A 121,768-nucleotide genomic window follows, 5' to 3' on the forward strand; every position below is an offset into this window, starting at 1 on the left:
TACTCAGGGCGATCTTGCACTGCCGGTTTTTGCAATATACCAAATTTAAGTCGTTCTCTGAAACAATGCACACAAGGATTCCACTGCGCTTCCTAAAACTGTAACGATTACAGAATTCAGTAAAGGTGCTGTCAGACTTCGATACTTCACGGAATGTGTGACTTATAGCCACGGACAGCAGAAGGCGCTGCTTGGTTGTGCAGGAGAGTCCCTTTCCTATCCTTCCGCGGACTGCGCTGCGCTGCTCAGCGTGCGTCATCGAGCAGAGTCTGGAGCGGGCTGTGGCGACACTGGTTCCTCCCCTCCCCTCCCCCACCCTCCCCTCCCCTCGGCCTCTGCACAACAACAAGCCACTCCCCCACCACCACGTGGCCAGCGGCCTGCGCTGTGGCTCAATCGGCAGTCTCGCCGCCGAACTTCGTTACCTCGGAGGCGCTCTTCTGACGCTGAGGTGAGTGCTATCTTAACGAAGACATTCGTCTCTGTTTGTTAGTCGTAGTGCTGCACCAAATTCAACGCAGGCGATAACAGCAAGAACTCGTGCAGTCGTCCACAAAACTAGAAATAGGTTTGCACCTCTAGACAGCTTTTCCTCAATCAGACGAACGGAATATCTACGGAACGTCAGTTTCGCAGCGAGTAGACGCACTTTGACACCGTGCGCGCTCTCTCGCTGCGTCTGTTGACACTTTACGAAAGTCTGTAAGTGCGCAAAGTCGCAATTTGCCAACCATACCTAAAATCCGAAAGTAAATCGCCACAGGCTACGTCAGAGAAGTAAGTGTGCAGTTCGGACGGACGATGAGTAGCGGAGCCAACTGACAGCAGCACTTCTCACGTGCGTGTGTAATTTCACCTACACCAAGTCGCAGAAAGAGGCAAAGTATTCCACATCTGTACACGGACGTGACAAGTCGTGGGACAGCGGTATGCACATATTCATGTGCCGGTAGTACATGTTCACGTGGTTGAAAAGGACAGTGCGTCGACAGACCTGTCACTTGTCCTCCGGTTAATCATGTGAAAAGGTTTCCGACGCGATTACGGCCGGAAGACGGGAATTAACAGACTCTGGACCCGGAATGGTAACTTAAGCGAGACGAGTCTGAGATTCTATTTCGGAAATCGTCAGGGATTTCAGAGTTCCGAGATCCAAAGTGTCAACAGTGTGCCGAGAGTACCAGACCTCAGACGCCGCCTGCCACCACGGACAGCGCACTGGCCGACAGCCTCCACTTTATGACCGAGAGCAGCGGCGTGTGCGCAGAATTGTCAGTGCTAACAAACAAGCAACACTGCATCAAGAAACAGCAGAAATCAGTGTGGGACGTACGACGAACGTATACGTTAGGAGAGTGCGGCGAAATGTGGCGTTGAGCAGCAGACGGCCGTGGCGGGTGGCTTTGCTAACAGGACGGCACCGTCTGCAGAGCCTCTCCTGGACTAGAGGTGGGCCAAACGGTTATTCTGGGGTAACCGTTATCACAGTTATAGTTATTCTTTGATAACCGTTATCGTTAACGATTATTAATAACTGCCAAGTTATTTTTCGCCAGCGAATACCGAATACTCCGAGGGGCTACAGTTAAATAACGACATAGTTGGAATCCATCAGGTTAGTTATCAGTATAACTGCGAGTAGTGTGAAAGGGCAGCAATGTCGTATGAATCGTGTCATAAGCTTCGCTTATTAACTCCGGGTACATTTTAGTTGATGTTAGAACGATTATTAGTGTTTCATATTATATGTTTGCAGGTTATCGGTCGCTATTAGAAATATTATCTTCGCAGCTGCGACAGAAAGTACGCGGAACTTCGCCACAGCACTGTTTAAGTAAAATGTTAACAACGTGCGGTTTTAAGTATGAAGTAATACGTAAACTGAGTACTGTAGGTTAAATTCGCAGCTTAATTTCTTGTGCTGCTCACATAATGGAATAAAGTGTACAGCCTTGTAATACAACAAAAAATATACGTAATGTGACAGATTAGTTTACTCCTGTGCTGTAAAAGCTAGTCCTATTGGGGAAAGTGTGAGTACGCTAATCCAAGTTTTATGTCAGATTTGGAAACTGCTCGATTTCTCCAGCTACAGCATGTTTATAACATATGAAGACATGCAGATCGAAAAGGTTGACAGTGTTACATTTCTGGGACTACAACTCGATAATAAATTCAGTTGGGAAGGGCATACCACATTTTTTCACTCTGTTATTTCATAAGGGTGTATATTCTGTGGTAACTTATCAAACGTAGCAAAAGTTTTTCGCATGTAAAAGCGTGTAATAAAAATCGTTTTTGTATAAATTCAAGAACATCATGTAGGAACCTGTTCAAGGAACTTTGTATTCTAACCACTGCTTCCTAGTATATTTATTACTTAATGAAATTTGTTACAAGCACTTCCAACCAATAGCTAAATACATAATATCAGTACTAGAATGGGAATAGCAATCTACATAAAGACCTAAAATCACTTACCTTGGTCCAAAAGGGGTCCAATATTCAGAACATGCATTTTCAATAAACTACCAGCAAATCACCAACCATTAAAAACTTGGTTTCATATAAAGCACGGTTTACAGTGTGTTTGAAAGACTATTTGATACAGAAGTGTCTGATTCCACCCGTCATCAATATGCCGGAAATGGCTATTTTAAGTGTGTCTATGACGTCACTACATACACAAAGCAACAAACACGAAGATACATATAAATAATACAACAACATCTCCCACCAAAAATACAATCAAACTAACGGGACAACTGCGGGAAGTTGGGGGTTTTAGGGTGAGGACAAGCTAGTAAAAAAAAACACACCATGATCCCAAAACACAAAATGAAGAACAAAAAGAAAAAAATACAGCATTCTGCTACACCAAGAAAAATCTGCAGGAATCGGACACTTCCCTTGAACAATATAGGTCAACCATAGGTGACCATACCAAAACACCAATATCCACAACTAAAAGTACGAAAATTGGAATCAAACATTTCCCTTGACCTACATAGGTCAACCTCAGATGATGATACGAAAACATCAACACATACAACTATGAAATTGGGAATCGGTCATTGCTGGTGACCTATATAGGTGCATCACAGCTACTGATGCCAAAAAACCAACAACTACAACTGCGGAAAATAAAACCACAATCCAAAAAGTCCACAAATAAATCATCCCTATATAAATTAAATCACATTCAATACTCCATAAATACACAAAACATCACAGCTAGAAAAAAAAAGCAAATTCCGGCACAGCAAACTAGATCGGCAGCCCCCCCCCCCCCCCCCCACACACACACAAAAGCACCGTGCCGTAATGACATTCACACACCACAACACCTTAACGTCGAAGCAGATGGGTGGAATCAGACGCTTCCATTGACCCCTCCTTCTACTCCGTATATGAATATCGTAACAGAGACTGATAGACCAGCTTAGGTAAAAATTCTGCTATATTTCAGTTTTGACAGCACTTGGTTGCAACAGCCAAGATCGGGTATTCTGTGTATGATAAATTTATTGAAAGTGCGTAACTGTGTTTTATTCTGACAGTGTATCAATTCTGTAAATATTAGCAGTTACTGTGATATATTCACATATTTTGACAATCTCCTGACAGATGATGGGGATAATAATTATTATATTCAACTGTATTATATTATACTTTCTGACATGTTATTTGTCATTCGCGATGGCCAGCGGCATTTCCGAAGAAGTACGTAAATATTTGTTCGCTGCAGTAACTATCGTCTCTGTAATATCACCGGGGTCTAAGACTGGAGTCATTGTATCAGGAACACATACACACAGTTATTGCGTTACCAACTTCCAGGTTACCTGTAATGGTAGCCCGATAACTGCCAGAGAGTGAGAACTGTGAGCCAATAACGAAACTGCCAGAGGAAAATACCGATCTCTGACAGTTATTTCCATAGTCGCTCGAATTCCTGATGGCACCTTTCTTTATACAGTCCGTCCAAGCTAAATTGACGTATGAGGCGGTGGCTTAAGGGAACGACCGTACTTGTTAATGCCTGTAATGCAGCTCCTATCAGCCACCGCTCGGACATTAACTTTATTTAATCGTTTGTGCTAAAAGTAACGAAGGCGCACGATATAGCACACAGTTCTTATCAACAGATGGCGCGCAGTCTCACAGTTATTCCCATGGCCTATAGAACGCCTTCCAAATGGTCTACCCTCTCCTTAGTTCCTAGCCAGATCTCCGATGAGTTGACGGGAAAGCGTAGTACGATTTTCGGTCAACAGATGGCGCGAGGCACTGTTGACATAGACAGTTATTGAAATAACTGCCTGTATCAGAGGAACTGTTATCACAGTAACCGTTACTTTTCAGTAACCGGTTATTTCTATCAGTTAATTTATTTTTTGCCACCTCTATCCTGGACTGTTGCTCGTATCGGTTTGACTATAAACGACAGGAGAACCGTGGCCTGCTCAGATGAGTTCCGATTTCAGTCGGTAAGAACTGATGTTAGGGTTGGAGAGGGTGCAGAACCCACGAAGCCATGCACCCAAGTTATCAGCAAGGCACTGTGAAAACAGGTGGTGGTTCCATAATGGTTTGGGCTGTGCTTACATGGAATGGGCTGGGTTCTTTGGTCCAACTGAACCGATCATTGACTGGAAATGGTTTTGTTCGGCTAATTAGAGGCCATTTACAGCCAAACAACGATGGAATTTTTATGGATGACACTGCGTCAAGTCACAGGGCCATAATTGTTCGTGACTAGTATGAAGAACATTCTGAACATTACGAGCGAATAATGCTGTCACCCAGATCGCCCCACATAAATCCCTTTGAACGTTTATGGGACATAGCCGAGAGATCAGTTCGGGCACAAAATCCTGCATCGGCATCATTTTCTCAGTTACGGACGGCTATAGAGGCAGCATGCCTCGGTGTTCCTGCAGCGGACTCCCAGGGACTTTTTCAGTCCATGCCACGTCCAGCTGCTGCACTACGGCGGTCGAAATAACGTCCGAGACGGTTTTAGGAGGCGCCCCATGATTTTTGTCACCTCATTGTATAACTGAGGTTGAGAGAGGGATTTTCATTTTTTATAGCCCATCGGTAAGAACAAGGAAGAATCCGTATGTTATGATACTTACAGTGTTGTGTTTAGAGCTTCCACTATAAAAAAGGCAGTTGTTCAGTATTCCTTTTCGGCCTTTATTCTTTAGTAATACACTGGATTACAAGGTTCGTTCGGAACAGCTACTCAGTCTTCTCGCGTTATTACTCGAGTGGCAGCGTCGTGTAGCAACAACAATTCAGCAAGTTTCCTTATCGTCATCTTCAGAGGAAGGCTAAAGGGTATAGCACACTGGACTCCCATTCGGGAGGACGACGGTTGAATCCCGCGTCCGGCCATCCTGATTTACATTTGCCGTGATTTCCCTAAGTAGCTCCAGGCAAATGCAGGGATAGTTCCTTTCAAAGGGCACGGCCGAGTTCCTTCCTCTTCCTTCCCTAATCCGATGAGACCGATGACCTCGCTGTCTGGTCTCCTCCCCCAAAAACAACCCAACCCAACTAATGGGCACGAAAGAATTTGATGACGAGTGGGAAACTTACGACACGCTGCTACAAGGCACTTTGCCTGTTAGCTAGTCTCATGGGATCTTCGACTGACGTTTGTTTAGCAATCTTTCTGACGGTTAGCCAACACGAGTGGCTGGCGTTGTCAAAGGTTTACCTTCCACTGCTGGAGGCCCACTGGAGTGGAGCCTGTGGCAGGAGAATATACGACCTGTCGCCTCAGAGTCTGCGGACTTTTCCTGGTTGCCTAAGAGGTAACTGGTATTAGAGAGCTGGGCCAGCCCAGCCCAACGGTCCGACGCTGGTAAGCTGCTCTCTCACAGGTACGGCGAAGTAGCCAGCCAGGACTCCCTCAGTGGCAGCACCTGGTTAACAACACGCTGCTAAGTGAGGAGCACTGCAGCTCTCAAGCAGAAGTTCACTTGCTGCAGTTCTATTCGTGCCAAAGCAATACGTAAGAAAGTGGCCCCGAGTTTATCATATTCAATCTTAGTTTATTGAAGAAAGATATTAATCATTTTCTTTCAAAAACTCGAGAGCAGTTTAAAACATACCGTCATCAGTTTTGACATTACAGCATAAATATATGTTCGTGACATTTTTTGATCTTCTGGTAAACCAGGTCTATCTATGTCTGCAGCCCCATACTGTATACACGAACATTCACGAAAAGCTGTCTCGCCGAATTCTCGAACATTCATTTCCGTGTGGGCCCAAAGCACAAAGAATGAATTTATACATACGCTGCGCTGCCCAATTGTTATCTAGGGTTGACAACATAATTTAGTGTCTACATCATGTACGTAGCAGTAACGCTACATAATCGGAAGTGTATCGGGTGTTTTATCTACACTTCAACCTACAGAACGTTCAAAACGAAAATGGTGATAAGGAGAGCCATGAAGTGTTGGAATAGGTCATACGTGTGTGTGTGTGTGTGTGTGTGTGTGTGTGTGTGTGTGTGTGTGTGTGTGTGTCTGTGTTTGTGTGTGTGTCTGTGTGTGGTGCATTTAGTATCTGATCTTTATGTTCTGATTCTAGTTTTGAATTAATTAAAAAGTTTACAGCTTCAGAAAGACACTATCGTTACTATCCTATTTTAACATCTCAAATGTTCGGATAGTAAGTTGCCGTCTCTTTAATCTAAGAATAGATGATCAACGCAGCTAGCCACTATCTCTGTGTAATGTCTTGTCTGTATAGACGTGTATCTGTGGTCTTTAAGATCCCTTCACCTTCACACATAAGTCCATACAGTAAAATAAGGCCCTCCCAGTTCTTGGCTGATCCGTGATAAGACAGGCGAAAAAATTAGACTAATGGAGGATTATTAGTATTATCTCTATTTTCATTCGCTCTTTCTCTCCTTTATCTTTCATTACGTGATAAAAATAATCAGCCATATAGAATCTTTGGTGGAGTCCTTCGTCTTGGTAATCAGCGGCTGGCTTGCTGTAAGAGATCTTTACATTTATTATTACTGTTAAACACTGCAGTCAGTCGGGAGAATCAATCGTTTCGACAATTTGTTCCTTTTCGAAAGATTGCGAATTCCAGATGTGTACGAAGCCTTTTTGGACGATTTAACACAGACTCAGTGATTGCAGGCTCTCTTCGACACAGCTGAAACTTCCCCACTAATTACAGGGCCAACGCGATCAACAAATGATTCAGAAAAAAAACTCATTCGTTCATTCACGCCAGAACAAAAACGTTACAAACCTTATTTATGGAGGAAATCGTATATTAACTCCATCTCCATTACATGTCCAGGTCTTCGGTGATTCCACGCCTTAATTATTTTCCTTTTACAATCTCTTTCTCTTCAAAACAAACCGCCAACGGCACAAACGTTAATTGGTTCGCTTTAGCGAGAAGAAAAGCAGAATATGTATCTCTCAGAAAGACGTCAATCCCTCAACAGATACCCCAGAAGCTGTCCTAGTTACCACTCTAACAACCATGGAGAATGCCTATATGCATCTCTGTTATTTCAAAGAATAAACGCACTAGAAAATACTTTGGCGTCGACGAGCTGTCGCCGCATATATTACGAGAAAATCAGATCAGATAACTTTTCCAAAGTGAATGAATGTGGATGGTTTGATTGAAAATGATTAATTGGTGCGTGGTAGAGGGTATTTGCTGTGGGGACATTACACTATATACGAAAAATTTTGCGAATTAACCTTAACAATAAATGTAATCTTAAATATTAATTAATATTTCATAACTGAAAGCGGGTACACTATTTCTCCATACGAAGTATACGATGTTGAGACTTGCTTAGAAAGCAATTCAGACGTATGAGACTGCTGGTTTGTCTATAAAACTGATTTCCAGAAACACCTATTTGTCTCACGATTTCGTTTCTGTGTTTTGAGCGTTTATGATTCTCAGTGCCTCAATATTAATACATCGATTATTTTTCAGTCCAGTATGACCAGTTTCGATCTCCATCGATATCTTCAGTTCTAAAGACAAAGTGAAACTTAATACGCACTTTCTGTTATTTTATAAATTGTAGGGAAGTACGGGTCGCTGACGCAATTGCGTAGGTAAATCCAACACTCATTTACAATATTTTCTGCATTTTGTAAAATAGTAGACAGTGTCTATTTAGTTTTATTTTGTTTTTAGATCTAGGGAGGTCGAAACCAGTCATACTGTTTGCAAAATGTGCAGATGAGAGTGAAAAATAACAGTGTTTTACATACCAATACAGTTTCTGATATGTGCCATAGCGAATATGTCTTCTACACTGAAAACTTCAGCATAGGTTATTAAGCAACAGTAAAGGATAACTTGACTGGGATACTCTCTTTCAAATTTTGAAGGTATCATGGGTAAAACACATGGACCGAAAGGCTATTTACAACTTGTATAGTAAACAGACGGCAATTATATAAGAGTCGAGGGCCATAAAAGGGAAGCAACGGTTGAGAAGGGAGCGAGACAAGTTTTGAAGCCTATCCTCGATGTTATTCGATCCTTACATTGAGTAAGCACTAAACGAAATCGTAAAAAATTTTGTTAGTAATTGAAGTCCAGGAAGAAGAAATAAAAACTTCAAGGTTTGCCAATGACACTGTAATTCTGCCAGAGACAGTAAAGAACTTTAAAGAGCATTTGAACGGAATGGACAGTGTCTTGAAAGGAGGATATCAGATGGACATCAACAAAAGCAAAATAAGGATGATGGAATATGTTCGAATTAAATCAGGTGATGCTGAGGGAACTAGATTAGGAAACGAGAGGCCTAAAGTAGTAGATGATTGTTGCTACTTGGTTAGTAAAATAACTGAGATGGTCGAAGTAGAGAGGATATAAAATGTAGATTGGCAATGGCATGAAAAGCGTTCCTGAAGATCAGAAATTTGTAAACATCGAATATAGATTTAAGTGTTGGGAAGTTTTTTTTCTGGAAGTACTTTAATGGAGTGTAGCTACGTATGGAAGTGAAGCAGGTGCAATAAAAGTTTAGATAAGAGGACAACAGAAGCTCTTGAAATGTGCTACAGAAGAATACTGATGATTAGATGGGTAGATCATGTAACTGATGAAGTGGTGTTGAACAGAACAGGGGAGATAAGAAATTTGTGACACAAACTGACAAGTAGAAGGTATCGGTTGATTCTGTTGATAGGACTCCTTCGGAGACATCAATGGATCACAAATTTTGTATTGGAAGGAAATGCGGGGGATAAAAGTCGTAGAGGAAGAGATGCGGTAAGCGGATTCAGAAGGACTTTGTTGTAGTAGTTATACGGAGATGAAAACGCTTGCGCAGGATGGAGTAGCATGGAGCGATGCATCAAGTCATTCTTGGGACTGAAGACCACAACAACAACAAAGGGTAACTACTATTAATTTAGACTTGGTCTAAAATACACAGATTTTCTGGAAGAATGCAATAATTACGTAGTTTAAATATGGTCTTGTCAATGGTGCCCGTAAGCGATTTATTTTATTTATTTATTTTTTTTTTTTTTTTGCCAATGGTATACTTAAGAATTTTATTTTACTATATCAAACAGCAACTTAAAATGTTTTTTATTCTTTTAACGATGACCGGTTTCAGTCAGTAATGACCATCCTCAGATCTACAATATAAAAATATATACACCTAGTAAGCAGTGTGTCTTTCAACACAATACAGCATTACGTATAACAATATACTATCATAGAACCAGGGAACTGTACAGATAAAATACGGTAAAACGTACCTTTTCTACACCATGTCCTAAAGTGATAAGGCCATAATGGCATCGTCAAAACATATAAATATACTCAGCACAGCATCGTCACATGGATCTAAAATGAGGTGTAGAATAGGCCACATCGTCCACACAGTAATGTTTGCAACTAGCTACTGAAGTACATTTCCCTGGTTGTATGATAGTATATTATGGTAGGTAATGCTGTATTGTGTTGAAATACACACTGCTCACTAGGTGTATATATTTTTATATTGTAGATCTGAGGGTGGTCATTACTGACTGAAACCGGTCATCGTCAAAAGAATTGATATTGTGATCAAAGACTGGAATGAAAGACATTTGACAGTATTGGATCACTGTCCATACACGCGACTATGTCGCAGCTGGTGAAACAGCAACTTGCCATGCTTACATACAACGCTTACAGCTACACACTGTGACTAATGTAAATTGACTTTGTAAGCTGGAAAAGTAAATATTCTGTCAGTACAGTAAATTATATTTCCAATTTAGAGCTAATAAATGGTTGAGTACAGAATATTCACCCTCCCAGGATTACTCGGTACCTCAATAAGCCCAGTTGTGTTAGGCGACACACATCGCAAGCCCGTTATTAAGAAGCGCATTTCGCGTTTCCCTGCAGATGGCCGTCGACTGCTGGTCGATGTGTGTGTCAGTGGTGCTGGCCGCCACTACGCTCTTCATCTTATGGTGGCGCCGCTACGTCGGCAGCTTCTCTCGCCGCGGGATTCCGTACGCCACGCCTCTGCCTGTGGTGGGCAACATGCTGGACGTGCTGCTCAACAGGAAGTCCGTGCCCGACGTCCTCATCGAGCTCTACCACAAGATGGAGCCGCACCCCTACGCAGGCGCCTTCTCGTTCATGATCCCTCTTGTGATGGTCAGAGATCCCGATCTGATACGCACCATCACTGTCAAGGACTTTGACCACTTTACCGACCACATGGACTTCATCAACGCAGACAGAAGCAATCTCTTGTCACAGCGGATGCTTCTTGCATTGAAAGGTAAGCACATTTACGATCGTACGTCCTCTATGCAGCCTGCAGTGGCGCTACAGCCTCAAAACTCCTCTGTCTCCTATTTCTGGCGTCAGAAGCTTTTGTCACTGCTCTTCAGTGATTTTCCTGTTAGGAAACAGCCGAGTGTGAAGTAGTTAAAAAGTGTGGATCCCCACTACAAAATATGGTGGAACAACATGACACAATGATCTCTCCCAGTGCTTCTTGCTTGGTTATTCCAATGGACAATTATTACATTACACACTGTGATTCACGTGGCCAGTCCATTCCTTTTAAAAATTGGTTTAAATAATACACTACTGGCCATTAAAATTGCTACACCAAGAAGAAATGCAGATGATAAACGTGTATTAATTGGACAATGATATTATACTAGAACTGACATGTGATTACATTTTCACGCAATTTATGTGCATAGATCCTGAGAAATCAGTACCCAGAACAACCACCTCTGGCCGTAATTACGGCCTCGATACGCCTGGCCATTGAGTCAAACAGAGCTTGGATGGCGTGTACAGGTACAGCTGCCCGTGCAACTTCAACACGATACCACAGTTCATCAAGAGTAGTGACTGGCGCATTGTGACGAGCCAGTTGCTCGACCACCATTGACCAGACGCTTTCAATTGCTGAGAGGTCTGGAGAACGTGCTGGCCAGGGCAGCAGTGGAATATTTTCTGTATCCAGAAAGGTCCGAACAGGACCTGCAACATGCGGTCGTGCATTATCCTGCTGAAATGTAAGGTTTCGCAGGGATCGATGAAGGGTAGAGCCACGGGTCGTATCACATCTGAAATGTAAAGTCCACTGTTCAAAGTGCCGTCAATACGAACCAGAGGTGACCGAGACATGTAACCAATGACACCCCATACCATCACGCCGGGTGATACGCCAGTATAGCGATGACGAATACACGCTTCCAATGTGCGTTCACCGCGATGTCGCCAAACACGGATGCGACCATCATGATGCTGTAAACAGAATCCGGATTCATCAAAAAAAAAATGACATTTTGCCATTCGTGGACCCAGTACACCATCGCAGGCGCTCCTGTCTGTGATGCAGCGTCAAGGGTAACCGCAGCCATGGTCTCCGAGCTGATAGTCCATGCTGGTGCAAACGTCGTCGAACTGTTCGTGCAGATGGTTGTTGTCTGTGAACTCAGGGATCGAGACGTGGCTGCACGATCCGTTACAGTCATGTGGATAAGATGCCTGTCATCTCGACTGCTATAGTTGAATTCTTTTATCTTGGCGGCTCGCGCATGCCCGCCCAGACGCTGGAGATTGCTGCGTTGCCAGTTGCACACGACGCACGCGCCAATAGAAGCAGCGCCATAGTATAGCATAGTTCGCAAGCTTACGTTTAGGGGGCAGCGCGCAATTCATGAAGTAAAGCCACCACGGCCGCATTAACCCTTTCGCTGCTACAAAGACGTACTCCCTGCATTCCGCGCTGTGCGCGATTTTGTCACTGCACTGCTCGCCTGTGCAGACACATCGTGTTCCGACTGCTTTGACACTCTTATCATTCGATTCTACAAAAATTCTTTGGCCCAAAAATTAGATTTTTACACATCTTCTTGACTGATACCTTCCCCCCATAAATGACTTAATTTTGTTTCGATGTCCAACGCAGTTATTATGCAGCATTATATATAGTAAACCATTGCACGAAATTTTGAAGAGTTTGCAGAGGTATAAGTCCATAGAGTATACTTTCCTTATGGTCGATTTTAGTTGCCACAATGTTGAGAATGAAATATGGACAAGATACCTAAATTTCATATAAAATTTACTGTATAACAATATCTCATTTAAGTACCACATAGGTGTCATATGTAATATTGAGAAATATTCCGTCTTTCGCGACTGTAACAAGAGTTTTATTTACACTGAGCACGTTTGGCTTTATTTTAAAGCACTTCAATCAATCAAAAGGAAGTAGACAAAACACATTAAACAAAACTGTGGACTTACAAAACATTAGGACTTGAATATACCGTCTGCCAGTGAAGTGCTCTGAGCTATGTCAAATATAATTTTTGTGTGTGGCACACACAAACATCATTTATTTGCTAAAACACTGATCAGCCAACACAAACGTTGAATATTGTGTTACCGCAGCACAAAACTACGAAAGGTGACTTGGCAATGGAGGAGACAAAATACTCTCCACTGAAGATGCTTCAAAAGAGAAAAACGCGTCTGGTCTAAATAAGTCGCTTATTACAGTTGCAGGAGAGGAATATATTTCAGTACCATTGGTAAAACCGCGACTGTGGAACAAAAACAAGAAAGAAAACATGAGTACCATTGTGTATGTGCCATACCTTTCATTGATTGAAGTGCTTCAAAATAAAGCCAAACGCATCCGGTGTAAATAAAACTTTTATTACAGTCGCGAAAGACGGAATATTTCTCAATATTACATACGACACCTATGTGGTACTTAAATTAGATGAGATATTGTTATACAGTAAATTTTATATGAAATTTAGGTATATTGTCCACATTTCATTCTCAACAGTATGGCAACTAAAATCGACCATAAGGAAAGTATACGCTGTGGACTTCTACCTCTGCAAACTCCTCAAAATGTCGTGCAATGGTTTACTACATTTAATGCTGCATAATAACTGCGTTGAACATCGAAACAAAATTAAGTCTTTTACGGGGGGAAGGTATCAGTCAAGAAGACGTGTAAAAATCAAATTTTTAGGCCAAATAGTTTTTGTGAAATCGAATGATAAGCGTGTCAAAAGCAGTGGGAACACCACGTGTCTGCACAGGCGAGCATTGCAGTGATGACAAAATCGCCCACAGCGCGGAATGCGGAGAGCACGTGTCTGCAGCAGCGAAAGGGTTAATAAAGAGACAAAGCACTAGAAATTTCAAAAAATTGCATTCAAACAAATATAATTCATGAAGTAAGGAACTTCGATATTGGTTTTAAATAATGATAATATTAAGCACCACTCAAGGTTTGAACTCATAACCCTTCACATAGAAGCCAAACACCTTAACCGTTACGCTATCACGGCTTGTCCGCCTATGGGATGCCATGAGGACTCTTAACATGTCACGCAAAATACTGACAAACACTGTTGGTATAACTATGAATTACTCACGCTTCGTCGAAGTACAATAGGAAATAAACAATTACCGCTGTTCTTTACTGCGAAAAAGCAGTGTAAAAGAAAGTCTGCTATCAAGACATTGCTTTTGTTCTATTACTTTATTTATGACGGAACGTTTCTAAAACTGAAGACACTCGTCCGTGCTCTGCACTGCAGTCGAGATCTGGCAACGTCGTTCTCTGTTCATTGGCTGACTGTGTTTTGTGACGTCAGATGCGCAGAACGAACCTAAACTCGGCCGCCAACATAAATGACGCGCACTTTAGTGATACGAGGCCGTTGGGATGCAGCACGGCGTTCCGTATTACCCTCCTCAACCCACCGATTCCATATTCTGCTAACAGTCATTGGATCTCGACCAACGCGAGCGGCAGTGTCGCGATAAGATAAACCGCAATCGCGATAAGCTGCAATCCGACCTTTATCAAAGACGGAAACGTGATGGTACGCATTTCTCCTCCTTACACGAGGCATCACAACAACGTTTCACCAGGCAACGCCGGTCAACTGCTGTTTGTGTATGAGAAATCGGTTGGAAACTTTCCTCATGTCAGAACGTTGTAGGTGTCGCCACCGGCGCCAGCCTTATGTGAATGCTCTTAAAAGCTAATCATTTGCATATCACAGCATCTTCTTCCTGTCGATTAAATTTCGCGTCTGTCGCGCGTCACCTTCGTGGTTAGCAATTTTAATGGCCAGTAGTGTATCAGACATGTGAGACTATCGGAGACCACGCAAACGGGCCTGGGTAAACATTCCATCTCCGGTGTCGGAAGATGAAGACTGGCCGGTCTGTGGGGTTTTGTAATCTAAATTTCTGCTGCCTGTGAACGCCTGAAAAAACACTGACAATTTTCATAGTGTTTACGTGGCTCCAACTAAAACACATGAACTCTTAGTAGGATGAAAGTTGTAAGACAACAGGATCGTTGGTATACAATTAACCATATTAGTTCCTATACTGACTTTACTACAGTATTTTTGTGAAGATTAATAAAATTACATGTTTATTTGCCGGTAAAGACTTGGAATCTACGCACTAACTATCATACTCAGATTCTTGAAATTTTACGCACACATTAATAATATAACCATCTGAAAAGCAGACATCAGTTACGTCATTTCAGTCAAAAGTTTTTATTCTAGAAGTGTTTCAATTTGATAATCAAAATTAAGACTATTTTTGTACAACTAATCAGTAAGTATTTTTCTTCCTGTTGGCAGTACATTAGTGTATGTAGTCTAGTATTCCCCCAAATAGTATCCTGAAACATTTTTAAAAAATTCAAACCTCTAGCTCCAACACATTTTTCTTCTTTTTTTTTTGCATAAAATAAACATTTCAGAAAATTTAATTCTCAGGAAAATAAATTCATAGTTATAATTAATGTTTGCTTTACTTCTGTTATTCCTGATGCCTTCCAGCTGCATATCTTCTTGGTTTCCAAATTCTTCATTTTCTCTCCATTCTGTATTCCTCGCGTAGTTGCCTCAAGGGCCCACTAACCAGTTTTGGCCACTCTCGTGGACTCAGCTACCATCAGTAATTGCCTCAAAGTGAAGCCGGAATATGTTCCCAGGAACTCTAGACCTTGAAACTAGTAGCAAAGCACTTTTTTGGAGGAATAATAACTTTCGAGAATCACAAAGTAGCAAAAACTGAAACTACTGAAATATTTACTAGCAAAACACCGCTCGAAAACCAAAAATATACAAGACAAAGGGTATCTTCTAACAGGATTACCACCTCGAGAAACAGCTGTGTACTGTATCTTTTTCGAATGGCATTCTAATGACTGTATTTCACAAGTGACAGCAGCAGAAACATGGGTGTGGTCGAGCACCTTGTGATCTTTAAGTTGACTTATAAATAATTTCCCCATGTCCAGTTGAAGTTTTTTAACCACTGTTTTGCTCAAAAAACTCAAGCATCGCTTTAAGATGAAAAACAATAAATCGATTTTTTGAAGCGAACTCGCAAGTGACCTTAATAACGTATAGAAGTGGAGCTGAACGTTGAGATTCTGTCTATGGTGGCCAGAGTCTTGTATTAATCGAAGAAATCCGAATTTCACTTGATATTTTCTCGAGAAGGTAGATCAATAAACATATGTTGCCCCACTTTCTGATTTACAATGACCGTTATAGTTTTTTTTTTTCCCGCAGGACAGATTTCTCAAATTTGCTAGCCTACTCGTCTTATCTCAGGATGACGGAGAAACTGCAATATGTTATAAAGGAATAAAGAAAGATCAGTATATAGGGAAGCAAACGATACATCTGTGGACGACAACTGATGATTTTTTGTATGTATTTCTCTACTCTTCCGACAGAGATTCTCAATAACTGTAGAGAATCAGGCAGCACGGAAAAAAAATCAAATGTGAGAGTATCAAACTTATCTTTTTTATTTAAGTTTATTTAAATTTGCCATCCAGGTAACAGGGGGTATAAATGAAAAGTTTTCAGAGACAATTATATTGTTACCTCGAAATCCTTAAATGCACTCTTCTCGCAGTACTAATGTATGACAAGCCTACATCACACTTACGTAAATTAATATCGAAATACAATAGCGCTGTTTGGAGGACGATTACCTCTGGAAATAAATTAGGTTTACAACATGTATTGTGCCTGCTTATGCTTTAGGAATGGCTAGTATGTGATCTAAAATTTTATACTACATATCTGCGCTGGGTAATACACATGTCCAAATCAAATATGGTTTATAGAAGGGAGCTGACGCTTAATGAATTGGGTATACATTCGCCTGTGATGCTGCTAAGTGTCCGGATTTGTGCAGTAAGATAATGGGCGTTCTGGTGGTGATAAGAAGAACTGTACACATTAGTTTCGCAGTCGCTATACGGAATACCAGAGTTAACTGAAAATGACATCTGTTTTGTAATGAATCCAACAGCAGCCTTTTATCAGTAACATATGAACATCTGCGTTAATTTGCATTGCTTTTGTGAAGGCGGCCAATATTAACTTGATTTCGCTATGTGTTTGTTCACCCAATGTAGGGTTTTTTAATTTATCTAGTACTTGTCTGTGTCGCTTAACTATACGCGTGTTGCTAAATGCACGCATTCCAGCATTCCATGCAGTGTTGCTCCTCTGATTTCCAGTAGCACTGAAGCAGTGATGTTAGTTGAAGAAATCTTCTAGTCTTTTATTGACTGAATAAGCGACGAAGAGTGTGCTGTAGTGTTACTTTTTGAGACAAGTGTTTAATGCGAACAATATTGTTCGTCGTTCACCAACGTTCAGGATGCTATTCCGTTACCAGAATCACTGACAGATCTTAAAAAGTACGATAACCTAATAGCGCGAAAAAGCAGACGGAATGGGAAGCAAAGAATCCATATGAAACTGACTGTTTTTTGTGATTGAACTACTATTTAATTGTGTAGTTTCAGTGACAATAACAGAATGTGTGAGAAAGAGCCAAGAAGTGAAACAAATGCGGTTGAGCAGAAAGCGAAACTTACCTAGTACAGACTTATACTGACTGAGAAACTGTTGTTGTAAAGTAGATGATACTGCCGCATAAACGTCGGATATTACGAACGTAGCCGGAGAAGCACGAAAATAATCGTCAGCATTCACTCAAACCTTACGCAATGTGCGTATGGAAGACATGAATTCCATTATTCAAGTCGCTTTATTGTTGGACTCTTTCTATTATACTGTAACAGGTAACAATATCTTCTGTTATTATACCTTTGAATATGACAGCTTGAGTAGCTGCGATCCGATGATGTCATTAAAGAGCCTCCTCTTTCGACTGCTGTCACTGCACGGGCTGACGACCCATACACCCTGAAACACATACCGAGTAACATCTGCAGTCTCTTCACTGCGAGGCTGCTCGTTTGTTATCCACCGTTTCCGGCTTCCACAAGAGAAGACACTCTAGTGGAGTTACAGAAACTACTGAAGATTAGATGGGTAGCTGGGTTAACTACTGAAGACGTAAGACAGACTCGGGGACCAAAGAGCCTGAAGACACAACTTCATGAAAGGAAGCGATACTTTGACAGGAGACCTTAGGAGGCACCTAGATGTAGTTAATTTGGTAACTGAGGTAGGTGTAGTGATAAAAAGTGTAGAGAGAGAACAAAGTTTGAAGAGAGTAACTAGGTTCAAATGGATATATGTTGCAGTAGTAATGCAAAGGTGAGAAGACTTGTACAGTGTAGACATTAGTATACACTGTGTCAACCTGGCTGTCCGGACGCCCCTATGTAGTGCTGTTGGGCACTACATACTGCGAGAGGCCAGTATAAAAGGAGGCGGGCAGTACTGCGATGCCATAGAGGAACACTAACAGCATAATAGGTCGGGCAGCAGAGCCCAGTGATTGCGAACGAGGACCAATCACTGAATATCATCTAAGTCTTAAATTCATTGGCGACAGTTGAACGCTTCTAAAACTGTCCGAGTTGGCTGCTGAAGATTTGATCGTGAAGTGAAAACGCAGAACAACAACCGCACCTAAGCCAAGTCTAGGCGGACGTCGTGTGCTGACGGGCGGCGACCGTCGAGCACTGCGGAGGGTGATGGTAGAAAGTCAGCGGAAGGCATCACTGGTGAGCTCCAAAGTGCTCCAGGAAGAGAATGCGCTGCTGCGGCTGCGGCTGCGGCGTGCGAGCAATACACACAACGCCCTGGAAGCCACCCCTGTGAACAACAATAGTTTGGTTAAACATTCCCCTCTCATGCTCTGCCCGTTTCGCTTCTAGTCAATGATGTGAACCCACCAATAACAGCAGGAGAAATTTTAACCAAATCCTCTTCAGCATAGGTCCCGAAAAAATGCTTTTTAATCAGTGAAGTTGGCCCACAAGGGGTAGCCACAGGAGATTTAGCCAGTAACCCCCTTCTTCGACATGCGCGGTAAGATTTCTCTTGCTATCCAGTGACGATGGCCTACCAATGGTGGCCCGAGATTTTTATCCAATAATTCCACTTCTCCAGTACCAAAACTCCCCTTTATGAGAGAAGGCGACGCTGGCCTGTGGCAGCGCTCAATCTGCAGTGGACACCACAAGATCTTGAAGAAGATCCTAGCAGAGGGGGCGAAAACTAGATTTTTTGTACAAGTATGACGGGCCTAACAACCCAGAAAATTTTAACTTAAATCTCATCTACTCAGCGCGTGTTCATACCTCTTGAGGTATTCACCTTAGAGTCCATTTTTACTAGACCATTGTTTTTGTTTTGATCCATACTACCTCCTCTCGTAACATGGAAAGCAAAGAGCTTGCAGTAGAAGAGATTTGTTTCACAGTATATGGAGAAGTGCTCACAGCTTTTACGGTATGCATTTTAGAGCCCATGTTTACCAGACATTTTTGTTTCTGATGATTGTTCCTGTCACGGCCCTGAATATCGATCATTTCTCCTGGGACGCCCTGAACCAATAACAAAGGATTTTAATCAGGCAAAGAAAGTGGATAAACTATAATAAAAAATTTGAAAGTTGTGAATGAAATTACGAGTGTTGAAACTTAAATAGTGGCTACTATTTACTCACAACCGATACAAAAGAGTTACATGTTTGCACCTGTTACTGTCCTTCAAAGTAGTCACCAGCGTTGTGTGCAACCCGTTGCCAGCGATGTGGAAGGCGTAGTATACCGTTAGCAGAGCCTGTTCTGTTGATGGTGCGAATGGAGCGGTCTACTGCCTGTCGGATCTCTGGAACAGTTCTGAAGCGTATGCCACGAAGTGGTTCCTTCACCTTCGGAATCAAATCAAAGTCACAGGGACTTAAGTCCTGGTAGTATGGAGGATGGTATAGTACTTACCAGTTCCATCGACCGAACAGAGCAGCCACAGCTTGCGCTGTATGCGCCCGCGCATTGTCGTGCAAAATAACGGGTGGGTTGCGCACAAAGTGTAGCCGCTTCTTTCGCAAAGCTGGTCGCAGGTGATGCTCCAAAAACGAACAGTAATACTGTGCATTGACGGTCTGCCGTGGAGGAACGTAATGCGTTAGGATAACACCATCACGGTCGTACAAGTGAATCACCATAACTTTCACCATACTGGGGCTCTGGCGCACTTTCGACTTTCGCATTTGTTGGATTGGCGCTTCAGTTCTGGCTCGTATGATGTGGCCCATGTCTCACCCAGTGTTACGATACGGCGTGAGAAAGCCTCTCCTTCGCGCCCACAGCGCTCCAAGCGCGTCTGCGCAGCGTCGTAACGCATCCATTTCTGCATTTCCGCCAAGTCACGAGGAACCCGTCGTGATGCCATTCTTCGCATGCCCTGGCGTTCCTTCAGGATGGGAAGCGTAGTCGTATGCGTTAATCCACTTCCGTGGGCGATCTCACGAATCGTATGGCATCGACCACTGTCCACTAACGCTTCAATAGCATGCACTTGTTCTTCAGAGACGCTAAGACGACCTGCCCGATGCCACAGTTTGCCGACACCGAGCGAGGTGGCGCAGTGGTTAGCACACTGGACTCGCATTCGGGAGGACGACGGTTCAATCCCGCGCCCGGCCACCCTGATTTAGGTTTTCCGTGATTTCCCTAAATCGTTTCAGGCAAATGCCGGGATGGTTCCTTTGAAAGGGCACGGCCGATTTCCTTCCCAATCCTACCCTAACCCGAGCTTGCGCTCCGTCTCTAATGACCTTGTTGTCGACGGGACGTTAAACACTAACCACCACCACCACAGTTTGCCGACCTTCGTTGAAGGCTTTGACCCAACGTGCCACTGTGCTGTACGGCAATGCCGATTCACCGCTTCTTGAAGACCTCGATGACACTGTCGAGCTGTACGACCTCTGGCACATTCAACCTTGATCCAACTCCTTCGTTCCTGTTTCGAAAACATAGTGACAGCGTTACATTAGACCGCTCACTCACAAGTGACTGTTTGCCTTATTTCTGCGCACGCCGGTGACATGGGACGGGCGAGTCCATTTGCTCGGATATGCGGTAGGCATGTCAACAACTTGTGCTGTCAGCGACAATAGTAGATTCCATTGCATAGTGCCTCCACAACGGCATTGTCACTATTTAAGTTCCAACCTACGTATAAAATGGGTAATTGCATTTTATCGATTTCCTATTTGTCTCAGATTTATAGGTTCCTAAGAAGATTTTTACTGATTTGTGACAAAATCTGCACTAATGTCCTTGATACAAAAATTTATTGAACCTACGTCATTATTATGCAGAATATACGCATCAGTGCTACGGCGTTCATTAGAATACGTCAAGTAGTAGAACAGAAAGAAGGCTGAACATAGAGATTCCACATAACTTCTTCTCCGCAGTCCTAGAACAGTTTTACAGCTATTTCAACTGGGATACAATTTTACTAGAACAAATCAGATCTTGCTATTAGACTCGAGCGCAGATAAACTTCTACAACGAATGAAAAAATTTAACAGAGGACCATTCCACCATCAACAATGGAGCGTGAATCTTTGACAATGTCATTCACTCATGCTGATGAAACATAAAAAACCAACACAAAAGGCAACGAGCAATACGTAATACAGTAGCTTTTCCAGTGTGTATAAAAGTAAAATCATCAACGCAGCGAAAAGAAAGTGGTACAAATCATGAATGAAATCGTAGAACCATTTCATGGTTTTTTGTAAATAGGGTAGTGGAAGACGACGGCCGGGTGGACATCGAAACAGATAAATAGAAGATTAAATATGGCCTGGGATGCTTTTGGTAGACTAAATAAAGTTTTCTAAATCAAGTTCCCAATTTGTCTGATACGTGAAGTTTAGATTTAGTATATAATACCAGTTCTGAATGGTGGCAGTGGGATCTGAGTTCTTAATGTCAGAACTACTCAAAAACTCCAGGCTGTTCATGGGCTATAATGGAAATTGCTAATCAAAATAGGAAAAAATAAGGACCGAGCAGAAACAAGAGTGGCAGAGGATAAAATGACCGTAGTGACAATTAAATGGAGAACAGAACAAGTTGAAACGAAAATATATTGGACGCAGATTTTACCTAGCGAGCATTACTGCTATTATCTCTATTTCTTGTGTGGTTGTGAGGATTTCTGTGTGTTTGGGTTTAGCGTCTCGTTCGCCAGTAAAACCATAAAATTCAAGTAAAGTATTTGCGGTCTTCCTCCCCGTGGACTACGCTGGCTGTCAGAACGCGCAAAACACAAGTCGTCCTCTACCATCGTGGTTTTTTCACATGTCCCGCTCCATATCTATTTTTCTGTGTGACAATAGTAGTAAATCTGGCAAATATCAAATATTTTGGAAGTCAAAGTTTACGTTCTCGGTAGTAATGCGTGGCCAGGCAGTGCTGATTCCTCGCTGCTACAACTAATCGTTGGACCTGTATTTATTCAGTCCACTTCCGGCCATTCCCTTGGTGGCGAACAGGATAAACCAAGTGCTCGAGCATCTGGCACTGACATTCGATTTTACGTACTGGAATCAACAAGAATAAACAACTCCATGCACAATTTGTTTTCTTATGAAAAAGAGTACCGATCGTACACTTATGGCTCTGAACACTATGGGACTTAACATCTGAGGTCATGAGTCCCCTAGACTAAGAACTACTTAAACCTAACCAACCTAAGGACGTCACACACATCCATGCCCGAGGCAGGATTCGAACCTGCGGCCGTAGCAGCAGCGCGGTTCCGGACTGAAGCGCCTAGAACCTCTCGGCCACAACGATCGTACATTTACTTTGCTTTTTACTAACGTAGTTATTTAGAAGTAGTAACAAGGCCATATCGCTCAACGTCATACAAAACGTATTCTAACACAAATAAATACTTTGTATGTTACACCAAATTTTGAACTAAAGAGAAAATAAAGGTTATATGGTTCAAATTCTCTGAGCACTATGGGACTTAACATCTGTGGTCATCAGTCCGCTAGAACTTAGAACTACTTAAACCTAACTAACCTCAGGACATCACATACATCCATGCCCGAGGCAGGATTCGAACCTGCGACCGTAGCGGTCACGCGCTTCCAGACTGAAGCGCCTAGAGCCGCACGGTCACATCGGCCGGCTAAAGGTTATAGGAGGACCTAAAACAATAACTTTTTTCTATTACCATCACCCCACAGTTTTAGTAAGTGCATGAGCCTGTTAAGTAAAATATGCTATCTGAATGTTGTATCATTTAATAAATGAACATTTGTCAGACTGCACACCCTGTTTACTGCCTTCTATTTTCAGGAAAGGAATGGCATGATATGCGAACTACGCTCAGCCCTGCTTTTACTACGATGAAAATGAAGAATATGTTCATGCTGATAACAGAGATTGGACAGCAGATCATTGCTTATTTAGATGGTCAAACTGCCGATTGCGAAGGTGAGTACCTTATTTGCGATCGCTGACTGCCCGATACGACATGAGGCACTATTCTTTGGTCTGACATGCCATACAACGCGAATCTCCTTTACTATTTATTACGGGTCTGTCTACAGCCATTTCTTATAAGAACCCAGTGAATAAAAGCTGGAATTAGTTGCTTAGAATATAGACGGTAGTTGTGAGATTGAAAACACAGTGACATTTAGAGGTTCTACAGAATCTCGTGAGCCGACGCTGTGCGTGCCTCGAGGCTGATGATGCCAATTTAAAGGTAATCTACGTTGTTATGCGGTCGTAAATGTAAATAGTGCTTGGACTTAAAATTGTGTTCTTGTACACGAATGAACTGAAATGATAAGACATTCTATTTGAGCTGCAAAAAGAACAGTGAAAATGTTGACCCCATGGTGTTTATATTATTGTTGAAGTTTCCGCCGGGAAGGAGAATTTGCTCACACTGGACATGAAGGACTTCTTCACACGCGTCACTAATGACGTCATTGCAACCACGGCGTTCGGTGTCAAAGTGGACTCGCTGTCGGAACCGCAGAACTCGTTCTACCGGATGGGCCGCGAGCTCACAAACATCAAACTGACGGCCGTCGGCTATCTGCTGTCTCCGAAACTCATGCAGGTGAGAATGAACACCGCACTGCTTTGTACGTCGTGTGGGGCTGTAAAATAACGGGACTGATGCCGTCGCAAAGTAAGCACGCTTACGACAAGTGTTAATGAGCAATAGGTGTGGAGCGTAAGCTTTCTCCCAAGGAATCACTTGAGTGCGATGTCGCATGTTCAGTCTTTTCGTAAGGCCCATTTGAAATTGTTGTGTTAACAATTATCACAGAAAAAATGTTAGCTGCTAATGACTCACCATGTGTATCTGGAGGGCGACAGAAAATGTGTGTCCGGGAGGTGCAGGGATCAACTTTCTATGGGATGTATGTATTACCCTTCACAGAACGGACGTCGTCAACATTCAGAAACAAACCAGTACCTTGCACCATGAATACAGAGTGAAAAATAACGAGCCACAAGATCGGAGGCAGACTCCTTCCGAGTTACAAATCGTACAGGATGTTCACAGCTAGATTCTTAGAGAATCGTATTGGTGTAACGGGGTGACGAGAACTGATGGAATGTGACGACATTCAACGTAATGCGCAACAGTCTGTCGTGCAGCTTATCGTGAAACTGCCTATCCTTTGAAGCGTAACGGCAGATAGTGCGATAACATGTTTTGTAGGCACGGAATATCAAACACACAGAGGCTGAATTTGCCCAGCGTTTCCAGGTGGTACAAACTGCAATGTGACGCCCTTTTCAGGAGGGATTGTTTGCTCTAAAGGAGTATGACTTATATACACAGCCCATAAATCAAGCAAAAGCAAGTTATTTTGACCAACTATTGTCCAAAAGCAGTGCTCATGCCATAGTTGTAGTTCTCTTACGTCAACTTTTCCCACTTCTGCTTGCTGCGACGTAAGTATTGTCTACTGTCCTCGCAAGACCACGCACAAGAGACAAAAATCGTAGGAGGCAGAGCACCTTTAACTTCACGCAGCATAATAAATAACTTTTCAGCTAATTTATCATCCATATTAACAGTTGGCATAATTTTCTACTAACGTGTTCAGGTATTGATGTTAGTTGATCTCGATACAACTCTCTTGGTACCTCTAACTTCTAGGGTTCCTTTCATATGCATTTTCTCTTTAAATCCCGATTGGTCGGAGTAGACAACAAATTCGTTACTGAACGACAGGATAAGCTTGTTTACATCGTCTACAAATTTTGGTTAAAAAAAAATGGCTGTGAGCACTATGGAACTTAACATCTGTGGTCATCAGTCTCCTAGAACTTAGAACTACTTACACCTAACTAACCTAAGGACATCACACACATCCATGGCCGAGGCAGGATTCGAACCTGCGACCGTAGCAGCTACGAGGTTCCAGACTGAAGCGCTTAGAACCGCACGGCCACACCAACCGGCACAAATTTTGGGACCGATTCCGCAGTTTGCTGTGCATCGTCATGTTGACGCTTTGTTTGAAATTTCATCTTACGTCTTCCAATTCTGTAGCACTGTTTGAAGTTATGCAACCATCCACTGCTTTCCTTGAAATCACTGTAATCAATGTCACGCGCATTTTGATGTGCATAACGTAGTAGGCCACTATCATCCACATACCGTAAATTGAATCGAGAATCATCGAAACGTGCAAAACATCAGTTTTTGTAACAAGTGCACCTTGTCCCACCTTGAATGTCTATACTTCTTCTCATGCACTCCAAGGTTATGTTACTGCGGACTGTTCATAACTGTTTTTTACTATGCTGCGGATGATCTTTAATATACGTAATTATATTTAGTATCCTCTCCTTGGACAACGATTGTCCATTACTACGTTTCACTGGAGACGGGATTTGTGACTCCCTGCCCGACAAGGTTGATGAACTACATGGCTCGACTTTCGCTTGTTAAGCAACTGTCGTCGTCATTGTACACCTCGTGTACATTGTCCGCACAGTCGATCGTATACCGCACCACACATTCTACTGACTCAACTTGCAGAAACGCAAATATTTCATCTGCCAGTTATTGCTCACTCTGAAATTCCTTGGGCTCCTTTGCGACGAAATGTCAACTTCGGCAACTGTTCTTGTAGGTATAATGCATGATTCCTTTGCTTTATCGTTACCATTCCTCTGCTTTGCATCAACATCACTAGCACTGTAGCACTGTCGTGAGTTACTCGTCGGCTAAGCAGTTCAACTGAGCTCCGTAGCCTCAAGCTGTGCTTACCTGTGGGTACCTCCAGTCCCGTCCCATGTTACCATTACCAGCCAATATTGAGGCTGAATTACAGACAGCATGTGGTGCGTAGAACAGCGTAAACATAACTGTCCTTTTGTGACCTCGTACTAGAGGGGTTCCTTGTGAGTCGATTGTTGCAACTTTGGTGTCTGTAGACATACCAGTGTGGCAGTGGCATTCGTTTGTGTAAGAGCTGTTCTTTTGTTCTGCCGGAAAAATGATAATAACAGAGCAACGAATTGTCGTGTGGTTTCACATGAATTATATTTTATTAAAAGAAGTGTATGGCGAAGAATTTATCATGGACGCTAGTTTTTGAGTGGAACAAACGTTTCCAACATAGCTGAGAAGACGTTGAAGATGACTCACGCCCGGGATGCAGTTCAACATCAAAAACGGATGAAAATATCGAAAAAGTAGGTAATGTGATTCCATCTGTCCTTGAGTTCAGTATTCGATCGATTGCTGAAACTGTAGGATTTGATAAAGAGTGCGTAAGGCAAATTTTACATAACCAACTTAACATGAGAAACGTGTGTGCTGAAAAACTTTCACTATCGAACAAAAAGTATCAATTGAAAATGTTTGTACTGACAATTTGAAAACGACTGAAGATATCCCATCAACATTGACAAAAAGTATCGATTGAAAATGTTTGTGCTGACAATTCGAATACGACTGAAGGTATCACATCAACATTCTGCCACGGGAAGTCCGGTCATCCTCACGTGAGTATCTCGTCTGCTCACCTGAGGATGGCCGAACGTCTCTGGGCCGAAATATCGTGGCAGAATGTTGATGGGATCCGGCTGCAAACCAGAAAATTACTGGAAGAAGAAATACGTCGGGGAAATTGCAGAAGTCTCGTGATACTAATTTCTTGGAAAGAGTGATAACATGTGACGGATCTTGGTTTTTCACTTATGATCCAGGAACTAAGAGCTAATCCATGCATTAACAAAAAAAAAAAAAAAAAAAAAAAAATCGAATAGGCAAATCAAGAGTCAAAGCGATGATGATTGTTTTTTTCGATATTCACGGAGCTGTGTATCTTCTCTGGTTTCTTGAAGGTGAAACTATTAATCAATATTACCAGCTTGAGGTTCTTGCTGGACTTTCATCTACTTCCCAAGGTCAAATCTGCATTCAAGGGAACAAGATTTCTGTCCGTTGAGTCAGTGAAAGGAAAAGCTTCACGCGTCGCCAAGAAGCCCATAGAGGAAGAATTTCAGCACTCTTTCCACGAATGGGGAATTCGCATGGAATGTTGTAGGGGCAGAGGAAGGAAGTATATTGAAGGTGACAAAAACTAAATGTCTTTTTGAAATAAAATTTGTTACAACAATAATCCCGTTATTTTAGACCCACACTTCGTACACTATGTGATCAAAAGTATCCGGACACCCCCAAAAACACACGTTTTTCATATTAGGTGCGTTGTACTGCCACCTACTGCCAGGTACTCCATATATGCGACCTCAGTAGTCATTAGACATCGTGAGGGAGCAGAATAGGGCGCCCCGCGGAACTCACGGACTTCGAACGTCGTCAGGTGATTGGGTGTCACTTGTGTTATACGTCTTACGCGAGGTTTCCACACTGCTGAACATCCCTAGGTTCACTTTTTCCGATATGATAGTGAAGTGGAAACGTGAAGGAACACGGTACAGTACAAAAGCGTACAGGCCGACCTCGTCTGTTGACTGACAGATAGCGCCGACAGTTGAAGAGTGTCGTAATGTGTAATAGGCAGACATCTATCCAGACCAACACACAGGAATTCCAAACTGCATCAAGATCCACTGCAAGTACTATGACAGTTAGGCGTGAGGTGGGAAAACTTGGATTTCATAGTTGGGCGCTGCTCATAAGTCACACATGACGCCGGTGAATGCCAAACGACGCCTCGCTTGGTGTAAGGAGCGTAATTATTGGTCGATTGAACAGTGGAAAAACGTTGTGTGGAGTGACGAATCACGGTACACAATGTGGCGATCCGATTGCAGGGGGTGGGTACGGCGAATGCCCGGTGAACGTCACCTGCCAACGTGTGTAGTGCCAACAGTAAAATTCGTAGGCGGTGGTGTTATGGTGTGGTCGTGTTTTTCATGGAAGGGGCTTGTACCCCTTGCTGTTTTGTGTGGCACTATCACAGCACAAGCCTGCGTTGATGTTTTAAGCACATTCTTACTTCCCCCTTTTGAAGAGCAATTCAGGGATGGCAACTGCCTCTTTCAACACGACCGAGAACCTCTTGATAATGTACGGTCTGTGGCGGAGTGGTTATACGACAGTAACATCCATGTAACGGACTGGCCTGCACAGACTCCTGACCTGAATCCTATAGAACACCTTTGGGATGTTTCTAGAAGTTTGGAAGGTAGGAGACGAGGTACTGGCGGAATTAAAGCTGTGAGGACGGGACGTGAGTCTTGCTTGGGTAGCTCAGTTGGTAGAGCACTTGCCCGCCAAAGGCAAAGGTCCCGAGTTTTAGTCTCGGTCCGGCACACAGTTTTAATCCGCCAGGAAGTTTCAAGTTTCATACCTTTGGGATGTTTTGCAACGTCGACTTCGTGCCAGGCCTCTCCGACCGACGTCGATACCTCTCTTCAGTGCAGCACTTCGTGAAGAATGGGCTGCCATTCCCAAGAAACCTTCCAGCACCTGATTGAACGTATGCCTGCGAGAGTGGAAGCTCTCATCAAGGCCAAGGGTAGGCCAACACCATACTGAATTCCAGCATTACCGATTGAGGGCGCCACCAACTTGTAAGTCATTTCCAGCCAGGCGTCCGGATACTTTTGATCGCGTAGTGTATGTCAGCAATTTCCTTTGCCCTCTGACTGAAACTCATGTATTTTATTTTTGGTAGCTTCTAGGAATACCGCTTCTCGACCGGAGTGCAACAGAGTTCTTCAGATCCATGGTTATCGAAACCATCGATACCCGTGAAAAGCAAGGCATCGTTCGTCCCGACGTCATCCATTTGCTCATGCAGGCGCGTCGTGGCGAACTGAACTCAGAAGAAGCGGTCAAGGAGGGAAGCACTGAACCCAAAGGAAAACGTAAGTGCAGATCATCATTGTTCTTAGATGTTTGCTTGACGTATTTGATGCTGCCGACAGAAAAAATTGCTCTGCTTCAGCCTAAATTTTAAATGCTCCATGTATTTTCTGTTCCATTTCTAGATACAACCATCACACAAGAAATATGATTGTAGTTTTTTTGTTGTAGTCATCCGCGGTTATTTACAGTGCATCTAAACATACCGTTGCCTGATTATTGCTATAATCCGGCAAAAACTCATAGTATCATGTTCTTGTTGCCGGTAATTAAGATTAACTAAAGCTTTATATGAAAAACCGAGAATTGGCTGGGTATTCATTTTGCCAATTCGAAATTCAAGCAAAAAATCAACTGTGTCTGTAGTGTACACTTTCTCTACGCTGCCCGCAGCTGCTTCACGAGTCTACAACGCAATTTTATCAACTTATCTACATCAACGCCTCTTTATAGCCCTAAAGCCGTTTGTGCTTCGCCTTTGAATGCTGTCAAAAGCATTCTCAGGTGTCGTGAATTTCCTTAAGTTGACTCGACTATAGGAGTGTCTTAGTGGTAAATAGAAAATGTATTAAAACTTCGTGCATGACGCGGAATTTTTTTACGCATTTAAGTGTGTCTACGTCTTGCATTATGCATCGTACAATGATATATTTGTGTAGATATGTTCATCGGCACGTGTGGAAACTGTCTGCAAAATCTATTAGGAATAGAGATAGTAGCACAAATGTAGTAAATTTAAACATCATGCATGATGCGGCAGTTTTTCACGCATCTTTTATGACGTCGTATCTCCAGAAATATGATAGGGAGGTAGTTCTTACCCCTACAGCTATTATTGCCTAACAGTAATGGATATGTGTACCAAGTTTTGTTGTATCGGTCCAGTGGTTTAAGAAGAAATGTGGACCGTACATCCATTTTTCAATTGGTTCAAATGGCTCTGAGCACTATGGGACTCAACATCTATGGTCATCAGTCCCCTAGAACTTAGAACTACTTAAACCTAACCAACCTAAGGACATCACACAACACCCAGTCATCACAAGGCAGAGAAAATCCCTGACCCCGCCGGGAGTCGAACCGGGAACCCGGGCGCGGGAAGCGAGAACGCTACCGCACGACCACGAGCTGCGGAATACATCCATTTTTATGCTTGCCTGCCTCACTCTGTAAAAACGCAAGCTTTATAGGATTGCTTTGTCTGTTTACAACTCTTGTCTGTCCGTTCGACTGTTCAGAACCTTTTTCTCAGGAACGAGTTGACGTATCAAGCTCAAATTTACGTCAGATATTAAAGTCTATGATCCCTTGACAGCGTAAAATTTTAAGCTTGTAAGTCAGTTCATTTAGAAGATACGGTCATTGGTGTCACGTATTTTGATACCCGAAAACTCATCCTTCAAAACCGATAGGGTACTTCTTATTGACCTAGGATCAAGAAATTCGGCAAGAACCAAGGTTTCACAGTACAAGTAGGGAAATAATTCGATAATTGTTAATTTGTAACTATACGACACGAAAGGAGATGTTTTTGTCGTTTTTATCAGTTGTCTGACTGTCTGTCCTTATATTAAGCCCCTTTTTCTAAGGAAAAATTTGCCGTATCAAGTTCAAATTTATGTCACATTTTAAGGGCAATGGTTCCGTGGCGGCGTAAAAGTTTTAAGACAGTGCAATCAAAAATATGGTCATTTATGTCGCCTATTTTGATGCTCGAAAACTCACTAATGAAAACCTATAGAGTAATTCCCGTTGATTTAAAATCATGAAATACTTCTTTTCGCATTTTTAAAATTAAAACATTCTCGAAAGTCTTTTAATCCGTGGCACTGATATCTTGAAGTATCAACGTCGGTAGCTGGCAAGAATCGTCAATATCCTCGATTCCAGGCTGGATAAACTGTCCGTCCGCACACATAATGAAGTCTGTACGAAACCCTGAAACCCCCACTGCGCGTGAACTACTCGCACCTCGCTAATTTTTTAATAATACCGGTGATTATAATTAAACTTTCCCTATTTAAGACGTTGTAACACGAAAACTAATTGCTCTACGGGGACCAGACTTGGTAGCGTTAATGTCAAGGGCATGGGAAAGAGAAATAATGCAAAATCTCTTCAACCGAAACACTTTTAATGTGCTGCTACGGTACATCATTTCCACTGCTGCTACAAATCGGGCTCAATATGGCGCCCATCAGTGTCCAGAGGAGTCTGAAAGCGCAGGAGTGCATCCTGCACAGCAGAACGAAGCACGTCCGTAGGTATTCTGGCTACCCCTCTTGATACGCTGCGCTACAGATCAGAACACGTGCGAATGTTCCCCTGGTGAACCCTGTTCTTTGGGTAGCCCCACACCCAGAAATCACTGGAAGTGAGATCAGGTGATCGACTGATAATTCGATCGTTTCCATATATGTTCCGGAGAAGCAGATGAACTTCAGGAGCGATGTGTGGTGGCGCCCCATATGGCATGAAAACTGTTGAGCTCAATGCGTCTCTCTCCTACAGATAGCTATGACATGCTGGCGAAGCATTTCGCAGTCACACTGCACGTCTTTGGTCCTTGAGCACCATCCTGTTCCAAAAAGAATGGACCAATGATCAATGCAGCCGTGAAGCCACACCATATGGTGACACGTTCACCAGACTGAAACACTTCATGCACAATGAATGGAGGTGAAGAGCCCCGCATTCGGCAGTTCTGTGTGTTCACCTCACCCTTCAGAGAAAAATCAGCTTCGTCTGTCTGGAGCATGGTCCCGCTCGTCAAGTTCAATCCTTGCGAGAAAGAGGAGAGCGAAGTCAACATGTCGTTGTGCTTCCTGTGGTGCAAGCTGCTGAGAATCGTTCGAAGCACCTTCCGTACAGTGGACCACGGGATGTTCAACTGTCGGGACACGGCACGCGAACTGCCTGGCGATCGGGAATTGCCCGCAGCACTGTCTGCTGTAGCGACAGCGATTTCATCAGGAGCCACCTGTGGTGCAACCGGTCGTCGGCCTCCTTCCTGAAGCGACGCCCAGTTCTCAAAGTGAATCGAACTTCTTCATCGTGCTCTTCACAACAGGTGGAGAAAGAGGACCCTTCCGTAATCCTTCCAACCGGCGATATTTTCGAAGTGCAGATGCAGCATTGATGTCGCTTTGATAAGAGAGCTTCACCAATAATGCCCTGCTCCTTTTGTCCAAGCTCATGTTGACTAATCAACGAGTGCACTGCTACTGGTCGGGTGTGTGAGACTGTGAATCACCTGGTAGACATAGATGGAATTGGACGTTGGCGCTGTGACGCATGGAAATCATGCACTCCACGTTCTGGACATACTAATATTTGCTGTAAAATTAACTCATCAGTGGATGGTCATTAATCTCAGACTTTCTTCCTGTATTATTGACTCGGGTGGTCTGTTATTCGCGAGTGTGCTTACGTCGTTCGTCCATGCCTCACGCCCTGAGTGTGTTTACATTTTGCGGCCTGCAGTTGCAGCTGTAGCGGTTACAAAGCTAAGTGCTGACGAAGTTATTTGTGCACTGTTAGACAGTTACTAAATTTAATAGTTTTCAGCGGCGGTCCCTGCTGTTTGGGGCGAAATACCGATTTAATAAACATTTGGGAACGTTCGATCGCTGTGTTTTTTAGTTTTCTGTGCGTTGCACTCGTTTAGTAAATTTCGTGCTTTAGTTTTCAGATGAAGTTTCTTATTATTTCTGGTGAAATATGTCAGTAAAATTTTCATTCACTGTTTTAACTTCGTTGAGAGTCCCAATGGCCGCTTGAATTTTTGGTTTTACCTAATAATTTTGTGAAGTTTCGTTGGTATTGGTATTACTTGTGGTTTAGTAGTATAAATAAAAGTAGGTGCTTTTTAAGTAGAGAGAGAATTTGGACACCGCTATTGTTAGTTCTATAAATAGTTCTACTGGTGTAACTGAACTTACGTAACGTAGACATTTAGTTTTTTTCACTAACTGTAAAATTTTACCATGAGTGAGAAGTGTGGGCTCTCTCGTAGGTTTGCGAGTAGTGGATTACGATGTGGGATTTGTTCTAAGTATTTTCATTGGGGAGAGTGCAGTGGGGAAGCCAGTGGGCATTCTAGCGAGATCCTCTCCTGGCAATGCAGAATCTGTAGTAGAGAGAAGTTGACAGAGGAGCAGGAGAGTAAGATCTGTGCCATAGATTTGACGGTAGAGGTGTGGACCAGCAGTTGTAGGAAGTGTTGCGGAGTGATTACCACGTCACCAGCGTTGTGAAACCTAGTGCAGGGTTGGCTCCGGTGACTGACAGCATAGGGGAGTTATGCACGAATTTTACGAAGGAGAGTCAGATAGCGATAGTGGGTGGAGCGGCGAATAGTGTTGATAGGGACGGCAATACGATTTACGTGGTGACCTGGAAAAGATAGTTTCTCAAACTGGTGGCACTAACGTGCATTTCGTGCAACTGTTTCGGGGTAATCGTTGGCCTCGCATTAACATGGGGTTGGAGAAGACACTGATAGCAGAGGACATGGGTCACATCTCAGTGATGCCAGTTGGGTCCATCAGTAGATCGGGTTTCACTGGGCATGGCATGCACCTCGGTAGATATGGGAAGGGGAGGCTGGCAAAGCTTATATGTGACAGTGTAGTGGGTGGTGGTGGGATCACTCATCGAGAAATTCCTATAGGAGTTGGTGTTAGAGCTGCGCCTTTTGTAGATTGAATTCAGCTGATAGGTGAACCTGCTTAAAGCCCTCTAACTAAGGGCTCACCTTCAGAGGACGTAATGTTTCCAAGTAGAGAAGGAATTAGCATATTTCATCAAAATAACAAGTATTATAGATAAAGTCAGTGAACTGCTTACAGATTTTGACTCTGAAATTATTGGTATGTCGGAGCACCACTGAAATAATTTGACAATTCAGAGGCTTCCTTTACCAGCATACAGATTAGTTGGCTGTTTTTCAAGTTTTTCAAGGAGTTCCCTCCAGGGTGGGGGAGTGACCATGTACCTAAAAAAACAGTATTCCATGTCAGCCAATATATGTATCACGACACTGCACTGAACAGATATTTGAATGTTCTGCAGGGGCAGTTGAATTTAGTGAAACTAAACTTCTAATTTCTGCTCAAGCTAGAGAGGGTTCTTGATTCATTTTATAGAATGTACCAGAAATTAGTTATATGTGGTGACTTCAATATTAATTTTGTATGTGATGGTGCTCCCCATGAATAATGGACCTTGCCATTGGTGGGGATACTTAAGTGCCTCAGCGATACAGATAGCCGTACCGTAGGTCCAACCACAACGGAGGGGTATCTGTTCAGAGGCCAGACAAACGTGTGGTTCCTGAAGAGGGGCAGCAGCCTTTTCAGTAGTTGCAGGGGCAACAGTCTGGATGATTGACTGATCTGGCCTTGAAACACTAACCAAAACGGCCTTGCTGTGCTGGTACTGCGAACGGCTGAAAGCAAAGGGAAAACAACAGCCGTAATTTTTCCCAAGGGCATGCAGCTTTACTGTATGATTAAAAGACGATGGCGTCCTCTTGGGTAAAATATTCCAGAGGTAAAATAGTCCCCTATTCGGATCTCTGGGCGGGGACTACTCAGGAGGACGTTATCAGGAGAAATAAAACTGGCGTTCTACGGGTCGGAGCGTGGAGTGTCAGATCCCTCAATCGGGCAGGTAGGTTAGAAAATTTAAAAAGGGAAATATATTGGTTAAAGTTAGATATAGTGGGAATTAGTGAAGTTCGGGTGGCAGGAGGAACAAGACTTCTGGTCAGGTGAATAAAGGGCTATAAATACAAAATCAAATAGGGGTAATGCAAGAGTAGGTTTAATGTTGGATAAAATAATAGGAATGCAGGTAAGCTACTACAAACAGCATAGTGAACGCAATATTGTGGCCAAGGTAGATACGAAGCCCACGCCTACCACAGTAGTACAAGTTTATATGCCAACTAGCTCCGCAAATGAGGAAGAGATTGATGAAATGTCTCATGAGATAAAATAAATTATTCAGACAGTGAACGGTGACGAAAATTTAATAGTCATGGGTGACTGGAATTCGATAGTAGGAAAAGGAAGAGAAGGAAATGTAGTAGGTGATAATGGTATTCAAGGTCGACTGTATAAAGTCAGTTCGTAGTAAAAATATTTCTGTTACTGACAAATCAGATATATGTACAGTATTTAGCAATCATTTTCTGAGCATTGCTGGTGAATTAAAGAAAAATTTAGTTTCACAGGAAATCTTATAACTCTCTTGGCAAATGCCTTTCCGAGATGGATGTCTGAAATACTCCTCTGTGATACAGACAAGGGGGAGATTGAGTCAATACTTAAATCACTGAAGAATCTCATGGATATGGTGGAGTGCCTAGCAGAATATGAAAGTACTGTGCTGCACATGTTAGCCCTGTATTTAGCCACATTTGTAATTTTTCCTTTAAGAATGGCCAGTTCCCTAAACGATTAAAGTTCTCAATAGTAAAGCCGCTTTATTAAAAGGGAGAAAGAGATAATGTAGACAATTTTGAACCTATTTCTATTCCATCAGTGTTTGCTTAAGTTATTTAAACGGTTGTGTGTGTAAGGATAACTGATCATTTTATATCACACGGTTTGCTATCAAATGAAGAGTTCGGGTATAAAAGGCTTATCTCTGTGAGATAGTGGATGGGTTAAACAAAAGGTTTCGAACGCTAGGCATATTTTTTCATTTAACTAAGGAGTTGGATTGTGTTGATCACAAAACATTGCTCCAGGAGCTGGACCATTACGGAATATACACTCCTGGAAATGGAAAAAAGAACACATTGACACCGGTGTGTCAGACCCACCATACTTGCTCCGGACACTGCGAGAGGGCTGTACAAGCAATGATCACACGCACGGCACAGCGGACACACCAGGAACCGCGGTGTTGGCCGTCGAATGGCGCTAGCTGCGCAGCATTTGTGCACCGCCGCCGTCAGTGTCAGCCAGTTTGCCGTGGCATACGGAGCTCCATCGCAGTCTTTAACACTGGTAGCATGCCGCGACAGCGTGGACGTGAACCGTATGTGCAGTTGACGGACTTTGAGCGAGGGCGTATAGTGGGCATGCGGGAGGCCGGGTGGACGTACCGCCGAATTGCTCAACACGTGGGGCGTGAGGTCTCCACAGTACATCGATGTTGTCGCCAGTGGTCGGCGGAAGGTGCACGTGCCCGTCGACCTGGGACCGGACCGCAGCGACGCACGGATGCACGCCAAGACCGTAGGATCCTACACAGTGCCGTAGAGGACCGCACCGCCACTTCCCAGCAAATTAGGGACACTGTTGCTCCTGGGGTATCGGCGAGGACCATTCGCAACCGTCTCCATGAAGCTGGGCTACGGTCCCGCACACCGTTAGGCCGTCTTCCGCTCACGCCCCAACATCGTGCAGCCCGCCTCCAGTGGTGTCGCGACAGGCGTGAATGGAGGGACGAATGGAGACGTGTCGTCTTCAGCGATGAGAGTCGCTTCTGCCTTGGTGCCAATGATGGTCGTATGCGTGTTTGGCGCCGTGCAGGTGAGCGCCACAATCAGGACTGCATACGACCGAGGCACACAGGGCCAACACCCGGCATCATGGTGTGGGGAGCGATCTCCTACACTGGCCGTACACCACTGGTGATCGTCGAGGGGACACTGAATAGTGCACGGTACATTCAAACCGTCATCGAACCCATCGTTCTACCATTCCTAGACCGGCAAGGGAACTTGCTGTTCCAACAGGACAATGCACGTCCGCATGTATCCCGTGCCACCCAACGTGCTCTAGAAGGTGTAAGTCAACTACCCTGGCCAGCAAGATCTCCGGATCTGTCCCCCATTGAGCATGTTTGGGACTGGATGAAGCGTCGTCTCACGCGGTCTGCACGTCCAGCACGAACGCTGGTCCAACTGAGGCGCCAGGTGGAAATGGCATGGCAAGCCGTTCCACAGGACTACATACAGCATCTCTACGATCGTCTCCATGGGAGAATAGCAGCCTGCATTGCTGCGAAAGGTGGATATACACTGTACTAGTGCCGACATTGTGCATGCTCTGTTTCCTGTGTCTATGTGCCTGTGGTTCTGTCAGTGTGATCATGTGATGTATCTGACCCCAGGAATGTGTCAATAAAGTTTCCCCTTCCTGGGACAATGAATTCACGGTGTTCTTATTTCAATTTCCAGGAGTGTATATCAAAAATGAAGAAATTTCTCCAGCTGTATTTAAGGTGTCGATTTTATTTTGGCAACTAGTTTCAACGGTGTAACGACGTCATCTTCAGGCCCATACACTTGACGCCAACTGCGTACGGCTGATACTAGAAGTCAGTGTTGAGGTACGGACGTGCTCCGTGTGGGAGGTGGTTAGACTAACCAAGTAAGAATGTAGGGAAATCAGTAAAGAGAAAGAAAGTGTTGTTGTTAGGTAGTTCCCATCGAAGTGGTGTTGGCCAACTTTTGCAGGATGAAGTAGGATCAGAAATCCAGGTCACAATTTTTTTTAAACCTAGTGCTGGTTTGGAGCAGGTGACAGAGGATTTAGAATAACTTTGCAAAGATTTCACTGAGGAAGACACCGTGGTTATAGCGGGTGGGGCAGGTAATAATATTGACAGAGATCCTGGGTGAAGTATAGAGTGTGACCTGGCAAAGGTTGCATCTGCATCAAAGCATACTAGTGCTGAGGTTGTATCTGTTCTTGGGTGCCATGACCGACCTCATGAGAACTCTTCCATCAAGAGAGTTGATTTGGAGTTGGAACGGTTGCTAATGTCGGGTGCAGAGTCACACATTGGTGTGGTTCCTGTTGATTCTCTCAATAGCTGGGATTATACTAGGCATGGCCTTCACCTCAACAGGAAAGGCTGGCTGTGAAAATAGCAGGAAAGTTAAGGGGGGGGGGGGGGGGAGAGGCACTGTCATACGTGATAAAATACCAGTGGTTATAGGGTTCAGAAAAGACCCTTTTTTAGGGTAGGGAGGACAGAAAGAAACCAAATTTTAAAACACGTTACGACTGAGACAAACCTTCAGTTTGAGAAAGAAACCAAAAAACATAATTCTAGCTTATTACATCAGCATAAACAGCTATAGGTTAAGAATTTTCAACAATCAGTAGAAATTTCAACTGTACCCAATTTTAATGCAGTCATTGTGAAATGTCAGCTATCTTTATTGTTTCAAAACATTCGAGGACTGAGAAATAAGTTTAATGAATTAATTATCTGCATAGATGAATTAAAGTCCTCAAACCCAGGTGACATAATCTGCCTTTCTGAACATCATGTTATCACTAGTATAGAACTTTTAAGTGTTATAGAATTTAGGTTAACATCTCACTTTTGTAGAGCAAAAATGGAGAAAGGAGGAATTTTCACATTCATCAGGAACTGTCATAAATTTAAGAACGTAGACATTCATAAATTTTGCCTAGAACAGCATACCGAAGCATGTGCAACAGAAGTAGAATGCCACAAAAAATCCTTTATACTATTAAGAGTATATTGCGCACCTGCAGGTAACTTTAATCTGTTCATAAACCACCTTGAAGCTGTACTGGCCCATTTAATAACCAAAAACAAAGTTGGGGTGGTTGAGGGTGACTTCAGTGTATATTTCCTTAAAGATTCTCCCAATAAGAACTTATTTGAGTTAGTAACACTATGATTCCACTTAATTCCCACTGTGAAGATCCCCACTAGGGTAGCCAATTACTTACAAACAGATATTGATAATATCTTTGTAGAAAAGTCCAATGAATAAAATTATATTACAAAACCGATAGCCAATGGCCTCTCAGACCATGACATGCAGTTCCTTCTCTTAAATGTTAATACTGGACAGGATATAAAATCTGTTAAATCTGAGCTCAAGATGGTTAATTACTTTAGGATACTCCTCAGAGACATTCACTGGAATGACGTTTACAGTGCTCATGGCACAAATGAAAAATATAACACTTTTGCTAATAAAGTACTTACCTTATTTGAACACTGTTTTCCCGCAAAACTAACCAAAGTTAGAGCAAAGTCTACAAACAAGCCATGGATTACTCAAGGAATGGGGGTATCTTGTAAAACAAATAGAAAACTGTATGTCAATCCGAAACAGTTCTGATGGTGATGCTACAGCACATTACAAGAAATACTGCATCATATTAAACACTGTAATATGGACTTCAAAGCAAATATATTACAAGGAAAAGATAGTCATCTCAGATAACAAAATAAAGACAAGTGAAGGAGGAGACTGGTAGAACCAGAAATGAAGAGGGACAGATAGCATTAAGAGTAAATGATACATTAGTGACAGATGTGTATTGTATTGCAGAACTTTTTAACGATCTGGTTGTTAGGTTATGTAGATGCTGCTACGGAATACCTCAGACCAGACATTTCAGGTAACTTCCATAATATGAATTTGACCCTCACTACCCCAGCAGAAGTAATGTCCATCATATCATCTTTAAAATCAAAAACATCTAGTGGGTATGATGAAATATCAACAAAGTTAATTAAAGAATGTCATTCTGAGTTAAGTAACATATTAAGCTATCTGTGTAACCAGTCGTTTATCAGTGGAATATTTCCTGAATGGTTGAATATGCTGAAGTTAAGCCACTGTTTAAGAAGGGAGATAAAGAAATAGTATCAAATTTACGCCCAGTTTTACTTTTGTCTGCATTCTCAAAAATTTTAAAAAAGGTAATGTACAATCGGCTTTTTAATCATTTTATCACAAATAACACACTGTCAAAGTCGCAGTTAGGATTTCTAAAGTGTTCTGACATTGAGAAGGCTAACTACACTTACAGTGAAAATGTAATTAATTCATTAGACAAAGAATTGCAGCCAACTTTTATATTTTGTGATCTGTCAAAGGCATTTGACTGTGTAAATCACAATATCCCTTTAAATTAATTAGAATATTATGGTGTAACACGAAATGCTGCAAAATTCATATCTTATATCTCTGGCAGGAAACAAAAGGTGTTACTAGGAAAGAGACATGTATTAAGCTATCAGGCATCATCTAAATGGGAACTAATGACATATAGGGTCCCACAAGGTTCCATCTTAGGGCTGTTACCTTTTCTTGTGTATATCAATGACCTTTATCAGTAACATTACTAGATGCCAAAATTGTTTTTTTTTGCTGATGATACAAACATTGCAATAAATAACAATTGAAGCGAAGTCTTAGAAAGATCGGCTGATAAAATATTTGTGCACATTAATCACTGGTTCTTAGCCAATTCTTTGCCACTAAACTTTGGAAAAAAAACACACTACATGCAGTTCAGAACTTGTAAGGGATTTCCCACGAGTGTATGCCTAACATACAATGAGCAGCAGACAGAAGAAGTGGACAGAGTTAAATTCTTGGGATTACAGCTTGATAATAAATTCAGCTGGGAGGAGCACACCACAGAACTGCTGAAGCGTCTTAACAAATCTCTGTGTGTAATGCAAATTGTGTCAGACATAGGAGATACGAGATACGAGATAAAGCTGGCATACTATGCTTACTTTCTTGCCTTTATGTCGTATGTGATTATTTTTTGGGGTAATTCATCAAGCTAAGCTAAAGTGCAATAAGAGTTGTATGTGGTGTGAACTCAAGAGGATCCTGCAGAAGCCTGTTTAGGGAACTTGGGATAGTAACTACTGCTGCCCAACATATTTATTCCTTAATGAAATTTGTCATTAAAAATATATGACTTTTTCAAACCAACAGCTCAATACATGGGATCAGTACTAGAAATAAGAATAATCTTCACAAGGATTTAAAGTCACTTACTCTTGTATAAAAAGGTGTGCATTATTCAGGAACACACATTTTCAATAACTTGCCAGCAGCCATAAAAGGCTTAACAACCAATGAAATTCAGTTTAAGAGATGCCTTAAGGATTTATTGATGGCCAGTGCAGTAATGTGTTCATTGTAAATAAGTGTGTATGTGTGTGTGTGTGTGTGTGTGTGTGTGTGTGTGTGTGTGTGTGTGTGTAACTTGTGCACCATTTCAGTTGTAACCTTCCCGTATATAAAAATTGCCAGTACAAAATTGATTGAGAATTAAAACTGATAAATTTTGGACCTAAGCAGCGCTACGTCTTGGTCCTGTGAAATCAACCTGAATAAGCTGAAAAATTCTTACCTCATAATGGTGTCACCAGATAACGCTGTCTATATATTTGCTCCTAAATGGCACAGCTTAGTTCAATGCTGGCCTATCTACTACTACTGAACAACATTTGAGATTTGCATTGCTAGAAAAAAAACTGACTTTGCTTGTTGACACAGCTGCATAGCTGGTCCTCTGATTATTAAACAACTCATGACTATGATGTGGGAAAATTTGTAAAATATTTAAATTCAAGTAAATGACTGGTAAGAAATTATGTTCTGAAAAACCTTATTGTTGAAAACATTCCTACAAACCATTACATAAAAAGTTGAACATTACAAGCCTGACTTAATTAGTTCTGAGGAATCACCAAAAGATTGAAACAAATTCGTATTATCATGTCAGACAACAAATTTAAGTATGCGCATGGCGATGAAGAACAATAAAGTTTACCTTACACTACATGGCAATGAACTGCGCTGCACAAGCGGCGACAGCTATTGCTCTTACGTGGCTAGCAACCGTACCGTAGCGGTGAGCCACTACGACTGCACCGTAGCAGTGAACTATTGCGACTGCTCCATAAGAACGAACTATTGCGACCGCTCTGTAGGAGCGAGCGATTATTACTGCTGCCGACATTGCTCTGACCTCCAATTCTATTGCAGCAGAGATGTTTTATATCGCAGGCAGCGCGTGAGCAATACATCGAAATTACGATTGCTCCAGTAGGGCAGTCAACAAAAAACCTCTTATACAGGGTGTTACAAAAAGGTACGGCCAAACTTTCAGGAAACATTCCTCACACATAAATAAAGAAAAGATGTTATGTGGACACGTGTCCGGAAACGCTTAATTTCCGTGTTAGAGCTCATTTTAGTTTCGTCAGTATGTACTGTACTTCCTCGATTCACCGCCAGTTGGCCCAATTGAAGGAAGGTAATGTTGACTTCGGTGCTTGTGTTGACATGCGACTCACTGCACTACAGTACTAGCATCAAGCACATCAGTACGTAGCATCAAGAGGTTAGTGTTCATCACGAGCGTGGTTTTGCAGTTAGTGCAATGTTTACAAATGCCGACTTGGCAGATGCCCATTTGATGTATGGATTAGCACGGGGCAGTAGCCGTGGCGCGGTACGTTTGTATCGAGACAGATTTCCGCAACGAAGGTGACCCGACAGGAAGACGTTCGAAGCAATTGATCGGCGTCTTAGGGAGCACGGAACACTCCAGCCTATGACTCGCAACTGGGGAAGACCTAGAACGACGAGGACACCTGCAATGGACGAGGCAATTCTTCGTGCAGTTGACGATAACCCTAATGTCAGCGTTAGAGAAGTTGCTGCTGTACAAGGTAACGTTGACCACGTCACTGTATGGAGTGTGCTACGGGAGAACCAGTTGTTTCCGTACCATGTACAGCGTGTGCAGGCACTATCAGCAGCTGATTGGCCTCCATGGGTACACGTCTCCGAATGGTTCATCCAACGATGTGTCAATCTTCATTTCAGTGCAAATGTTCTCTTACGGATGAGGCTTCATTCCAACGTGATCAAATTGTAAATTTTCACAATCAACATGTGTGGGCTGACAAGAATCCGCACGCAATTGTGCAATCCGTCATCAACACAGATTTTCTGTGAACGTTTGGGCAGGCATTGTTGGTGATGTCTTGATTGGGCCCCATGTTCTCCCACCTACACTCAATGGAGCACGTCATCATGATTTCATACGGGATACTCTACCTGTGCTGCTGGAACATGTGCCTTCACAAGTACGACACAACATGTGGTTCATGCACGATGGAGCTCCTGCACATTTCAGTCGAAGTGTTCGTACGCTTCTCAACAACAGATTCGGTGACCGATGGATTGGTAGAGGCGGACCAATTCCATGGCCTCCATGCTCTCCTGACCTCAACCCTCTTGACTTTCATTTATGGGAGCATTTGAAAGCTCTTGTCTACGCAACCCCGGTACCAAATGTAGAGACTCTTCGTGCTCGTTCTGTGGACGGCTGTGATACAATACGCCATTCTCCAGGGCTTCATCAGCGCATCAGGGATCCCATGTGACAGAGGGTGGATGCATGTATCCTCGCTAACGGAGAACATTTTGAACATTTCCTGTAACAAAGTGTTTGAAGTCACGCTGGTACGTTCTGTTACTGTGTGTTTCCATTCCATGATTAATGTCATTTGAAGAGAAGTAATAAAATAAGCTCTAACATGAAAAGTAAGCGTTTCCGGACACATGTCCACATAACATATTTTCTTTCTTTGTGTGTGAGGAATGTTTCCTGAAAGTTTGGCAGTACCTTTCAGTAACATCCTGTATAATGGACCCCTTACACAGTGCAGTAATGTGTTCATTGTAAATAAGTATTGTAGTAGTTATGTTATATGTTCATTACCTTATAAATAAAAAACATGTTTTCTAAATTTTAAATTCAGTGCATTAATGCGATCTTAGTATATGAATGTTTGTAATGCCATTCCTGCTTAGTCATTTCTGTATTTTCTCCTTTCATCAATTAAATTCAGTATCTCTTCTGTTACACAAGGATTTCTATTAGCCCTCGTCTTTTAGCCTACTTGATCCTCTGCTGCCTTTACTATTTCATCTCTGAAAGTTACCTATTCCTCTTCTACGGTATTTCTTTCCCCCGTTGTTATCAATCGTTCCCTAATGCTCTCTCTGAAACTCTCTACAACCTCTAAATATTCAAGTTTATCCAGGTCCCATCTCCTTAAATTCCTACCTTTTTGCGGTTTCTTCAGTTTTAATCCACAGTTCTTTACCAATAGATTGTTGTCAGAGGCCACATCTGCCGCTGAAAAAGAATTTAAATCCGGGTTCCTAAATCTCTGTATTACCATTATATAATCTATCTGAAAACATCCGGTGTCTCCAGGCCTCTTCCATGTATACAACCTTCTTTCATGATTCTTGAACCAAGTGTTAGCTATAAGTTATGCTCTGTGCATGTCAGTTCATGACATCCAGTCTTACAAATCTGCTGTCTCTGATGGACACACGTCCAGATCATCCGCTGTCAAAACTCCACTCCCCACATCCACCACTGCTGGCGGCTCACCTCCAACTGCGAAACACTACGCGCTGTTAACAGCCAACTGCCCAACACTACAATAGCGACTATTTCAACGATGCCCACCAGCCACAGACTGCACACAGCACAGCCAGTGATTTTCGTACAGAGTGCTAGGTGACGTTACCAACATAAAAACCTAAACAGCCTACTTACAGCATGTACCAACGAAAACAATAAAAAAGTCAATTGAAGTTCAGTTCTCAACGGCAGTACGTCAGTAATATTGTGTGATCCACACAGTTCCATGTAAAATTCCTACAACATTTCCGCTGAGATATAGAAAGTGATGCAAAAGGAAACAGTCTGTATAGCACGCTGTTATGGTTGGAATAAATCATCATTTCTACGTGTGAAAGGAAACAAAAATTTTTACCTAACACATCTCTACCTGATGGACTGTGCGGCTGGTCCCGGCGGAAGTTCGAGTAATTCCCCGGGCATGGGTGTGTGTGTTTGTCCTGAGGATAATTTAGGTTAATTAGTGTGTAAGCTTAGTGACTGATGACCTTAGCAGTTAGGTCCCATAAGATTTCAGACACATTTGAACACATCTCTACCGACAGTGCCATGGCTATAACTCTCAACGAAATATTTCAGAAACAAAAAGAAAATTTTCGTCTATCTACTACCAACTGCCGGCACAACGGCAGACGCAAGCATTTTATCGTGTTGTCATCACTCAGGCTGCCTCGTAATAGTGACTTATTTAGTTTCAATGTCGAAAAAAATCTGTCACACACATAATTTGATCCACACATGGACATCAATTTTGCAGTCTCATTATGGAGACGTGGAGACTCTTTCCGAGGAAGAATTTCGTAGAACTCCTGGACAGTTTTAACGTACTAGAATGTGCATTTTAATCGGGAATGACGCTGCAGATCGATCAGTTCAACCGGTAAATGAACGGGGGTGCTTTCAACTGAAACACTAACTCTCTGTTCAGCCACTGGGGAAGTGGGACATCGGCTTGTCAAATACTTAACAAAGAAAATCGTCAAACAGCCGTGCAAATTGTCAGGTTAGTTTATTTTCTTTTCGCTACCAGTTTGAGCAAATCAATATGCCACATTCAGGCCCCATATGTACCCCACAGTAATTATTGACATTGTCATACTGAAGCCATTTGTTTCTGGACGTCGTGAATCAAGTGCTTCCTTCGAAGACTGGACAGCATCTCTGAGTTCTTTGTCAGTTACAACAAATGGTCTTGAAAACAGATGTGCCGTTAGCAGTGTCTTGAAAGCGACTTGAAAACAGTTCCTGTATTTCTTCCAGCACCGAAATGAATTGTTCAAAACTCCCATTATATTTAACACCAGACAGATTAAGGAAATAGGCGGTGTTCTTTTTTAGAAGTTACCCCTCCCACAATGTAATTTTCATTTTAAGTGCATCCATCTTTCTCAGTAAAATCAGACATTAACTGCTTCTCATCCTGCAACGTGTTCTTATTGAGGGTGTTCAAGTGTGGAGTCACGTCAACTACAAATACGAAGTCTGCAGTCTATTTCGGGTGTTCAAACTTTGGAGAAGAAGTAGGAGATTAGTCTTTAACGTGCCGTCGACAACAGGGTCATTAGAGACGGAGCACAGGCTCGTGTTAGGGAAGGACATGGAAGGAAATCAGCCGTCGCCTCTCCGAGGAACCATACCGACATTTGCCTTAAGCGATTTAGGGAAACATGGGAAAACCTAAACCAGCATGGCTGGACGCAAGTTTGAACCGTTGTCCTCCCGAATGCGAGTCCAGTGTGTTACCCACTACGCTACCCCGCTCGGTGTTTAGTGTTGGTTCCTGCTTTCATTCTGTCCTTCATAAATTCGACTATAGCAGGTCTTAACTCGAGAAATTGTTCCAGGCATCCCCTCGACTTAGTCAACGTACGTCACAGTAGTACATCACGTCTCTATACTGCGCTTGAGCCGGCCCAAGTGGCCGAGCGGTTCGAGGCGCTACAGTCTGGAACCGCGCGACCGCTACGGTCGCAGGTTCGAATCCTGCCTCGGGCATTGGTGTGTGTGATGTCCTTCGGTTAAGTTTAAGTAGTTCTAAGTTCTAGGGGACTGATGACCTCAGAAGTTAAGTCCCATAGTGCTCAGAGCCATTTGAACCATTTTACGGTGCTTGCAGTTCCATCAAAGACTTTTTAAGCTGACGATGTAATAGCGCGTGTGACTTTAGATGATTTACTATTCGGACCAGCAGTTTCAGAAAGTGCTCCATCTCCGAAAATTTTGCACCAAGTGCTTCTTCATATGCGAAACAATGAAATCCGTACAAATAGTCTGTTGATTGTTGTAGTTTTCTGCGCAGCAATGCATCTCTGGCGCTGCATGGGTGGTAACTGAGACGAACATGTTCCAGTTGATGCCAACGGCTTCAGTTGCCATTTTCGGCAATTGATCCCTCCCCTTGTGCTTTCCAGTGACATAAGTTCTAACGGTTCTTTTGTTACGTGCGTGTTGCTGTCGATTCCGCGAACATAAATCGCGTGATGTGCCGTGTCCGAAATGACATGTCCAAAGCAATCGTGACCGCAATGAACTTGTTGGGATTGTCCGTTAATTGCCTGCAGGCACTCGGTGCCATGACAGCTATGCGACGAGCTATTGTTTGTCACAAAAGAAGAATTCCGGAAAACTTTTGCACCTCCAATGGCGTCACGAATTCCGCTGTCCCAGCAATGCGCTCTTTAATGAATTCGCCGTTGCTGAATGATTAGTTAGATCGGGCAGTTTTGAGCTCTGTTTTGTACTTGCTTTTAACGATAGGCCGCTAGTTTCTTGCCGGTCAAAAGTAAGAAGCAGTAGACTGGGCTCTAAACACATCGGATTTCTAAAAGAAAATACGTTCAAATACATGCAGCATAAACACAATGATTTTCACGTTGGGGTCGGCTTGCTGTGCAGGACTGCCCCGAACCTTTCTAAGTCCGCCAACTTGTTTTCGTGTTCACCGCCAACCAAATCCTTAAATTCCTTGTACATTGTGGTGCAACGTCTTTCTGTGGCACATTTGCGGTGTCATTCGATTATGTGACTGAATAACAGACACTGAGAAATTTGATACTTCCGTTCGAAAATGTGCTACAACTCCTACCCATACACAAATGTTTGTGACAATAAATCGCTAGACTGCCTCTTTTTCAGCGTGTGCTTTTGCACTTCCTTAAAACCACAAGCAAATAGCGAGCAACACACAGAGAGTGCAGATAATGCTGCACCACACGCCGGAAGAAACAGCCCCTCATCCCACCACTACGTGAATTGCTGCGCAGTACCGAGTGCTTCCGAGACGCACCGATCAAAGCCGACACACACTCGGGCCATGACGCAGCCGCACTCTGCGCACGCGTGTAGTTAGGCATGCTGCGGCCGGTCCTAAAATAAAGCAACAGTTCTTAATGTACTCCACAGCGTATACAAGCACAGGAATTACGAGGCATTTCTGAGGCTCTAAGCGTGGCGCCGCCGCTTTCTGCGGGATCCTGCCTTTCAGGTTCAGACCTCAGACGCCGCCAGGACTCCTGATGAGGCAGCACTGGACATCTTTTAAAGAACAACCAGAGGAATAGTTCGGAAGCTACGATCCGGCACATGCGAAGCTCCCTGCAAGCAGCAGTCTCGCAGTAAACGGTGCCTGGATGGGAACCGTTGCCCGAGCCAACAAGTGAGCTTTCCATTTTCCGTTTAGCTGATCTTCGGCGTGAGTACACTATTTAGCCACCAACGATTACATTCCCAGAATGAGATTTTCGCTCTGCAGCGGAGTGTGCGCTGATATGAAACTTCCTGGCAGATTAAAACTGTGTGACGGACCAAGACTCGAACTCGGGACCTTTCGCGGGCAAATGCTCAAGCTTTTCAACAATGGCATTGTTTGACCATAAGAAATTACGCACGAATACATTTAAAACAAATTTTACTCCACAAGACTTGGTGTTAAGGCTGACGGCTTTCGTAATCCGCAAACAACACGTATCACAGAGTAGGGCCATTAGTAATGCATTAGCCCAGTGGGGTGGGACTTCTAGGGGCGAGAGGAGTACGGGGGTCGCGGTGTACCAAAAATATCTTAGTGACAAGCAGTTACGTTTTATTTATTTATTTTTCGAATAAAGAAGATGCTGTTTATCGGGATTGAATTTTGCCCGACGTCGGTGTTACGCCAGACGCGGTCGACGACGATCAAAACGGGGCCATGTTTTCAGCATGGTTTGAAATGATCGGGCGAGTTGGGTAATGTCGGCCATCGTCGGAATCGTCCGTTGACGGCTGCGGTGTGACTGAGTCCGTAACTACCGCGCGCATTGCAGGCTTCGGCTGGTGTACCTCGATGCCTCCTTACAGTCTTTCGGATTTCGCGAGGACGTCTTACTGCAGTATGAAGCGGTTCCTGGTTAGCGACACACATGAAGACACCAGTCGTCCACAACTGGGGGAGGGGAGGGAGATACTCCAAAAGCGAAAACGACAGGGTGAGCCGCGGTGGCCGTGCGGTTCTAGGCGCTTTAGTCCGGAACCGCGTGACTGCTACGGTCGCAGGTTCGAATTCTGCCTCGGGCATGGATGTGTGTGATGTGCTTAGGTTAGTTAGGTTTAAGTAGTTCTAAGTTCTAGGGGACTGATGACCTAAGATGTTAAGTCCCATAGTGTTCAGAGCCATTTGAACCATTTTTTCAAAACGACAGGCTGTGATAAGAACTATTCCCGAAAACTACTGTCAGTGGTGAAAAAACGTTAGCTGTGCGTAATTTCTTTAACCATTTTAGCTGCTGATAGCATGAAGCCTAACAAGCCTTGTATCCAAACATCCTGAATTGACGGGTTCGAAATATTTTTTTGTCATGAAACTAAATGTTTTAACGTCTACCTGGAAGAAGTAACCTAGAAGAACTATATTAAAACTACGAATGTGTCTTCTAAAGCCCTTTTACCCTCTTACGAGATTCGTATAGGACTACTAAATGCAAGAAACCACACACACAGTTGTAGAACCTCTGGTTGTACCAGCAGCGATTGATATAATATCAACAATGCTCGATGGCTCATTTGCTCAACAGTGTGTAGAGGAATTTTAGACATTTCTGATGATATACTAGAACACTTACTCCATAAATTGAGTAACAAACGTTTTGCACTTCAAGTGGACGAAGCGACTGATATTCGTTAAGATGCTCGTTTGATTGGTGATGTTCGTTTCGTTGATGAGTCGAACATTCGAGAGGAACTGCTTTTCCGTGAGCCGATACTGAAAACAGCAACACATCAAAGCCTTTTTGACATGATCAGTACTTTTTTTAATCAAAACTGGATATTAAAGAACAGGTGTATTTGAGTGTGCACAGATGGAGCTCCCGGAGTGTTTGGGATTCAGGGGATTGCGAGCGAAAATTAAAGCCGTAGCTGCTGATACAGCCTCGTCTTACTACGTGATACTTTGGGAGGCTGTGGACGCTAAACAACTTAGCCCACTCCATGAAGCGTTGTAAACAGTTATAGAAACAGTTGATGTTGCAAAGGCAAAATCTATAAGTTGAAGGCCTTTGAAACTGCTATGTGAGGAGCCGGCCGAGGTGGCCGAGCGGTTGTAGGCGCTAGAGTCTGGTACCGCGCGACCGCTACGGCCGCAGATTCGAATCCTTCCTCGGGCATGGATGTGTGTGGTGTCCTTAGGTTAGTTAGGTTTAAGTAGTTCTAAGTTCTAGGGGACTGATGACCTCAGAAGTTAAGCCCCATAATGCTCAGAGCCATTTGAACCATTTTTTTGCTATGTGAGGAGATGGGAGCGGAACACACTCAGCTGCCCTTTTTTAGTAATACTCAATGGATTGCAAGGAATAAAGTACTAAAAGGAAAGTTTCAGCTGAGGAATGAGGGATTCTGTTTCTTGGAGGTGAAAAGTCACTCTCTGGCATACTGGGTTACCGGACTGTCATTTTTGAGGAACTAATTATTCTTAACGCTTCATTTTAAGGTATTCAGGCAACTGTACTATCTTGGACTGAAAAAATTAAGGCGTTTATCAAGAAATTGGAACTGTGACAAAACTGAGTGGAAAGTGGCATGCTAGATGTTCCCCATTCCAGTGTGACTGTTAGAGGAAACAGATAATCCCACACTTACAACAGAAATTAAAAGACGGCCTTCTTCATGTAGCTACACTGTAAGATCACCTCGACATGTACCTCAGCGACGATTTTGATAAATCTGATCGGATTAAAAATCCATTGAAAAATGCACCTGGCTCATCTGTCTAAATATAAGGGAGCAACAACTTCTTGTTACCACTAGTGATGCTTCGCTGAAGAGTAAATGTAAGGAAGTGTCTTTGTTGGGGTTTTGAGTATATATTACCAAGGAATTCACAGGTTCGTTTTGCAGTAACGTACTTGTGCAGGACTGGCTTTTCAATTATGGCAGCTATGAAATCTAATTATCGTTCAGAGCTAAATGAGTGGCTGTTTCTGCTATTACACCACGTCTTCAGAAATTTTCTTCTCAAAAGCAAGCTCGTGCGTCACACTGTGCACTGTAACTTAAATTTTTAATGCTCTTATAATCCTTGTTTGCGCAATGGTAAATATTGTTCATTTCATAATTTTTGAATAAATGAAAATGTGATCAAAGTAAACAGTTTGCTCTGTACTTTTTTTATAACAGTTCAACTAGTTTTTTTTCTGTTGCGTAAAATCCTTCTAACTAGCATTTCGTTACGAGAGAGAATAAGGTACTGAAAATACATAACAGTGACTAGTTTCATTAATAAAATAGGCTGGTGGGTGGGGAGTCTGATAGTGTTTTTCCTCGCAGGGGGGGGGGGCGGGGGGCTGGAGGTAGAGGAAAGATGTTTGAGAACCACTGCATTGGCCGACTGTCTGTGATTACGACGTAGCATTTTCTTGAACGAACGGTTGCTGAGGAGCTTTTGATTATTTTGACTACGGTCTTTTGTACAGTGACTGTCTCGGAAGCTAACAGACACTTTCGCCGGCACACGACTGGACGCTGTACATAGTTTACCTGGTCCTTAGGGACCGTTACATACACTGTGATTAGTGAGCGTTTCCTTGTGGCGAGGCGCTGCAGGCGGCTGTCGGAGATCCAGGGGTAATTCAGTTACAACTCCAATAGCCATCCGACAGAATCCACGACACAAGCAGACACACTAAGCAATAAAAACCCGGCAGAGACAAGTGTGGCGCCGAAGACAGCAGCTACGTAAGTGCAGACAGAAGCTGCGGCCCTAACAGGCAGCCCCGTGTAGAGCCGGTAGCCGGGCTTCAGTGTCGACATCGTCTCCTTTCGTTCTGGCGCGTTCGTCTCCTTTCGTTCTGGCGCGTTCTCCGAGTTTTTAAGTGTTACGTGTTTTTTTTATTAATATTGGAGAGTGTTTCCAAGATTTGTGTCTGACAGACGAAATCACGATTCTGTAAGTCCCTCTTTATACAAATGGTTGCGGGACCTCGGCTGTTCGGTGTCAAATGTCAAACCAGAACACCTTCAGCAGTGAGCAACAAGGTCTAGCCGTACATTACCCCATCTTCAGGCCTCCTGATTGACGTTTGGGAAGAAACCCACATCCGGTCCACTCAAAATAGAGGCCAGCATTCAGTTAAGAAGAAATCTACGGATACCAGTTATTGTATGTTGTTTTGGCTGGAGCACGTCTGTCGGGAACGTGAACAGTCAGCGCTGAAACTGGTTGCTCAAATAAACTGGAAATTTATATGGCTGAAGGAGTTTTGCTTCGACATTTTAAATCACGACAATGTATCACATTCCCTCGCTTTATGAGACTCTGCGATGAGCTCTCAGAATATGATCATTAGTGCTATAGTTCTTGAGATTAGGAGCTATTCACCTTCACCTGTTCAAACACAAGTCAAATCTCGGCACGAAAATATCTTCTGTCAGCGTTCGTTAATGTTGTCGGTGACTAAGATTTGTAGAACGAGAATGATATTTGCTAAATGCCTGCCACTTCGAGCAAAATGAAAATGGATGTCACTAACGATCCTAGCGCTGTTACACATCCATCAGAGAATGAAAGAGCGAATGCCTCAGTTTATTTAGTCCGCACTGATTTGAGTTTGTGCAAACCTTTTCAGTCTGTTTCCTCTCCCATCACGCAGGTCTGAGCAACGACGATATCGCGGCACAAGCAATTCTGTTCTTCTTCGGTGGTTTCGAAACGGTGTCGACGGTGATGACTTTCTGCAGCTACCTGCTGGCGACGAACGAAGACGTCCAGACGAGGCTGCAGCAAGAGGTGGACGAAGTCATGAAGAAGAGCGGCGGGCGGCCCGACTATGAGCAGGTCATGGGCTGCCAGTACCTCGATATGGTCATCTCCGGTAAGTTCGGGCTTTTTCGTTGTTCTTTTTTTTTTAATCGGAAACGAAAACAAACTTAAATCGTTACACACACGTCTAGATTTCAACTGACGGGTGAACTATCACCAGTGTGCCATAAAAAGAATAATACAAGAATCAGGTACAAAAGCAGCACATTGATCAAACACCCTGCCACAGTTATACACAATTATAATTCCACTATTACAATTACAGAATTACATACCGCTATAAATAGTCATGTAGACAAAACGTAATTATAACAACCCATATTCCAATCTAACTCAGGGATATACAAGTATTACTCCAAATGAGGCTGTTGTTTACACATCCATACTGCTAACTTCAGTTTACGTCATACCTAGTATCAACCACCATATATTTATTGCCCATACACAAAAGGATGCCTTAGGCTAAGAAAAAATTTTTATATATATATAAAACAGGGAATTCTGCTACTAAATAAAATAAAATACAGTTTTGTCTGGAGGCATAGAAATTCAAAAAACAGAAATCATAGTCTCCACTGTATATGTATCCAGACATTGTTTTAAAAAATTTTGAAACACACGTAATAATGTTTTTTTTCAGTTGTGGGCAGCCAGACAAAATTGTATTTTATTATAATTAGTGCCTCAATTCCCTGTATTTTTGTGCAATTTTTTTAGCGTAACCCATTCTTTTACATATGGGCAATAAACAGACAGCGTTGGCAATACAGTATCATGTCAACCGAGGATATCTGTGTGGATTTGTAACAGGAGCTTCTGTTGGGATAATGCTTGTACACACCTGAGTTAGATTGGAATATTTAAGTTACATGACTCCCAATAACAGCAGGTAATTGTGTACAAGTAAGACATGGCGTTCGATCAGTGTGCTGTTTCTATGTCTGATTCTTGTGTTGTTTGTTTTTATAGCACTGTTGATAAATGCACTGTCATTTGAAATCTAGATCTGCAGTGCAGTGAAAAAGACAGACGACATGACGCCCGATGCTGACCTTCCAGTTGTGGGCCACATCACGGTCGTGGTTCACAGTCATACCCTAGGAACCGTACATTACACTGTAATTCAGTTTGAAACAATTACGAGGAGGCTATCGAGTACCGTCTCAGTTACAGATTTATTTAGTACGGCCGTTTCCTCACTTTCTAACATTGGTGTAAGCCACTTGATAACATTTATACTTCGAATAAGTTTTGTTGTACTGGAAACTGACAGACATTCATTAACAAACTACTTGAAATGGAATATGAACATGTCTTAATGGAATATGAACACGTCTTAACACGTCTTATGTTGGGGATTGACAGAGGATCGTAAATGCAATAAGTGAAGTACCATGTGGAAGATGAAGACACTGACCCATAGCAGCCGAACAGTGCGAAAGCTTAATTTTATGTCCTCATACGATGGAAACGATGACATCACATTGTCTGTCCTATTATACCTTGTCATTAATGGACGAAGGTGTATCGGTATCAAGATTACGAATGTCGCAGGTTTAGGAGCACCTCCGCAATCAGCGGTGACTGCTGACCACGGAAGTTGGCTAGTTGGAAAACTATGAAAATAGCCGTACAACCGACCACAGAACAAGCGGAAGTTAGTTTCTGTACTATTTTGCCTTGGATTATTCGAGGTATTTTCGGAAAGTGGAGATTATTGTCATTGACAGTGTCAGGAAGAAAGCGGGGTGTATCGGCGGTTATGCGGAAGAATCTATTTTTCACCACTTGTAGAATACCAGTAATTTTCTTCATTTATTCTACGACCGAATTTAAGGCTTAGGGCTCCATCTTCAGGTGCCACTAAATAATTGTGGGAACGTAAATGTATGGCGGTCGGCCCAGTAAGTCAGGTGAATCACACCCACGTCAAACGCGTGGGGGCGTAGGACCAGCAGCCAGAGCGCCCACACGGACAGCGCGACATGCGAGTGATCACACTCCGTTCGTCATAAGGGTGAACCTGATGTAAACAAACGCAAACGCGATGACAGGTCAGCAGCCACAGCTCTCTATGCTGGTGTTGTTCCGCTCTTGGGAATTACTATGTCACTGTAAATGAAACTTTAAGACATTCTGATGTGTTAACAGCCATCAACATTTTTCTTAATCATACTTTAACCACATAATTTTTACTTCAAAAATCGTGTACAGTCACAGTCTCTGTAGGCGCTACTTGTGCTCGGATTGTCTCACTGTCTATATGTACCGCGAAAATGGATGACACTGCTTCCTGTTTCGTACTGAAACACGCGCGTTGAACACTGTTAATGGCTACAAACATGTTCCTCTGAATGTTTTTCACAACTTACATAGGAAAATGAGGTTTGAAGTTTATTGAGTAACATGATATACTGAATATTTATTTGTAATAGTGATGTAATAGGTAGCGTCGTTGCTTGTTAGTTAAGTGGGCTGGCGGGCATTGGTTCGAAACCCGTTATGATCAACAATTATTTTTGTTCCGTTTCAATATCTAAATCATTTAAATATAAAATTTATCAATACATGGTAATTAACTCATACTTAACCATCATATTTGAAGAAAAAGGCATGTCTTCTGATTTCTAATTACATATCATACGCAGAATTCTGGTTTTCATTGCAAATACACATTCTTAATTATCGATATATTATAAAAGATTGTTACAGATTTTGAAGTTAAGAAAACATTACACAATTAAATTTTTTGGGGAAAAATGAAAAATCAGATGCTCTTTGTTTGAATATGACCACTGTTTTATAGGACAGATGTGGTCTCACACGACCCTGAGTGATAAGCGTCATAGAATTACCGAAAACCATATTCACAGAGTCGAGCACACTCTATAAATGCTGCATTTTTACAGTTATCACCGTACCACGGCTATCTGAACCCAGTAGAAATGATGCGGAGCCAAGTTAAGGGAGTTGTCGCGACAAATAACAAGACATTTAAGCTGCCAAACTTACTGGAACTAATGGAGGAAGCTTTGTGATACGTCACTGCCGAACGATGGCAAATGCAGGACAGCACGCCGTGAAAGTGGAGGAGGAGCAAATGTTTGGTGGCTTGGAATTCTGTTGTTGATCGCCTCGTTATCGGCGTAGCAGTACTGAAATGTAATCGCTTTCCTCAGAGTCCGATATGGAGTAAGTTCAGAGATGACCAGACGGCTATGATATCCTGGTGGCTTCAATATTTAATTGCATGGTAAAATTGCAGCTGTGCGCCTTTATGCCGCACATAGTTCAAGCAGAAAAAGTCAGGAATTTGCATTTCTCTTGTTTAAAGTTACAGTACTTTGCTAGCTAAGATTGAGAGCACGTTTTCCTTCAGATTGCCTAAGAAGCCTAACAGCTGAGTTGTACCATTATTTCCCTCTGTTCGAAAACTAAATGACACTTACGTCTCTACTACAAATGTTCACATCATTGGGGGTTAGTTGGACCAGGTGGCTGGCCAGCGGTTTCCGAGTCAAATGTGCCGCTAAAGTTGTTGTCCTCTATCATTGCTGAGTCGATGTTCACGTAACGCACAGCATAAAACGTATCCTCATTATTGTACTTGACTGTACTCGAGACCCAATGGTTTCTGCTCCACGTGAAACGAAATCCGATTATGAATTTAGTGTTGTGGAGTCAGTGTGTCGAACCCGAGACTCCAGATGGCAGAGCTGAAGCCGGGACCCAACACACCATATTTTGTCGGCAGGCCGAGTAAGTTCAAGAGCATGAAGGGGCAGTGCAGAATGACACAGTGGTATTTGGTAACGTTCGTTTATTCAGATAATTTACAGTACTGGATGGGTGAAGCGTAGAGCCGGCATGCCACCCGCAGGCTGTGCCGCGAGTCCAGCCTGCTCAGCAGACTGCTGGTACGCCGACGCCACTGCTCCTGTGAACAAGCCTGCCCCGCTGTAACTCGGCCGCGCTCTCCCGGTCGCCGCCCGCCGATGCGTTGAGACTTGCGCCGTACTGTTGCCGGCGATTCCAGAGACTGCTGCAGTGCCTGGTCCTTGCCATCCTCTCCCCCATTTGGCCTGCTCTGTCCACGCCTCGCCCGGACCCCAGTGCGCCAGGTGAGAAGTGAACGTGGCCTGTAGAGTGGAGTGGAACCGAGCCTCTCCTGGACCGGCTGCAGACTGCCCTCTTTCAGGTGGACAGTGCAATCACCAAGTTCCAGGCTGCCGTTCTGTCACGCCACGGTGTTGTGTCCCCGGATGTGGAATACAGCCAGAACAAGTACACAGAAAACAGAATACAAGTTTATGCAGAATACTTATAACATTGCTGCTAGACTGGACCCCCGACGCTTGGCTAACATAGCACACTCTGTCCAAAGCTAAAATTCTCTATCTATTTATATCAGTTTTCCCCTCGTTTCTGATGTAGTGTCAGGCAGACACAGAAAATATGGCAGGGATAAATTCCCACACGTCCGCTACTTGCAAGTCGCCACTCTTGGCTCTCGCCTCATACCTCTCAATACCTCATAGCACTGCTGCAGTATTCTATTTCATTGTTGCTCCACTCAAAACAAATTGTACATGCAACTCTGCCGTCGAAGCTCTGCTCCTGTGAGTTCCATATTTACCTTGCCGGCCCCGCTGGCTTTTGACTGTTACCACACTCTGCTAGCGGCCCCAGATTTCATCGCCCAACTGCGCCTTCATTGAATTCTGTCACTAGTTCCCTTTCCTTCGAGTAGGACTAATACTAGCACGGCACAGCTCCCTCCTTTCTATAAGATTCATACTGAATCGAGAAATAACAGATGTGGACTGTGGCTTGTTCACACAGACTAAAACTAATGAGAACATCAAAACACTAACTCTACACCTGTACATTGTTTACACTGGTTACCCATGCCGTAGGCAACTGATGTGTTAGCACCTCCTCCACTAGTGCACGTTTCCACATTCTCCACAAAGCTATACTCAAGAAAAATAGAAAAACGGCTCACCCTGTGCTTGAAATGCTCACTGTCATTATTCTGTCGCTCCAATACTGTTGTAACGTTCGAACGTGCTACAATACATTATTCACCGTGATAGATCCTTCCTGTGCATTAATAAAGGAATGTTACGTTTCCAAAAACTATGGGTTTAACGTGAAGTTTAAATATGTCAGATTCTTCACTGGTAATATCTCTAGAACCCCTTCCAGATAAAATAACTTCCCATGTGACAAAGTTAAAGCTGTTTCACCCATATGTGATGCTGGATCATGGAAATCCTCCCCCACAATCTCACAAACCGTACCATTTATAATTATTCCACTTTCCCACAGTTGCAACCTCCTTATTTTATCCGCTCCCTGATTGGTATAACAAGTGACCATCACCCATATCGACGTAAATACCGAATATAACCAATGCCTCCCTACCTTCTGGAAGTAGGAGTGTGTCCAATTAAAACCTTTTTCTCATAACTTGAGACATTCGTAATCCCCAGGAACAATACAACTTCGAATGTACTACTATCCGTAAAAACTGGTCGATTAGGGCAAATCATCACACGTCCGTGTGTACAATACTCCAACTCTGACAACGGTGGTACTCCGTGAGTTTCTCTGTTCGCCGAAATAAAAAGTACATCTCGCGTCCTAAACTGCACCCATTTACCGATCTCCTTCCATTTCACTGGGTATGGATGGATAGTGTAACACTCATAACGACAGTCAGCTCCGGCTATTGGAAAACTGACATCGATGTCAACTCGCGCCCCGTCCGTCCTCACCTGTACCAACAACACAAGGAAGAACATTGGTGTGGTGGCCCGTGCTACCTGCACGACATATTCTATATCCCGGCCCGTGCTACCTGCACAACATATTCTATATCCGGTGGAAATTGCCTCTTCGCTAATTGTAATCCTCTAAAAAGATCGTTTGGCAAGTTTAACACTGGACTAAGATGCCCATTTACCACATGATATACTGCTTCCTGTAACATTGTAACTTCTGTACGTGCTTCACTTAATCGGTCTCTTAATTCCCTGAGCAACCTGGCAATAGCCAACATACCATCCAATATGTTTAATCTTTTCTGCACCATCCCCAAATCGCTACTTATAACTTCCCATGTCTCTCCCACATATCAAGTCAACTCCTATGAGCTTGGTGTTGTTCAAGACCCTTGTTTCTAGGCTTGACAAGCGTCTTTCAATATCTTTCCCCTGCATTTATCCATCCCCTCTTGCGCCTAGTTACTATCTGTGGCACACTCTCCACTAAACCAGACAATCGGTCCCTAAGTTTACTATAAGTCAACTGTAATTCTTGATATTCCCCCAGGACTTCTTTTAGTATGTGATTCCTTTCCCCCCTCAGTATACATTTCCGAGAACGATTCCTGTAATTTTCGTACTTCATTCCTGCGACCACTTATGACTTGTTACTGATATATCTGGCTGCCATGAATACAGTACCCCTGTCTGCAAGGACTCGATCATTATCTGTTGATGTCCAGCTCCACCACAGATCAGCATCCCCATGGCTATCATACAACACATCCACATATGTTCTGACTCTGCGAAGAAAAAGAGCAAAACATGCCTGTACTACCCCTTTTCCAATCCTCAAAAATTCCCGATAGTTCACTCTGCCCCTAAAAAGTAGTCTCCCCCATACAATGACAAAAAAACTAAAACAACAAACAAGAAAACCGCAATTATTACAGGACACACCAAAATGCGAGAAAAAGAGAAAAAAACGCGCGCACACGCGCACACACACACACACACACACACACACACACACACACACACACACAAGAAAAATGCAAATTATCACTTGATACAAAAACGAAATGTAAACATGCCATACAATATTACACATTATGTGTCCACTGTTGTGCTTCCGCCGAGACCTTCTTCCTCCGCTTGCTTTGCCTAGTCTCGGCAGTCGGGTCACTTCCTTGCAATTGAGGTAATCTGTCCAACATTCCTTTAAAAGGCTTTACTCTATTACGAGGATAATGGATGTTTTTGTTGGCAGCTGCACTTTAACATTCACAAGCAAAGTCATCTCCACAACCTGGTATGCCCCGTGGTACTTCGTCAAGAATTTTTTCGTCTTTCCCTTATAGATTCGTGATTAATACCCATTGACCTACCCTGTAATGTGGTAGAGGTCCCAACCGCCTATTCGGTTCTTCCTGCCTCTCTAACGCTTTCGTATCGTCCTTCTGTACCCTCTTCCAGACATCCCGTATTGTCCGTGCAAATTCCCTCACTGCATCCCATTTAGCTCCCAATTTCGGACATAGAACGTCAAATGGCGATGGCATCTTTCTTCCTTGGACCACCTCGAACGGTGACATTCCGACCCCTGAATGTATTTTAGTGTTATAACTCGATACCACATACACAAGATAAACGTCCCAGTTATCATGGTTTCCATTCACATAATAACTTATCATTTTCGAAATTGTCCTATGTACTCGCTCCGTTCTCACATTCGCCTGCAGATGAAATGGACTGGTCCGTAATTTCTTAATTCTCAATAAACGACACAACTGTGACATTAATTCGGACATGAAGTTCGTTCCCAGATCCATAATTGTGGTATCAGGCACCCCAGACTTCAATAACCAGTTATTGACTAAAGCTTGTGCTACCGTACTTGCCTGTTGGTCTGGTATTGCGAACATGGCTAGAAATCGCGAAAAGTGATCAACTATAGTTAAAACGTAACGATTGCCTGCTGGTGTTTTGTTGAACGGCCCACAAATATTTAGCCCGATAAACTTGAATGGTTTGGAAGCCTCTGGTAACTATTGCAATGGAATTCCTGTGCGCAATACATCCGCTCGCTGTGCATATGTCACACAATTTGCTACATAATGTTCCACATCTCTTCTTCAAGTGCGCCACCAAAATTGTTCTGCTACTCGTCTTTCTGTTACTCAACGACCACCATACCACGAAAGCACATGATCATGGGCCTGCTTTAAGAATTCCTCTCTCAAACTCTTTGGTACCACTACTCCTAGTCTGCACCGGGTAACTCTACACAACAAATTTCCCTCCTCAATGAGATGTGGTTGAATTCTAAAACTCTGGCATTCCATATCCTCTGCTCGTGCCCTTTGCGACAATCTTACCCGTTACTTCTACTGTGTGTAGTTTGCTACTTAATGCATCTGCATTCCCATGTTTCTTCCTTGGCTTATGAATTACTTCAAAGTCAAATTCACTTAATTTTAGAGCCCACCATGTTAACCGACTAGAAGGAGACCTTGAGTCCCAGTAACCATCTCAACGCTGCATGATCTGTCACGACCTTAAAGTTCCTACCATGAAGGTAACAACGAAAATACGTTACTCCATATATCACAGCCAACATCTCCTTTTCCATCATGGAATAATTCCGCTCTGCCATATTTAACTGTCTAGAATCATACGCCACCAGCTGCTCCTGTCCATTCACCATTTGTCCCAAAACACATCCTACTGCGCCATTTGAAGCGTCACATGATAAGATGAAGTCTTCTTCAAAATTCGGAAACACCAATACCGGACCAGAAACTAATCTCATCTTTAATTTATTGAAAGCTTCCTGACATACCTCCATCCACTGAAATTAACCCCTTTCTTTAAAGGCTTTGTTAATGGCTTGGCTATTTTAGCAAAATCTTTTACAAATTTACGATAATGTGAACATATCCCAATTTCGATTGTAATTGCTTCGTTGTACATGGTGTCGGAAAATTTTGAACTGCCTCTGTTAACTGAGGATCGGTTTGAACCCCTTGTTCACTGAGTACATGACCTAATTATTTGACCAGCGTCTACACAAAACTACATTTTTCTAAAGTTAATGTTAACCGTGCCAACTGCAATCTTCTTAAGACTTATCTTAAATGCGATACATGTTCTGGTATATCCTTCGAAAATACTATAATGTCATCTACGTACACCATGCATGTCTTTGGTTTCAGTCCCCTTAAAATCCCATCTAATAATCGCTGAATTGTGGCCGGTGCATTCTTCAACCTGAACGGCATACGTTTATAGTGATAATGTCCCCCAGGAACAGTGAAAGCTGTCTTTGCCCCACCCTCTGGCGCTACTTCCAACTGATGGTATCCACTCCGTAAATCCATCATTGTAAAATACTTACATTGTCCACTGTGTCCGTGATGGTCGGAATCGGATATGTGTCAGAAATGATTTTCGCATTCAGAAACCTATAATCACAACAAAACCTGTATTTCCTTGTACCATCCACTGACTTCTTAGGTACAAGAACTACATTGCTTGAATATGGACTATCGCTGCGCTCTATGACTCCAACCCGTAGTTGTTGTTCTATAAATTAGCGGTTGCTTATGATGTGCTATCCTATATGATTTCCTAAACCCTGGTGTATTATTCTCCATTGGTATGTGATGCTTCCTAATCGGTGTTGCCAGTAACCTACCCTTCATTACAAATAAATAGCTAAATGTCAATAACATTTCCTCCAATGCGACCCTGTCATCTCCCTGCAAATGTTGTAATTGTCCCCTTAATTGCTATGCATTGACCTTTTGCTTATGGCTCGTCTCTAAATCCTACCTATCGAAGTCATCTTACTCAAAAACCCCCATCGTGGCCAATAACAACCATTTCGACAAGCTAAAATACGCTCTGCCTAAGTTATCTATACTTACAGGAACCCTATAATCTCCTTCCACATAACTTGCTTGAGCTAAACTCCCCCGCACAAAACAGCGCGCATTATCCAACTCCTCATTACTCGACAGTGGCTCCACCATCTACAACGTATCCTTTGGTAAGTCTGTATTTATCGAAACCCAAACTACCTTTCCTGTGCCTGCCGGTATGTCATCCTGCTGATCGACCTTTACTGAATCCTTTCGCAGTGTAGCTGGTGTGACTTTCATGTTAAGTGCACCTTGCGACATTCGTTCATCTGCAACCGTTTCCCCAAAGCAAAACATTCTTCCACCGAGATCCACTGTCTGCTGCCAAAGATCTATCTTCGCACAATGTTTGCCAAGGAAGTCCAGTCCGAGAATCACTCAATACCCCTCACCCACACATGGTAACACCTATATGTGCTCACTAAACTTAGTTCCTGCATCACGAATTGAAGTACCGTCGTACCCAATGACTCTACTTTATTACCTCACACCCCACGTGACCTATAGCGTGGTGGCTCACGCCTTCTCCTGCTAACCAGGCCTAGGCTAATAACAGACACGTGTGCTCCAGTGTCAACCAGAAACCTTTGTTCCCTTCCGTTTACCGAGCCTAATAAGCCTACAAGCGCATTACCTAATTTCACTGGGACTGCTCTTCGGCGGTTGAAGCAGTCTCGTTCTCGTTTAACGGCTGCTATCGCCGAGGTTCCCCCCTACTTTTACTCCTGCAGTTCACTGCTCCATGAACCATTTTCCCACATGAGTAACGCCGCAACTGACGCTGACATTGCCTCCTAATATGACCCACCTGGCCACAACCAAAACACGTAATTTCTGTTGCCAGAACTTTACGCTCCACCCTTTGCTTTGTCGCATAACCTACCTCCTCTAAGTACGTGGCAGTCCTTAGAGCCGCAGCAAGATAATGAGATTCTCCATTCCACCTGACTTGACATTTTCCATGGTACTCCATACAAAAACACATCTTACGCCCTGTTCTCAGCCTCTTGTAACAGCACTCTATTAGTCTTCCCACTCTGTGACAGTTCAAACGTTTGTACATTTAGTTTTCGAATCCTGTCTGAGAAAACTTCCACAGCCTCATAACTAACAGCCGCTCGGGATTAGCCGAGCGGTTTAAGGTGCTGCAGTCATGGACTGTGCGGCTGGTCCCGGCAGAGGTTCGAGTCCTCCCTCGGGCATGGGTCTGTGTGTTTGTCCTTAAGATAATTTAGATTAACTAGTGTGTAAGCTTAGGGACTGATGACCTCAGTAGTTAAGTCCCATAAGATTTCACACACACGTAACTAGCACACTTAATTTTTCACGAAAAAACCTGGTACTGTTCTGTTTTTGGTACCTCTGGCGTAACTCAGTCTCAAGCTCTGAAAACGTCCCAACATTGTGCAGTGTTTCATGGTACAATACGTACGACTTGGCATCCCCAATCAAGGGTAACTTCGCCACTCTCAATATTCCAAGATCTGACCACCCATTGGCCTCAGCCACAGTGATAATTTCATTAAGTAATGCCGACACATCCTCCATTGCTTTACCCGAAAATGGGTTAATCACTGCCGCAATTGCCGGGTCAAACGGTCTATGACACGCCACGACCTGGAATTTACTTTTACCCGACGTCCCTTCCCCTACTTGCAATGCTTCAAATCTCCCTGCTAATTCTTCATATTTTTCCTTGCCCTTTATCCTCACCTCTGCTAATACCCGAATTTGCTCCGTTACAGCAGCTATAGCTTCTGCTGTAGTTATTGCCACAGCCTCTGCTGCTGACTGTGTTTCTGCCATTCTTCCTTATAGCTCCACTGTTACCATTAATTTCAGCCTGCTACTCCTTAAATTTAGTTCCTGCGGCGAATCATCACCCATCAACAATCTGAACAATTTCGAGCCAAATGACCAAATTTCTTACAAATAAACCAACTCTTTAGCACCCACTTTGTACATGGTAATCCGTGATCTGTCATGTTACAAAAATTACATCACTTAGGTGCTATGTTATCATGTCCTCCCTTTCCCCTGAATCCAGATAAATCTACAGGCTCCTCTGGCCTTACAAAAAACACCTTTAAAAAGTCTGTCCTAATTCATACACAACCATTCAAAACACAAAAGAATGACACATAAATAATAAATCAAATGTCACTCACCCATCCACATCGTGTTCATGTGCAGGTGAACAGTCCTGCTTCCCTCTCTGTACTGGTATGGACAAACACCTCCCGAACGACAAGGCGTGACAAGAAGTGCATAGCCACCCATCACGAACGGAACCAAACACCTGAACTACCCCTCTACACAGGCACACCTCAACACTACTCGCTCGACATAAGATGTGGGAGTGTAAATCCGGTAACGGTGTTGTAACGGCCACCACTTTTGACAGCACTGTTGTGGGGCCAGTGTGTCAAACCCGAGACTCTAGATGGCAGAGCTTAAGCAGGGACCCACAGTGCCATATTTTGTCAGGAGGCCGAGCAAGTTCAAGAGCACCAAGGGCAGTGCAGAGTGTTACAGCAGTATTTGGAAACATTCGTTTCTTCATACACTTTACAGTACTCGATGGGTGAAGCATAGTGTCGGCGTGCCATTCCCGCGAGTCCAGCCTGCTCAGCAGACTGGCCGATGCCACTGCTGCAATCACCAAGGCCACCCCGCTGTAAGTCGGCCGCCCGCCGATGCGTTGCGACCTGCGCCGCGCTGCTGACCGCGACTCCGGAGACTGCTGCAGTCCCTGGTCCTGTCCTCTCCGCCCTCCACCCTGTTTGGCCTGCTCTGTCCAACCGTGGGACGTAGGTGGGTGTACTGGTCACCCGTGGCCCTGGGGCCGCCACTGCTCCCAGGACAGGACCGGAGTCCAACCCGCACCCTCCTGGATGCTGTGCTGCAACTTGCTGCTAGTGGTGCTTGCCGAATAGCAACACCCACTTCCATCTCTGGCACTGTTGCAGCACTGCCGTGCCTCCTGCAGCGTACGCCTTGCCCCGACCCCGGTACACCAGGAGGGAAGAGAACGTGGCCTGTAGAGTGGAGTGGAAGCGAGCCCCTCCTGGACCCGCTGCAGACTGCTGCCACTGCCCTCTTTCAGGTGGACAGTGCGAGCTCCAACTTCCAGGCTGTCGTTCTGTCACGCCCCGGAGTTGTGTCCTCGGATGCGGAATATAGCCCGAACAAGTACACAGAAAACAGAATACAAGTTTATGCAGAATGCTTATAACATTGCTGCTAGACTGGCCCCTGTAGTGAAGCCCAGCACACGTCTGCCCCGATGCTTGGCTGACCTGGCACACTCTGTCCCAAGCTAAAACTGTCCATCTATTTATGTCAGTTTTCCCCTTGCTTCTGATGTAGTGTCAGAGAGAGAGGCAGAAATTACGCCAGGGATAAATTCCCACATGTCAGCTACTTACAAATCGCCACTCTTGGCTCTCGCCTAGTGCCCCGCCTCATGCATCACAATAACTCAAAGCAACGCTGCAGTTTTCTGCCTCGTTGTTGCTCCACTCAAAACGAATTATGCGTGCAGTACTGGCGTCGCAGCTCCATGCCCGCGAGTGCCATGTTTACCTTTCCTGGCCCGCTGGCTGTTGACTGTTACCACACTCTGCCACCGGCCCCAGATTTCATCGCCCAACCGCGCCTTCATTGAATTCTGAGAAAATTTCCCTTTCCTTCGACTAGGACTAATACTAGCGCAGCATTAGTATAGTCACTTCCGTGACTGAATGGTCCGATTGCTACATATTTATGCTCCCATTATTATTTGGTGTCACCTGATGAAGCTTGAAGCTTCGAAACAAGTAGCAGATTAAATTAAGAAAACTACAGGCAGCTGAAGCGAATTTTTATTCCATAAATATGTTCCTCAGTACCGGATCTTCACCTGGTCAAATACTTTCTATTTTGGAGCGCCGGAAAGCTTTCGACGTTTGCGTCCGCAATCAGTGCACTGATTCCCTGTCCGTAAGTGATTACTGGCATGAGGAACGTGTGGAACAGTTTGATCTACTTGATCGAAAGCCCATTTTCTTATATGGGGGCACATTTGGTACATGGGTCTTTCTCTCTTCTTGAAAATTAGATGAGAGTCGAGAAATGTACGTAAATGCTTAATATTGCTGTCCGATGTAATGTTAATCTCAGTGAGTGAGACTGTGGAATCCTGGAGTATTCTTTTGAGGTATTTCGCTTCGGACAGCCACGTCAAGCAATTCATCGTCACCTATGCTACGACATTGTCTTTACTCCGCTGCTGTCGCTGAACAGTTGAGCGCTCCATTCCGCTCCGCAAAACTAGTGATATTCCGATACCATCAAAGTATCGGTACCTGCTCAGAAGAGTAGTACTAAATGGTTCAAATGGCTCTGAGCACTATGGGACTCAACTGCTGAGGTCATTAGTCCCCTAGAACTTAGAACTAGTTAAACCTAACTAACCTAAGGACATCACAAACATCCATGACCGAGGCAGGATTCGAACCTGCGACCGTAGCGGTCTTGCGGTTCCATACTGTAGCGGCTTTAACCGCACGGCCACTTCGGCCGGCATTAGTACTCAAGTCGTCCTCCGATAATACTTCCGTGAGTACTACAATAGTATCGATACCTACTCACATCGATACTTTCTATGCAAGTGAAGTACTGCTGAGTATACACGAGGGTGGTTTGATAAGTCTGGAAAATTTCCATGAAAAAAGTTAACATTTTTATTGCAATTTCATGGTTGGTAAGCTTGGTCATTGCCAGAATCGTATAAAGAATTTCAACAGTGTACAGCGTGCATTTCATTGTTGACAGCCCTCTGAATTGGTCAGTGTTTCGACTGCTATTGAAAATGGAGAAAACCGTGTTTTGTGACGTTATTAATCGTTTTCATTTTAAGGGTTGGACTGCCGCACAAATCAAAATAGAAATGGATCGAGTTCATGCGGGCTCTGCAGCATCATTCACGATCATTTGCTTCTGGATTAGTGAATTTAAACGTGGTCGGACCAGCACCGAAGACGAAATCCGTCCAACTGAAATCAACACAAAAGAAACCATTGACAAAATCCGTGACGTGGCGCTGCGAGACCGCCAAATAAAAATTCGAGAGACTGCAGAGACTGTATGCATTTCAACTGAGCGACTGCATAACATCCCGCACGGAGAATTGGCTATGTGAAAGCTGTGTGCAAGATGGATTCCGCCATGGGCGATTCTGGAAGTCGGTCAAGGGGGAGGGGGTAATGGGGGGGGGGGGGGGGCGGTTGAGAGGGTTGGGGCTATGGAATATAGCTTAACAAAAGGAGAGTTGGGGTCCTCTAGCGACAAATTGGTAAATTTGGTGTTGCTTAAAATAGTTTTTGGTAATTGTTTCTGAGTTCAGGGTAAAAAATGTGTATTAATAAATAATAAGACGCCTATTTTAAGTTGAATCATATTATTGATTTAGGTAGTAAGCTATTTGCCTTTCTTATTCTTTTGTTAAAATGTGTTTGGAATACATTGCAACCTATATTGCTACACAATTATAAAAATAATGATTTCATCTGTTGGAGTATTATATTCGCTGATTTCTGAAGTCATTTTATCCAGTGTAATATGATACTCCACGGTGGGGGGGGGGGGGGGGGGCTATAGCCGCCATAGCCCCCACCCTTGCCAACGCCCCTGGATGCCGCGACAGTCTACCAAAAGCTCATCTGGCACGACATTTCAGCACAATGTGTGGCGATGTTTAATCGCAATCCTCAAGGCTTTTGCACCGATTTGTGCCTTTTGATAAAACCTGGAGCCAGCATTACACAACAGAGTCAAAACGCCACTAAAAACTTCGGCCAAAGGCTGATGGGCATCGAAAAAGGCAAAGCTCATTTTGTTGGGTAGTGGCAGCTTTTGTTTGGGATTCCCAACGAACAGTCCTCATAGTTTTCTTGGTGAACGGCAGAATTATAAATGGACCCTGTTGTGATTCATTGTTGGATCGTTTGAAACTTGCGTTGGTTGGAAAAAGATCAAGACTGTCAGACAAAAAAGTATTCTACCATCAGGATGATGCATCATTCCACACTTCAAAGGTATCAATGGCAAAAGTGGATGAACTGGGCTTCGAACTGGTTCCTCACGCAAAGTGGATTTAGTCCCAAGTGACTTGTTCCTGTTCTCGAACTTGAGACTTTGGCTTGATGGGAAGAAACTTTCATCAAATAAGGAAGTGATCTCTGCAGTCATATATTTTGCAGAGTGTGATGGGATGAAAAAGAGTGTGATGGGATGAAAAAGCTGGAGGATTGCTGCACCAAGTGCGTAACCTCGGAGGAGACTATGTCGAGAAGTGAGGAGAACTGTTCACTAAGCAAACCTCTTTGTTTTTCCTTTTTACTAGACTTATCAGACCTCCATCGTATGATATTTTACTCGTTGCCTTATTTTATGTATCATAATAAAACAAATTCTCTCTCTCTCTCTCTCTCTCTCTCTCTCTCTCTCTCCGTCCTACCAAGCCTCGCAAGACCCAATGGTACTGATCGACCACCATGTCATCGTGAGCCGACAGGCATCACTGGATGCGGATGTGGTGGAGCACGTGGTCAGCACACCGCTCTCCTAGCCGTTGTCAGTCTTCGTGACCGGAGCCGCTATTTCTCAGTGAAGTATCCCCTCAACTGGCCTCACAAGGTCCAAGTGCGCCACGATTGCCAACAGCGCTCGGCAGACCTGGACAGTCACCCGTCTAAATGCCAGCCTAGGCCCGACGTCGCTTTACTTCGTTGATCCGATAGAAACCGGTGTTACCACTGCGGCATGGCGTTTGACAATAAGGCAAATTAAATACTTTCATTTCCTTATTAACTATAAAAGTTCAACGAAAAAACACCTTTTGGAAAGTTTCCCCAAAAGAGCAATTTACCCACCAACTTTTGAAAATAAACTCTCACTAGGCACAGATGTTGCAAGGACGGTAGGATATTGTTGTGCATATTTGTACAAACAGGACAAAGGACTTTCTTCCCATTCAGCAAATTTGTTAAGAGTTTGCAGAGTTTGCCAGATAAAGAGATACTCCGCCACTTCGGTGTGTTTCATTTTCCTTTTTGTTGCCGTGCGCTAGATATTTGATGTTTCCAAAATTCGGATTCCTCCATTTCATTTGGGCTACTTTGTTGCTGAGAAACCACAGTTCTGAGTCTTATGTGGATCGCCCTCATGCTGCTGGATCTTGAAAATTTAGGTTTTGAAATCTTGGATCCAACAGGGGAGCAGTGGCTGCTTGGCCATTTCATTCAGTGAACCCACACATTTTATTCAGCTCTCTTAATAAAACGTCCTTGCATTCTCTGACATTTGGTGATATTGGTATGATAATTGTGTTGACAAACCGTCAGTCACTGGTATAGTTTTGAATATTGCAAATACTTTTCTCCAGACCCTTCTCTTCGACATAATCAGAAGACTTTACTAAGATGTGTGTTAACGTCTCTACAGAAGCTAGCGCGTCAGCAATCACTCACCCACTCACTACTCGGATACGCTGGTAACATTGATTCGATACAAGTACAGATTTTATAAAATTCCTCATTATCCAAAAAAAGTTCGAATACTTACTTGTATGTACTTGTATCTCAAATTTTATGCGCGAAACTCGACCGAATTTTCGTTCCGCCATGCGGTCAGCGGTGCTCGACGGTAGGTAATGGAATCAGAAACGTCTGCTTTCAAAATGCTACCGTAGCCTGCGTTGTGTGGTTCCATTTTAAATTTATGTTATTATCAAGTGTCACTTTTTGAATCCTGTGATACATGGTGAACTACTAGAACTTCAGTTCTCACTTATTTTATTTTACTTATTTATTTATTTTGCAGCTTTTAATTTTTCCTTGATGGCTGGACCCGGCGATATGAATTGTATTAATGTTTGATGGCGAGTAAACACTGTAACTGTAAAAGTGTGTATCTGTTGCTATCCAGAATCTCATTAACAAATGACATTTGACGCCCATGTGATTTCCGATGTAGAAGATTTATGTCATGTAGCGAACGTCTGAAGGAATGCTGAGACTGATAAGAGTGGTGTTTACCTGTTGGCAGAAACACTACGGATGTACACGCCAGGTGTGGCGCTGGACAGGGTGTGTGTGCACCCCTACCAGCTGCCGGACACGGAGACCTGCCGAGGCGTCCAGGTGAGACCAGGCGAGATCATCTGGATTCCTGTACACGCCATCCACCGCGACCCAAAGTACTTCCCAGACCCAGAACGTTTCGACCCGGAACGCTTCAGTCCGGAGAACAAGCACCGCATCAAGCCCTTCACATACTTCCCTTTCGGCGCCGGACCTCGCATTTGCATTGGTAAGCTATTTTCTGTTAGTAAATTTTGTTGCTTTAATCTTACTTCTATCTACACCATTTCAGTGTTAGAAACCATCGTTTAGCTCTGGCTTCATGCTGTATTTCTGTAAATGCGAAACTTAAATTTCCAGCTATCAGCATTGACCTTACATTTCAATCTTATCAGTTTTGAAACGATAACGATATGTCAGATTAACGCTATAGGCTGTAACTAAAAGCCAAGTACAGTCAAATGTCTAAGCTAGAACATTTTTAGTAAAATCACATAGCATTTAAGAACTTAAGCTCTCATCCATCGTACTCTAAAAGAACAGACTTTTCGTCAAAAATACTGTCGCTCTATTAATCAAGAAGCACATCAAAACCACTGCGTTTCAAACATTTTTGCTGACTCAGGCTGAATCATCCCATTAAAAAAGCGTTACTTATACTGTCTTGTTGCCCTGTGGCAGGATTAACTCATTTATTTACGTACGTTTACATCCTCCACATGCTACTTCTGTTTCATAGAAAATAGTTCTGTTGCTTCAACAACTGTCTATAAAAACTGACTGAAACCAAGTGTATGGTGCTTTTATGCCGGAGGTCTGATCGATGTACTTCATGGAAACCGCTTCGCATTAAAGCCAACTACCTCACAGCGAAGAAAAGGTGGTTCCGTCTATCAACGTGTAATGCCAACTTTAGTTATAATCTCAAAAAATTTATGAAAAGCTACAAGTGGGTCCATGTTCTGACGCCTGTATATGTATATTCTTCTCCTGTTGTAAGCTCACGCTTGTTCCTACGTTTGGTTACAATTTGTTTTTCCGTAGGTTCAAATTGTTCAAATGGCTCTGAGCACTATGGGACTTAACTTCTAAGGTCATGACTCCCCTAGAACTTAGAACTACTTAAACCTAACTAACCTAAGGACATCACACATATCCATGCCCGAGGCAGGATTCGAAGCTGCGACCGTAGCAGCAGCGCGGTTCCGTGGGTTCCACATTGAGCAAACACAGTTACCGTTTTTTTATCCACGCGTGTTTCGCTGAAGTTACCTGCTGTAATTACAGAGAAACTTGTCTCGGTGAAAGAAAGAAGAAAAGTTGCGATTGCTCAAGGCGTATCCAGGCCAATAACAAATTTATAAGTCAACTGTTTTTTTTAAGTAAGAAAAACAGGAAATTAAAAGCAATCGTAAGCCTTAGGCAGACGTGTACGCTATGAAACCACGACCAAATTTTATTCAGCGTAATTTCTTTCGAAAACATCAAATAATTTGTAATTTGAAGGAATCGATCATGTTCTCGGCAGTTTGTGACGTCACCATTGCTGCATCTCGATCGATTCAACGATATCTGATAGATACAGTAGCAACTACAACCACTGCGAGCTGCGACAACGAGCAAAAATTTTATTAAAGTTTCATGGCATTGTCTCGATGCAATAATTTCAGATTGTCTCAACAGGAGAGACAATGAAAGAACATTTTAACTTCTCGTAACTCTGCTCATTTAACTTTTCTTATACACTCATTCTATTGAGCTAACAGAGAGCCAAGCAATGCCCGAGAAAAGGCGGTATTCTGATTGTGGAGCGGGGAAAGGGGATCTAACAAGTACTTTCCTCTCACTCACAAAGTAGTTCAATACAGTTTGTGCTCAGTAAAATTACTTCCGCAAATAATGGAGTAGACTGATAATGGAGGCGTGAATTCCCTGGGAGGAGGTGTGAAACATGCCCATATGTCTTCCATCTCGCCATTTCCCTCCAGGCGTAACTGACAACAGTATTCGAACTCGGTTCACAGCCCTTTCAGGCCAACCCTGTGCCCTCTCTCAGCTCTGTGTGCAGATACTTAGTCGGTCTCATGTCGTAATGACGCGGAACGAGTCATGTTGCGTTCACATTGCTAATTAATTTGTAAAACACACACATCCTATACAATTCAAAGTTATATATAAGTGTATATGGGTTAGTAGAGTTAGTAATTCCTACCTACCACCTTTTACACATTACTATAATACACTCCTGGAAATTGAAATAAGAACACCGTGAATTCATTGTCCCAGGAAGGGGAAACTTTATTGACACATTCCTGGGGTCAGATACATCACATGATCACACTGACAGAACCACAGGCACATAGACACAGGAAACAGAGCATGCACAATGTCGGCACTAGTACAGTGTATATCCACCTTTCGCAGCAATGCAGGCTGCTATTCTCCCATGGAGACGATCGTAGAGATGCTGTATGTAGTCCTGTGGAACGGCTTGCCATGCCATTTCCACCTGGCGCCTCAGTTGGACCAGCGTTCGTGCTGGACGTGCAGACCGCGTGAGACGACGCTTCATCCAGTCCCAAACATGCTCAATGGGGGACAGATCCGGAGATCTTGCTGGCCAGGGTAGTTGACTTACACCTTCTAGAGCACGTTGGGTGGCACGGGATACATGCGGACGTGCATTGTCCTGTTGGAACAGCAAGTTCCCTTGCCGGTCTAGGAATGGTAGAACGATGGGTTCGATGACGGTTTGGATGTACCGTGCACTATTCAGTGTCCCCTCGACGATCACCAGTGGTGTACGGCCAGTGTAGGAGATCGCTCCCCACACCATGATGCCGGGTGTTGGCCCTGTGTGCCTCGGTCGTATGCAGTCCTGATTGTGGCGCTCACCTGCACGGCGCCACACACGCATACGACCATCATTGGCACCAAGGCAGAATCGACTCTCATCGCTGAAGACGACACGTCTCCATTCGTCCCTCCATTCACGCCTGTCGCGACACCACTGGAGGCGGGCTGCACGATGTTGGGGCGTGAGCGGAAGACGGCCTAACGGTGTGCGGGACCGTAGCCCAGCTTCATGGAGACGGTTGCGAATGGTCCTCGCCGATACCCCAGGAGCAACAGTGTCCCTAATTTGCTGGGAAGTGGCGGTGCGGTCCCCTACGGCACTGCGTAGGATCCTACGGTCTTGGCGTGCATCCGTCCGTCGCTGCGGTCCGGTCCCAGGTCGACGGGCACGTGCACCTTCCGCCGACCACTGGCGACAACATCGATGTACTGTGGAGACCTCACGCCCCACGTGTTGAGCAATTCGGCGGTACGTCCACCCGGCCTCCCGCATGCCCACTATACGCCCTCGCTCAAAGTCCGTCAACTGCACATACGGTTCACGTCCACGCTGTCGCGGCATGCTACCAGTGTTAAAGACTGCGGTGGAGCTCCGTATGCCACGGCAAACTGGCTGACACTGACGGCGGCGGTGCACAAATGCTGCGCAGCTAGCGCCATTCGACGGCCAATACCGCGGTTCCTGGTGTGTCCGCTGTGCCGTGCGTGTGATCATTGCTTGTACAGCCCTCTCGCAGTGTCCGGAGCAAGTATGGTGGGTCTGACACACCGGTGTCAATGTGTTCTTTTTTCCATTTCCAGGAGTGTAGAATTTCTTTTACAGAATAGAAGGACTTGTCAAGGAGAACTCTATTCAGTTTTTTTTTTTCAAATTTTATTTTGCTGTCTCTCACACATTTTGTACAGGGTGTCCGAAAAGTCATTCCCTGATTACATAAATTGATAACTCAGGCTAGAAGTCAGATACAAATATGAAACTGGTGTCTAATTGTTTACAAACTATCAAAGTTTTTTTCACACATCAGTAAACTTCCACATGAGCACTCTTGGTAGCACGTAGCACATCTAGGCGATATTCAGTTTCCGTCCACACATTAGCCAACATCACTGGAGGAATCGATTCAACGACTGTGGATATCCGTTGCCGCAGGATTTCAAGATCTGGTACACATGTTCGGTAGACCTCGTCCTTGACATAACCCCATAAAAACAAGTCTAATGGGGTTATGTCAGGAGAGCGTGGAGTCCAAACCGTTGGCCCATCACGACCAATCCATCGCCCAGGAAAGGTCATATCGAGATAGGCACGGACGTCCAAACCCCAATGATGCAGTACACCGTCTTGCTGAAACAAGACATCGGGGTGATACTGAAGCAGCTGAGGAACAGCATACAGTTGCAACATGTCCAGATACACCGCAGATGTGATGGTAGCCTCAGCAAAGAAGAATGACCCGATAATTCGATCGTGCAATAGCGCGCACCAAACATTCACCTTTGGACTGCGTCTGGTGCACTCCGTGATCTCGCCAGGGGGTTATGAACCCCAAATGCGCACATTATGGCGATTCACTACTCCACTGACAAAAAAGGTCGCTTAGTCGGAAAAGGCAATTCGTCTGAGATAACCATCATCGTCCTCAATACGTGATAGCATTTCGACTGCAAAGTCATATCGACGTGTACTGTCATTGGGCAACAAGGCCTGAACGATTTGCACTTTGGATGTACGAAACAATAAACGTTTGTGTAAAATGTCATGGAGAGAGCGTTTTGGCATCTGTAATTCACGTGAGGCCCTGCGCACCGATTTCTTTGGACTTCACAGAAAAGACTGCCTTACAGCTTCCACCCTGTCTGCTGAGGTTCTTGGTCGGTCAGACCTCGGAAGGTCAGCAACCGATCCTGTGTTCTTGAACTTCTCATACCAGGCTTTAATGCTCTTGACATCAGGTGGATTCCTTCCAAATGTTGTCTGGAAGTGTCTCTGCACTGTAGTTGGTGATCGTGTCTCATGATATCACAGGCACAGTGTGCCTTCTCCTGACTGGTTAACGTGGCTTCTTGGGCACTGCACCTCATCCAATACTTAAGCACTGCGAACCTAAAACAGAAAAAAACTTAGATAGTTGTAAACAATTCGACAGAAGTTTCATATTTGTATCTAAAATCTAGCCTAAGTTATCAATTTATGTAATCAGGGAAGGTCTTTTCGGACACCCTGTATCTCTGTGTACATGATCAAAAATTTAGCTTTAGCACTGTGGACCATTTTTTGTGCTAAATTCAACTTTAATGTGGAGCAATGAATGTCATTTTTCCTTCCAGTATTGCAATTATGAACACTGTTGTTCCTTTCTTTTGAACTGTAGTGGATTATTTACAACAAACATAGTGAGGGAATAAATTACACTGTGAAGCATTAGTGAGAATGTCTAACTCCTTAAACAGATGTCTACGAGCTGATCATGGGTGAATGCCATGTATTACCCTCACTGCACATTTTTGGGCTTAAATATGAGCTACCCCAGAACATTATCTCGTATGACATTATTGAATAAAAGTATTTAAAATATGTCAGCTACTGGTCTGTCTCCCCCCAAGATTTACTATGATTATAAGCGCCAATGTGGCTGACCTGAGTTGTTTGGGGAGTTCCAAAATTTGTTTTTTCCAGTTTAAATTCTCATCAGTATGGACACTTAGAACTTCGAGGTTTCCACCCTATTACACCCTATTTTGAAGTTTCCACCCTATTACATTTATCATTGGTTTAGTACCTCTAGATGTGCAGAATTAGATATGTTGTGTCTTTTTAAAATTGACGCTGACACCATTCACAGGATACCAATCAATGATATTTTTTAACAACACTGTTTACCATTTATTCTGTTTCTGTACGCATGCTTGGATTAATTACAGTACTAGTGTCATCTTCAAAAAGAACTAATTATGCTTGCTGTATATTATATGGGATATCATATATATATATATATATATATATATATATATGTGTGTGTGTGTGTGTATGTATGTATATATGAGGGTCTGCAGCTTGTGGTCTAGTGGATAGTGTTGTTGCCTCTGGATCACAGGGGTCCCAGGTTCGTTTCCCAGCCAGGATGAGGATTTTCTCTGCCTGGGGACTGGGTGTTTGTGTTGTCGTTATCATTTCATCATCCTTGTCCTTATCATTTCATCATCATTCATGACAGTGTCTAAATTGGATTGTATAAAAATTGGAGTGTGTACAAATTAGGACTTTGTACGGGCGCTGATGAGCATGCAGCACAAGCCAAACATCATCATCTTATATGAAGAACAATAGTGGACCTAAGATTGAGCCTTGAGGAACGCCATATGTGATTTCTCCTCTGTCAGAATTATGCCCCAGACAGTATTGTATGAATTACTAAATACTACTCTCTGTGTTATTTTGGTGCATTATTCACTGGTTGGCTATCCATCAATCCCATAAAACTTTAATTTATCTTGGGGAATTCTGTGATTTCCACGATAAAATGCTTTATCCAGGTCGTAGAAAACGTTATCTGAGATTACTGTATAATCTCGCACAATAGTCAGAGTCTGAATACATACTACTGGAGAAGAATATTATTATGTGATAAACAGAACAGTTGGCAAAGTGACAGCTGTTATCTTTCTTCCGAGAATGCGTAGCTGTTAAGATCTTGAAAGACTTATAATCGTAATCTGAAGACTATGCGTGTTCTAATGTTTAAGCTGAATGGGAACTTCCAGAAAAAAACGCCTATGCTGACGTTCAGTCTTAATGTCTACATTCACCCACTCATGAGAAATACCTATTCTAACTGGCTGTTAAGTTCTACCAAAAATATATGTATGTCCTTTATGACAATTGTTTTATTTTTTCCAGCCCAGAGGTTCGCGTTGATGGAGGCGAAGGTGGTACTCCTGTACTTGATGTCCAAGTTCAGCTTCCAGGTAGTCTCCAAGACACCGGTGCCTCTGAAGATACAGCCAAACAAGCTCAATCTCTCTATCAAGGGTGGCGCCTGGATTGGCGTGCGGCGTAGATTTTGATCAGAAAATTATTACATGTCGTTCCACATGAATGTGAGAGGGAAGAAAGTCTGACTTTCTTGAATTAATTCGAAAACACTACTCTGTACACACGGCTGCAATAACGCAACTGACAACTGTCTGTTAACCTCACAAATATGTGTCTGTCCACGTTATACACTGGTCGAAAAGAATGCATTATTTATATTGATATGTTATTCTGTAACACACATTTCCTTTTTTCCCTTCTCCACTTTTTTTAAAGGAAATTAACACAAAATTCACATGTTTCCCGCCTCCGTAGGCGCCGTCTTTAACGTATTCTTTTCAGTCGGAGGTAGGCGGTTAGAAAACTGTTACTGAAAAACGATTACCACCAGTATTCGAACAGCAAGGCTTGAAAAGATAGGGGCATAAGGCTTCTAATAACGAGACTACAGGAAAATCCTGGTTGGAATTAGAATGTCCTCGCAGGAGGAATGATGACATGCGACATTTTGACGATCCGTCCTCCAGCAGCCCCCGCCCCCCCCCCCCCCCCCCCAATTGTGCTTTCCTAAGTGAGCAACACCCGCACCGGCACTGTGGTTCACTCTCTCCTTTGTCTCATCGTCATAAACAACACAAACACGACTTTACACTATAAAGAATGTTTGTGTCAACTAGCGACAGCTAAATACCTCGAAAATGACGCATCGTACGGAAAAAATGTTCTGGATGAAAGAAAATATTAGTAAAGGGGAGATCTATTCAGTGACGTATGGTCGATACGACAAAAAATACAACCACTGGGAACTGCGACAACGAGCATCTCTGGACTTGCAGTGAGTTTCAGCGTTGCTAAGTTCCTACCGAACGCCGACGCGGGAGTCGAGGGGTCCCCTGAAAAGAATCGAGAGCCCAGTATTTACAGTCGCGTCTCGGGCAGAATTATTCTGCCAAGTGCTGCTAGGTGTATCGAATAGTAATTCGTGAAGACGGTATATCGTCTGAGCTACAAGTGGCCACTTTCTAACCACCCCTCCTGTGTGGGTGTCACCAACTTGGTATTTTCTAACGGAAATCACCGATTTTTTGTTGCACGTTCGGATTATACTCCTAATAAATACTTACGGTTTACTCAAACAGTTCTTTTCCATTCAAGGTGAGTGACGCTGTAATCGACAAATATCAAGCGTGTCCATTTTTGCAAATACGAATCGATGCATTTGATTTGAAACGTCCCCTTTCAACAATTCTTACACGACTGTCCTTAAACTGACACACAATATTTTGTTAGCGCAACGCAATCTGACTTTCAAAATTCCCTGCAAAAGAATGGCCCTGACTAACATTAAACTATACCCTTCACAAATCACTTACCTCACAAAAATCTTCGCTGCTCAAGCTACTGCAATACAGCGAGCGCCACTACTGCCAGCTAAATAAAAGATTCAAACTATGGAAGGCACTAACTACTGATAGGGATAGTTAGCAAATGAAAGATATTAATAGAGAACAAACAATGTATTTACCTTGATATCATCATATATAAATATAGCAGTTCATGACAAATTACAAACCTCCGCCATCTCTCTCCCCACATCCACCACTGCTGGCAGCTCACCTCCAACTGCGCAACGCTACGCGCTGTTCACAGCCAGCTGCCTAACACTACAATGGCGAGTATTACAACAATGCAAAGCAGCCACAGACTGCACACAGCACAGCCAGTGATTTTCATACAGAGGTGGCGTTACCAATAAAAAAACCTAAACAGCCTACTTACATAGCCCCCATGCTCCCCACAAAAAATTTTTACAAATTGGATTTGGCAGTGGCCAATACAGATCTGAAAAAAATTTTTTATAATTACAATAACAAAGAAATCAAATGCACACACTTATTGATACAATGTTGGTCAAAAGCTAAAAATTTCTCACAGTCCATAAAGACAGTCCTCATCGTTCGTCACAGTAAAACTGCAGTGTTTTTCTCAAAGTCTGACCAGTAAAAGACAATGCACACAGACATAGTGGATTTCCATGCAGTCTTGAAGAAGTAGTGTTGTCCTTCCAACGGAAAGACAGTGCTGACTCGACATGCAGACAGGTAATGGGCCATAACAGAGTAAACCCACAGAAGAGTCAGTCGACGTTTTGAAGAATATTGGTAGGTAGGTCATCACAGAGCAGACCCACTGTAGTCCTGGTAGAGAGTATGGTATTGGTGGGCCACCAGAGGTGCAGACCCACTGCAGACCTAGTAGAAATAATGGCGTTGGTGGGCCACCAAAGATGTACACCCACTGTAGTCCTTGTAGAGATGGCCAGCAGCCATCTGTTGTGACTGTGCAGGTGCACAATCACTATCGAAGAGTCTTGCGGAGAATATAGCAAGTCCATAAACCACCACTTGTCCACTCACAAAAAATTTGTTTGACCTGTCCTTAGAACCAGCAATGCTGTTAACCAGTTCCTTGCTGAATTATCAACACACGTGCAAACACTATCAGTCCCTACTTCTCACATATTGTCCATATACTATGACCAACAGAAACGTGTGCAGTGAAATGTAACTTACATGTTAATAACATCATGAACTGCTGACAATTACAATTTTATAACATAAGAATACAATAACAAAGGTACAAAATACATCATTAAAAACATAACTATACAGATAACATTTGTAGTACAGGCTTTACAAAAGAATCGAACTAACATATACATCAGTGGAATTATGACATGAGTACATACATAAAAGATCACAATAACTTTTGAAACATCAACTTCACACATGAGCATTAAACAGAACGGAATTAATAATGTGTAACATCTTTACAAAGTAAATAACATATTATTAATGCCAATTATATTCGAGGATAACAGTATTCCTCATCATAGTGAATGTAGCTTAATATTAAAAGAAGAAAAAATTCTATGAAACTACACAGAGACAGGAAGAAAACAAATACACAAGGGTACACAAACACATAGTGGGATAACACCAATAGGAAAGGACAGGGTTCGTTTTCAGTGTAACATTTGGTACTGCAGTCCAATCCAAAACTTCATATATCTTTCCTCTTATTTCAATATTTGCTTCCACCAAAAAAATTCTATCCAAGCATGCTTTCTGTATTTATATGTTCACACATTTCTTACCTCATTATTTATTTTCCATTATCTTACCTCATCATTTATTTCCAAGAAAATCCTACCTAAACCTGTTGTCCCTAAACCCTACTTTTTTGGTTCATATCCTCTTTCAAAATACCCTTTTTTTTTTTTGGCCAAACCATTTTCTTATAGCTTCTAAATGCATTTCTTCCAATTCATCATAGTTAGTTTCTTATATAGTCTACCCCCTCTTAAGCTAACTTAAATCTACTGAGCTCAGATGCTAAACTAAGGAACGAGGCAATGCAGCAGCACAAAACAATTAACACAAACAGCAATGATAAAAAATACAAAGGCAAAGCAAGCAATATTACAACTAATATAAGGCAATGTGCAGCAACAAGAAAAACTTAACAGAGTAACACAAATTAAAGTTCAGTAGCACTATGCCTGGCAAACAGCAGCAGAAAATGATATACCTAAACATGACAAAGCTCAAGCAGAAAAAATATTACACTAAAAATGGCCATGTCTAATACCTATGTCACATCTTAACACTAAGGTGATGCATCACGATAACTTACTCTATGAAATAAATTACCAAATATTGTAAAGAAAATTATGTATGCAGTTCCTGTGAAGGGAAATATCTTTTTGTGCTCCCTCATTTTTTTGAAATATATCACAAAACTATTATTTACTGGATCTGTAGACAGAAAATATTTATATTAGTACATCTATAAAATTTTATTTGAACCAATGCAGCAGTGCAGCTAGAAACTAGATATCAAATGAAATAAGCAACTATGTACACAGCAAAGCATAAGAACATCGTTCAATAGCCATGTGGCATTTCATAAGTTAGTAGAAAAATCTCTCAACTAGAGAGACAGTAGTCATAATCAGGTGTATAGACATACAAATATTTCTCGTCATTTCATTAGGCATCCAGTGTAATCATATGTTTTCAAGTTCGACCGTGTCGTTTTTGCGATGCTTTCTACAAAGGAATGTCAGAAGCGAGGTTAATGGCGTCTTTTTTTTATTTTTTTTTTCCTACCTGTGCCGCTGAAAAGGGCTCGCAACAATGGCTTTTCCTCCAGGCAACTGGCACACCTGGCCGCTCGCAACGCATTACGTCACGGTCACTTACCTTTCTTACCGACATATTTACGACAGCAGTTTCCGCTACAGTGACAGTCTCATATAAACATTTCACAGGTCGAAAATTTGCGTAACAAATGTGTAGAAAAAAAATCCTGTAAATATAACAGTGTTCAAAAAATTTTCGCCAGCATTGTGATACATTCACGCATATACACACCTTTCATAACTCTTAAAGTACGATTCTTGGTTTCCAACATCCTGTTTCACAAGTCAAGAGTCCCTACCCACTACTCATTACTCATTACCTTATTACACATATATATATTCGTCGACACGTCAATCTTGCGACGACACTTCAATATTTCATCATAATAAATACATAGCATAACCAAATTCCTCATATAGCATCATCTTATTGATCATAAACATATCTCAACAGCATAATACACATTGTCGTCGTAATAATAACATCATAACACCTCAGTCAACTCTCAGAATCGTCGTAGCTTCCTCCAATAATTTCAAAACCTAAAAAAATTCTCTGCTCATTTCAATAGTGTCATCTACCTCAAACGTACTTTAAAAATCGTGATCTCACACCAAATACATCATTCAAAGCTCTCATAGCATCACAATGTGTCCGAAAAAATATGATCAGTTTACAAAGTACAGACAAAATACAGTTTCATAAGTGTGAAGTTACCCAACTGTGTAATTGCGTAAACATGTGTCACTGATGTAATAAAAAAAGTTTATCTCTCAGTTAAATGATCAGATAGCTGTGTAATTTGTGTGTTAGAGAAATATGGTACCGATGTGTAAAGTTGTATAAGCAAATACCATATTAGCTAGGGTTCCTTGTGGTTGCCACACACATGGTACACAAAGTAAGCGTGTACTCCCCTGAGGATTAATGTAATTATACCCTCAGGTGTTACAGATTACAGCAATGGAATGAAATGTATTACGGAAAACCTTTGTATTATTGTACTTCAAATATCTTTAAAAATAAATGTTTTAAGTACAAAATTAATCACTCAAATACGTGTACTGTAGCGCTAAATGTGCGTCTTGTTGCAACATAATCTGTGAGGAAGTGTCGTAGTTATCGTCCTCCGAAAGCTAAGTTCTGCAGAAGTCAATGTACTTACCTCATAATACACAAAAGTGAAATGCTTTGCGTATAGATATCTTAGTTATTACGCTTATTGTTGTGATGAAGAAATTACTGTGCTGTAACGTATTGTTGTGCTACGGAAAAGGCTGTCTCATTGTAGCTATATCACAAAAGTTACTATTAAAACATGTTTTACTTTCCAGAATAATACAGAAAAACTGTGCAGATATAAAACAGATACTCCGCAAAAGCAACAATGTAAATTGTCACACATTAGTAACGTCGTGATACAAATCGTGTAGCTGTCCCATAAACTAACCACTGTGTCATCTGGTATCTCACAGAAAGTACTTTAAATACAGAATGTATTTTCAGGTAACCAAAATGTTGCATTAAAATCTCATTAGCAGTACTGGTAAATGTTCTAAGTATGTAAGCCTGATAGTCGTTACGTAATCGTGCAACTAACAAGCAAGAATGTACAAATACAACACTGTGTCGTCTGTTCACTATAACAATGCATTCGTAATTTCTGTTTAAAAATGTTCTAGACTGGATATTTAACTTCAAACATTGTTGTATGTTAGCAGTTTCTTAAGTCTAACACAGCATACTAGTAATGTAAAGTGAAAAGTTATATGGCAAAGACAAAGTTAAAAAGCAGATTATCTTTCAATAAACGGTTTTACATGTGAAATGTGGTGTGAACCTTTACTCTTCCTAGTACGCAGAGTTTCAACTTTAAGGCTATTATCATGTGGTATATGTCGGTGAGGAGTGCTAAAATTTTTCTCAAGGTTAGCGTCTATGTTACTTTCCTCTGAGCCAGCCGGCGCAAGCGGCTGCCTGCGGTGCGAGTCATTGTCTGTCCCTTTGTTGGCGCGCGTCGTTATTGGGATTAGGAGGCCTAACTTCCACAAATTCGCCTTGCCGAGAGGGCCCAGCTCTGTTTAAAGCTCGCCAGTTCTGGTGGAATTCAGGTCTGTCGTTTTGTCGGTAGATTCCATAGTTTCTTTCTTGTCGGTCACATGGTGGAGAATTTCTCCCTGAATCGTAACTGCGCGCTGGTCCGTTGCGTCTAAAGTTATTCTGTCTCCCGTAATAATAATTATTTTGGTTCCCATATTGTCTGTTTCTCTGATTGTCTCTGTGATAGTCACTACCGCGGAGAGGTGATCTTTCCCTGTAATTATTACTACTCTGCCAACGGTTGTCGTACGGGTGGTGTCTGTTTTGGCTACGATATGTGTTGTGAGAATAGCTTTGTCGTGTCCAGTTATTATTTCTTTCATCGCGGAATTGCGACGGATGTGATCTGTAATTGTTGTGCTCCTGCGTTCCGCGATTGTCAGTGTCAATTTCCAGTTCTTGTAACAGTCCCTGAAATGCTTCGATGTCGTCTTTGCAACGTCCTGCCAAAATATTGTGTCGTAAATGTTCAGGCAGTTTGGTTAAGCAAATGCGGATGAGTTCTGAGGGGCTGTATGGGTTTGAAAGATACTGATTCTTATGCAACATGTCTTCAAAATATTTCACAAGACTGGAAAATTCAGATTGTTCGAAACGTTTCATCATTATGATGCTATGTTTTACTCGATCTTGTGTGGCTTGAGACCAATATGCTGAGAGGAAGGCATGGTAAAACTCTCCTTCACTGTGGCAATCGTGAATTACCGATCGCATTCTTACAGCTGGTTCATTCTCCAAGTAGCCACACATAAATTCTAATCTGTGCTCTAATGACCAGTTGGGAGGAAAACAATGAGAGAATTGATGGAGCCATGCTTGTGGATGAATGTCGTTGCCAGAATTCTTAAATGTTTTGAATTTACGTGTAGTAATGAACAGCTTATAGTCAAAATCATCATGTCGGCGAGTCGCATATCGGTCATTGTTACGTCGTTTCGGCGGTTCCATTTCAAAATTCGGTGCACCTTGCCAATTTCTTTCATAACTTCCGAAATGCCCTGTGTTATTATTTTGTGGCTGTTCCGTATTTCTGTGTCCCTCTTCCCGTATTGGGGCGCGAGTATCCTCTGAAATACGTAATTCTTGTATTACCTGTGTCAGCTGATCTTGTACTTCTCGGATTTCTCTTTTGTACTGTGTATTGATTTGATTTTGATTCTGTTTGAATTATCTAATTTGTTCATACTCTTCTGTGTCAGTGAAGGCTACAGGTCTTGTGTCATTCAGATCATCGTCTACCTTTGTAGATAAGTTAGTGACCTTATCCGAAAGTTCGGCTACTTTCTCCGATAGTGAACACATTTCCTCAGCGTGTTTTTCTGAACCAAGTTTCAGAGTGTCCATTTGTGTTGAAATCGTATCTACTGTGTCCTTTAAGTTTTCTTGAGTTTTTGCAAGTTGCGTAACCGAATCGGTAGATGCAACTGAGTCAATTTTAGCTTGCAAGGTGTTGTGATTTTCATGAACAATGGTTTGCAGTTCTTTTATGGCTGCTTCGTGATTCTGTAATACATTTTCATGCCGCGAAAAAATGGGTTGAAAATGCTCACAAATTTGTGTTTTTATGTCATTACAGACTTTTTGACATTTCGATTCAATGTTATGTAACTCACTAGTTAAATCTTCACGTGTTTGTTCAAGTGTGGTGTCTAACTTTTGAAGATTTTGTCCCATTGCGTCTAACTGTTGCTGTGTTTGTCTCTGGTGTTGTTCCATTGTGTCTAACTTTTGAAGATTTTGTTCCACTGTGTCTAACTTTTGCTGTGTTTGTCTCTGATTTTGTTCCATTGTGTCTAACTTTTCAAGCTTTTGTCCCATTTGTTGCATTAATTGTAATAACAATGCACTGGTGTCTGAAACATGTTCCTCAGTGCTTTTCGGCAGTGAATTTGCACCGGCAACATTCACATTTTGACAAGCGGAAAATGTGTCTTGACTCATTTGAGAAAACGGTGAGAACCCAAAACCTGAATCTACAGTATTTGCGAGATTGTGTCCTGTCATTTCGGATTCCTGAGGCGAGCTGTTGCCGACCAATCGATCGATAACGCTTCCCTGTTCACTACCTGTTTCACTGTCTACACCATTGTTTGCAGCCCGCTCCATTTCCCTATGCACAATTACCAAATTACTACTTTGAACATCAGTTAATTCATTACTCGGTGGCGCTAACACACTGCTTTCATTTTCACTGTCATTTCTCAGTTTACTTTGGAGCCTAGTATTACGTTTTTCACACGCCATTATTGTCACAGTATTTCACACGACAACACAAAAAAACACAATTTGAAGATCAAAAATAAGAGAACACATTAACATAACACTGAAAATAATATCTAGTTAATTGCAGCTGCGAAATACTTGGTGCAAATCTGCATGCATGCCACAACTGTTTTACTGTACAACAATGAAAAACTACAACTACAAAGGAAATTCTCTCTATGATTACGCGCTATCAATAAACAAAATCTACACTAATTACACAAACTACAAGAAAAAAAATCAGAAGATTCCAGGTTCGAATCCTGGCAGGGTCGCCATATGAAACGTCCCCTTTCAACAATTCTTACACGACTGTCCTTAAACTGACACACAATATTTTGTTAGCGCAACGCAATCTGACTTTCAAAATTCCCTGCAAAAGAATGGCCCTGACTAACATTAAACTATACCTTTCACAAATCACTTACCTCACAAAAATCTTCGCTGCTCAAGCTACTGCAATACAGCGAGCGCCACTACTGCCAGCTAAATAAAAGATTCAAACTATGGAAGGCACTAACTACTGATAGGGATAGTTAGCAAATGAAAGATATTTATAGAGAACAAACAATGTATTTACCTTGATATCATCATATATAAATATAGCAGTTCATGACAAATTACAAACCTCCGCCATCTCTCTCCCCACATCCACCACTGCTGGCGGCTCACCTCCAACTGCGCAACGCTACGCGCTGTTCACAGCCAGCTGCCTAACACTACAATGGCGAGTATTACAACAATGCAAAGCAGCCACAGACTGCACACAGCACAGCCAGTGATTTTCATACAGAGGTGGCGTTACCAATAAAAAAACCTAAACAGCCTACTTACAGATTCTACACTTCATTTGCGATATAAATGTAAACCTTTATTTTCTGACGGTAGATATTTGTGCTTGAAGTTTACTTTAGCGTTGGAAATGTGGTTGTACAGTACAGTATGGTTAGCTGCTTCAATGTCTGTTTAGAAACTATGCTTAGCATGATCCAGGAACAACGACGTGGATGTAATAGTTTTCTGTTCCCATCGGGATGATTTTGGTGAGCCGCCTTGTCTCGCATGATTCGCGTGCTTCATTTCGGTGAGTAACCACGGAGGGTGCGGCTATCACTATCGCTTCACAGATGCTGTAGCTTATTGCTGTTGTTTTGACAGTCTCGTAGTGGCCAGCGCGAGAGTTACGGCAGTTGGATGAAAACACACTGACGCGTCCCAAACGTGAGTGTTGCTTGGGACTGGGCGACAGAGTTCGGAGAAAACGGGAATAGTGGGTCAGTCTGAGCGAGAGAGAGAGAGAGAGAGAGAGAGAGAGAGAGGGTCTTGACCTCAATATGTTGTTAAAATTTCCTTATCACAAAAGGCAAGGATTGGAATCAGTACAGAATGACGAACACTGTGAGAGTTTTACAACTTTTGGCGTTATTCGGAGAATATCCTTAACCTAGCACACATTTGCTCTAAATGAGTTGTATTCACGAAAGACCAAGTCTTTACACAGAGACGGTGTCTGTTAAAATAACATACCAGCACTGACTACGTTAGCACCCACGACATGACACGCAGGAGTCCTCAGCCATCCAGCTGGAACTTCATCTGCTGTTCCGAGCTGCTGCAGATAACCCTGCTCGGCAAATAGCTTCGGCTATTTCTCCCAGTACTGCTATCTCCCCACTTCCGCTAGGACCTGCCCGGCCTATCTATCCCCTACTCCTGTACCTCCAACTGCCGTGACTCTCTCCTTGGAGGGTCTGCATCGGAGTTTTAATCACTTTCCCTCTCGGCCCCGTCAGTTCCTTACTTTGCGTTACGCTGAAGTCCCTTTGCCAGCACTGTTTTTCAGAAGGTGAGTCGTTGGAGAGGGGGGGGGGGGGGTGGAGGAGGCGTCTGTTGCAAAATTCATGTCCTGTTCTTGCTGTAGGTTCTTCATGACGTATATGTGCCCCTTCCACATACTCTCTCGCTTATCCCCCTCTTAACCTCGCTTTGAAAGCGCGGCTGGCGTCTTTATGGCGCCACCAGCTGAAAAGATTTCTTTCTACGTGACTTGAGGCATCTGATATTTTGTGTAAGCCTATTGCTGTGCTCTGATGTTCACAACTGCCTGTCTCACTTGTAACTTTTCCCTTCTTTTGCTCGTGAAGCTTTCACCTAACTCTTAATACTTGGCTGCCACATCCGGGATACAAGACAACACACCGGAATCAGTCACCCTGATGGTGGAGTTCGAAGGTGGCCACTGAAATCAAGCTTATTTGCAAGAAATGACAATGTCTGTTCAGATTATTCGTACTGTTCCCTCACATCTGCAACAGTCATGCAACATTTCAGCATCAACATCAACCGTTAAAACACAGAAGTAAAGTAAATGTAGAAACAGTTAATTGCAAAAAAAAGTGCTCTTGACATTTGTGGATTACAGCGTAGAGAGCCAGCTACCACTATTGGGAAACAATGGTTTGAGTAAATCGTTTTTATGTTTGGCGTATAATCTGGATATGGAATCCATTTGAAAATAAGAAGTTGACCCCACCCATGGAGGAGGGGTGGTGAGAAGCTGGCCAGTTGTACGATATGTGTGCCCGTTACTGTTATTAACTTGCCATCTAGAACATTTTCTTCGTACGATGCATCGCTTGAGATATTTAGTGGTCTTAATTTAAAACAAAAACCCACAATACACTATCATTACAGTCACTTGTACGAAACAGATAGCCTTAACTCATCCGGTATTCGTTCTAAGCAACGAAAATCATAATACTTGCTACAGACCGCAATCTACACGATTTCATAGACGTCAACAGAAATGTGTGTAACACAGGTGGCACCTTGTTACAGTAGCGCTGCGTCGGCCTCGCGCACGGTACACAGCTCAGTCCAGAGAGGCCGTAACCAGGCAGGCAGTCTTCAGCGTGGCGCCGCGTAGTTACGATCAGTCGCTACGTATGTGGCGCAGCCAACTTGAACCTTATTTTGCTTCCGCTGCACGACTCACAAATGCTCCGCTCCATCCGCCAATAGCTATATCGACCTCCACAGAGGGCCCCAATGTGGGCACCATTTGCTACATCCTCCATTAGATAGCAGTGGATATCCCTCCACCACTCGCGGATGAAGCGCACACCCCGCTTCGCTTAGCAGACCATCAGCTGTCAACCAGTTCCAGCTGCCCAACAGTTACCGGCAGTTGCTGCAGTTACGGCCCAGTAGCTGTTCACAGCTCATCATTGAACAGTCAGCGCTGATTGTCAAAGTGTTCGCCTTTATTCGGTTCTGAATCATAAACACTTTACACCATTCCAGACTAAACAACTATCACATTAATCAGCCAACACCAGTGTTCACAACTTTCATTTCGGTGCCACTCGTCTTCATCGTGCAAAACTGATTATCTACTGTGTAATTTATTTTAATAAATAACTGTTACTTGTTTCATATTGTGTTGCCTATATTATTTATGTTATAGGTTTAAACGCCCCGCGAAAAAATTAGTTACAAGCGTGTAAAAACGCCACCTGGATACAGAAACTACCTTTCTGCAGTAGGAGCTTCGCTTTCTGTTACCTTTGATTTTGGCCGCCAAAAGTGATTGATGAATATAACACTTATCCATAAAATAATAGGAAATACACTGAAGGGCCAAAGAAACTGGTACAGGCATGCGTATTCAAAATCAGATATATGTAAGCAGGCGAGTACGGCGCTGCGGTCGGCAACGCCTATACAAGACAACAAGTGTCCGGCGCAATTGTTACACCGGATACTGCTGCTACAGTAACACGTTACGAAGATTTCAGTAAGTTCGAACATTGTTATAGTCGGCGCACGAGCGATGCGACACAGCATCTCCGAGGCAGCGATGAAGTGGAGATTTTCCCGTACTACCATTTGACGAGTGTGCCGTGAATATCAGGAATCCGGTAAAACATTAAATCTCCAACATCTTTGCGACAGGAAAAACATCCTGCAAGAACGAGACTAACGATGGCTGAAGAGAATCGTTCAACGTGACAAACGCGCAACCCTTCCCCAAATTATTGCAGATTTCAATGCTGGGCCATCAACAAGTGTCAGCGTGAGAACCATTCAACGAAACATCATCGGAGCCGAAGGCCCACTCGTGTACCCTTGATGACTGCACGACACAAAGCTTTAGGCCTCTCCTGAGCCCGTCAGCACTGACATTGGACTGTTGATAAACTCCAAACATGCTGCCTGGTCGGACGAGTCTCGCTTCAGATTGTATCGAGAGCATGGACGCGTACGGGTATGGAGACAACCTCATGAATCTGTGGACCCTGCATGTCAGCAGGGGACTGTTCAAGCTGGTGGAGGCTCCTCTGTAATGGTGTGAGGCGTGTGCTGTTGGAGTGATATGGGACGCCTGATACGTCCAGGTACGACTCTGGCAATTGATGCCTACGTAAGCATCCTGTGTGGTCAGCTGCATCCATTCATGTCCTATTGTGCATTCGACGAACTTGGGCAGTTCCAGCAGGACAATGCGAGATACCACACGTCCATAATTACCACAGAGTGGTTCCAGGAACACTCTTCCGAGTTTAAACATTTCCGCTGGTCACGAAACTTCGCAGACATGAACGTTATCGATATATCTGGGATGCCTTGCAGCGTGCTATTCAGAAGAGATCTCTACAGCCTGGTACTCTTGTGGATTTACGGACAGCCCTGCTGTGTTTCATGGTGTCCATTCCCTCCAACACTACTTCAGACATTACTGAGTGCATGCGACTTGGTGTGGTGGCACTTCTGCCTGCTCTGCACGATATAAGGCAGATGTACCAGTTTCTTTTGCTCTTCGGTGTAAAATTCTTCACCCATTGCCAACTGTAATCTGCGTCTGTACCAGTGCGATAACACATATAGAACTCCTGTTAGTAAAATAGTTTCACGTGTTAATTACTAGCTCATAAAAAAGTCGTTCCATGACGATTGTAGCACTGTTTGACTGCCAGCTGGACATTAATGCTAACTGGAATCGAAAAGTTACGTAATATTTCTCTTCTAACCAATATTTGCAGTGCAGTCGCTGTTTTTCTGCTGCTCACAAACGACTCTTCGCAAGAGCATAAAACTAATTAATTCATATCTACAGCGCTCACATTATGAAGATTTCTTGGAGATAATTCTAAGGTAAGGTAAGCAACATGTCACAAAATGCTTGAATACTTTCAGTAGTAATATGTTTTCACTTGACTGGAACTGCTACTTGGCGAACGGCGTTCAGAAAATGTGGAATACTTTTCCTCGTGCATATTCGCCCCGTATTCCAACATGAAACACAAACTCTTCTGCTCGGCTGCTGCTTACGTCATCCATTCTCGTCTACCAGTTCCGGTCACAAAGCTTTGCTAGTGTCGTTCGTGCAAACAACGTTGACGTTTGTCATAGGCTACACTGTTGGCCAAACAAAAAGGAGCAGCTGGAATATTAGTATGCAAATTATCTACATTTTCCACACGGTGATCTACCGTAGGCGCAACAAAGTCAGCCCGTTTATTACATACAGGGGGTGGACAAAAGTATGGAAAACACCACAAACACAACACATTATCTTGTCTACTAGGATGTAGGATAACCGTTGGCGCTCAAAACAGGTTCCATTCGTCGCGAATACAGATCCTGTATGGATTTCAAGAGAATCTTACACCATTCTTCGGGGAAAACAGTGCAACGCTGAGGTAGCGATGGACAGCGATCATGGTCACTTCCCTCCAAAGCAGACAACAAACTCTCAGTAATATTGAGACCAAGCGACTGACGGCCAGGGGAAGTGCTGCAGCTCATCCACGTGCTCGCTGAACCACTCCTGGACGATGCGAGCTGCGTGAATATCGGGGCCTACATCGTCACTGGGGAACAATTTTCCGCGGGATGGATCTCACTAGGTAAAGCTGTTGCAGAGTCCTTGGCAGTATCGCGGCCTTGCAGAGTATCCTCAGAGCTCCTGGAATACGACGATATGGCCGCCCGAGCCACGCCACGTTTCATTCTTGGGACGTTAACTCGGCCAGAAATTGCCCAGCTCCCCTGCAGTTCCTAGCTTCTGCAGGTGCCTTTATGTTGTTTTTGATACTCAACGTGTTTGCTAGTGCGGCAGCTGCAACGGCTTTTGGAGGGTGAGGGTTTTTCACTTTTCCTGCATGCGGGATAAATCTTCGATACGGTACCTGTTGAAAACACTTTCGCTGCCTCGGCTACGGAAGCACCAACAACCTGCCCCCATCCGGATGCACTGGGCTGCGACGTAATACACTGACAAACTACACGGGACCACGGCTGACTCGTGCAAAGTACTGAGGACGTTGTGGAGGTGCCGTTCGTGGTCAGATACAGCACCGAAACCTGCACGCTTGGCTAGCACCTGCATTTATGCTCATGCATCATTTTTCGCTGTGTTACCATATTTTTGTACATCGGCTGTATATGCAACATGCCGCGTATGGCGCATGTATTTTCGTAAAGACCTCAAACGCATAGATTATATTTTTATTAGCCCTGATACAATGAACGCTATCTTCGAATATGCTACTCCAGGCGGGTGTAACATGAATGTGCGCAACGGAAAATAATGAACGCTAAAAAGATGATTTGACCCTGTCTGACTAACCCTCTGAAGCAGATCTTAGGATCCCTTAATACTCTTTTTTAACATGTTAGTTACATTGTAAACATAAACGAATAATGAAAGCAACTAATACTACTAAATGTAAACGTTTTTGTTCAATATACATTTATTATAGATTAAAATAACCCTATAAGTACAATTGTCTATATTTCCTAACCAAAATTATTAATCAGTTGCCAAACTCTGCCCCTTATTATGACTGCACGAACTAATATCAATAGCGCGAAATGACTGACATCCTCTACGCGCCAAACACTAGAAGACACTACTTTCAAAGATGATCTACGGTGGTGTGGAACCTCAGTGGAAATAAAGTAACGTGATCACAGCTGTTTAGCTTTATAGCCCTAATAAGGCGAAGCAATTTGCGATATCACCGTATGTGCTGCGTCCGGTGCGTCGAAGTGACGGTTCTCGTACACGTCTGCGACGAAGGAAGAACTCCAGCCACAAACAAACTCTTTCAAACACTAGGACGGCAGAAGGTGGTCCTCTGACTAATATACTCTAATACTGTCTTCTCCTCTCTGCGCTCTACAGACGAGAAACGCGAAATCCCAGTCACAAGGACGGAGTCCAGATAGCGTCTCAACGTAAGTATAGGCAGAAGAAGTGCTCTGAATTACTGAACGTTGCTTGCTCAATGACGAGTTCCAACCCAGAAGTGAAGTCCAGAATCGTATAGGTTCTCAACAGTACAGTGCGTAACTGTTCTAAGTATAAACTCTCTGTACAAGATGGCCGTATGGGCAGGCGGTGGGCGTTGTGGAATGAATAGGGTAATTTTTAGATAAAGGCCATTTATTGGCTAAAGCATGTTGAAATGGGCTGCATAGGCCTAGGGAGGTGAGGGTGAGCCAGAGTATAGAGTTTAGCGAGACATACTTCGCGAAGCTAACGAAAGTGGTTGTCTGCCAAAACTAAGTCCACAGTGACGCAGCACCGGGAGAAGCGGGAGATGTTCAGTGCTACAGGGCGCGCATCCGACTCGCGGGTGAGCAAGAATACAAGAGAGCGGGCCCGGCGACGGGCGGCCGGGTGTATTCGACGCTCCACGCGGCTTCCTCCGCCCTGATTGGTCGGGATCGAGAAAACCGTGCGGGCGGCATGGAATTTTCCAGATCGTCGCCTGCGGCGGCGTTGCCTCGTCAGCACGTGAGGGAGGCGCGTGGCCGACCTGGCCTTCCTCGGTATTGACTTCCCGTTGCTAAACCGTGGGACGAAAGAATTTACAGGCAGCTAACACTGCCGGCTGTGGCTTGGCCGTAATGGAAAAATGTAGTTACCGTTTGAAAGCTCATATGATAAAGTAAAATATCCTACTGCCTGGCTCATCCTTTACATCTCCACAGAGCAAAGACAGCAAATCCGTCTGTACCAACAAAGCTGATACCGAGCGACCGTCACACACGGGCGCTCACAATAGAAGACCTCGTCTCTCCACCGCTGGCTTCCCGGCAAGGCTCGGCTCCCCACCATCGAAACATATTCCCAGAACTACGGAATATTCTCCGTCTCTACAGATTCTTCCGAACGTCGACCAATCATATTTTAGTCTTTTGTCGCCCCGTTTTGCATGGACAAACCTATACTCTCACCTGTGTCCAAGATTTTCAGCGTTCGGAAGTATTATCCGGGTATCCTTCCGGCCCCTCGTATAATAGCAGCCAGCCGTCACCCTATTGTGCCCCAGAGCTCAGGTGCCACGACGTCTGTCCAGCTACTTGCTGTGTTTAAGCAGGACCAACACACCTGTGCCGGCCTTCCACCCAGAGCTTGAGTTCTGCCTGCCGTTTCATCTCCACTGGCGTTCCAATCTCTGTTAGTATAGGCAATCATTCATTACGCCGTTTTTATAATAACGACACTCCGTCACCTTTCATGCAATAAGCGTTAACAATTATTTACAAGGCAATACGTGACAATGTCAGTGTCCTTTATATATTCATATATACGATGTACAACCTCACATCATACCCAATTGTGTTTGTAGATCATGGCAAAGTATGTGGATGAGTTCTTGTAAGGTGTGAAATTATAGCCACCTTACAATACCCGTACCTGACGAACTATTTTGTACTAGGATGGGGTAATTCTTATAGTATAATCTCATCCAGTACAAAATCGTATAACCATCAATTGTCTGTACAAGCGATCTAGTAAGAATACGAGGACAGAGGAACGCTTGAATCGTGATATGTTCTTCTACAGTCATTCTGCATTCATTCATGGGTTTACTGCCGTAAATTTACTTATTACATGTTTATTGTAATCTGTCTACACCTTATGTTTGGAACATTGTTCTGAGACATGACAATTGGAATGTACAGATCAAAACAAATTTAACTAACTTTACAAAATTTTTAGTCCCCTTCAAAAGAATGGCAGTTTCCATCTTTCTTTAGACTTAAGGCCCACGCCCACGTTCATCCATCGCTAAGACACAGGTTGAGGCAAGAAATATTAAATAAAGTATCCTAATCTTTTGAAAGTGGTCGTCCAATGAATTAGATGTGCTTCATTTACCCATTACTTCACAAAACAACAAAACAAGCAGTTATGTCAATTATTCATGAGGTTATCTATTGGTCATTATACAATTATATAAAATTCTGTGAAACATCGTATGTAATTTGACTTGGTTATATTTATGCTCTTGGCGCTTACATTAAAAAAAAAAAAAACCATCATTTCAGAGTTCGGATCGACCACCAATTCTATCTAATGTGTTTGTTTACAGTGTGTAAAATGTAATACATAAAAAACGTTAAAAACCCATAACATCATTAACAAAGAAAATGGAAACAATAATTTTACATAAATACATACACAAATAAAATTCTGCAAATACACAAATATATAAAAACAGTGAAGGTCATCACATCATTATCAAAGATAATGTCAAACAATACTTTTACATGAATACATACACAAATATTTTCTTAAGACTAACCTGAAAAATAAGTACAAAATGCTTACACAGTGATAAGTATCAGAAACTATTAGTTTTTGGGTGTAACTGTTCAGTGTGCACTACATTATACACTTTTCTTTTATCAAGAGTCATACACTGATTCAGGTTGTACAACACACTTTCATCTTCATTTCTGTACGGGGATTGAAGCCACAGTTTTTTTTTTTAAGTTTAGGAGAGGAAGATTGTTTGAGATTGGACATGTTGCCTTTACAAGTCAGTCTTTGGACCCTTAGCTCATCGTTGATCCTGTCCGCTTACCAGCCCCTCGCAGAGCGCAGAGTTGATGATGTGGAAGGGTCCTCAGAATATATAGCCAGGTAAGTTGGTGTATGTTTTGAAACAGCTAAGTTTCTTGTCGAATTTGCACACAGTATGGAGGAGGTACTGTGAGGCAGGATCTTTATAGGTCACCTAGAATTGTTCTGCGTCAGCTAAGAGAAGTGCAACTGTATCTAGTCTTCAGTTCTTCGTGTTTCTTCTTTTAGTATGTTTGTGTTCCTACTCTTCTGTTCTTCATGTCGCTTCTTTCTCTTGTTACAACTATTGTATTTTGGATAAGGATATCGGTAATTGTGGACAGGTAGGTTGTCTGTTTGGTGACATTTGTTTGGTGACATTGTACATGGAACTTGAGTCGTTGTGTGTGAGTCAGATTCCTCAGGAAGTCAGTGCCAGGTGACTGACTGCTTCAGATTTTGATGTTTATCAGTCTCTGTGTGGCGGAGGACCGCAGAAGAAAAACAAACATAGTTGACAGTTCCGTACAACTATTAGCAGTTGCTGTAGGTTTAATTGACTGTATTGTGTGTGCAATTGGTTTATCTCATCTCCATCGTGTAGTACAACAGTGGAGACAAGTCATTAGTGGCCGTTTAAGCACCACCTCTGCTGCGCTGGCCTCGTTACCTGGTCCAGTGGTACACCACTGTCTGCCTCCAGATGGTCTCCAGGCAGCTCATGAACAGCCCACGTCCACATGCTGCTCGACAGCGTCCCTTGCCCTTGCTTCCGGTCCATTCCTCACGTTGTTGCTTCAGGTGTGTCTCACAAAGCTTTTGTTTGTGCGTCCTGTGCCCACTAATGCCCACAACTAGTTTCCAATTTAGAACAAATACTATAAAATACATAACACAAAATTATGAAATACAATTTTTTTATGCATTCACTAGTGAGGTCATTTACCTTTACATTTGTTATTGTTTGAGTTGTACCATCAGCCAAGATGCTCACGTATTTACTATTATTATTATGATCAAAATATCACGTACAACGTTAATGTTAATTATAAAAGAACATTCCTCAACCTATATACTTTACTTATCAATCATCTGTTGGTTCCTGTATACCTATGAAAAATACATGGTCGTTAATTGTCCATACCACAGTAATATTATAATCATCACCAGACCCAATGTTAATACTTGCAAACTACTTCTTAAACTGATTCTTGAGTTTCTCCCGGCGTATTTGATAGTCAAAATATCCACGGGTGTGCTGCCGGTCTATAGTGTCCAACGGGCACAATATTTCGGCGATCATACATGTCGCCATCATCAGGTGAACTGACGGACTGAGCTCCTGTGAACGTGCCGGCACGGAGATCCGTACGCTATGGCTGCTCAGAGGGAACTGGGTTCGGTCGCGGCGGCGGCCGATTTAAATACCCTCCGCCCGTGGCGTGCTCCCTCCGCCGTCCGCGCCCCGCGCCACGGTCGCGCGGTGGAACAGATCGCGACGGCGTCTGAGATGACGTCGGTGTGATGGCTCTGTCCGCCGTGGTCGTCACAACTATACGTTTGCTCGATTACAATCGCTGGTTCCCAAGCCTTGCTAAGATTATAGCCACAGTCACGGTTTATGAGGTCGTCATTGGTGCGAATTTCGATGGCCTCTCTAACAACGCTGTCCCAGTATCTCGACGTCTGTACCAGAATCCTCGTGCGGTCATACTCCATGGCGTGATTTTCCGACAAACAATGTTCAGCGACCGCCGACTTGCTCGGATACATCAGTCGAGTGTGCCTCCGGTGTTCACGGCATCGATCCTCGACGGTACGCATCGTCTGATCAATATACGACTTGCCACATTGACACGGAATCTGGTACACGCCGGTCTTCCTCATACCGAGGTCATCTTTGGCGCTCCCCACCAGTGCAGGAGTTTTATTTGGAGGACAAAACACAGTTCCGACCCGGTGTTTCTTCAGAATGCGGGCGATTTTCCCCGAGAGTGCGCCTGTGTATGGAATAAATGCAGTGCCTACCTCCTCCCTCGTGACTTCATCCATCTCAACAGGCTGTGCTGCAGTGGTTGGGCGGAGAGCACGTTGGGTACTCAGAGTGGCAGATTCGTTGTGGATGTTGTCATGAATATCTGTGAGCAATAAAGTGCACGTCTGCACACACAAACATACACAAATGAATGATTAGGTGGGCCTCTTCTTCATTTGATGATTCTGGCATGCTTCCTGTGGACAGTGATACTACATAGCAAGTTTGGTGCAATTACCGGTAGATTCTTTAATCACACATTCACGTATCTTTTCTCATGATTTTACTCAGTAATACCTTCTCTGTCACTGCCCTTTCTCTTACAGCTGCTGCTATTACCTTTCTCTGGTGTTCTTCCTATTTCGTCACTAAAGTTACTTTCTTTTGACTAGTGGTACCTGCAAATATAAAGATTTTAGTACATTATATAAATCGCTGCTCATCAGCAGAACTGCCATATCCTTATGTATTACCCTCTGCTTCATGTGCTTTGAACGTAGAGTTCGCATTTTCCTTTATTACATTTTACGTGTCTATCCCCTCATTACACTTCCATTTCATGTCGCTCTAACACACAAATAATATATCGGTGCGCTCATATGGAATACCGCAGCACTGGCCACCATGTACACAATTTGAACAGCACAAGTACAACATTCCCATACAAATAACGGTGCGCTCTCGCGTAGACACGTGGAGCTGGCCACCTGTCGAACTCCCGTTTTTCTGAATGGAGACAAAACATACTTGGACTGCACTCCTGCGTGTCATTGCAAACCCTATTAGCAAGTCACTCATTTATGATCCCATTGCTAAACATGTAAAATAGACAGTCATTTCTGCAATTACTGACGTTCTCTGCTGTTACGTTCCACATCAGTTGGTTAACAATTATTTTTTACCTATTCACACATATTTACAACATTTTTGCAGTACCACACGTTTCTAAATTTTACTTTATTCCTTCATGGACAGATAGCACATCTTGAAATCTAAACACCTTCTAAAATTGTACACTTTGTACACTCAGCTTGCTGTGTACATAGTTCAAATGGTTCAAATGCCTCTGAGCACTATGGGACTTAACATCTGTGGTCATCAGTCCCCTAGAACTTAGAACTAGTTAAACCTAACTAACCTAAGGACATCACACACATCCATGCCCGAGGCAGGATTCGAACCTGCACATAGTTAAAGCTTACACAAAGAAACATACCCATTCCAGAGAATTATCGCAAAAGTACTGTAGAGCGACTCAAGAGTAACTAACTAACTGAACATTTCCATATCCGACTTGGACTGTAGTCGCATTGAATTTCCTTTTCGATGCGGCTACAACTCTCTTCCATGGTAAATGTTATCTTTGACTGAATTAATTTCTTGGATTTACATTCGTTCGTATGATTTTGAATTTATTCTATAGATGTTTGATAAAGAATCTGTGATAATCCTTTCCTTTTATCTTCACTTTTTGTATGCTATTCTCAGTATTTGAATGATATACGTGTTAATCAAAATATTAACAATGTAGATTTTATCGTCAATAGTTGTCGTCACTGTCAAAATGATTCACTTCCCTAGTTTAAGTTTCACACAGTTTGTTAATTGGAGTTTTCTGTCCTTCGAGCATTACAACACTCAGGGTGTTCCTTTTCCTGTCAGTTGGCAGAGTCGGGGACTAGGTAATGTTTACACCTAGATAAACTTCTTATAGAAATCTATTATTCCTAGAAACCCCCTCAGTATTTTCCTGGTTGTAGGAGTGGTAAACTTTGCAATTAGGGCCAACCTCTCTGGGTCGAGACTAATTCCTTCTCCTGTTATCACGTGTCCAATAAAGCTAACCCTACTGCTCCCAAAACAAGGCTTCTCAATGTTTGCGGTGACCCCATATCTTTTGAAACTGCTTAACACTTCCTCTAAGAGTTTGTTATGTCTCTCCCAGATATTTTATGCTATCAATATATCGTCTACATAACACGTGAGATTCTTTTTTAACTCTTCACTCAGTGTTTCGCTAACACCCCTGATAAATGCAACTGAAGATATATTCAATCCAAAACGCAGCCTTTTGAATTGAAAACACCTTCCGAAGGCAATCAAGGCCGTGTATTTTCGGCATTCAGGATCGAGCTCTATCTGCCAAAAGCTCTATTGCAAATCAAGTGAGGAAAATACCGAAACCCCATAAAATCTGTGAAGCACCTCCTCAAGCCGTTCGGGGCGATCCGTCTCTGGCACAATAACTGTATTTATTTGCTGTGAGTCTAACATCAGTCTAATTGCACCGTCCTTTTTGTCTACTATGCGTACTGGGCTACTATACTCAGATCTCGCGGCCTCAATTACACCTTCGTCCTCCATTCTTCGTAGTTCACTTACAACCCTTTCCCGGTATGACCGTGGGATGGGGTAAGGGGGTACCCGAAACGGTCTATGTTTCTTTACCACAAATTTATATCGATACCCCTTAATGCATCCGGTTTTGGATACGAAGATCTCTGCGTTATTTTTGAGTCCAAGCTCCAACCCTTTTCTATCCTTATTATCTATGTTATCCAGTTTCTCGAGTTTCGAATCAATTATACTGTTAATTTCATTAATATGGTCACGTTCTGACTTGAACTCTGCTCTACTCTCATTATCTTTTTTACACTCTTCCCTGTGAACTGAATGTTGGCCGTGAATTGTAGTTTTAAACAGCTCGACGGAATTTGAACTTTTATTGCCTTCTCATCAAATCTGATTTTTCTTTTATTCTCTTTCCCTAACGCTAACTCCCCTCTTCCTACATCGATGATAGCTTTCTGCACTGAAAGGAAATCTACACCTATTATTATATCAGCTGTTAGTTTCGGCATTATGAACAGATTAGCAGTCATATTTTGTCCTTGGTAATCAAAGTCTAGACGTGTTTGTTGCGATATTTCCATATCCTTTACAACTAACGCATCTCGTAGCTGTGTTTTTTGTACTGTGAGCATAGGTGGATTAACTGAATCCTTGCATTTAGCGAACAGCCTATCTGAAATAGCTGAGAGTTCGCTTCCACTATCTATTACAGCAGTACCCATAATTCCGCCAATTTGTACTTTTACCACCGGATAGATCTCCTGTTTGGGTAACGTTTACTTTTCATCAAGTAATATCTCCCTCATGTCCTCATATTGTATAATATTTATATTATTAATTCCGAGACGATTTACGGGCTTATTTTCTCTAGTGCCTGTCGTCTGGCCTAGTCACTGTTCATTTCCCATGTCATTTTGTCGCACTCTCCCAGGGTTAGGTGGTCTAATTTCAATCGATTGTTCCCAATTCCTGCTGTTGTTCATTCCACCCCATCCTTGGCCAGACCGTTGACGAGTTTCTCTATTGTCGCCCATGACGAGCCACTATTTTGTGGCCCCCATCTCCGGTCATTTTGTTGCCTATATTCTCTGCCATAGTTCCTCCACTGTCCATTATTCCCACTACGATCTCTCTGGTCCATGTTTTGGGGAGGCGGACGATTTAAATTGTTTTGCCAATTACGGCCTCTATTATTCCCTCTGTTGTTCTCCCTTATTTCACCTTGTGCGTGTCTCTGCTACGTTTTTCTCGCGCCTGCTGCTCATTGAAAGCGAACTCCAACTCTCTGAGGGTACCTATGGACCCTTATACATCACTTCCACATTGGCTGACGAGCGTTTGCTGGTAGGAAATTGGCAACATCATGTAACATAATCTTATGATCTCAGCCGGTGTGCATGGGTCGTGCAAATACTGATTTTTCTTGGTCAAGTTTTCGAAAAATTTCACTGGACTACGGAACACTGAACTTTCCAAGTCTCTGCTCATTATTATTTCCTGCTTGATCATCCTATCCTGTGTCTCCTTGGACCAGTATTTGTTTAAAAATGCGCCACGAAACTCTTCGTATGCCGTGCACGTTTTAGCAATGTTCCACGTGCATTCGGCCGTTGTTCCCTCGATATGTGAACATACGAAGTCCAGCTTGTACATCAGAGGCCAGTGAGGACGTAATGATAAATCAAATTGACGAATAAAAGTTTTCGGCTGTAAAACATTACCCTCGTCATTGTAATGCTGAAATTGTCGTACAGAGATAAATTGCTTAAAATGGAAAATTTGGCGCTAACGTTTCCGGTCTACCATTACCTTTGGCATCCTCTCTTCTACTCCATGTTACGTTCTCATCAGTGGAAAAATGTTTCGTGGTGCGCATTATTGGATAACAATTATCCATATGACATATTTCGTTGCTGCTCTCCGTATTCACAATTTGCGACCCAGTTGTGCCCTGTGTAGACTCGGGGCCCATGTCTTTAGCGATATCTCGTTGCTCTGCAGACACGCTATCAGTCTGCAGTTGACGAGCAACTCTTACATTCCAGCACATTCTAATATCGTCTGGACTTGGACATGATCGTGAAGAGTTTGAACTGGCTCTTTCGGTTTCTGTTGTTTCAAAATCGCCTACTATTTCTTTTCTGAGAGGTGATTTTTGCCTTGGTTGCGACCTGACTTCCTGAAATAATTACTTAATTTCGCTTCCTATGTTCTGTTTAAATTGGGAGAACTCCGTGGCCAATGCCTTATTTGGTGCAATTTTTGCCTTTTGGAGCTGCGTTGTTACTACTTGCTTCACGCGCCTCTGCAACTTCGTTAACGCGCCTCTACCTATCTTTGGCGTGTTTTCTGTCTTCTCAAACGTTTCAATAGCAATTCGCTTTGCGCCCCTCGCTAGTAATCATGCCTCGTTCGCGGTTCTTCTGACCTCCGCAACCTCTCGTTCTAGTTTTGTTCGGAGCGTCACTACCTCATTTTCCACTTCCCTCGTCTCATGTTTTATTGACTGAATTTCGACACTAACGTACTGAATTTTACTTCCCATTTCAGCACTAACGTTTTGAATTTTACTTCCCATTTCAGAGCGTACTTCATCATTCCCCCTTTTTATTTGCTCTCCCAATTCAGAGCTGATTTTCTGCATTTCATCATAAAGGTTTTGAATTTTATTTCCCATTTCACTTCCCATTGCTTTTAGGTATGAAAGGATGTCCAACACACCTGTGTTATCTGAATCTTCCCTCCTATTCTGCCTTTCTCTTCCTCTACTCTCAGGTGATGGTCTCCCCTTTTCCCTTTCTATTTCTTGGTGTACAAGAAAGTCATCACCACGTGCCCCTGATATGCTGCCTCGTGACTATGCCACTGACGCTGATCTACAACAATTCTTAGTTGTTCTGCGTACACTTGGACTCCCTACATTATATTCCCGTATCTTTACGATTGCCCCATCGTGTCACGGTTCCTTATTTTCGCTATGAGGTTGCGCACCACGGGCTTGACTCTGTCTATCATCCTCACAAAATTCCCTTGGATCGGTACTCCCCTCACCAGTGCCCTGTGCTGTTAACATAGTTGACTCTTTCTCATAGCGTAGGCTTTCTTGACTACCCCGTGTATCTGCCATTTCTATATTGTTGCAACTAGTGCTCTGTTGTGCTACTAAGCGCTCTTTCGCCCTAGTTAACAGGGACTGATCCCTGATAACAACTCTCTCTTAAAGGTATGTAATCTACACTACCCACATATATTATGTAATGGGCACATAACATAAAACATCTACAACAAAGAAGCTAAACTAATGGCAACGTCGTGATCCCTTCATACCATGTAACTGTTTCCAAGTTCCTCAGCAGCTGCACACTTTTAGAACAGTTGGAGGCAATTCTTCTTGGATTTGCTGTAGGACAATTCTCCCCTCCCTCCTCCCTCTGCCCCACAGTAAGAGAACACATTGAGTGCTCTCTGCAGCTTTTTCCTGATCATGCTTTTTGTGAGGAGAGAAAAGATCAGTTTTAGACATTATAAATATTCAATCAATGTTATTTCAAATCTCTTATTTATTTTTTTAATCATGTTTATTTGTTTTATTAGATTTATTTCTTATTTTTATATATTTTTAATTCCAGTTGCAGGAATTTCTCCCTCTGTAATTCCATACGAAAGACCATAAATTATTGTTTTAATCGACATATCCTTCTCTTCAAATAAAGTAACTCAACAATTTTAATGCATTTCTTGCTAAAAATTGTATGTCAAGATATTCATTACTGTTATTTTTAGGATTCTTCATTCGCTTCTATCTTAGATTAACACTTCCATCTTCAAAGAACTGAATATCCCAGCAAGTGATTCATTTATAATATGTGTTTGGGAAAACAATTTTAAAATTGTTATTGAGCATCATACAAATTTTTGTCACTGTATCTAGTATTCGAATATTCACATCCAGTAATGCTATACAAAACACTTACCTATAACTACCTAATTCTTTTAAACAACTTGCACTTGATTTCATTTTTAGTTACTTGGGCAGAGTATCGACAAAGATTTTATTAAGATTAAAAAAATGTTACAAATGGATAACAGAGATAGCAAAAACGATGTAATTCAAGCTATCGAATTATTTTAGCCATAAATATAATTTTTAAAAGTGAACAAAACTAGTTAAATGAAAAAGAGAGAATATTTTTAACTAGAGGTTGTTTAAAAAAATAATTATGTTGGTGTAAAAACAGAAATAGAAAAATTCTCGAAACAAGCAGAAAAGACACTTAAAAGCATTAATATATAAATCTAAGAATATCCAAACAAAATCTACATACAAATACAAAAATTTATATGATTATTATAACTTTGTTAAAAATATTAGATAAAGAAGAAAGGGAAGATTACTTACATTTAGTACGGGATGATATCATGAAAAAATATTTTTCAGATTTGATATTTTCTGACGCTGATTTTGAGATTTTTCATGATTCTCAGAAGTATGACTTAAGAAGAAAGCTAGATATGAAATAGATTTACATAAAAAGGAGAATAAGAATCAGTTATTGCATTTATATAATTGTTTTAAAGAAATTCTTGATACAAGTTTTAATATTATATTAGGACATATAGAAAATTTATTTTATTTTTAGTATCCATATGGCACTGTACCATAATATTCTAGAACTATTCTTTTATCATACTGAAGTGAGAATTCGTTTTAATTATGTTGTTGATAAATTTTTTCTGTTAACATCCCTGGTTATCTGGCTGTACGCAAATTATATTTTTTCTTTCACTTCATTCTCAGTTAATGTTATCATAGATTTGTAATCCAGCTTTTCCATGTTCTTATAGTTTAAAGTAAACCCCTTTATCTTCGTCACAGTGTTTTACCAGTTTTCTCAAATCAGTAACTTTTATGTCTGGTTGATTAACAATTTTTTAATCCAGTTGTTTCCTAGCTCATGAGTCCATTCACCCAGCATGCAATCTGTTTCCACAATTTTTTACTATCATCAATATATCCTATACTGTCTGTATCTATATGTATATGTATGTAACTGATTCTCCTAACTTATCTAACATGCCATGTAACCCAAGTGTTGCCTTTCATGTAATGATTAGTGCTATAAAAATATTTGTAGATGTTTCACTTCCAACATAATAATCTTTGAAGCTGCATGTCATGTGAACCATATTCCCATCAACAGAGTTGCTATCAATATTATCTAATTGATCATCCAAATGTATGTCATAAACTTGTTGTAAATCTGTAACATACTGTGTTTAACTCATATTTTGTCGTTTCCCCATTTTTCCCTTTAATGAATTCAGACATATCATAGAAACAGCTCGTTTTCTTGGATTTTCCATCGTCTTATAATCCAATTCAGTACTCTTTTTTTCATTCACTCTTTTGATATGTAACATCTTGGATTCAAAATGATGAGGATTGTTTCTTAACTTTATTTTCATCTTTTACATAATTTTTAAACATGTGACTTTTATTTCTAAAAACCCACACTTCTTAAATATCTAAAATTTTATATCCTTTCTCAACAGTTTTTTATATCTGTTGCCCAAATTCCAATAAAACTTCTTTTGTGATTGTTGTGACTACATCTGTTTATTTTTTGTCTTCTGCATATTTAATTTACAAAGAAATCAACAGTTTTTCATGTTTATCTCTCAGTGTACATACTGGAAAAACTGTATCAAACATTCCTTACGGCGCTGATACTTTACAAATCCGTACTACTTTTTTGAATAGTTGTTTCATCTGTATATTTTTGTTGGTTGCATGCATAACAATCATAACATTGTATGGTTGGATGGAGACTACGCACATCAGTGTATTTTATTTTTGCCTTAACACCAACTCCTTCAGCTCTTAATTTCATAGTATTTGTGTGACTGCCATAAAGCAACATCTCTTAGATTCAATGGTTCAACAACTTTGAATAACTGTCTTAAGTTTTTTATATGCTGCTGACTTAACCCAGTCACATTCACGAATCTCCACTAAATTATATCCTAAACTCGTGTCTCAATATTTCTTGTTAGAGTCTTCTGATATACATCACCCACTGTAACATTTCCAATCATTTTTTACAATTGTGCCATATCAGCAATGGCATTCATCAAAATCACCTACTCTCTCTTTCCATCTGTATATACTTCACCACTATTAAGAGCATGTGGAACGCTATCTTGACAAAATTTTTCTTTTTGTTCTTCATCCAATACAACAATTCTTCCACCAGGAAAATAATTAGACCTGTATGTATATCCAAAAAAGCTCCAGCAATTTTTCAGTAACAGAATGAATGTGTACTAGCTATTTCTAGGAACTGTTTTCTAGTCTGAAACAACATCTTGTCAATATACCTTCAGAAGAAATACAGTGTTCATTAATTCCTTTCCTCATATTGAGTGCATAATTTTCTTTAACTTCTGACTGTGCCATTTGAGAAATATTTCTCTTTGTTTGGGTTTCATAGCATCAACACAATAATGTTTGACATCTGGTATAGGTCCTACATACTTTACATCTTCTGTGTTATTGACAGATGTGAAAAGCAAACTTTCTCCAATTCTTTCAAATCAAATGCTGTTGGGAACGTGCTAATTGGGTCTTGTACAAAATAAGTGCCATCTATAATTTTTAGTTCGAAATGCTTTATCTCCATAACATTTGTTTACTTTCTGTATAGATGTTATATGGTTTTATTGTATTTTCAACACAATTTGTCACAATTCTGATGTTTTATCAAGTACACTCACTGACAAAATTCATCATTTGTCTGAAATTTATGAAGAATATTACCATTAAAATTGAGAACTATTATTGGATAGGGAATACGTATACCAGTTACTTATTGAGCTATATAATCAAACCACAGGTATCTCTCAGTGTAAGTGAAAAGAATTCCCATGGGATTCACTTTGCACATTTGAATTGTTTATCTGTATCTATTTTTTCTTTCATTTCCAGCTTTGGAAAACGCTATAATCTTGCTATTCTTCATTAATATAACAACTACCTTCACTACAATTTTGGCATTCTTCCATAGTAAATTCCTCACCAAACTTTCTTTTGCATATACCACCCTTTTGCATCCTGTATCGAACGTAACTTTGATTATTTTTAATATTTACTGTTGCTGACAGTTTATACATTTTTCAGAACCACATTTGTGTCCAGATGTCAAACAAATCCGTTTATGTTATTCATATTCAACAGACTTTCTGGTAATTGTTTAACAATTCTTCATTGTAACAATGTTTAATGCAGTTTTTGCAATATATTGTTTCTACAGTATTGTGTTCTTCCCTTTTTCATAGTATACTGACTTTTCTTTGAACTTCACAATATGTTTGTTCTTGTTGTTATATCACTCGTTACATTTGTTACAGAAATACGACGATCCTAAGAAAATTGACATACTTTATTTACATTATATTATTATACAGATATATTTCATTGCTTTCTCAGATCCTCTATAGATAACCGAATTGAAATTCTCAGCACATACAACATTTATTTGGATATCTAGCAGCTGCTCAACATATTTAATATCATGAAGACTAAATCTTTCATTATATTCTCCTAAATGTTTACATAATATGCTGCTTAACTTTTTTTGTAATTTGTGTATATCTCCTTCAGTAATTTCTTTAATCTAACCTGTAGTTAATCCTCAACCCAAGATATTATTTCTGTGATGTTAGAGCAACTATTAATGTTCTAGAACAACACAGATTATCATTATTATTAATTCTTGTAATACATCTATTGGTCTTTTTGTTATTAGCTAAATTTGTTATTTTCTTACTTCTACTGCCTCTAGGAATTGCTGACATCTGAATATTAAATGTTGTATCTGGTATATAAATAGCAAATTTGACAAAACATTTCTGTTTCGATTTTTATAGTTAACTTGTCTGCTTTTCAGAAATTAATTCTTTTTTTAGCCACTTCTACCACAGAACTGAGTGCCTTCATTACATAACCTGTTTTTTCATTAATGGTATCGAGTTTCCTAATATTACTATCATTAAATACAATTTTGTAGTCACCATACCATGCCATTAATTTTTCATTAATTCTTGATCTTATTTCATTAATTTCAAATACTTTTTTGCTTTATCCTCTTTCTTGTGCTTGAATAGTTTGCTGCTGAAGGGAAATATTTAATCTGTTACCATTATTTCTCTTATTTGTGGTTGAGCTTTCTCAAAAATATTGTCACCAAATTTGTAAATGTACTATGTATTAGGCACACATTTTCATCCTCGTTTAGTGTTTGAAATAGTTCAGTATGATATGCAGATTACTGAAACATAACGAATTTAACTATTTCTAAGCTTATTAATATGCTGTAGCCTCTAATGGCAAGATTTTTAGCCATAGCTTTTAGCTTAATCACCTTCATTTAATTGACATCTGAAGCATGGTTAGTAGAGATAGACAAATTATGTAATATAATTAAATTGAACTATCTATTCCTAAGCTGCTGTAGTCAAATTATTTCTCTCTCAAACATCATAAAGTTGACTGACAGTCCCACCCCTTTGCCCTCCATTTAATAGAGAAAATTTTTTATTGCACTTGTGAAAAATCAAAAGATAAAAGAATATAGGATTAATTTAAGAAACTCTAGACAGTTAAAAAAATAGCAAATGCAGTGATTACCTAAATTTCATTTTCTGTTAATTTTATACTTCTGGGTGGCAGTAAATGTTTTTGAGATCTTATTTAGTTACGTTTTTCTCACATTTAGATACCACTTTTCAGTTTTTTATATCTTCTCATTGACAAATCTTTGATCTACTTGAATGCTTCCCTTAGATGTAGGACTGAAGTAAAAACAACAAAAATATTTAATTTCTTGACATTTAATACATTTTTCCATATTAGTTTATTATCACCAACGTCACCTTTTACCGAATATCATTTTTTGAATGTTCACCAATCGGAATTCATTTTAAATGATTCTTATAATATTTAGATGTAATACATATTCTAAATACATAAAGCATTTTGTTATACTTCTTTTATGGTATTTGATAACATTCTTCACAAATATATGAATCCTTATTCTCAGGATATTTATGTGAGTCAATTATCAGTTTTATTGTTGTGGTCTTCAGTCTGGAGACTGGTTTGATGCAGCTCTCCATGCTGCTCTATCCTGTGCAAGCTCCTTCATCTCCTGCACCTACTTCAGCCTACACCCTTCTGCACCTGTTTAGTGTATTCATCTCTTTGTCTCCCTCTACGATTTTTACCCTCCACGTTGCCCTCCAATACTAAATTGGTGATCCCTTGATGCCTCAGAACATGTCCTACCAACTGATCCCTTCTTCTAGTCAAGTTGTGCCACAAATTTCTCTTCTCTCCAATTCTATTCAATACCTCCTCATTAGTTATGCGATCTACCCATCTAACCTTCAGCATTCCTCTGTAGCACCACATTTCAAATGCTTCTATTCTCTTCCTGTCCAAACTATTTATTGTCCATGTTTCACTTCCATACATGGCTACACTCGATACAAATACTTTCAGAAACGACTTCCTGACACTTAAATCTATACTCAATGTTAACAAATTTCTCTTCTTCAGAAATGCTTTCCTTGCCATTGTCAGTCTACATTTTATGTCCTCTCTACTTCGACCATCATCAGTTATTTTGCTCCCCAAATAGCAAAACTCCTTTACTACTTTAAGTGTCTCATTTCCTAATCTAATTCCCTCAGCATCACCCAACTTAAATTGACTACATTCCATTATCCTCGTTTTGCTTTTGTTGATGTTCATCTTATCTCCTCCTTTCAAGACACTGCCCATTCCATTCAACTGCTCTTCCAAGTCCTTTGCTGTCTCTAGCAGTGTTTCACTGTCATCGGCGAACCTCAAAATTTTTATTTGTTCTCCATGGATTCTTATACCTACTCCGAATTTCTCTTTTGTTTCCTTTACTGCTTGCTCAATATACAGATTGATTAACATCGGGAATAGGCTACAACCCTGTTTCACACCCTTCCCAACCACTGCTTCCCTTTCATGTCCCTCGACTCTTACAACTGCCATCTGGTTCCTGTACAAATTGTAAATAGCCTTGCGCTCCTTGTATTTTACCCCTGCCACCTTCAGAATTTGAAGGAGAGTATTTGAGTTAACATTGTCAAAAGCTTTCTCTACGTCTACAAATGCTAGAAACATAGGTTTGCCTTTCCTTAATCTATTTTCTAAGATAGGTCTCAGGGTCAGTATTGCCTCACGTTTTCCATAATGTATACGGAATCCAAACTGATCTTCCCTGAGGTCGGCTTCTACCAGTTTTTCCATTCGTCTGTAAAGAACTCACGTTAGTATTTTGCAGCTGTGACTTATTAAATTGATAGATTGGTAATTTTCACATCTGTCAACACCTACTTTCTTTCGGATTGGAATTATTATATTCTTCTTGAAGTCTGAGGGTGTTTCGCCTGTCTCATACATCTTGCTCACCAGATGGTAGAGTTCTGTCAGGTCTGGCTCTCCCAAGGCTGTCAGTAGTTCAAATCGAATGTTGTCTACTCCCCGGGCCTTGTTTCGACTCAGGTGGTGGATAGTGTTACTAAATCCTTCGTTCATAGATTAATGAACAATAATCTTTCTTTTGAGAGGAATTTCGCACTTAGGACCACAACGTAATGTCAGTCTAACAGGTTTCTAACGTTCACTGAACTCCCAGTTTTAAGACCAACGTAGTTCTTTTACGAATGTAAGAAGTGATTATTTAACGTTTGCGTGGGATTATTTGTGTCCACTACAACAGACGTCATCCTAGGAGCCTTGTTGGAGTGAGTTTTGTAGTAAGATCTCACACTGTCCCAGGACCTTTAACAGGCTCTATTTCAGATTGTGATTTGGGAGATGAACCGCCGGTGTGCAGTCTGCAGTTACACGTCGCTATGCAATGCCCATTATGTTAGGAAGCAAGGCATCATGTTTCACTTCCGCTCGTCTCTCCTACATTTTCCACTAACTTAAACGTATCCGTAGTGGATGTTGTAGAACAAAGTGACTGCAGTAATCTAATATAAAAAAGTTAATATTTATTTGTTTCTTTGTTCGTCTTCCGAGCGTTCCTGTACCATTTACCCAATTACAATGAAACTTGGATGAACTGTGTTCCTTGCACCCGAATGTTTCTGAACTAGTAAAAATGTACTCCTGTCGCCAGTCTAAATGTGTGGTGGGTTCAGGACGAGAACCTATTATAATAATGTGTAAAAATATTCCGTAACCACTGATTTTGCTATCGAGTCTGTAGTTTCTGGGGACGCTAGGGTCATTGGTGCCATCCCCAATTGTGTTCCACTGCAAGAGAGGCGGGAGATTGGGGAGGGGAGGATTAAAGAAGATTATGACAGTGGAATATCTCTGTGACTCATGAGGCCATTTCTACCAAACTTCGCACAGACATCACTTGCTGCATGGATATAATTACTGTGACAGACAATCCAAGCAGCCCCATGGCTGAGGGCAGAGACAAGAAAGTGTGACAGTAGCACAACTCAGGAATGTCTGGAGCAATTTCATTCAACTTTTGTGTATATATGACTCACTATTTGCATAAAAATACTGTGGGGCAGGGAACATCTGCTACCCATAGGGATGGAGGTGGGGAGTAGACTAATGACATGGAAAATGTTTGACATCAATGTGTTGGTATGTCTTTCCTGTACCTGGTATATTAAAAGAATGAAGCACAATATTAATCCACCTCAGTTGTGCAATGGAACCTGGCTCGCTAACAAAAACCTACCCAATCAAGGCAACGTTTCTCTATGGTACGTCAAAAGGAGAGACAAGATGTGCTAATTTCACATATTCCAGTCATTCCAATCGACATACAATTTTATTTCAGCCGACTGTAGTTTCCCATTTGCATTGCATTCTCCGCAGCCATCAAAAGGAACAAATTAAACCACTTCAAGTGCGTGGATTATATCTGGAAAATACACCACATTCTCATGATAAGTTATATGTTGCATGCTCAGGAGTGGAACAACCAAAAAATTTGTATTGCAGAAGACTCTCATGAGGGACACTCTCATTTCTTCGCACAAACACCTTATGTGATTCACCAGTTAATACTTTAATTACAGTCTGTTCAAACATGTAATTCGCAATTATACATGATTGTGATTTATTGTATCACATGGTACTGGGCATACGTCATTTTAGTATATGTTGGATCAACCATCTGCCATCATAGGTGTTATCTTTGAGTTTGGATTATGTGTAAGAAGCCTTAAACAATGAGTACATATGTGTATTTGTATAATGTTGTTGTTGTTGTTGTGGTCTTCAGTCCTGAGGCTGGTTTGATGCAGCTCTCCATGCTACTCTATCCTGTGCAAGCTTCTTCATCTCCCAGTACCTACTGCAACTTAAATCCTTCTGAATCTGCTTAGTGTATTCATCTCTTGGTCTCCCTCTACCATTTATATCCTCCACGCTGCCCTCCAGTACTAAATTGGTGATCCATTGATGCCTCAGAACATGTCCTACCAACTGATCCCTTCTTCCAGTCAAGTTGTGCCACAAATTTCTCTTCTCTCCAATTCTATTCAATACCTCCTCATTAATTATGCGATCTACCCATCTAACCTTCACCATTCTTCTGTAGCACCACATTTCGAAAGCTTCTGTTCTCTTCCTATCCAAACTATTTATCGTCCATGTTTCACTTCCATACATGGCTACACTCCATATAAATACTTTCAGAAACGACTTCCTGACACTTAAATCTGTACTCGATGTTAACAAATATCTCTTCTTCAGAAACGCTTTCCTTGCCATTGTCAGTCTACATTTTATATCCTCTCCACTTCGACCATCATCAGTTATTTTGCTCCCCAAATAGCCAAACTCCTTTACTACTTTAAGTGTCTCATTTCCTAATCTAATACCCTCAGCACCACCCAACTTAATTCGACTACATTCCATTATCCTCGTTTTGCTTTTGTTGATGTTCATCTTATATCCCCCTTTCAAGACACTGTCCATTCCGTTCAACTGCTCTTCCAAGTCCTTTGCTGTCTCTGACAGAATTACAATGTCATCGGCGAACCTCAAAGTTTTAATTTGTTCTCCATGGATTTTAATACCTACTCCGAATTTTTCTTGTGTTTCCTTTACTGCTTGCTCAATATACAGATTGATTGACATCGGGGAGAGGCTACAACCCTGTCTCACTCCCTTCCCAACCATTGCTTCCCTTTAATGCACCTCGACTCTTATAACTGCCATCTGGTTCCTGTACAAATTGTAAATAGCCTTGCGCTCCTTGTATTTTACCCCTGCCACCTTCAGAATTTGAGAGAGAGTTTTCAGTCAATATTGTCAAAAGTTTTCTCTAAGTCTACAAATTCTAGAAGCGTAGGTTTGCCTTTCCTTAATCTATTTTCTAAGATAAGTTGTAGGGTCAGTATTGCCTCACGTGTTACAACATTTCTACGGAATCCAAACAGATCTTCCCTGAGGTCGGCTTCTACCAGTTTTTCCATTCGTCTGTAAAGAATTTGCGTTAGTATTTTGCAGCTGTGACTTATTAAACTGATAGTTCTGTAATTTTCACATTCGTCAAAATCTGCTTTCTTTGGAATTGGAATTATTATATTCTTCTTGAAGTCTGAGGGTATTTCGCCTGTCTCATACATCTGGCTCTCCAGATGGTAGAGTTTTGAAGGGACTGGCTATCCCAAGGCTGTCAGTAGTTCTAATGGAATGTTGTCTTCTCCTGGGGCCTTGTTTTGAAAAATGGTTCAAATGGCTCTGAGCACTATGGGACTCAACTGCTGAGGTCATTAGTCCCCTAGAACTTAGAACTAGTTAAACCTAACTAACCTAAGGACATGACAAACATCCATGCCCGAGGCAGGATTCGAACCTGCGACCGTAGCGGTCTTGCGGTTCCAGACTGCAGCGCCTTTAACCGCACGGCCACTTCGGCCGGCCCTTGTTTTGACTCAGGTCTTTCAGTGGTCTGTCAAACTGTTCACGCAGTATCATATCTGCCATTTCATCTTCATTTACACCCTCTTCCATTTCCGTAATATTGTCCTCAAGTACATCGACATTTGTCTAATAATAATAATAAGAAGAAGAAGAAGAAGCAGTTTGCAGAAGAAGAAGAATGAGAGTCAGTTCACACATTAATTGCATGGAATTTTGCCTATAGTTCTGCAAGCACTGGTCCATGGGAACTGGCAGCCAGTGATCATAGTCACATCCATAGACGTATCGAAAGACTTAAGCAAAATCGTACCACCTGCTCTTGTTGAATACCATAGAAGTCATATGGAGTAAATTTCTTGGAAAAGATTTTTTGTTGGTACTGTATTTCGGAACAAAGATGTGTTAATTACATCAAGAGGCGGAGCTAATGGCAAACGACGGGAATCAGCAATAGTCGTTACTCCCAAAGCATTTGAACAGTATATGACTGTGAAGTCGTAAAAGTAGTAAGTCTCTTCGACATGGCAGCAGCTGAACTGTGAAGTCTCTGACATTGCAAATGCATAAACTATTGAAGCTCTCTCTTCAACATCTGAACTGTTAAGTCTAATGGTATTCGTGTTTGAAGGATTAAAACATATTACAACTTGAAAAATAAGTATTACATAGAATGAGATTCTCACTCTGCAGCGGAGTTTGCGGTGATATGAAGCTTCCTGGCAGATTAAAACTGTGTTCTGGACCGAGACTCGAACTAGGGAGCTTTGCCTTTCGTGGGCAAGTGCTCTACCATATTTTCTTTTCCATTGTTAATCGCTGTGGTTGGTCGTTGCGGACGTCACATGACATTCCGTCAAGTTCGTTTATTGATCCTTCCACTCAGTTTTTTATTACAGAGGCCAACCAGCTCTCTGACCGATCACGCTGAGCTACCGTGCCGGCAATACTTTCCATGTAACCGTTTCTTATACGCTTGAAATTGAGCATATACACTCCTGGAAATTGAAATAAGAACACCGTGAATTCATTGTCCCAGGAAGGGGAAACTTTATTGACACATTCCTGGGGTCAGATACATCACATGATCACACTGACAGAACCACAGGCACGTAGACACAGGCAACAGAGCATGCACAATGTCGGCACTAGTACAGTGTATATCCACCTTTCGCAGCAATGCAGGCTGCTATTCTCCCATGGAGACGGTCGTAGAGATGCTGGATGTAGTCCTGCGGAACGGCTTGCCATGCCATTTCCACCTGGCGCCTCAGTTGGACCAGCGTTCGTGCTGGACGTGCAGACCGCGTGCGACGACGCTTCATCCAGTCCCAAACATGCTCAATGGGGGACAGATCCGGAGATCTTGCTGGCCAGGGTAGTTGACTTACACCTTCTAGAGCACGTTGGGTGGCACGGGATACATGCGGACGTGCATTGTCCTGTTGGAACAGCAAGTTCCCTTGCCGGTCTAGGAATGGTATAACGATGGGTTCGATGACGGTTTGGATGTACCGTGCACTATTCAGTGTCCCCTCGACGATCACCAGTGGTGTACGGCCAGTGTAGGAGATCGCTCCCCACACCATGATGCCGGGTGTTGGCCCTGTGTGCCTCGGTCGTATGCAGTCCTGATTGTGGCGCTCACCTGCACGGCGCCAAACACGCATACGACCATCATTGGCACCAAGGCAGAAGCGACTCTCATCGCTGAAGACGACACGTCTCCATTCGTCCCTCCATTCACGCCTGTCGCGACACCACTGGAGGCGGGCTGCACGATGTTGGGGCGTGAGCGGAAGACGGCCTAACGGTGTGCGGGACCGTAGCCCAGCTTCATGGAGACGGTTGTGAATGGTCCTCGCCGATACCCCAGGAGCAACAGTGTCCCTAATTTGCTGGGAAGTGGCGGTGCGGTCCCCTACGGCACTGCGTAGGATCCTACGGTCTTGGCGTGCATCCGTGCGTCGCTGCGGTCCGGTACCAGGTCGACGGGCACGTGCACCTTCCACCGACCACTGGCGACAACATCGATGTACTGTGGAGACCTCACGCCCCACGTGTTGAGCAATTCGGCGGTACGTCCCCCCGGCCTCCCGCATGCCCACTATACGCCCTCGCTCAAAGTCCGTCAACTGCACATACGGTTCACGTCCACGCTGTCGCGGCATGCTACCAGTGTTAAAGACTGCGATGGAGCTCCGTATGCCACGGCAAACTGGCTGACACTGACGGCGGCGGTGCACAAATGCTGCGCATCTAGCGCCATTCGACGGCCAACACCGCGGTTCCTGGTGTGTCCGCTGTGCCGTGCGTGTGATCATTGCTTGTACAGCCCTCTCGCAGTGTCCGGAGCAAGTATGGTGGGTCTGACACACCGGTGTCAATGTGTTTTTTTTTCCATTTCCAGGAGTGTATTTCACACAAACCAATTTGAGCACTAAGACCTGGGAATACCATGTGTAAACCCCTCTTACGTGGAATATCTCTTTTTAGGAGTATTGCTAGCAGACTTACGTATAGCACACACATACACACGTCTAGACACACACTTAACTCCGCCTCAGAAACTCCATGTTATGATAGACCATCGAAGACTGACTTAACATACCATTCTCTTCAGGGCGAGCCATGTTGCACTGTACAAGATTAGCATGTTAGTGACACATGGAGACTTTAAATATACACTCTTTGTTGGTTCCTCAGAGGTTACCTTCATCATATGACCCTTAAACATGTTGTCAGTGAAAGCACTGTTGGTGCAAAAGATACTGATGTCTCAAGGCAATGGACTGTACACGGCTGTTATGCAATCCTCGATGTATTTCAGTTTGCTGGACAGTTAAACCCTCTCCATGTCGCTGAAAAGCACCCTTTTATCCCGCCAGATATTCTCTACTTCTACTATAACTTCGAAGTCTACGTCAGCTGCTAAACGCTTCAATCCGCTAGCTACTGACTGAAGCTCGATGAGTGGTGCAGCAACTGGATACAGATGGAGCACAAAGTGTTAAACAATTCCGTGTCCGGCTCTGATGTATCAGGAGTTGCATCAGAGATAGCTGTACAGTGGCTTTGATATCGTAAAGTATGGAAGTAGTCGATGGAACAGCTACAATTGCTGGAATGGTTCTCTGAACGTGACATGTACTGTAAGGGAGGATGGTAGTGTTATCAATTCTAGAGCACATGACCAAAGATATCGAAAGGAGTCAGAGATATCCTGCTAGGACCACAACAGTTATGTGTTGCTCAGCAGGAAGTATAGGGGTAAGACGCAAAATTAATTCTCTAGGTTCCAGTTTCATTGACTTCAGCACATAGCTGGACAATTTACACGCACATTCAACGATTGTTGTATGTAAGATGTCTGCACTTGGATACCCTATGGAGACATCCGACGCTGCGTGTAGAACTTAAAACTCTTTGTGAGGTAGGATCCCTTAGTCAGATCCGAAATTCTGTCATGTGATTGCTGTTTTGTGAGTGGGTCACTTCATTTGATTCTCCAAAGTATTTTTTTCAATGATAGGGAGATAGATTTGATGTGGAAATTCTCTGATGACCATGAAATATTTATTATTTCGATAGTTAATTTGATGATTTAAACGCAATATTCAGTGTTGATGGTACAATATTCATGATGATTTAAACGTAAAATTCAGTGCTGATGGTTCAATATTCATTTTAAAAGCATAAAACGATACCTAGCGTTGGACTTGACATTTACTTAGCAAAAAAATTTTCGTTGATTTCGATACTGTATTCACCGTTTTGAACGCAGAGTTCAGTGTTGCCCGTACAATATTCGTTGATTTCTGCATAAAATGGGAGTGAAAATTCAATTATTTGCTGTTTAGTCCAATTTTCTTGTTAGAAAGCATTGCATTGTGGTAGAAGAAGAGACTGTTGCCTGGTTCATTGCTTCAATTTCCGAGAACATTCATTGTAATAAACAATAACAAGCTATTATATCACTGCATTTTTTCAACTTTTATCAGCCCCCTAGATACTATCCACTCACAGATAGTTATAAAGAGGTTTAGGATGTCTGAGCATATTAGTTTTCGATGCAGAGGATCCTGTGTAGGACCGAGCACACGTCCCGCCCCCGCATGCAGTAGACCTCTGCTGTGGCAGTGACGCATGATACATCCACGTGATGTCCCGTTAGGGCTCTGGTTGCCCTCTCAAGGTGTAACGTTCGTATTCCTTCCACCAGATGGAGGCAGTGCCTTGCAGTAGCGCCGCTAGCCACCATGGCGTCGTCTGTCGTAATGTTCCGCATCCACACAGCATACACCACGTGAGTAGGTAGACTGAGGCTGTTCAGACATATGATAGATATGTCGTAGGCACAATGGTTGAAATGTAATACCCCCACACAAGGAAACGACGGAGAAACGAAATCATCAAGGGCTGCCCACAGGGCACACTGTGTGGCCCAATTTCATAATACGTGAAACACCAGAGGCTGCAGATGATCTGCGAATAACACTGGCTGTCAACTTGAGAGAAAGTACTCAAAACGCTTAACGATAAGAGCACACATAACAGTTTATACGTTGCTAAAAGTAAAACGAATAACTCCACAACCTCGATAATCGGCCAGGCATAAAGTCAAAAGTTTACAGAATTGATTATTAGCATGCGGTGCTGACTTCAGATAATATGTTGGGCAAATTGCTTAGTTTCTAAATTGTTTAAAAGGTCCTTCGATGATGTCAATTGCTAATCTAATTTTCTCGTTAATATTCGACAAGCTGTTAAATTTCTTACTTGTTTTTAGAAGCTATTTTATTGAGTAACACGGTTGTTGAGATTTATTTAAATAGAAAGTTATGCATGTTTTCCGCTGTGAACGCTGCTTTCTTGCTTTCCGTCTCAGCAGCGAATTCAAATGCTTTAGGCTAAGTACAGCCAGTTGACCACTATTTCACCATAATACAAGACGAGCTACTCTCCTTTGAACTTTTTCGATGTCTTACGTCAGTTCTATCTGATGCGGACCCCACTGCAATAATCCAGAAGAGGGCGGACAAGCGCAGTGTAAGCAGTCTCTTTAGTAGACCTCTCACATTTTCTAGATGTTGTGCCGCTAAATCGCAGTCTGTGGTTTGCTTTCCCCACGATACTGTCTATGTGATCGCTCCAGCTAAAGTTATTCCTAGCTGTAATCGCTAATTATTTAGCTGAGTTTGCAGATTTGTGTGACTTATCGTGTAGCTGAGATGTGGCGGATTCGTTTTAGTGGTCATTTGGATGACTTTACACTTTTCATTATTTAGTTACTTGACAATTTTCGCACCATACATATACCCTCTCTAAATCATTTTGCAATTCGTTTTGATCATCAGATGACATTACGTGACGGTAATTTTTTAATCCTGTCGTGCAGTAAAACTTAAAATGACGCTAAAACATCACACACTTGAAAACAGTTAAAAGGTAAGGAATAAATAAGGTATCGTCACACTCACAATAAAAGCTGGGCTGGGCTGAAATAGTGGGTGCCATAATATCATAATAAGACTGGTTTCTGTTAACCAGTTGATCGTTCATAAAATATGTTTCTCTGTACCGGAGTGTTTCACAATTTGGATATCCTCTACAAGATTACACGATTTAGCCTCTTCCACTTGCTGGCCGTATGGAGTACATGTAAACTGCTCAACGTCGGGGGGCGGTGCGCACCAGATTTTACGTGCTCTGCAAAGCCCGAATCCTGATTAATTTTCTCATACTTGTTAAGAAAATGTTCACTAAAACTGGTTCAAAATTTTCTACCAGTCTGCCCCACGAGTGAAGCTTCACATTCGACGCACTCTATTCTGTAAACACCGGATTCAGCGTATTAGATATTTCATTATGGATGTACTGATGCTCTACTTTGTCGACGAAAAGGCGACGACGTCCACATCGTATTTTCTAAATAGATTAGCAAGGCTGTACGATTAGGTGCGTACAAAGAGGATTTTAACAGATGTCGTACTCTTGGGTAACAGACCTAATGCGAGTTTAGATCCATCAAGACTGGTATACTGAAGCGCCAAAGAAACTGCTATAGGCATGCGTATTCAAAACAGAGATACGTAAAGAGGCAGAATATGGCGCTGCGGTCGGCAACGCCTATAAGACAACATGGGTCTGGCGCGGTTACTGCTACTACAATGGCAGGTTATCAAGAGTTATGTGTGTTTGAACGTGGTGTTATAGTCGGCGCACGAGCGATTTCACGTAGCATCTATGATAGCATTTATGATACAACGTATCTTTGGCAAACCATTCATTAAATGTGTTCATTGAATTTCAGAATCTCTATGATTGAATTACACTAGCTCCACTGACGTGTCGTGTCTGGCAAACGCTTGACTTATAAAAGGTTAAAGTGAAAAGGCACTCTGATTAAGTGAAACTCCACGGTATTTAAAAGGAAGGACAACCACACTTCCGCTCTCAACATGGTACACAGTAAGCCACTCGAAATATGACCAATTTAAACAGGCAGTTTAACTCCACTAGCTCTGTAACACAGCCGACGCATCTTTTACGCACTTCACAAACAGCTGCTATTGAAGTCTGTAATGAAAAACAGGATCTGCTTCCATTAAGGTAAACTTCAGTTTTTTCGGAGCGAACCTCCATAAATAGCAAACACACCAGACCTTCAGGGAGGGAGAAACTAGGCACAGCCCTTCTACTTTAACAAAGCATGGCCCAGAAGCCACAGAAAGAGTCCCACCAAAATACTTGAGTCGGTAGCGAAGTGCCGCTCAGTATCCCCACACGCTCGGCACAGGCAAATTTCCAGAGTCTCGTCACCACCACAGCCAACCTGGAACACCGTCTTCCCAGGATGAGGTCTGTGCTCCGCAAAATCCGTTTACTATCGCCTCTCCACAGCGGAGGTAAACCGGCCTCGCGCCCTGCAGGAACTCCTTCCAGATCGCAGGGCAAATTCCAGCTGTCAACTTTCATGCCGTTCAAAGCCACGGAGCCATCAAAGATCGTACTCCGTTACCGCGATCGATTAGTCAGTGCGCACCGGTACAGCTCAAGTGGAGAGAGAGAGAGAGCCAAGATATAAAACACGAATTGGTGTCGCAGTCATTACAACAAAGGCGTTTTCGCTGAGGCAGGACCTTCTTATAAAACTGCAATCACCAACTTTCTCCCAAAAATGTGAAAATATTTTGTTATGGGCGACCTTCATACGCGGAAATGATAGTCATAATTAACTACGAGAAAACAGAGCTCGCACGGAAAGATTTAAGTGTTCGTTTACCTCTGCGCTTTTCGACAGTGGAACTGTACAGAAGTAGCTAAAAGTTGGTTCAATGAACCCTCTGCCAGACACTCAGTTATGAATTGCAGAGTAATCATGTAGATGTAGACAAAAGCTACTAAAGCAATCTCCATGAGCCGAAAATAGTCCTGGCACAGTTAAATAAAGGATTCTTACTGATTCACATTGATAC

At 42.4% G+C, this 121,768-nt stretch overlaps 1 protein-coding gene across 1 annotated transcript; it reads left to right on the top strand.

The window, feature by feature from the left end:
• Nucleotides 1-357: 357 nt before the first annotated feature.
• Nucleotides 358-77,690, top strand: LOC124594886 (cytochrome P450 9e2-like). The gene is made up of 8 exons (XM_047133358.1): nucleotides 358-451; nucleotides 10,435-10,819; nucleotides 23,183-23,320; nucleotides 23,752-23,957; nucleotides 29,017-29,209; nucleotides 52,600-52,821; nucleotides 70,549-70,812; nucleotides 77,338-77,690. The coding sequence occupies exons 2-8, from the start codon at nucleotides 10,435-10,437 to the stop codon at nucleotides 77,502-77,504; spliced, it is 1,575 nt and encodes a 524-aa protein (XP_046989314.1). The 5' UTR covers nucleotides 358-451; the 3' UTR covers nucleotides 77,505-77,690.
• The last annotated feature ends 44,078 nt before the right edge of the window (nucleotides 77,691-121,768 follow it).

The sequence above is a fragment of the Schistocerca americana genome, chromosome 2 (assembly GCF_021461395.2).
Source record: "Schistocerca americana isolate TAMUIC-IGC-003095 chromosome 2, iqSchAmer2.1, whole genome shotgun sequence".
NCBI classification, from domain to species: domain Eukaryota; kingdom Metazoa; phylum Arthropoda; class Insecta; order Orthoptera; family Acrididae; genus Schistocerca; species Schistocerca americana.

Excerpts from the sequence above, each read along its gene's own strand:
- LOC124594886 (XM_047133358.1), top strand. The coding sequence starts at position 10,435 with ATGGCCGTCGACTGCTGGTCGATGTGTGTGTCAGTGGTGCTGGCCGCC. Across the intron at positions 10,820-23,182 it reads GATGCTTCTTGCATTGAAAG|GAAAGGAATGGCATGATATG; the intron begins GTAAGCACATTT and ends TTCTATTTTCAG. Across the intron at positions 29,210-52,599 it reads CACTGAACCCAAAGGAAAAC|GTCTGAGCAACGACGATATC; the intron begins GTAAGTGCAGAT and ends CCCATCACGCAG.